The sequence below is a fragment of the Tiliqua scincoides genome, chromosome 6 (genome assembly GCF_035046505.1).
Source record: "Tiliqua scincoides isolate rTilSci1 chromosome 6, rTilSci1.hap2, whole genome shotgun sequence".
Taxonomy (NCBI): domain Eukaryota; kingdom Metazoa; phylum Chordata; class Lepidosauria; order Squamata; family Scincidae; genus Tiliqua; species Tiliqua scincoides.
Window position 1 is genome coordinate 44,871,666 of NC_089826.1, and position 144,179 is coordinate 45,015,844.

A 144,179-nucleotide genomic window follows, 5' to 3' on the forward strand; every position below is an offset into this window, starting at 1 on the left:
CCCCCCTGGGGCCATCCATTGCCCGCCCTGGAATCCCACCCTCCCACCTCTTCCCCGCCCACCCCAGAGTCTTGTGTTGGCCTAGTTCAGCTGACACAAAGCTCGAAAGACTATGGTATCGCACTCTGAAAGGTGGTTCTGGAACAGCGTCTAGTGTGGCTGAAAAGGCCAATTCGGGAGTGACAATCCCTTCCACACTGGGAGCAAGTATAGCGTGTCCCTGGTCTGTCTCCCTGGCTATGGGCCTTCTTTCTTTGCCTCTTAGCCTCAGACTGTTGGCCAAGTGTCTCTTCAAACTGGGAAAGGCCATGCTGCACAGCCTGCCTCCAAGCGGGCCACTCAGAGGCCAGGGTTTCCCACCTGTTGAGGTCCACTCCTAAGGCCTTCAGATGTCCTTGTATCGCAGCTGTGGTCTACCTGTAGGGCGCTTTCCTTGCACGAGTTCTCCATAGAGGAGATCCTTTGGGATCCGGCCATCATCCATTCTCACGATATGACCGAGCCAACGCAGGCATCTCTGTTTCAGCAGTGCATACTGAGAGGAAAGAGGAGATAGGGCAGGTTGGGCAGATTGGGCCCTGGAGGGAGGTGAGATAAGTGGCACTGGTGCACCCTCCTAACCCCCTTCCTGGGCTTGATCTGCCTGCAACTTGGCAGATCAACTTGGATATTGCTGGGGCAGGTCTGAATTGTCCCATTGCAACTACTGGGGCTTACCCCGAGAAGACCTCCAGCAGCTGATGTCTCCTTAACCTGAGCAGAACTCCAATAGCCATAATTCCCCACAGGATGCAGCATAGACCATGCAGGTACCGCTGCATCTGGCCATATGTTAAAGAGCAGCACAATTACAACAGTATAAGGCCCAAAGTATAAGAATGAAAAGGTCTTTGCCTGGCACTGAAAGGATGGTAGTATAGGTGCCTGACAAGCCTCTTTGGGGAAGGGGTTCACCAAACAAGGTTCCATAGCCACTTACCTCACCTTATATGTTGGAAGCACCTGGAGGAGATTGGAAAGATTGAGGTGGGAACAGGCATTCCTTCAGGTACCCTGGTCCAAAGAGATTTAGGACTTTAAAGGGCAACAGCAGTACCTTGAAGAGCGCTCAGAAACAGACCAGGGAGAGATCCATATGATTATATTTTTCCAATAATCATACACTGATTTAGGCAAGTTCCATTGTTGAAAATCAGGAATATTTTCCAAACCCATAGTCAATAGACCAGCTTGTGTGTCAGTTCAACATGACTTGAACTGCACTTAGCTCATTCAAAATTAGAAAGCTGTTTTCATTTCTCAAAGGCTATTTCTGTCTAAAAGGATCCTTTGTTTTCCAGAAGCCTAAACTTAAATGGACTCATTTCATTTAAATTTCAGTGTTAATATGCCTTAAATACAGTACTTGAGTACCTGAGTATTTCTTTGAAACTTATCTCAGCAAGAAGCCCTTTATGTTCTCCTTTAGAAATGCTCTTTTGCAAGAACTTCCTCAGAGAGTTTTAAGAGTTTAGCATCATGTCTTTTGCAAGAATATGGTGGAAGCAGCACACAAACAGTGATACTTTCAGTTATATTCTCTGCATTTGTCAGGGCCTTCCAAGGTCAGAGACAAATGACAGGGTGAAGGCACCCTGGGAGTCAGGTTCTGAAACAGATGATGACCAGAAGAGCCAGAGGCAGATGAGATGGTGAAAGATAGACTGGTGATCAGGTACCAAAGACAAGCAGGGTGATGGCACAGTACAAGAGTCTGTGTAGTTACTCAGTCCAATAAATGGCTCAGGTTGAGTCAAACCCATAAGAGTTCTTCTACAGCAGGGGTGACTAAACATGCTTAATCTAAGAGCCACATACAATTAACTTCAGAAGTTTGAGAGCCACAATATTTAAGAAGCATTTAAATTCCTAAATATATTTACTCACCATGAACATTAAACTTACATTTTAATCCAGTTGACTTTCAGTTTATACCCCAGTAAATCATGATAGAGCTTGCAATTTTTAAATTTATCTTGCATATTAATTATGTTGCAAAAAAGGAGCCCAGCTAGCATATTTCTGTGAGCTGCACATAATATATGTCAAAGAGCCACATGTGGCTCACCAGCTGTGGTTTGGCCACCCTGTTACATAGGGCCAGCAGAGCCCCTCCTCTATTCTCATCATTATTGGGGCGGAGAGGGAGTAGTGTGGACTTGTCATAGTGGTGTAAGGACTAATGTATCCATGCCCTGCTGCCTTAAGGCCTAATCCTAAACATTCTCAGAGCCAGCGCTGAGCTCTCGCACAGGCGCTGGGTGTTGCAAACATGCTGTAAGGCATGTCTGCAGCGCACAGAGAGGAGGGGCCACTGGCATTGAGCCAGTGCCAGTCAGCACTGAGCATCAGCACCACGTGGAGGGTTGGCCAGTACTGCAGCAGTGCTGGCCAATGGTAAGTACTTTCAGAGTGCGGAGTGAGTAGAATGGGGTGCGGGAGGGCAGGGTGGGGGAATGACCTGGGGCAGGAGAGGAGTGGGACCAGCGGAGCTCTGCTCCACCAGATCATGAACGCCATATCAGGCCAGAGAGCCCAACACTGAATCTCTCAAGTCTGTGTTGGCAAAATAGCCAGGGTAGACTTGAGAAGCCCCATTGTGGGGTTTGGGGCTTTCCACAGGGGAAGGAAACAAAAGTCTGCTGCCCCCAGCTGGCAGCTTCCCAGCACCTGCTTGGATATAGCTGCTTTGGCACCACATATCCTGCAAGCATCAGGAAACTCAGGATTGAGCTGTTATTCCCTGATTTGAGACCAGCTGTACACAAGAAGACTATTCAAAACCCTTGAAAAATTTAGGTTCTAGCCACATACAGATAGCCATAGCATGGCATGAAAGAATTATCTGCTATGGCAGCTGCTACCCCCTTCCCATTGTCCAGTAGGCATTCCATGGCTTACCAGATGCTGCAGAGGAGAGCAGTGGCCAGGTGGGGCATGGCTAGGCATGCTGTGTGTCTTGGCAGCAGAGTGGGCACTAGGCACATGCACCAGGCTCTACCTGCGCTGCTGGCCCAGTTCAAATTCCCTCCTCCTTAGCAGCCATTCTTCTTGTACGCGTAGCTCTGCTCCACCAGATCATGAACGCCATATCAGGCCAGAGAGCCCAACACTGAATCTCTCAAGTCTGTGTTGGCAAAATAGCCAGGGTAGACTTGAGAAGCCCCATTGTGGGGTTTGGGGCTTTCCACAGGGGAAGGAAACAAAAGTCTGCTGCCCCCAGCTGGCAGCTTCCCAGCACCTGCTTGGATATAGCTGCTTTGGCACCACATATCCTGCAAGCATCAGGAAACTCAGGATTGAGCTGTTATTCCCTGATTTGAGACCAGCTGTACACAAGAAGACTATTCAAAACCCTTGAAAAATTTAGGTTCTAGCCACATACAGATAGCCATAGCATGGCATGAAAGAATTATCTGCTATGGCAGCTGCTACCCCCTTCCCATTGTCCAGTAGGCATTCCATGGCTTACCAGATGCTGCAGAGGAGAGCAGTGGCCAGGTGGGGCATGGCTAGGCATGCTGTGTGTCTTGGCAGCAGAGTGGGCACTAGGCACATGCACCAGGCTCTACCTGCGCTGCTGGCCCAGTTCAAATTCCCTCCTCCTTAGCAGCCATTCTTCTTGTACGCGTATTTCATTGGAGCTTGAAGATGTTCTTCTTCATAGCCAGTCTCAGTTTGTTAGGAAATGTCCTTGTGACGATACAAGCTACATTCTTTCAGTTTAGAGTCTTGTTTCACCAGTCCAGGATCTTAGCAGGATTTACATTATAGTACTACATTTGCAGAATTTCTACAATAGCCTGTTAAGCAATTCTTCACATTTTATCAAACCATCTTCAGGTGTCAGTCTGATCTGGGACAAGCTCTTTAGACGATATTATACAATACAAGCATGAACAAACTCACTAGTTTGTAGGCAGGAAGGCACACCTCCGATTTAAAGGAATGAAAAGCATGTTGAAGCCACAGCTAACAGTCCCCTCCTAAAGCCTTTTGAGCCTAATCCTTTGTGGAAAAATATTTGTGCAATAGCAACCAGAACTAAATTATGAGAAATTAAAAAATAAACTGCTGTTCCATTTTGGGGAGAAAGTTGTCGGATTTAATTGCAGCAGGTTTGGGGAAACTTCTAGAGGGCAACTGCAGCTGCCAAGAAAAGTAGCACCACCGCTACCAAGCTGGCAGCCATGGCAAAAAAGGGGGGGGGAACCAGGTGGCAATTTCACTTCCCCTAGCTCCCCTGACTTTTCTAAATTCAAACCAAAACTTCTCAACTTAGAACCTTGTCTTCACCTTATTTGTGGCTCTGTCATGCTCCATTGTGTTTTAAACAATGTTGGAAGCCTCCCCTGAAAGTTTTATCTAAACTGAAGGGGGGGGGAGTTATGAAATGGCTTAAATACAGTATAGTACATGCAATTGTTTTATCACTGAAAGCGAAATAACTAGGCACTTTTTCAAGTGGGTGCTCCTCTTTTTTTAGCAGGGGGAGAGTAACTGGCCCACCTCACCCCAGCAGTGTCTGTTCTAGTGGCTGTCTGCTGGTATTCTTTTGCATCTTTTTAGATTGTGAGCCCTTTTGGGACAGGGAGCCATTAGTTATTTGATTTTTCTCTGTAAACTGCTTTGTGAACTTTTAGTTGAAAAGTGGTGTATAAATACTGTTAATAATAATAATAATAATAATAATAATAATAATAATAATAATAATAATAATAATAATAATAATATCTTTTAAATAGCCAAGTTATGTATTATTAGGTATTTGGTATTGTTTTAAAAAACAGTTGTTTTGTGGTTTTCAAATATTTTCAGTTCTAGCTGATAATTAGAGTGCATTCATTTGCCCATGCAGTACTGGTATTACAGCCCAATCCATGCATGAGTGTCAGGACACAAGACTGACTAAGTTAAATGAGTCTTACACCAAAGGTATTGTCATAGAATTGCAGCCTTTGACACCACAACATTTAAAAAATAAGACATACCAAATGATTTAAAATCATCACACCACAACTAATATTAGCTGGGTCAGGCACAAGAACTCTGTACACAACATCTTAACACACCTTAGATTTGCACCTCAAACCAGATCCATGAAAGGAAAAGCCAGGAACCGACCGTTGGAAAGCAAAGTTGAAAGACAGCGTGCAAGTTTGCACAAACTGCCTTTAGAAGGGCTAGATTTTTGGGAGCGGAACACTTCAAAACGGTTCCATAGCCTCGAGCATAAATGTGCCTGTATACTTCTGAACAATGCAAAAGGTGTGCTGCTACTTACCACAGCAGGCAGGTCTTTCACCCAGCCACAGAAATAACGACAATACGAGGCTTCCTCTCTGCATGTTACCCTCTCTGCAGCCAGGTATGATACTGCTTTCATTCTCTGTCAGCTTGACAAAGCATGTACATTTCCTGTTTCCTGCCTTTGTGGTGGATGTGTAAGATGCCTTAAGGAGATGTATGGTGTTTGATTGCTTTTAGGAAGTTACGTAATCCGGTTTGGGCCTGTCAAGTGAACAATGATTGCAAAAGGTTGCTTTCAAAGCACTGATTCAGCTGAAATACAGTATATGTTGGATATATTTGTATCCAAATATATGTTGGAAATATATGCTTGGATATACGTTTATGGGAACCTTCTTATTCTCTTCTCTTATTCTCTTATTCTCAAGACATGAACATCTCTTTTCTCAATTCTGTCACCATATCTTTTCATCATATCTCATATCATCATATCTCATAAATTTTTCTTCAACAGAAAATGTACAACATTTTTGTGTTTTGTTTACGTATTGTAAAAGCATCAGGGCCAGTCCAGAGAAATTAATTAAGCCCAAAGTCCAAAGAGTCACTGGGGACTTGAACAAAGGATCCCTCCTCTCTCTGTGTTGCTGCCCCATGTGGTAAGGCACCAGGCTATGGCTTGGGGCACCCAACTAGGCAATAAAGATTTTGAACTGGTCTTCCCACTTTGTCTAGCCTATATAGGAAGGCCTATGAAAGCTTCCCATTGCCCAGGCAACAGTTGCTTTTCTCACTCATTTTGACCCTGAGTTCATCCTACCCAGTGCCATTATCACATCAGTGACAAGCACTTCTTCCATGCATGAACCAGGGAGAGGTATATCCTTCTTCTTCTTTAGTGTTTGCCCTGTGTGGTGGCGGGGTCCACTATTTTGGATCTGAGTTGCCATTTCTCTTGGTCGAAGGCTTGGTCTGGATGTAGGTGGGTGATTTTCAACCAGGACAGGTATATAGGTTGATACCTCTCTAATGAACCCTCATCAACTCAGGTGGATGGCAAAAATCGCATTAAAGCAAATCCATTTAAAAAACAATGTCCCTTTGCCAGGCGATTTAAAAACAGCCTTCCTGACCTTTGTGATGTAAGATGGAGTCATTAAGCAGACAATCCATCAGTCAGTCTCCAGAGGCTTAGAAAAGCTTCACTTCTGATTCACTCTAAGCCAGTGACCCCTCCCTTCCCCCAGAGCAAAATGTTTATCTTTCTTTCACATGCTCAGGGGGAAGGGAGGGGTCCTTGGAGTGAAACCTTTCTAAGTGCCTGGAGAGAGAATGACTGATGGATTGTCATTCTCTCGCATTAATGAGGCTATTGTTAAAGGACCCTTCTCAGCATTGAGATAGAAAAATCCATGGATAAAGCAGTTTTTAAAATTGTGATTTTAAAGGAATTCATTTTCCTTCTTCTCCAGGGATCAGCACTTTCCTTCTCATTTGCAGTGGCCATTTGTGTTGAGTCAAATCTGTGTATTAAAAAATCAGTGTATAACAAGGTTGGACATATATATATATTTTTTGCTCCTAATTTTCCTTTCCAGCATATTGTAATAGGGGACTGAGGATGAGAGATATTCCCTAAACTAAAGCCATTTAATGAATTCCTGGCAGAAGTGAGACTTGAATCTTTAGAATGGCTTTTTTTAATGTTACAAAGAGAGATTTGCCATTTGTATTGTGCTCTCATAACAACCCTATGAGACCCATTAAATATCAATTTTTTTTACCAATGTCACATTAGGAATTAACTCATGGTAGATGTGAGACTTGAGTTGCCAAGTTGTTTATCAGAGGCAGCTCTCTGTCTCTACATCATAGAAGATCAGATTTACAAAAATGTGCCTCTACTCTTGTATCCCAGTGTGAGTCAACATGAAGAATACCAGTTACCATGTACAGTGTTTTGAAATGGCAATGTCTGAACTGCCTTTTGTCCAGAGACCCGAAGGCATTTGCAATTCAGTAAAAGTAAAATAAAATTCATAAAACTGGATTTAACTTTGTTAAAAAATTATTAATTGCTGTACCTCCAGGATCCAATTAACACAAGTAATGTGAATGATGGTCATTCAATGACCGATTCACACAGTATATTTACATACATGGAAATCAGCCCCCAAAGCCATCCTATGTCTTGAAAGAGTGTCATGCAGGTCAGTTTTATACCAGCAATGCCGGGAATATCTTGAATCATCAGAGCATGAAGCAGCACCAATACATGATGTGTGCATTGTACACACCCTTGGTCTGAATCAAAATGTATTGGCTGACAGAGAGTTAGTAAGGGCATTGCCGGGAACCTCATCTTCCCATTGGTAGAAATCCAGGAGGTGGCTAATCCATTTTCACTGGGCTGCTGTAGTGATTAATCTTTCTTAAAACATTGCCGCTTTTATAGGTCATCAGTTACAGTTTCTCAGCTATTATCTCTGAGAAATAGGTCAATGATTCATTTACTGGCCAGCTTGTTAATGGATTTACAATGCTAGTATTAATCTGCCAGCGAACAATTGAGCCAGTTGTTTGTTTATTCATGGCTGTTTATATCAGGGTACCGTTTTTGCCAGCAGAAAAAATATGGCCAAAGTAGGTGGAAATGGAGGGAGCAGCACAGAGTGCTAAAGGAGAGATTACAGCTACTGTTTGAGCCTAAACCTGTTCAGAAAAAAGCTGTACTGATTTTAGTATAACTTCCTTCCAAATAAGGCTGCTTAGGTTTGCTGCAAAAATCACCTAACAGATAAATCTCCCTAGAGCATGCTGCTTAAAGCTGATAACCGCACATTTTCTCAAGATATAAATAATGAAAGGAGCAAGAATTTGGTCAGGGCTTAATCTGAGTTTGACTGGCATCTCCAGATCCTGCTTCCAGCAAGCGTTCTGTATGCCAGAATATGTAATTTTTTTTTAAAGGATAGCTAAAGAAGAATTTTCTGAGCATGTGCTGAGTGCTCATATGGACAGGAGGATAAGGTTATTTAGCTCAGTGGTAAATAATGTGCTTTGGATGTAGAAGGTCCCAGTTTCAATGCCTTGCATCTTCAGTTGGGAAGATGGGAAGGACTGCCTGAAATTCTGGAGAGCCACTGCCAGTCAGTACAGAAAATACTAAGCTTGAAAGACCAATGATCTGACTCAGCAGAAGGCAGCTGCGTCTCAACAAGGTGAGATAGCTGGAGAGCCATAATCTCTAAAAGTGTTTTCTAAAAGTTTAATAGCAGCTGCAGGGAACAGGGGAGAGGGTTTGAACCTAGTGGAACTGGGATGTATGTTTGGACCTGTGAAACTCTGAATGATGATTTTCATCAAGAAAACAACCTGGAGAAAAATAGTTAAATCTCTCTCCGAGCCCCACTGTCCAATAGGATTCAGTCTCTACCCTTGCTGCAATTACATACTTAGGCTGCAATCCTATACACACTTTCCTAGGAATAAGCACCATTTATCACAATGAGACTTTCATCTGAGTAGACATGCATTGTGTTCTTAGAAAACAGTAAAGGATCAGGTCATGGATATCTCAGAGCGCAATCCTATCATCCTTTTCTCCCCCACAGATGCAGCCTTGCCAAAAAGGAACGTGCTGTATCTAGTGGGGTGGTGGTTGATTGGGAGGCTTCCAAGGGGAATGGAGATTTAAATCCCCTCCATAAGCCCCTTCATAAGCATCCCACTCCACAGTGGGTTTCCTCGGACCTGTGCCAGCTCTGTAGCTGATGCAAGTCCAAGGAGAGAAAGGGGCTGGAGAGACTGCTGGAAGAGGGGATAGGACCTGGAGCACATCATCTCTTCTGGATCCACCAACTCCTGCAGCTTCCCTGCCCCTATTCCTCTCCCCTCCCTGCCCAGTTTCACTCCCTCCCCACCCCTGCTGCTGCCTTACCTGCTCTGGTGGTCATGGTGGGGTCCAGCAATAGAGAGGGAGCTCCTTCTTGGGGCAACACTTCCAAAAATGACTGCCAGCAGAGAGCTCTGCATTCTGTCAGCTGACATTGTTCAACAGCAGAACAGAGTTCTGCTGTCGTAAAGTGTTCCAACTGGCAGCCCAATCCTACATAGGATTGGGCTGTCTGTGTCATACCTAGTTTGGTCTTGAGTAGCCACAGCTCACCCATGTCTACCTAGTAGCGGAACAGGGTTGTGAAATCAGAGGGCATGGCATGGAAATTAATCCCAACACCCCTCATGTAAACCATGGGACTTGGCTGATGACAAGCTGAGCAATAAGAGTCCCAGCTTGCTAACACAATGTCTTTTCTTGAGCAGTGGGAAGTTCAGGGCACCTCTTATAAGTTTCCTACAAAGAAAAGCAAACCAGAGACTTACAGCCCACTCCTATCCCCACCAGTCCATAGCATGCAGTGCCACTGAGAGAGAACACGCTGCTATGGTGTTTATGCAACCAGACAGCCTGGAAAAGGGTGCAAACCTAACCCCTTATGTCAGTGCTTTCCAGCACTGACATAAGGACAATGCAGCTATGCAGGCAATGCAGGTAAGGGAACAAACATTTCCTTACTTTGAGGAGGCCTCCGTGAGTGCCACCCAACTGCAGGATGCAGCACATGTCCCATTGGCCCTGGAAAGCACTGACATAAGGGGATAGGATTGCGCCCTAAATTTATTTTATAGTTACCTCCCTGTAGGCTGCCTGGGTTCCAGTGGGTCTCCTTGAACCTACTGAGCTATTTAGCTGACATAAGTCTGAGGAGAGTCAAGGGGTGTGTCAGGTTGGAAAAGGGGACATAGGATCTTGGCATGCACCACTGCTGTTGAGACCTCATTTGCTCTGGAAATGCTGCTTTGCTTCATCATGGCTGACTCACACCAGCTCACAGACGTTCTCCAAGGAAACACTGTCCCACTTGCGACACCAGTATTGCATGCCTGTGTCTCACCTTTCTGATGAGTGAAAAGTTCCAGGCAGCAGCAGAGCCAGGAGGACAGAGCTGTAAGTCCCACATGACTCCAAAACGTGCCCTGTAAGCTGCCCCCCCAGGGCCATTCCAAGGAGCGAAAGCAATGCGGAGGCATCTCCTCTGCATTGCTTTCACCCCTGGACAGGCTCCAAGAGTGAGGGGCAGCTTACACAGTGAGTAAGCCATTTCTCCTGGATGACTAGGAACCACCTCCCCTTGCCTTCTTCCTTCGATTGTCCAGGGAGAAAGCCTTCATCCAATGCTCATTGGTTCTTTCAGAGATGGACAAGAAAGCCCACTCCCACCTCCCCCCCCCCGCTTTATGCAAAACCAAAACATTAACTGCTGCCTCCTGGCTAGAATGTTCCTGCTGCTCGCCTGGTCTGAATGATGGCCCCACAAGGTCTCTCACTCTGCAAAAAAGCAAGCAAGCACATCCAAACACAGACAGACCCGAGTCTGCAGGTGTGGGGACTCATTTTCAAGACAGTGTCCCCAGATCTGAGTTGGTGCCGAAGTCATTGACACGCATGACTTGAGTGTACACGAGTCAGCAAAAAACACATGTTCCCATCCCTGGCAACCACAGCTATATGCATATTCTAAGTACGTTAGGTACTAGCTCTTCCTCATGACTTCCATTCCGGTCTCTGCCCAAACCTGCTCTCTGCTTTTTCCAGAATTTGGCAGCTCACCCAGCCCCTTGTTTTTCACACTCAACTCAGAGAGGAAGGAGTCACTGCACACCTTAGCCCTGATTCTCAGATAGAAGGACTTGAGGTCCCCTGATGGAGACTCCCATTCAAGGAATTCCTTATGTCCTTAGCATTTATTAATCCTCTTTCCTAATCTCATGACATGTTATTATTTTTAAAATAAATGTGCAGGTTGAAGAAGCATTATGGAAGTAAAGCTGGATGCAAACAGAAAAGATCAGATTCACAGCAGTGGCAGTTCTCTCCCCCCCCCCCCCCATGAAATCCAAACCCCCAAATTGTGCATGTCAGCAAATCTTTCCTTCTGTCAACACTGGGCCACAGGCCACCAAGCATGCAGGGAGCTGAAGGTGCAAGTTCCAGCAAGACTGGAACCAGCTTCAGGGTGGAGCAGTGAAGCAGATTCACAGGAGGCTCAATCCAGAGGCAGAGAAACCAGACAGAAGGGGTCTGGCATAAGGATTCAGGGAAGCAGCTGCAAGCAAAAGGATGGGCAGCCAGGCTGGCACACAGATGGCAAACAACTTGTTTAGCTCTCTTCTGCCCTCCTCCCTTCTTGTGGTTTTTCCATTACCACAAAGTAGTAGAGGTGTTTGTTTAGAGTAAGATAGGATTACAGCCTAAGTCTTACTGAACACAATGGACTTGCTTCTAATAAATAATGGTTTCCAAACACCTCTACCAAGTAGTTCTTTTTAAGGCTGCGTCTTCTAAAGCTGCTCTGCCTTGAGAAATTGTTACTTTTAAGATTCAGCCACCTCATCTGTACTGGATGGAGTGGGATTGGCTATTAGGAATGGAGTTAAACAGCCCATAAACCTCAGAGAGTAAAAAAGGTACATTTCTACTAGAAATTTTGAGGAAGGGAAGAATCTGATTTCTCCTTTGCAAGCTCACTTGGGCTTTGCCTCAGCTCCATTTTGTAAGTATTGTGATTTGCTAGTATTCCAGGTCAGGGGGTAATTCATCGACAGACCCAGAACACTCAGAAATCACACTTGATCTTGGGAAAGCTTGGAAGACACTGGGGAAACATTTACAGATGCCATTGCTCATGAACACAGCTGTTTCCTGTATTGCTCTCAACAAGAAATAAATGAGTCTTATCCCTCATCATTCTGGCTTACCTAGCATAATGATAGTTTGGCCCGAGCAACCTGCAGCTATGACTGAGAGGTAGGAGGATGACGTTGAGCCTTTTCCGTGTTGCGGCATTCACCCAGCAACTTGTACTGAGGAAGTCCTCCTTTCTTTGGCAGAATATTGTTTTCCGATCCTTTATATATATGTAGTAGCTCTTGCTGACATCATAGCCTTGAGTCTGGCAACCTTCCACCTTAACCCACTAGCAACACAAAGATGGGGCATTCACAAGCATGAAAAGGGCAGTCCTGTGAAAAAGTTGGTGTTCTTGACATAGGAATAGCTAGGCAACGCCCTGGACATGTATCCAGGTGTGTCAACTCTCTCTGAACCTGGCCTTTTCAGACATATAGGGCTATAACTACAGGGCTATAACTACAGCCCCAAGGCTCTAACTACAAGAAGGGCTATAACTACAGCCCTTCTTGGGGTGGCATTCACCCCAGCAGAAATGGAGCCCCAGAGATGTTGATTGAACGCTCTCTTGAATGACAGCCACTTGGTTCTCCTCTGATAAAGACTTTGGTGTTTTTTTTTCACTTTTGTTCTGTCAACACTGGGCCACAGGCCATTGAGCATGCAGGGAAATGAAGATGCAAGTTTCAGCAAGATTGGAACCAGTATCATGTGTAGCAGATTCACAGGAGGTTCAATCCAGAAGTTTTATTCTAAATTGTTTTATAACTTGCTGCTGTTTTTGTTTTGCTACTTTTTTCTTCTGGTTTTTATACTGTATTTTAATTTGGTCTGTACCAGTATGCTGTCCTAGGATTTCTTTGAAGGGCAATTGTTTTCTTCCCCATGGCTGGTGCCATGGGCTGGAGGTTCTTTTGGATCAGAGGAAGAAGTGAGTCTAAGTCCAAAGCCATCATAAAGGAGCTTTATTTATTTAAAGCATAAGAGCATCAATTTACAGGAGTACCTTTAGATGTACATAGGCTTCCAGGCACGAAACTTACAGGAGCACCTCTAGGTATTCGGAGGCATCTCCATTCACAAAATGTACAACTTTTCTAAACTTGCACACAGGCATCTTTATAAGACTTACAGTGTCTTCCAGCATCAGAGCATCAACACACAAAGGCCTCTCTAGGCATTTCAAGGCAACCCCATGAGTGCCACAACCTCTAGCATTCCCCCAGCAAGGTTCAAGGGGCAAAGCAATGGCCAAATTCAGTATCTTATATAGGCTAGTTGTTTACTCCAGCTGCTTTATCAAGAAATTAGTGCTAACTGACGAAAGATGGACCACTTGACAGCAAAGTGATATGTGTCAAGTGATACAGTTGGGTTCTCATTGTTAAAAGATATCTTATCAGCCATGTGCAACAGATAATATGCTGGACTGATGACGACATAGGGCGTTTCTCTCATTAAGGAAAGGGTCATCTCATGCATGCAACTTAATTGATAGCTTGAAACTGTGAAGCCAACACACATCTTATAACATTGGCCAAGTATGTTGGTTGAAGTCTTTTGTTATGAGTTTGGTTTCTCTGGTCTCTTATGGAAACAGCCCAGCAGGCACACAGACAGCTCCCAGGTGCTGGGAAGACACATAGAAGATGGAGGACAAGCACAGGAGATGGTTGCTGGGCCTTGTACCGGCCATTACAGCAACTTCGGATATCTTTAAAATATTAAATATTTGGCTTGCTATGGCATATGTGGCTTTTTGCTCTCATCACCTGGGACTATCTGCTGGCACACAATTTTAGTTCCTGCCTTCCGCTTGCAGCATATTTGAGTTTATACTGTGCTGTTGTCTCCATGCTGACAGTATCCACCCCGGCTCCAAGCTCCAATGAATAGGTATGTCCCTGTGTTCATCTGTGAAAAACTGAAGGACATGAGATGAGTGTATGATACGGGGCCCTTAGAGAACAATTGTGCTCCCTTTCCCCAGCATTCTGCCACCAAGTTTTGGCAGATCCCGCCAGTCCAAGCTGGCTTTAGACTCCACCCTGGCAGATAGATTTGACCCACATTCTAAATGCTTGGAACAGAGAACTACCCATTAGAGTCTCGTCTCCAGGCTGCACCACACCTAGGAAGAGAGCCACTTCACATAACAGGATAGCTTGATTTACAACTTGTAAAAATAAGCTGGTTTCCCTTGCAGCTGCGTCATCTTGCCAGTCTGTGTGAGAGATACCCTTCGTTAAACTTACCTGATCACCACAAAGTTCCAAGCAACATAACAGTATTATGTAACAAAATTTGAACAATTTCAAGTTTATCTGAATATTTTGAAGTTTATTAATTTTGGTGAAAGGATTTCAAAAATATTGCTGCATTTTTCTTTCTCAGTGGTAGTGGGCACATTGGCCTGGTGATAGCTGCTCCCTGGACCTGCATCCACCATCACCCCCTATGTTGGTTTACCTTGGAAACACTGCCTTGGCCACCAGCATTGGGGCTGAGTGGGTCATGGTGATTGGGATGTATGTCTGACCAATGTGGGGCTGTAATTGGACCACTGTGCCATGGTTGGTATGTACTTCCTTGGTTTCCATCAGTGCTGGCAGAGTCAATGAGAGGGCTGACCTTCCCTGGAGGTGTTTGGGCAGTTTTCCCCCTCCGCCTTTGTGTCTGGCAGATGGACTTTGCTTAGATGATGTGACAATGTAACAGGGATGCTGGGGCTACTTGGGCACAGGATTGCATAATTAATGCATCGATTAACTGAACTCATATAACTAATCCATTCAGATCTCAGGATTGCATAGTTAATTAATGTATCGATTAACTGAACTCATATAACTAATCCTTTCAGATCTCTTTTATCAGCCCTAATAAACAGAGATTAGGTGCCAGTATAGTATCCATTGGAGTGTTATTAAAATAGCTACAATTAGGCTGCAGTCCTAAACACGCTTACCAGGTGGACCGTGCTGCTTGGGAGTAGACATGCTTCGAATTGCACTGTTTCAATGTACATATGGGAAAAGGACAGACTTGGGTGCCAGTAAAGGAATGTACAAATCCAGTCTAAGTTGCTCACAGTGAGCTTCCTCTGTATTCACATGCACAGCTTAGCAGTTCCTGAAGGGCTAGGAGTCAAAAACAAGGTACTGTTCTCAGTCTTTTGGCTTGTTAACAAGATCTCAGACACCCCCTAAGTACCCAAAATAAGAGTGAGCTGGGAAAGCAGTGAGGAGCATTGGCATGTAAATGTTCACACCCAGCAACAATATGCCCAGCAACATATTGCTTGGGTGCCTCTGTGGCAGCAGCTACATTTGGCAGAGTGTCAAGGCGTATGGTGTGGGTAGAAGCCTCATCTGCTATCGCTCGGTAGGTCTTGACTGGCTGAATTGATGGGCACAGAGCTGGAAGATCATCTCAGCTTTAAACCCCTTCTTTCTGCCTTACCTGCCAATAAGGTTTCAGTTTATTTCACTTCTGGCTCATTTGAGGCACAGTCCTATGGTGAAGCCGCACCACAGTGCAGGTACACTGGCACAACGTGGCCGCAATGTCCACCATATCCTAAGCCCATCCAGCACAAAGTAGGAGATGGAAACAAGATCCCAGGAATGTGCATGCTGGTGCAGCGGTCCCAGCTATTGTGCCAACATCCATGGAAATGCTAACATAGCCCTAGCAAGCATTCAGTGGGTGAAAACAGCCCCACAGCAGCAAATGGACAAGTAAAACACTCCTGCCTCAGCCACCCAATCAAGGTGGGCATGTGAGACAGAGGACCAGTGCATGGCTGAAGTGGTTCACCAGATGAAGACTGCAATTCCACCCAGACATATGCTCCATTGATGTCCATGGGATCTATTTCCAAGTAAGCATGTGCAGGATTGTAAACTGACAGTGCAGGCCAAGCTTTGCTGCACTGGGAGTAGACCCTATGGGACCCAGTGGCATGACCGAATAATGCGGAAGCTTGCACCAGGCATTGCCCATGGCAACCACTACACCACCATGGCTCTTCAGAAGAAGGCACTGCATCTCATCATAGTCCTTGGCTAGAGATGCAATGACTCCCCCATCTCTTTGTTTTATCCAGCCTTCTGTTGTAGGTATGCATGGTTGCATCACACCAGTAACCAGGCATGACCAAGCAACTGAAGCCAGCCCCCTGGTTCCTGTTGTTTGGTCATGCTTGGCTTCTGGTGTTGCAACCCTGCATACCTCCAGCAGAAGTTTCATATATATAATTGCTCCAAATTTTCTTTTCTGTTCCTTTTCCTATATATAATTGCTCCAAATTTTCTTTTCTGTTCCTTTTATGTATGACTATGACAGCTTAAAGACTGTTTCTTCCTCTACCTGTCCACACAGTTGGTTGAGAGTACCTTTGTAAGCACAATGTCTTAAGACACAGGCTATAATCCTAAACATGTTCACCTGGGACTAAGCCCCATTCAACACAGTGGTACTCACAAGTAAACACGTACAGGAAGACTGCACTGTAAATTCCATAAGGTTTCTGTTTGGGGAGAACCTGACCTATGTCTGTGACCAAGGAAAGCAATTGTTGTGTGATATTAATGCGGGGCTGTTTTTGAAGATGTTTTGGTGCCTGTTCCTCAGCTCTAGAGTGCCTCTTAAGGATGTTGTGCAGCACAACTCTATGCATGGCTACTTAGAAGTAAGTCCAATTGTATTCAGTGCTACTTACTCCCAGGAAAGTGTGCCTAGGATTGTAGCCTATAAAACTCAAGTGTCCCCTAGAGCCACTTGGGCAGCCCAATTCTATGCTTCCCAGCACCAAGGGCTGTAGCGGCGCTGAAATGGCAACGATTGCATCCCATGGGGCTGGGAAGCAGCGCCAGGTCTACTCCGGGTAAGAGAGCCAGGTCTACTCAGGGTAAGTAGAAGTGGGAAAAACAGTAATAACTAAATAAAAACACATAACACCACTTCCTGCACTTCTCATTTTTATAAAAAAAATTGTGGAAAAAATAAAATTGTTTTATTTGGTTTTTATTACTTTTTTGATGGGGTGCATGGATAATGACTGTGGCTGCATCTGCTGCCACTATACCACCTATTTCACCTATCTTGTACACTTTTAAAGTAATTATAATTTAAAATTATAATGTAAATTAACATAAAAACACATAACACAGCTTTCTGCACCTATACCTTTGCAAAACACTGAAAGCAAAAAAACTAAAACCATTTTCTCCCACCTCTATAAATAAGAAATTCTCAGCTTTATAATTATTTACCAGGTATAAACTGTCAGCTGGATTAAAGCATACATTTAATGTTCATGGTGAGTAAATATATTTAAAGAATTCAAGATGCTTCTTAAATGTGGTGGCTCTCAAACACCTGAAATTTATCATATGTGACTCTTGTGTTAAGCAAGTTTGGCAGCCCCTGAAATATGCCCAATGTGAAAGGGATTTTTTTTTTTAATCCTATTTTCTTTCCCAATCTTGGCATAGCTCATAATTTTAGAACAGATAGTTACTGACACAACAAAAACCCCACAGAACAGTAAGCCTGTTTGTTAATTTACTAAAACTTAATAGAAGGTATTGCAACTGTAATATTTAAGAAGTACACACAATTTAGATTCATTGAAAACTAAAGATGTAATAATCCAACTATAGTACTAATGCACTAATATTGGTTTTAACCTTTGGCAGGGAATTGAGGTTCTTTTCTCGTAGTCACCTATTACTGCTTTAAGAGCGTCCTCTAGTGTCCTCTAAGTCTCGCCACAATAGATAAAAAGATTGGAATACACTGACAACAGCTGTGCACCTCCAGTGATTGCTTAGAGTTTCTCATTATTATGATTGGCTTGAAAACTGAACCTTGTTCAGTATCAGAAATTGCCTGGGTCAATACAGTCCCAATTATTGGAATCATATACAGTATAAATAATAATTTCACATATAGATAAACTGTTGTGAATAAGGTAGGGATACCATCAGGAAGCAGGGGTGGCAGGAGGCATGGTCTGGTGGTTGAGTGGAAGATGCAACAACCACGCCGTGAAGGATTCCATCTGGAAGAAAAGGGTTCTATGAGCTGCCCGTAGAACAATTATTGTACAAAACTCATTTATTTACTATGGAGCTTTGTAAGCCGCCTTGGGCATTTGCTTCAGCATGGGAAAGGTGGGATATAAATCTCTCAAATAAATAAATAAATAAATAAATAAATAAATAAATAAATAAAATATGTGATACACTTGTCTCTATAATTTTTTTAAGCTATCTGTTCCGCCATAGCTCACCTTCAATGTAAAGTTGTTAATACTGCAATTGCTGAAAATTTGATGAGACTTTATGATATATTGAATTGGGAATGCATTGTTATGTTCCAGCCTGTCCAGTTTAAGGCTGGGAGACCAATCATTATCTAAAGGGGAGATACTTTGTGCTATATTCGAACTAGAATTTATTTAAAATGAAAGCCACAGATAACTTAGATAAGTGATTTTCAGCCTTTTTCATCTCATGGCACACTGACAAGGCACTAAAATTGTCAAGGCACACCATCAGGTTTTTGACAATTGACAAGCACACCATGCTGCCAGTGGGGGGCTCACCTCCCCCATTGGCCCTACTAATAAATGACCTTCCCCCAAATTCCTGTAGCACACCTGTGGACCACTTAAGACACACCAATGTGCCAACGGTACAGTGGCTGAAAATGGCTGACTTAGATTATACAGAGAATGTAAAAGCCCTCAATACCACAATATATCGATATTTATTCAAAAATGCAAATGAGTTCAGTGAGACACACAAACACGCACCACCAAACGTGTCTTTAAATAACTTGTGCAGGCCTGCATAATTTTTGTTGATGTGGAATAGAGAGCAAGGATCCAATCCTATCCAACTTTCTAGCACTGGGGCAGCTGCAATGCAGTCCCAAGGTAAGAGAACAAATATTCCCTTACCTTGAGGAGGCCTCTATGACTGCCTCCCTACCACAGGAAGCAGCACACGTCCCCTTGGCCCGGCTGCACTGGCTCTGGAAAATTGAAAGAGCCTGATCTGATAGTAGCATACTGAGTAGTGAATAAGCTGCACTGGTGGAAAGGCCTGTACCATCTCGTGGGCACTGCATTCCACCTGACAGCCATAAGGGCAGATAAGGTTTGTGCTGGGGGGGGGATATGGGGAGGGTATTCCGGAGGAGAGAGGGGATGTTTCTGGGCAGTGGGAGGGTGGAACAGGGGTGGATTGGGCCCAGGAGATGGCAGGGATGGTGGAGCAGAGAACAAATTTTTGCTTGTCTCAAGGAGACCTCCCATCTTCTCTAATCCCATATGGATTCAGCATGGGCCCAGAAGCCCCGCTGCCACAGTGTTGGATAGGATTGGGCTGTTACAGATCTATTTTTCATTTTAACATACATTCTACCCAATGTAGATTTTAGATTTGTGTTATGGGGTTGGAAAACAAAAAACAGACTAAGGGCCCAATCCTATCCAACTTTCCAGCACAGATGCAGCTGCAATGGAGCCCTGAGGTAATGGAACAAATGTTCTTGTATCTCTGTGACTGCCCCTCCACCACAGGATGCAGCTCACGCCCCATTGGCATTGTTGCACCAACATTGGAAAATTGGATAGGATTGGGCCCTTATGCCACAGTTTTGAAGACACGTGTTACAGCAGGGATGGTGTCAGGGGTTGGCCAAGTCAGGTGTGGCTATTGACCCAAGCCCATCAGAGGGCCCACCAGCCTAAACTCTTAGCATTGGTGACTGTGTAGTGGTCAATGCATTAGCAGGGTGCATCATAAGTGTCCAATGCAGGTTGCCCAATGCAGGGGTTTGCTCCAAAGTCCTCACCAACCTGGTGCCAGCAATGTCCTGCAGTTAACTTAACTGGGGTTGCAATTCTATATACATTTAGTAACAGCTAATCAACTTTCTAGCACCAATGCAGCCATGGCAATGAGACGTGCACTGCATTCTGTCCTGGTGGGGGAAGTCTTAGAGGCCTCCGCAAGGTAAGGGAACATTTGTTCCCATGCCTCTGGCCTGCACTGTGGCTGATCAGCACTGGAAAGTTGGATAGGATTGGGCCCTAAGGGCACAATCTTAACCAGGTCTACTCAGAAGTAAGTCCTATTTTGTTCAGTGGGGCTTACTCTCAGGAAAGTGTGGTTAGGATTGCAGCCTAAGTCTAGTTAGCATGTGGATGAGTGACCACCTAAGAATCTCATGCATGCCACCCTGAGTTCAGTGATGGAAGGAATGTATGATACAAAGAAATGGAAAGTGAATCGATTGAAGCCATCGGGATTTGAGTGAAAAGTGAAACCACCTTAAGTGCATTCATTTCAATGCAGCTAATTCCCACTTGCATTGTTGAAGGATCTGGGTATTAATATGCCCTACAAAAAACCAGCAGCTTATTCAAACTGTAATTGTATAGTAAACTGTACTTTTTTCTGCCTTGACTTTAATACCTGAAGATAAAAGTTTATATCTTACCATAGTAATGCTTATATCTTGATCCCTTATTAGTATTGCATCATTTTTCAGCCAACTCTACCACTTTGATGCCCTTCCCTTATCCTCTGTATTTATGAGTTCAAGTGTTTATCTTTTTCACAGCTAGTTTCAGATTAAATGCTGGGTATAATTCACATTAACATATGCCTTACATAGTTAGGAACTGAGGATCTGACAGCTGTTCAAGATGAATGCACCCTTAGAATAACTGCAAGGATGCTCACTGCAAAGAAAGGTTTTGATTTTGCAAGCATTATAGTGGAAACGTGATTGTTCACAAGGCAAAGATTAAAGGACAGGTGTCACTCTCATCGTGGGGGGGGGGCAATATGCCACTGCTACCTGTGCTCTGTTTGCCAAGTAGCATTTTGACAATCCTACAGCCTAATCCTAACCTTCCCCCCCCCCACACACCATGCGGTTGTGCCAAAAACAGGCATGCTGTATCCAGTGGAAGGAGGAGATCAAGGGGCTTTGAAGGCAAGAAGGTATATAAAGCCCCTTACAACCAATGTTTCCCAAACTGGGGGTTGTGACCCCCAGTGCAGGCATTCACATTTTTGTTTGGAACACTATCCTTTTAAGGAGGGTAGTGACCCGACCAGGGACCCATAGGTGCCATTAATATAGCATTTCTGGGTTCTCACTATTGCTATGGAATGCATGTAGTGCATTGGATTTTTTAAATTACTTACCCCTTTTTACAAATTGCGTATTTGTCTGTCCAAGAGGTGGGCAAAAGGGTAGAAAGTTCCAGTTGGGATCAGAATTGAGTAGTTTTTGTAAGGACTAAAGATCAAACAGTTGGATGTTAAATGCTTAATCTTTCCATATTTAAAGACTTGAAACAAAGTATAAGCTATAGAATTTGCTGGAGATGTGAAACAGGAGTGCAGCTTGAGTGACAGGAAGCTCAGCAGCCTTTGTCCTTTGTCTGACATGCCATTATCAATCAACCAGAGGCAGCCCATCCCTTAGGCAAGGTGATGCATCAGTGGCAGGTGGGGGGGGAGGGTGATGAATTCAGAATGCTCTTCACCTGTCTGCCACCAACACTACCTTTCTCCAACATGCTGGGGGTGTGATCACACATGGTGCACAAAACCACCAAAATATCCCAATGTTCATCCTCCTCTTCATCCTGCCCCCAACTGCTATCGCACAACACAGGATACAGACTATACAACCTGTATAGTCTTATATACAGCATTAGAGGAAGGATGGTATAAAAATGTGAAAAAATTAAAATTAATTAGATAATAAATCATTTTGTCATATGTGAGGGTGTCAAAAATTTATGGGCCCCAGGTGTCAAATGACCTAGCTATGCCACTGCTGTGGGCAACAGGGATTGGTGAAGCTGCCTTACATTAAAACTTGTGGTTGCAGGAATCACAGAGGCAGGGAAAAAAAGGCCAAGAGTTACTGGCAGTGCACTCCCTGTTCCCATGACAGGGGATGACGTGCACTTCATACAGTGAGCGGGGAGGCAGGTGAGGAAGAGCCTCGCCACCAGAGTCCTTCAAAAAGCGCTACTACCAGGTGAGGTGCCCAAGCACCCATAACCGATGTGCAGCTTGTGTTCACCCCATGGAGGAGGGGTGTGTGTGGGATGTGCTTGAGCACCTTCCATGGCGGTGGCAGCACTGCTTTTCAATGGACTCCTGTGGGGAGGCTCTGCCTCATCTACCTCCCCACCCACCACATGTCCCTGGTCTCCAAGCACCACCTGTGGAATAGCTGCTTGCCTGCCTATCGTGCAGACTGCCCAAGCCCCCACAACCCATGCATGGAGCATGTTCACCCCTTGGAGGAGGGGTGTGTGGGTGTGAGTGAATGAGAGGGAAGTATACCTCACCCGCCTCCCCACCCATCCCACGTCCCTGACACACACACACTCCAGTGGGGAGGCTCTGCCTCATCTGCCTCACCCCCACCCCACGTCCCTGCTTCACGCCAAATAGGGACAGCACTTCAAACCCCCCCCCCCATCTCCCTGGCATCGCTCTGTGCCGTGCTCTGCGTAGCCTGCCATGCACTCAATCTATCCCCCCCGTTTACATATTAGGATCCTGAAAGCCTCATTGGCTCCGCCCCCTGAGCGGGGACAAGGAGCCTCTGAGAGTACGCCAGAGACCCGGATGTTCTACTACCATGGTTACGTGGAAGTGTCCGGGTGCCGGTGGGGGAAGAGCATAGAGTAGCGGGCGGCCGCTCTACTTCCGGCCAGGTAGTTCCGGTTTGTGTCGGCAGTTGTAGGGGAGGGGGCAGAGGATAGAGGCGGCGGCGAGGACGACGGCGAGGTGAGCGAGCCTTCCCGGTGCGGGTAGAGCGTCCTGCAGACCCTTGGCGGATCCGCAGGGAGTCGTTGCTCCCAGGCAGGTGAGGGTGGCGGCGCTGCGGCCTCGCTGCGGGAGGCCTGGCCGTTGGAGACTCCCCTCCCCCCCAGGGAGGCGCTGAGGCTACTCCTCGCCCTCCCCGTCCCCCAGGGAGCAAAGAGGCTCTGCGTCCTCGGCTGCGCTCTGCAAGCCTGAGGCAGGCGTTCCCGGGCCGCGCACGCGCCTGCACGCCAGGGCTGGCCTGCCTGGGCTCTCTCAGCTGCAGCCTGCACGCAGGCAGGCGGCCGTTCCACTGGTGGTGCTTGGAGACCGGGGCGCAGGTGGGTGGGGAGGCCTTTGAAAAGCGGTGCCACCGCCGTGGGAGGAGCTCAAGCACTCCCAGCCCACGCGTGGAGCACATCTCACCCCATCATCCATGGGGTGACACTCTGTGCATGGGCTGTGGGTGCCTGGGAGCCTCCCACGGTGACGGTGCTTTAAAAGCTAAAACTCTAAAAGCACAGTGGGGAGGCTCTGCCTCACCTGCCTGCCTGCCCACCCACCCACCCACCACAAGTCCCTCTCACGAACGCACACGACCCTCCTGCATGGGGTGACCACACTCCACGTGTGGGTTGTGGTGCTTCAGAGCCTCATATGGTGGCAGCACTGCTTTTCGAAGGACTCCGGTGGGGAGGCTCTGCCTCACCTGCCTCCCCACCCACCGCAGGTCTCTGATAGGGATGTGGGGGAAATAGACTCTGCTCCACCTCTCCAGCATTTGCTCGCCCTGCAGCTGCTACTCCTAAGAGTGGGCGCTCTGCCAGGGAAAGAAAAGCGGCAGTCCCAGTTCACGCCCAGTTCGTCCTCTGTGTGAGGCGGGTGGGGCAGTGACAGGTGACGAGCTCATGGAGAGCAGGAGGAAATGCTCAGCCAAGGCGTGTGGATCTGCAAAGGAGGAGGAACAAGCCTCCTTTTGTGCCTGCCCCTTCTCTTTCGTGGTTCTTTTACTCCTTTAGTTCAGCCATTTCCAACCACTGTGCCATGGTGCAGTGGTGTGCCATGAGTAGTTCACAGATGTGTTACAGGAATTTGGGGGAAGGTCATTTATTAGTTGGGGCAATGGGGAGTGTGAGCCCCCCCCCCCCACTGACAGCACGATGTGCCTTGTCAATTGTCAAAAACTTGATGGTGTGCATTGGCAACTTGAGCTCCTGAAATGGTAGTTCGTCAAATGGTAAAGGTTGAAAATCACTCCTTTGGGTTGCTTGGTGCTGAAAATCTGGAGTTGAAAATTAAGCAGTAGTGACATTTTGCAGTTACTAAGAGCTCATTTCCTTGTCGGGCTTTTTTCTTCCTGTGTAACCCAGGTGTGGGTTACCTGCCCATTCTGTACTAATGGTTCTGTCTAGGAACAGACATTGTGTTTAACCATTACTGCTACTTCACATGTGTGTTGCTTTGTGGCCCTGCTTTGTGGCCACTGCCCTGCCTGGGTTGACCCAGTGTTGTGACTGGGGCAGTGGCCTGTACGTGGGCAAAATGTGGCTGCCTGGCCTAGAGAGAAAGAGAGAGAGAAAGAGGTGCCTACTGTGTGTCAAAGTCCTGAACAGTGGTGGTAGTACTGTTCTTCCGAAAGTGGTTTCCACAATGAGTGATAGTTGCATGTCAAAAAACAAAAACGGAACAGTGCTGCTACCAAGATAGCTTCTCTTTGATTGCCAAATGGAACTTGTCTAGTTGTCTGGTATTACAACTTAATTAATTAATCAAAAAAGTTGATATAAAAGCTATTACCTGGCTATTGCCTGACTTCAAACTCAGTATATGAAGCTCTGACAGTCTGGATCAAGAACTGATCATACATACTTCATGTTGTTATCCTAAGTGACACAGGAGTCTCTCTCTTGCATAATAGCTACAGGACACTTGAGGTACATAGTCATAAGTTTTAGACCAATGACCCCTTTGAATGAATAAATTCTTGTTAAAGCTGCTTCTGTTTTAAACAGCAGATGAGAGTAATTCCAGCTTTCCATCTTTGGTAGAACAGAAAGTTAATTTACAGTACTTTAAAATTGTGGCAAAGTTCATCAAAGCTACTTGGGTAAAAGAAGTGAAGCTAAGATCTAGCAGATTTGTACAAGTTTGGAAGTTTATTAGATATTGACCGAATAAAGCACACACTTCTGAAGGTGTTTCTCATTTATGTTAGAAAATGTTTGTGTGATTAATAGGCAATATTGCTGTTTTGTGTTGCAGACATACAAGAGAAACACAGTAAAAGTTTACATTCAAGAATGATAAACATAGTTAGGACTGCCCTTGAGGTGATTTGACATGTGTGGTGCTGTAGCGAAATTTTATCTTGATAAATACTGGTTATTTTGAATGGAATTGGGTTTAGATACGAGTGCATTGTTTCCAAGCTGTGGTTGGTGTTAGAAGAATGAATCGCAAGGAGTCTCAGGCTTGTATGTTGTCTACCGTTACCTCCTTTATGAGTAACAGAATCTATGTATTTTTGGTTTAAGAAAAAATAAAACCTGGAATCTTTGTAGGCTAGTTAGTTGATTTTGGCTGGACTTAGTCTTCAGTAAGAACTGCTCACAACCTGCTCTGCAGAGGTGAATGCTTCCCTTTGGTACCCAGTAAAGGTACAGAAGGAGATTTTATAGGGAAAGTGTGCTGGTTAGCAGTTGTGTTGTCTCTTCCAACCTTCCTGGGGAAGTACCTTGCATGCTGTCTTAAGGTTTATAAAGACAGTTGGCTGGTTGTCATCTAAGATTCTCATAACTGATGAGCACTTTATGAAGCCTTGTGTATGTGGCCTGAATGGAAACTTGAAGGCCATTGTCTGAAGTCTCATCTGATGTATCCCACAATCCGGCCAGGATGCTGCTGCACCATAATGTTTCTACTATACCTGCCTCACTACCCACCCATTCAGCCAGAATCAGCATCTCTTCATAAGATGCAGAATGGTGCTATTCTTGAAAAAAAGATTTTTCTAAAACCAAAAAGGTACTCTTGGTGACAGGTTTAACTCCTTGGCCTTGTGGTAAGAACTATGTGGAAAGCCATAAATATTATGGCTTAGTTTTTAGAAATGGCTTAGTTTGCTGTACAGCTTTGCTTAACTTCCTGAGTCCTAGGAGTGATTGAATTTACTGGTAATCACTTCCTCACTTGTTTGAAAATCCTTGCTGCTTTTTCTAACGTGATTGAGGAAACATATTTCATACCAGAGGGCATGTTTAAACTCAGGGTGTTGATACAAGTTGATAATGTGACTTTTACACGTCTCATTTATGTAGCCGAACTACAGGAAGTAAATATTCTCCATAAAAAAGCTTCTCTTGAGTGTTCAGAAACAACTGTGATGACGTATTGTTAGTTAAAGGAAAAAAGGCATTATGTATTGATCCTGGGGTATTGATATCAAGAATAAAATTTTACCTTTGAGGAAGCAGTACCATGGAGTTTACAATCTGAGTTGTCATGAACATAAGAACAGCCCCACTGGATCAGGCTATAGGCCCATCTTGCCCAGCTTCCTGTATTTCACTGCGGCCCACCAAATGCCACAGGGAGCACACCAGATAACAAGAGACCTGCATACTGGTGCCCTCCCTTGCATCTGGCATTCTGACATAGCCCATTTCTAAAATCAGGACGTTGCACATGGCTTGTAACCCATAATGGATTTTCTCCAGAAATTTGTCCAATCCCCTTTTAAAGGCATCTAGGCCAGATGCCATTACCACATCCTGTGGCAAGGAGTTCCACAGACCAACCACATGCTGAGTAAAGAAATATTTTCTTTTGTCCTAACTCTCCCAACACTCAATTTTAGTGGCTGTCCCCTGGTTCTGGAGTTATGTGAGAGTGTAAAGAGCATCTCTCTATCCACTTCATCCTTCCCATGCATAATTTTGTATGTCTCAATCATGTCCCCCCTCAGTCGTCTCTTTTCTAGGCTGAAGAGGCCCAAACACCGTAGCCTTTCCTCATAAGCAACATGCCCCAGCTCAGTGTTCAGTGGGCTTACTCCCAGGGAAATGTGCATAAGATTGCAGCAGCCTAAATTACATAGGCCTACAAAACTGAGGGTCAGAAAAGTTTTTCCCAAACTTTATGGTGGTTTGATATGAATTTGGGGTGCCAATTCCAAAAATGGCATCCGTTTTGCCTATCATGTCTAGTTTTGGAGATATAGCATAGCCTCTTTAGTGAATGGTTCAAGCAGCTTCCTCATGAGGAAGCCATGGTGTACGCATCTTCATGAGGAAACTGCTTGAACCATTCACTAAAGAGGCTATGCTGTATCTCCAAAACTAGACATGATAGGGCAAAACAGATGCCATTTTTGGATTCAGCACCCCAAATATACCCAGGAATTGGTGTAACATTTAAGGAATCAAAATGTGTGTTGGCCTGTGTTATCTTTTGCTCAAAATAGGAAGACTTGTGTTCAGAGAAATGATTTTGTCTGGTTCTTATGCACAAGATTCCAAATGGACTTGTTTTTGTCTGTGCTTCTGTGAAATGCATACATGAAATTGTAGGTGCCTTATTGTTCAGTTGCTTTTGCTTGGTCATGGACAATCACACACAGAACAGTGCAAAAATACCACTTTGTTTCCTCGTGCATTTCTTGATATATAACTCTAGGAGGCATATGGCCAACCCTTTCAGCAATAGCCACAATGAGTAATGCACAGTTGTGGAGTGGAGACTGAGCACATGGCAGGACAGATGAATGATCTAGATCTGGGGTGCCCAAACCCCGGCCCGGGGGCCACTTGTGGCCCTTAGGGACTCACAATCTGGCCCGCGTGGAGCCCCCAGTCTCCAATGAGCATCTGGCCCTCCAGAGACTTGCTGGAGCCCATGCTGGCCTGACGCAACTGCTCTCAGTGTGAAGATGACTGTATGACCTCTCGCATGAGCTGTGGGACAAGGGTTCCCTCCACTGCTTGCTGTTTCACATCTGTGATGTAGCAGTGGCAGTGAAGGAAAGGCTAGTCTTGCTTTGTGCAAGGATTTTTATAGGCCTTGTGCTATCGCAAGGCATTCATTCATTCATACAAGTTCTATCTCTAATATATTCATTTATGTAAATTTATTCAAATTTGAAATGTAAATTATTTTGGCCCCCCGACACAGTGTCAGCGAGATGATGTGGCCCTCCTGCCTAAAAGTTTGGACACCCCTGATCTAGATACAGAAGGAGAAAGGAAGAGCATCTTGCTTTTAGGAACAGGTGAAACATTGGGGTTAAGAGAAGAAGCTGTGAAATTGGGACTTTCCTGATTTGAATCTTGCTTCTCTGATGAATTCACTAGATGGCTCTTGCTAATTGGGTAAGAGGCGCTATTTCATGTGGGTGCTTCTCTTAATTAGCAGGGAGAGAGTAACTGGCCCTCCTCACCCCAGCAGTGTCTTTTCTAGTGGCTGTCTGCTGGTGTTTTGCATCTTTTAGATTGTGAGCCCTTTTGGGACAGGGAGTGATTAGTTATTTGATTTTTCTCTGTAAACTGCTTTGTGAACTTCTGTTGAAAAGAGGTATGTAAATACTGTTAATAAAAATTAATACTAATAATACGGGCGGGGAAAACGGTGTGGGAAGCTGTGACCTTCCAGTTATTCCATTGTTTCGTGATTCTAAATATCTGTTCTAACTCCTCCCTTGTGATTGAGTGACTGAAGAACATTACTTGAAGATCTAATTTTTGATGTGCCTGTGTTGGCTTGCTTTTGTAGAGAGTAGTTTGTATGGATTTAAAAGGAGAAGGGCCATCAGGTGTTTAGCTGCCGTACCTGGTGCTCATTTTTCTTCGTAAAGTAGCAGGACATAGTGCAATGTAATGTTATCAACATGTTTTGAGTTTTGCCATCTTTTACGTACACTGGGTTCTCTTGTGTTCAATATAATATGGGCTGTATATACTCTTAATTGACCTTTGCATAACTGAAACATTCTGAGCTATTTAAACTGTTGTAGTGTTGATATTGGTGATCTTCTGCGATGTAACACATTTTGAAAATTAAACCATTTTTTCTGCTCTATATGTGCAGTTAGTTTTCCCAATGCCTTAGTACTTCGGTTCTCAAATTCTCAGGAAGTTTGAGGACTGCAGTAAGTGCCTGCGTGGGAGCGGGGAAGGCAGCAGGGGCAGGGGAGGCAGTGACCTGTTCCCCAGGAGCAAGTCGCTAAAAGGGAAACAGGGACTGCCATTTACTTACCAGTCCCTGCAGCAGCCTCCCCAGCCTTCAGAAAGTGAAAGTGGAACGATTGTGCCCCACCTCCACAAAACCGGAAGTGGAGCGTGTTCACTCAGCTTTCACTTTTTGAAGGCTGGGGGGACTGCAGAGGGTCACACAGGGCTCCCTGGACCCCCCTCCCTGCAGGAGGCTGGCAGTCCCTGCATCCCCCTTAGCAATCCGATGCTGGGGATCGCATCACGGCCTTCCCCCTGCCCCACCCCTTAAGGAGAAATAGTCCCAATGAGAATTGGGCATTTGAGAATGCCCCAATGCCCCAGTTTGAGAAGCCCTGCGTTAGTGCTTGGACCTACAGAACAAATATTCAAATGTAAATAATATATGTAATATTATAATATGTAAATAATAATAATACTGTTAATAAATCTGCAGTGAAAGCTTCAGTGGTCAGGCCTTCTTTTCTCTTCCTCTCCCATGGTTCCATTTCTGGTGTACAAAGTGGTTGGATAGATAGAATAATTCAGTGAGCAAGACCAAGGTTAGGGGCACAGTTATTGATTCATTTGATTTGTAACCCACCTTTCTGCCCAGAGGGCACCCAAGGCAACTAACAGCAATTAAAATACATAAGAGATGCATAAAAAATCTATAGAATACAATTAAAACTGTAAAATAGCAAATGAAAAAGCAGCAGCGATTTAAAAACCAGCAGTGAAAAAACAATTACTCAAAAAGTAGCCATCATACCCACAACTGGGCACCAGTGTTTTCTGAAATAATAAAGTCTTCAGGTCTCACTGGAAGGTGAATAGTGAGGTAGCTGCTCTCAACTCAAAGGGGAGGGAATTCTACAGTACTGGTGCCACACTGAGAAGGCCCTATTTCTGGCTGCCATACCTAACCTCTCTTGATGGTGTCACAACCAGCAGGGCCCTCTCCGATGACTGAAGAAAATGAACGAGGCTATATGGAAGAAGGTGGTCCTCAAATATGCTGGCCCCACGCTGCAAAGGGCTTTCAAGGTCAAAACCAGCACCTTAAATTGGCAGCCAATGCAGTCACCAAAGTAGTGGTCTGACAGAGTCAAACTGTCAATCTCTAGCAACCGCATTCAGCCCTAGCTGCAACTTCTGGACCATCTTCAAGGGTAGTCCATCATAGAGTGCATTACAGTAATCTAATCTTGATATTACCATGGCATGAACCACAGTGGCCAAATCTGACTGAGGCAGGTACGGCCACAGCTGGTGTACCAGCTGAAGCTGGACAAAGGCACTCCTAGCCACAGTCAACACTTGGGCATCCAGGAGTAGCTGTGAGTTCAGGATAACCCCCAAGCTGCGAACCTGCTCCTTCATGGGGAGTGCAGCCCAATTCAGAGAAGGGCGGTAATCCAGTACCACATCGTGGATTGCTGAATCAGGAGGACCTCTGTATTGTCCAAATTGAATTTCATCTTGTTAGCTCAAGAAATTGTTTCTTTCAAGATCTCTTTTTTGTCTAGTAAAGCTAATTGGGTTGCAAAGATTGTAAAAAATGGGATCCCAGTGTTAAAAAAGTTTGAGAATCACTGATATAAGTAATTTTAAGGAGACAGATTATAAGCTTGAAGTTGGAAAGATCAGACAATGGTGCTCCCCCAGTTTCATGTAATCCTGTATTAAAAGTTGGCATACACAAGTTTAACTATCTTTGTATTGAGTTGCCTACAATTTCTCTTCCAAAGAGATACTTTAAGATTCATTTAAAATCAAGATATTTTAAAATGGCTGCAGAGGTACTTTCTGGAACACGAGGTAATGTGAAAGTGAAATGAATGACATAAACTGCATGATCTTAAAGCATAAGTATCAAACTTTGGGAAAGATGCGTGCTTTTGTATGCAGAGCTCTAGGCAGTAAATGGAGGCATCTTATGAGCCGAATGTTAAGTTGAAAAATTCTCAATTGTCTAAAATGTTGTAGGATTACATAAAAATAAAGTATTTCCAGCTGTTCGTATATGGAGTCTTGTGAGATTTTGTTGCTTGTATCTATCTGTCTGTCTTTGGGTAGATGTCACATTTTGATCTGCAGGCTGAACTAATGACTAGTCCTTGTGAATTTATCTTTCTAGTAGCCAGTTTAAGAATCTCTTGGGAATACTTATTAATTAAATGCAGCAACTGTTGCCCTGCACATGTCTGATCTTAGCTGATCTTGGAAGCTAAGCAGGGTCAGGCCTGGTTAGTATTTGGATGGGAGACCACCTGGGAATACCTGGTGCTGTAGGCTTATACCATAGTCTTTCTAGACTGAAGGTTGTCAACCAACTTATTAATTAGCTATTACCAGAACTTCATTCAGTCTAGCTGTGAGAGCCAGTAACTATTCCTTGTTATACACACTCTTTCGTATTGTGCAAACTTGACAGAACTTTTATTTGTTGTGGTGTTTGGTCGTTGGTGGAAGGTGTACTGGATTTAGGAAGGTTCATAAATGTCTTGAAGGAATTGCCTTAACATGCAAAGTTTAGTTAGAAAAATGTAATGCATGTTTAACTTATTTCATTTTCAGATATGTCAGAACACAACAAGAATCCCACAACTGTTGATGAGCCTCGCCTGACTCCAGAAGAAGTCCAGTCTGACTCTGAGGTGATTGGGTGATGTATCTGGCTGTGGTTCTTTAAAAAGAAAAAAAATCAACCAATTCAATAACAGGCTCAGACTGGAAAAAGAATCCTGAACTAACTTCTCAATTTGTATGCATGTATAAGGCAAGCATGTGTAAAAATCACACCATGATTAACTGAAAGCAAACTGATTCAACTTTTTTTTGGTAGTTCTTTGATTTTATATTATCCAGTAATGTTGAGAGCATGGGGATTGTTGATGCCCCAGCAAATGTGGTAGTGGTGGGTCTTCTCTAGATCTTGGTGTTTTTCCAGTGAGTTTTTGGTTGTTAAAGCCTTCTAGCTATCTTTCAGGCTGTGTGTGTACATTGATCATACTTTTTGTATATTGGATGAGAATGGAAGATGAAAGTGCACCTCTGCAGCATGTTGCACTGGCAAAGTAGTTTGCATTACTGAATCAGTATTACTTGAAACATGTGAGGGGGGCTAATGTGCTTGTTTGTTGAAGTCTGGAGTGTGTCAGCAGTACCATCAAGCCCTTGCTACCCTTTTCAGCTCCTTTGGGGAAAGGAGCAAGGGCTTGTGTCTGATTCTGTGGACACTCAACATGAGATCAGGGGCAAGCAGAAGGGTAGGGTCTGGCAATCACAATTTTTTGACTTGGCTACTAGAGTTTGTCTCAAACTGTGGACCTTGCATTTATGGTTTTGCGTAAATATTGTGATTAGAACAACTTGTGTGAATACATGTTTACTTGAATATATTCTGCTAAATTCACAAGTATATCTGCTAAATAAACTGGGACTCATTCACAAGTAAATGTGTTTAGGATTACAGTTCTAGTAGGATAGCACTAGGTTGGGAAGTGTAGCAGCTTTAAATTGTGCTTTTTGAGGAAGTTCAGTGCCCTACTAGTTTCAGTTGACATTTTCAGTGTCCATTTTTTCCTGGCTGATGATGACTCACAAAACTAGAATTCCTGACCTTATCTAAGTTGGTGACTTTCTGTATCTTTCCTTCTTACTAAATAATAAGCTGTGTTTTGTGTCTTTCTTTTTCTCTTAGCTATTTTGTGGTAAGCTTATGTTCTGTTGCCTTGGGTAAGTTGAGGCAAATGTTTTAGTGGAGTCATCAGTATGTTAAAGCCCCATGACTTTATATTCCATTAGCAAAGTGAATAATAGTTGGACACAACACTGAATTCTACTCTTCTAACCTATTCTGTAAGCACGAATGCCTTGGGATCAAAATTGTCTAAATGTGTTTTCCTAAAATGAACACAGGAAATTCTTCATGGTTCCTTAGTTATGTGATGTAAATTAAGCTGCCTTATTTTCTTCCACACATGTGGAGGTTTTCCATGTGGCTTATATCTGCTTTGCATCTCCACAGAAAGCTGAGAAAATGTAGTTTAATTATACCTAGGGTTGGAAAGTATTTGCAGGAGTACTTATAAGCATTTTGATGCACTGTGGAGAGTGTAGGGGGAAAGCTTCAAGTAAGAACACAGATTTAATTTTGCACCCTTATTCCCTAGTCCTTTTAAGAGCTCCATCTGATGTACTGAAGGTGTAACTGAGCACTGTGCAAGGAGCTGTTGCAGGCATATTTCAGGATTTGGCATCAGTCTTCTTACTGACTTTCTGGCCTAGTCCACATGTAATGCTGACCCATGGTTTAGGGTTATATGGGCTTATTCGTGTTCTTTCCCCTCTCACATATGTGATAGAAGGCAACTTAAAACTTCCACCAAAGGCAACAGTAGTTCCCTGTTAGTACAAATTCTGGGAAACTGTCTTACTATAACAACCCAGGATATAAAAATATGGTTTATTCCCACTATATTCTCTGAAATTATCTGAATTTCTGTGTAATGCAGAGCTGCAGTTTGTATTTATGCTGAAAGTGAAATATTTTTCTTTCATGCCTAAGATGGGGAGGAGAGTGCATGAGTCCCCAACTCCTTTAGGTTCTCATTCAGTGCTAAACCATGGCTTCATGTTACATCTGCACTTTTTGGGCCAATATGTAAGACTAAACTTAAACTTTGTTCACCAGTTAGGCCTTCGAGTAAGAGTTTTCAACCTGCAAACAGTTTTGGGAAGTGATTCTGGATTTTCAGTAGGCTTGAAATTTAGCAGATGACTGTAAGTCTTCCTAGAGGCTAGAAGAAAACTTCTTTTTAAAAGTTGTTGCTGCAAATTAATCTGCATTTTCAGTAAAAGGTAGCTTTTTTAAAGAATAAAGTACTTCATGTGGCTGTAGAATCTAGATAAAAGCTATAGTCATAAGTTTTGTGTTTCTGAACCTGCAGTGCAAACTTATATTGCTTTATTCTTAAATTCATGGAAAATTATTATGCTACAGCCATAAAATAGTAGTGCACTTGGTATCTTCAAATTCAGCAGTTCTACTGGAATTGCTACATTCTGATCAAAATCAGCCCATGCTATATAAGTGCTGCCACATGAGGGCACTCTATCATAAGTTGTGACAACCCTTAATGATGGCATGAAATGTATAAATCCCAAAGTTAAATTTTAAAAAAAGTCTGATAATGAGTTCAAGAAATGTGGGCATAAAGTAAAGTCATAAATATTTGTGGAGTTGATTCTTCTCAATGCCATATTTGTGAATATAGATTTTAAGTAAGTACAACCTTGCAGATGGCTGTTCATCTAGAACAGGGCTCTCCAAACTTTTTGGCCAGAAGTCCGCATCAAATATCTGGCGTGGTGTGGAGGGCTGGAAAAAAAATTTAAATAAATAAATTAGAGATGGAACTTCTCTAATTTATTTAGAGATGGATTTAGAGATGGATAAGTGAATAAATGAATGGATGGGCTCATTCATTCAACCTCTCTGGCCCTTAGAACACCCTCCAGACACAATCAGAGCACAGTTCTAGTCATGTTCAGCTGAGTGGGCCAGAGGCTTTCAGGAGACAAGAGGTTGACCTCAGGCCGGAAAGAGGCTGGCTTCGGGCCGCATCTGGCCCCTGGGCCGGGGTTTGGAGACCTCTGGTCTAGAGCAGGGGTCTCCAAACTTTTCAGTATGAGGGTCATATTGGTTTTGTGAATTGGTTTTGTAAATGATGAATGAAATTTAAATTAATAAATAAGTTTTACTTGGATCTGTTTTGTAATCAGCATAATATGATTCAGAACAAAAGAGAAATGTGACAATTACAAAGAAACAATGCCATGCTTAAACTGCGAAATCAAATATGAGTAAAAATGTCAAACATTAGCGAGTGCTCCAACAAAGAATTGCGGACCAGATAAAATCTTGTGGCAGACCATATATGGCCCCCTAGGCCATAGTGTGGAGACCCCTGGTCTAGAGCAACTTCCTTTGGGTGAATATCTTTCCAGGCTTGCTACTGAAGGCATCCTGTTACAAATAGATTTACTTTATACAACTGGTAAAAATTTGTTGGTACTAACATGGTTTATTTGGGGGGGGGGGGAATCAAAAAGAGCATCTTACCTATGAACTTTTATTTGCATTTTTGGCCAAAAACTTACAAGAATGCTCTTGTTGCTAATGCTAGCAAAACCAAAAGGAAACACATGTCTGCTTATGTACTGTAGTATGTTTGGTTATTTGGGCTAACTTTTCTCCTTTCAAAAACTTTCGAGGAACTGAACCTTCCTTATTAAATGGGTGCTCTTATTACGTCTGATAGGCAAGTTGGAAGTGTTTCAGGTCTACATCTGCTGCTGCTAGAATGATCGTGTGTTTAAAAGCAAAGACCAGCAACCTTTTGACCTTATAGATATTTTTAAAATTCCGTGTTGAGGCATGGAATATATACAGGGCTCTGGATAAACTGTGAGCACTCATTTTGCTTTAATTAAGGAGCATGTCGGTTTATATGACTTTTATCTTCGTCAGGGTAAATGGCTGGCTCAGCGAACATCACACCGCGGACACCCACCTATAGGTCAATCTCACAGATAAGCCAAGGGCAGGTTTCGAGGCAAGAGTCATAGAATTTTCAATGACCCTCGGATAAGCCGGGGTCATAAACTTAGGGGGTGTCTGATTATAGTTTTGTCTGATTTTACCGTCTACCAGATTCTGAAAAATAACCTACCAGTAATTGTTACCTAAGAACTGTACAGTTTCTAATTTATTAAATATAGTAAAAGATCATAAGATTCATTTTTATTCATAAACTCTTAAATTCTAGTCTTCACCATCTTTTTGTAAACACTATCAGAGAGTAACTGCACTGTAAGCAGCATACTAATAGAACAGTGGTTCCCAACCTGGGGTTCTTGTACCCCCGGGGCACTCAACAGGACTTTTAGGGGTACTTGAAAGAGAATGGAATAATGACAGTGCTCCAGAATGCCTTGTAGGGCCAGCAGGGCAGGAAGGGAGGTAGCTAGTTGGCTGTGAAAGCCCCACCAATAGCTAATTATTGGTGATCAATTCATGTATGAACCACTGATTGAAAACCAGCACAGGAAAAAAACTAAAACATAAAAAAAGTGATCTGTCACTCAGAATTTCTCAAGACACTTCTGGTGCAGAACAGTGGAAAGGCAGAGTCTTCTGTTCTTCAAACAGACAAAAAGAGAAAACACTGTGATAAATACATGAAGTCTGGGCTTTCATATAGAGGAAGTGAGGGCTTGTATTATTAATTACAAACATTTTGCTAATATGAAGGGTGCAATTTATGGAAATGGGCTGCCAAGGGATATGCAAATGAAAAAGGTTGGGAACCACTGCAGGAGATCCATGAATCAAATCCACCTTTAAGGTGTGTTAAGCCAGAAGCTTTACATATAACATACAACTTAGAACACAACTGGGAGTGTGCAATTCAATTCACAGCAGAGACAAGCAACAGCAAATGGCTGTGACCAAGTGCAGCTGCACGTAGTTGAAACTCTATTTACTCAGAAGCAGACCCATTGTTTTCCCTGGGCATTATTCGTAAGTAATGGTGCTCTGAGTTATAGCTTGTTAGACATTTGATGCGAGTGTTTCCACTTTCAGGGAAGGTGCATCCTGCAGCTGGAACATGCCCACCCTCACCTGGTCTGAGGGCTGTTTCCTCCTTTTCATTTACAGCAGGATCAAGGCGGTCAGGGGGTTTCACTCTTAAAGAAGTGGAGTGATTCTGGGGAGCCAGTTTAGCTCTGTTCTCTGTCTTGGGGGGATGTGAAATGGAAACTGCTGTCTGCTGCTCTAATCAGTTTCCTGGTCAGTTTCCCTGATTGCATGGCTTGTAAATAGGGAGCAGAGAAAGAGGGACAGTGGGGAAGGGAGAAGAGAAGGGAGGCACAGCAGGCAAGGGGGAGAAAACAGTTCAACAGAGTGAAGGCTGGTGGAAGGGAAGAGAGGGGCTGGGGCTGAACGACAGAAAGAAGCAGGCAGTGCAGGAGTGGGGGAGGGAGGGAGGGGGAAGGAGGGAGGCAGATGGTGGGGGGGCTCCCCTCCTCCCTCACGCTCGGTAGAAGCAGATGCAGAGCTGTAGACTCTGCATGAAGAAGCAGCCCTCCAGTCTTTCTCCCCATCTTCAAGCTACAATCTTTTCCTGGGAGTAAGCCCCATTTACAATAATGGAGCTTACTTCTGAGTAGGCATGCACAGGCTTGGACTCAAAGGCTGCCATCCTATGCACACTTTCCTGGGAGTAAGCCCCATGGAAACAGGCATGGGACATGCTCCAGGCTCTTGCTCCCTTGCTCCCCTTTCCTGTCCTTGCGAAGACTAGCGGGGTGGAGGAGAAGGAAGTCAGAGCCAAGGTGACCAGGCTGGGGGGGGGGTGTCTGAGCAGGCGGGTCTGCAATGCCCAGGAGCAGTGAGAAGGAGGGAGCGGCAGGCAAGCCGAGCAGCTCCATCAGGCTCCCTGCTTGAGGCGTGGAGTCTCGAGCTTCCTAAGCGCATGGTGGGGGAGTGGGTGGCACGTCACCCTCCCCAGCAGCACCGCTGCTGCTCCACAGTGTGCCTGAAACAGCCTGACCCTGAGTGGCCCCGCAGATAATGCAAAGGGTTGATTCACGAGCGATCTGCTGGGACAAATTTATCGCCCTATAGGCGAGTATCTACAGCAGGGGTGCTCACACTTTTTTGGCTCGAGAGCTACTTTGAAACCCAGCAAGGTCCGGAGATCTACCAGAGTTTTTTTTACAATGTTCGCGCCATCATAACATATAACATTTATGTGTACAATGTATGTTGGTGTACCTTGAGCCCCACTGAGTATAACAGGACTTACTCCTGAGTAGACATGCCTAGGATTAGGCTATGAGGCTGCAATCCTAGCCACACTTACCTGGGAGTAAGCCCCATTGAGTACAATGGGCCTTACTCCCAGCGTTCCCTCCCAGAGGCACCTGAAGGGGGGGGGGTCGGCACTCTGCGATCTACTCATTTTGCTTCGTGATCTACCGGTAGATCATGATCCACCTATTGAGCACCCCTGATCTACAGTAACTTGATGCTTTTTATTTTGCAGTTTTCCCACATCCTGGCTCTGCTGATCTGAATCCCTGTTCTAGCATTTGCAAGAGATTTAAGTTGATCAGTGTCAAGTGGCCTTGAGGACTAGTCATTAGGTTCTCTTATCAACCAATAACACGAAGAAGGCAGAGAGATGTCCATTGGCCACCATGCACACACAGGTTTTATGAACATTAGCAAAAGGTTGCAAATTGTGTATGTTATATTGGAGTAACTTTGTGTTCTTTTGGCCCTTGATCTATATTCTGTAACCTTGTACATGATATATTTTTATAGTTTTTTTGTGAATGTCTCTGTTGGTTTTGAAAGTGATCTATGTACTAAAGTAAATACAGTTGCTAGCTAAGATGCTTGGTTATGCCAGGCATGTCTTGTGTACCATGACTGAGTCACAGAAGCTATTGTGCTGCATTCATTTTAGATGGGTATAGTATTGGAAGGAGTTTGACAAAATTCTAGACAAAGGTATATAGTGAGGTCTCTAGGAAAATGAGTAACTGGAAAATTATGTTTCATATAACACAGGCCAACACATGTTTTGCTTCCTTGAACATTACACCAATTCCTGGGTATATTTGGAGTGCCGATTCCAAAAATAGCATCCGTTTTGCCCTATCACATCTAGTTTTGGAGATATAGTATAGCCTCTTTAATGAAGGATTCAAGCAGCTTCCTCTTGAGGAAGCCTACACCATGGCTTCCTCATGAGGAAGCTGCTTGAACCATCCACTAATGAGGCTATACTATATCTCCAAAACTAGACGTGATAGGCCAAAATGGATGCCATATTTTGGAATCGGCACCCCAAATTCATGTCAAACCACCATAAAGTTTGGGAAAAACTTTTCTGACCCTCAATTTTGTAGGCCTATGTAATTTAGGCTGCTGCAATCTTATGCACATTTCCCTGGGAGTAAGCCCACTGAACACTGGGCTACCTTCCTTATGAGGAAAGGCTACAGCATTTGGGCCTTTGACCCTCAATTTTGTAGGCCTGTGTAATCAATGTCCAGGTATCGGGGTTGAATGGGCCTTCTTCCAAATGCCTTCTTCCAGATATTTGTAACACACTAATGTATACTGTCTTCATATTGTAGGAACATTCAATGGCTCAAGAATCTCCAAAAAATTCAGCAGCAGAGATTCCTGTGACAAGTAATGGAGAGCTTGAAGATACACTTGAACACAACTTTAACAGGGTATGAATGTATAGTCATACTTGTATCCCCTGAACTGTTTGCCAGTATTCCAGTTAGATTAATACAGAATGTTATTATGTTGTGTGAAAAACGTAATAGGTTCACCACTTTTTGCTTCTTAAGCAAAGCTTGTTTGCCATAGGTGTATATGGCAAGTACGTGTGTGTGTGTGTGTGTGTGTGTGTTTGCCACATATATCTCTGGCGGGCAAACAAGCAACAAACACGGCAAATCCAAATATATGGATTTTTACAAACAAGTTTGTATGTTTTTAGAAACATGAATTTTTATCTGTTCAAATGGAAGACATAAGCTACAAATAAGTTAGATAGTACAGCAAAGTGAGTGGAGAGGCTTGTTAGATTTTAATGACTTGTCACTGGCATTCTGATTTTCTCTGTTTGGATCTTTTCTTTTTCCTGACCTTTGGGGGGAAAGGCAGGCTAAAAATCAAGATAGCAGAATTTATCTGATGAATCTGAAAAGAATAAGAGCTTACTGGAATCTGGGCGCTTTCTATATTATACAATAGATAATTTATGTTCTTCCCTTTTTTTTACTGAATCAAAGCATAATCCTTTTAAACAGTGTTTTTACAATAATGCAAAATATCTACTAATGTTGCTAAATGAAGCATTTTACCAAATTAAAAAAATCCATTTTTGTACATTTTATATATAGGAATTATACTGTAACAATGGATTAAAATATTTGCTATCCATTAGGGGCTGCCCTGGTTTGCAGAATATCCTTTTCCAGGTTGCAAAAATAGCTCTTCTGGTTTGTACTGCTATTTAACTCAAAACTATATTTTTCATTGAATATGTTCGATAGTGTATTACTCCATGCCTGTGCATTTATTTATAATTTTAAATACATGTGCTGAGTCTGAGCAGTGACTTGGTCTCAAACCATGGCTTTGTGCTAACCCAGTAGAGGTCCCTATTTTTTTTCTTCTGTAGAGAGATTTTAGAACCTGAAGCTCAGAATTGGTTTCCAGTGTGGTTTATGGGGCAGATGCTTAAGGAAAAGCAAGTTTAAGTCTCCTTTGGTTCACAGAACTAGTTTCATGGCTCTTACGTATCCTGGCTTGAATACCTGTGCAGTAAGCTCAGATTTACAAAAATTATTAGTACAACATGCATTCAGATTGTAACTTGCAAATGACTTGCTTTAAGTCCTTGCTGGATAAGTTAAGAGGACTTAATCTAAGGATACTTGAAAGAAAATTACTGGGCACATGCCCTACCTTGGTTGAAGGATAAAATGAGTAGGTGGTGAACACAAGATTAGCAGATGATTTAGGGGGAAGACAGATGGTGATGGAAGATCTTATAAACTGCATATAAAAAATAGAAAATAAAGAGGGCCTAGTATATGGGTGGGCCTGGTATACTGGTGGGTACCAAAGAAATTGGTAGGAATTGTTCAATTTTATATTTCCTTTTGAGATTGTGACAGTTGATAATTAAAACATAGTAATTTTGAATTATTCAAAACATCAAGGCATAAATTTTCTGTGTGAGAAGTTCTTCTTTCCAAGCAGGTTTTAAGAGAGACCAGGGAAACTATTCATGTTTTTGAAGCATTTGAAACACAGGTATAAAACTAAGATATAGGTAGACTTTTGGAATGTTTTTATGCGCATTATGGTCATTAACATTTTGAAAGTAAATCTGACAGCCTTTCTCAATGAAGACTGAATCTCTTGATTAGAGATTAAAGCCTTAATCCCTAATGATCGTTCATTGCTAAAAGACTTAGAGCCCAATCCTGTGGTCCGCACTGCACCTCTGCAGCGCGGACCACAGTCGCAAACTTGCCATAAGGCATGTTTGCGGGGCTCACCACCTGGCTCCCGCAGGAGGTGGCTCCGCTCCGGCCGGTGCTGAGCCACCGCCTGGCAGGTGCCCGCGTTCCATAGCTCAGTGGTGCCTGCAACTGCTGGGCTGCGGAACGGGGAATGGGGCGGGGATGGGGGCGTTCCGGGGGGCGGGGAGGCCAGTGTGACGTGGGGAGGGGGCGGGAGGCCAGCGTGATGCAGGGAGGGGTGTGTGGAAGTGGCGTGCCTGGGGCGGGCAGGAGGAGGATCCGTGGAGCTCTGCTCAGCAGGATCCTAGGCGCTTGTGGAGGCTACGTGCCTCACATGAGCGCCTTTACCGGCGCCGCTAAAGAGAGTAACCCCATTGCGGGGTTGCCTCCCTTACCTGGGGGAAGGGGACGAATGTTCCCTACTCCCAAGGTGCCTCCCGCGGTAGCAAGGGAGGTGCTGGATTCAGCGGCGGCCCTCGTGGTGCCGCCAAGCGGGGTTTCCCCAGGCAGCTCAGGATTGGGCTGCCCCTTAGGATTGGGCAGTCAGGCACTTAGTGCAAAACCAAAAAAAGTGTTCCAAAAACTGCCAGAAGTTGGGTGTGGTTAGAAGATGAGAATTAATTTAGGGAGGAGTATTGCTGGAGAGGTTCCATTGAGAGCTGTACCAGCCCTACAGAGTGTTAGCAGAAGGGGTAACAAATAGAAAGACAAACAAAGGATAGACTTTTATACTGTGAGACTAATGCTGAGAAGTGCAGAGTTCACTGCAAAGCCATCTGGGTTAATTGCCTTTCTTATAGCATTTGGCTTCATTGTTTTCCGTTTCCTTCCTCTATAGTTGTGTCTGCATTTGCCTACTGAAGATTACATGTTTAAAGCGCACACTTGCTGAAGAACTCTGTAATAATATTTCTTGTGAAAGAAATATCCATAATTGTATAAACACTGTTATATAAAAAAGAATACAGTAGGGATTTCTTACTTATGTGATATAACCAGCTGTTCTCAATTTCAGTTTACACAGAAGCAAATTCACAAGCAGTGCTGAGCAGTATATGAATTAAACCAGTTATGTGAAGGTATATTGTACTGGAGTAACTGATGAAACTTCAGGTGTGTGTGGCCTTCCTGAAGGTCATAATCAACTGATATTATGTACTCTCTTGGTTGCAAGAAGACTTGTCCTCCAGCTTTAGAAGAACAAACCATTGCCAGTGATCAGAAGAGCTTGCTGCCATATCTTTCTTTATACTTGCAGTGCACAACTGATGGAGCTTCATAGATGCCTGTGCAGATGTATTTACAGCACCTGCACCTACAGACTGTGTTATGGTCTGTTTTGACCAGCCTTCAACAAAGGCACCTGCCAAGAAAGAGGAAGTTTTTTGATCTGTTGACAGAAGAAAGACCTAGGGGGCAGATGGTGTGATAGGGCATGCCTGAGCCTGTTGATTTCAGCTGATTTCAATTTCAATAGAATTGGTTCTGCAGTAGCAGCAGGAGCCCAGCAGGTGCTGTTTTGGCTTCATGAGCTCAAGAGGGAGAAAAAGCTTGTTGGGTGATTAACCCTTTAACTGCTGCAGGGGCCATTTCCAGCTTGTTTGTGGATTTTTGCTGGCTTCTTAACCCTATAGCAGCAGCAGGATCAAGTGACTAATACACCTTGTTGGTATGTGCCTGTGTTTCTGTTTGGGGGGGAAGAGTCCTCTCAGGTAAAGAGCTGAAAGGGTAGGAAACTACTTACAGGGTGAAAATCTGACCTGTCAAACACAGCTGGAATTGTGGTGGTGACACCTCAAAATCAATTGTTTTAGAGCAGTCATGGAATGAGGTAGAAAGCCACTTTGCTGAACTCTAGCAGCTAGAGGAGAGAGAACCTAAAAATCAGGTACTCTGCAGCCTTTGGAACCTGATTGTCTGACAGGAGAGGTATTAACTTGGAGTCCTTGAGGCAGGCAGTGTGTTGGGCTGAAACTCAAGCATTATTAGGAGGGGGACCTAAAAGCTAGATCATGGCAGCACACATCCTTTCCAACGCCTGCTCCTCATTCTCTTCGTAAGTATGCTCCATGGCATGATTTTGTGGTGCCTATGTGTATGTAGGAGTTTGTGGGGGAACCAGAAAGAGGCAGGGGATTTGAAGAACATGTCTCAATTGCTATGTTTGTTCACATGCAAGATTAAGAATACTTATTAAATACTGTAATTATAAAAATCAAGTGTGTGGTAGATTGGTGTGTGGTACCAAGTACATTTGGTACCAATTGATAACTTGCTGGATTTTTGCAACTGGGGAAATATCATCTTTGTTTAGGATACTCAGTGCCCTTAATCAATACCCAATAATCAATACTTAATGCCCTTAGGATACTCAGTGCCCTTAATCTGTGGGTAAGTATGTCTGTGGGTGCCCTTAATCAGTTCCACCAGATTAATTCCACGATCCACTGTGCGGTTTTGTATTCTAGACAACTCCCAATAGTCACAGTTTTCCAGTGCATTTCATCCTACACTGCTATACAATCCCATTTTGTCCCTGCTTTTGTGTGATGTAGCATATCAGAATGGATAATTTGGTCTTTTAAAAAACAGATCTTCCTCTGAGTTATGACAAGCATTTCCATACCCTGTTAGAGTTCTAGTGATGTGCAAGTGAATTTTATGCGTAGTTTAAGTCCTACTTATTAGGGTTTATTCTGGTATAACCGGGCATAGGATTGTGGCCATGAACTTACAAAACTGCCTTGTGCTGAGTTAGATGTGTCAGAAAAATCTGGACTAGCCTGGCGTTATCTACTCTGTACAGTGTTGAATCTCAAAACTTCAACCAGAAGGCTATTCTGCCTCTGTTGAGTGGGATTCTTTGAACTGGAGAGACCAGAAAGTGACCCTGAGATAACGTTGTGGTGGAAGTAGGTTCCACAGAGGTTGCAGGCCCACAGAGGTTGCAGACAGATGTGTGCGGCCTCTGCAGGGCTCAGAATGCCCTCTGCAGTCAAGGGGAGCTATGGTTCCCTCATCCTTGGAGAGCGGGGGTGGGGTGTCCCCATTATCCACAGTTTCATGTAACTGCAGGGTGTTCTGAAACCCCCTATGGATACTGGGGCACACCTGTACTTATTTAAGGGAGGGTAGGTTGCCAGGCTGGTATTTGGTGCATCTCTGGTTTTGACATACAGCAGTACCTTGCACTTCTCTCTGGCTAGAGAGCAGAGCATGAATGAAAGTCAAAAAAATTGATGAATGTCAAAGCATAGCCATGTTCAGCTTGCAAATTTATTTTGGCCAGTGAAAAACATAAATGACTATATAACACATGCAACTTCTTATGAAACCTAAATAAATAAAAATAAAACAGAAATAAACATATGAACATTTTAGAAGGTTGGATGAAAGAAGAAAGTGTGTGGACGAAATGTGATTATAATTTAAAATGGTTGAAAGAGTGAAGCTATGATAGTCAAGGTATTGCTGCACAGATGGACCCTCGCTCTCCGTGGGGGTTCCAATCTCAGAATCCCTGTAGATACTGAAATCCACAGATGTTCCAATCTGCACACTTGGGCACCTGAAATCTTGCTGAGGCATTGGAAGCTATGCTTCTGTTGCCTATGGATTGTACAGGTTGGGTATACCCATGGGTTCGGAACATTCTTCAGTAGGTTCGGAACCCATGGATCTTCAAATCCGCAGGTTCCGAATCCATGGGTAAAGCGGGCCACCTGATATTGCATCTGGTATCCACCTTCTTGCACTTTACTTTGCAAGCACTTTAGTCTTCTGTATTCACACATACCCCACCCCTCCATTTGTTATATATTTTGTTGAAGTGAGAAAATCCTCCATTCAATCCATAGTTTTCTTAACCAAGGCTTGGCATTTCTCAATTGAGCATTAGTGTTAATGTCAATGAACCTGTCTATGTAGTTTTGTTTCTTATAGCCATTGTAGAGTAGAACTATGATAGTTTTTCTGTTCAGTCAGCTACTAGGTAGTACCCAAAAGTTAAGTGTCCAAGGGGGAGTGACTTTATTGTTGCGCCAGTGTTGTTGGTACAGTAGAGCATATGTCAATTACAGAATGATTCTTATCTGTAACAGTAGCTGATGAACTTGTCTTGCTTCTTGAGTTTTACCAATATTTTACTTTTTGAAAGTATCAATGTTTATTTTAAATGTGAAAGGAAAGGGCCCAGCTGTGTTACCTGGGAGCACCTGATGCTGTAGTGAAACTGAAGCTGAGCATGTACGGACATGATCTGTTCCTTACGTGGGAAGTCACTGGGAGTCTCGTGTAAGAGCAGGATACATGTATAACATTTATTTTAAAGAACGGAGGAGCTGGTGTCAGTTTGCGTAGAAAATACTAAGCATGAAAAGATAAGAAACTAAGGCAGCTTCCTCTTACTAGAGAGGTGAAAGTTTGGCTGTTGCTAACTTAAGATGAAAGGTCACCTTTCTAAAGAGGTCCCTTTTTGAATAGGTTCAGTGCACACAGTTGACTCTCTAGCCACATTCCCAGCAGACCTTGGTGCAGATGTGGGACAAGAGAATAAAATAGAACTGATTCTTAGCTTTTGTATTTTGAGGAACAATGCTAAACCCCATCCCTGCTGGCAGCTTCTACTAGCCAGTGCTGCTGCCATGATGCCATGGTCCAGCAGGGAGAAGTAGTATCTCCCTGCTGGAGAGGGCAATATATTGGTCCTTACAACCTGCAACTTGAAAAAAGGTGAGATACAATGTACTGTATTTTGGTGTCTTATTTAAATTGCGTTTCTAGTGTCCTACCAAATAGGAAACCCCAAATGGGGTTGAAAGAACCCCAATTCACCTCAGTTCAGTGCCATCAATCCATCATGTATATTAGTTTCCTGGACTTTCTCTTAGGAGGTGGCTGGGAGCAGCATCAGGGGCTTTGGGCTTAAGGACAGAACACTACCATGAGTTTGCCTTCATTGCAACTGGGAAGTGTGGGTATTGTTTCTCCAGTTGTTCCTCGCTCAGTGGGAAGTCTGCAGAGATGTCTGTGCTAACTCTTGCATGTTGCAAAAGTCTTCCTGCCTCAATCTTACCCCTATTCTAGTCATGATAAAAAAATTGTTTACTTTGAATCAAACTCTTATCAAGAGTTTGATATCAAACTCAGACAGTCTCTATCAAGAACAGTTTATTCCTCATGCATGGAATTTTGAAATCTTCTCCCTTTGTCTTTTTCCTGCATACATTTACTTGGAACATAAGTTGCATTGATTTTCATAGAACATGGCTATAAAGCTTTCCCAAATGTAACTAATGGCACAAAACAGCAGGTATATCTGACAATAGTTATTGGATTTATCAAACAAAGGTAGGAATAGCAATAAAATGGACCTGCAGTATGCTTGAAAGCGGAAACCATAAGAAAAAAGTACATCACGGGATTAGCTGCTAACAGCGAGAGTCCTTGACGCAAGCCAGGCATGTTCCAGAAGGCAATTAATAGAAGAATATGTTCTTCCCGCATCTATACACTTCCCTAGCAAAATCTATCACACTCTTAACAAAACTATCGGTGCATGGTTTCTGGTCCAGAAATGTAAGTGAACTCTGTGATGCAACTGTAAAAATGTGTTGTGTTAAGTTGTCATAATAGAATGTCATGACACCATAAACTAGATTCCAGGCTATAGACTACATTGTTCAAGATGAACCTGGAAGGATGTTGCGATGCCCCAATGTTTGCTTCTCTGGAATTTTTACATGAATTTCCCCTTTTATTCAATCATTTCTAAGGACTTGAAGCGTTCTATACCAGCTGGACTTGGTCTGTCTGAAACCCAGATTACACCTCATGGCTTTGGCAGTACCAAAGAAGGAGTCATTGAAGCTGGACCTTTCCAAGGTATGATTAACTACTTATTGAACGTATCTGTTTTTACAGATACATTAAAAAAGGGGATTCTGTATAAATTTGTGTTTTGACTGAATTGATAGTTTTCATATGTAGTAGTCTATCTGAATATATAGAGAGTGAGTGAGTATTGAGAAACCATTTACTGACCTTTTGTATATTAGAAAATACCTTTTCAGTTCTAACAACTAGTTGTAGTGGCAGCAGCAGCATAAGACAAGCAACATAGTTGAGATCTAGTCAGTATACCCCAAATGGCTTGCCACATCAAGTAATTCCCATATGGAGGCAGTAACAAACCAGCTGTGTTCAAAGCTGATCTTAGCTTAGATTTTGACATATGGGATCCATTCTGGTTTCTCAAATATTTTATATGTGAGAAATGTATTAGTCCAACAGAGAAGGATTTTCATGATATATATCCCGTTTCCAGGTCCCTCTTCACCATCCATGTTACCTGTTATATCTCCTAGCAATGCAGCAGCTAGCAGACTGGCTGGAGAAGGGAGTGATTTAATTATTCCCAAAGGTATTTGGAGATCTAAGCAGATAACGCTGATGCAATACTAACTCCCAAATTTACAGATAATTATTGGTTCAATCTACTGTTGCTAAATATAACACCTGCTTTTCTTCATGTTTCTGACACTTGGCAAAGTAATTGATATTTTTTCTTTTTGCATTCTATCTTTCTCCTCCAGCATATTAAGCATGATCAAATCTGTTTTCCCTCTTCAGGAAAATGCACTGAGAAGTGGTCAGCTAGACATTAAATTATGCAATTGTCTTATTGTTATCAATAAGTAGTGGTATTGTTCACGAATTCATTAACAATAGGAATATTTAATTTCCTGCTCATTCTAGGCCATATGACAGTCTATTTTGCTTTGAGCAAGTCTAATCTTGTCCAGTCCAGTCTATGCCAAGGACCGCTTGGTTTTGAGCAAATTCAATGTTGATGTCATTATTCCAAAAAGGAGCAGTACTTATCTGCCACATAGGAATGTTGTAACTTCATCATGTGAAGTTATGTTCATAGTCAGCATTATAAACAAGCTTGTGAAGGTCTTTATGCCTCTGAATTTTAGACTTTTAAACCAAAGGTCTGGCATGGCTGTAGTGGTGAATTCACGCTAGTTAAAGCATTGTAATCAAGTAGTTGCATTAATTGCTTTGGTGTAAATGGGTCATATTAGATTGCAGTTGAAAATCTGCATGCATGTGGGTCTGCTGGATAATATTACAAATGACTTAATTGCTGCTTTTTTAAGGGTCATTGTCAGTTGCCATTTAGATTATAAACAGCATGCCCTTATTGGGGTTTTGCCTTGCACATAGCAAACATTTCAAGTTGCAGCCTTTGGAATCTCAGAAGTTTGCTTGCTTCTCAACACGCTCTATCTTGTATACTAAAATAACATGATCAGTAAGAGTCTGCAGTTAATCCTTGTGCTATCAAGTGCTAAATGTTAACATTTTTTCGTTTGTATTGCTATCGATGTGAAGGAACTAAACACAGAGTTTACATAGGTTAGGCGTATGTTGGAATTTTGGGTGTTTTCCAACATTTCTGTGTCTTTTCTTATTTCTTAATCTGTGTGATAGGAACAAACTTAAAGAGGAAAAAACAGCATTCCTTCCCTGTACTTTTGTATTTTAAATTAAATTTGGCACGTTGATGGTGACCTCTTTTCATTCATTAACATCTTACTTGAGACTTTTTTATTTTAACTTCTATTTCTTGACTTGAGAATTGAGACAAAAATGGGTTTCTGTACTTGAGGGCACCAGACTCAAACACTGTGTCAATTTGGGATAATGAAATATGGGGGGTGGTATTCTGATCTGTAACTTTGTACACTGACAGAACTCTCTAGTTGTGGGAAATCTTCATGTGGCACTGCTTTCCCCACTGCATTGCAGTGCTTTTGCAGCAGTCACTAGAATCACTTTAAAGAAATGTATACTTACTCAGGACTGCTTCATATGTCTTAACACCAGCATCTGAAGGGGCGATGCATCTTGTGCAAACTAGGAATAGAAATATGCAAAACAATTGCAAGTTCATCACAGGTGTCCCCATGTGCTTAGATTTGTGAATTGTATTGGCAACCTTCAGTCTCGAAAGACTATGGTATCACGCTCTGAAAGGTGCTTCTGGCACAGCGTCTAGTGTGGCTGAAAAGGCCAATCCGGGAGTGACAATCCCTTCCACACTGGGAGCAAGTGCAGTCTGTCCCTGGTCTTTGTGAATTTGTGATTTGTGAATTTGTGATTTGTGATTTGTGAATATGTCATAGTGTTTATCAGAAAGCATACTGTAAATATGCTGGAAATCTTGCATGAGAGATGCTACCCACAACAGTCTCTTCCTGCTGATGTAAATGAATTGCTGTAAATGTAGGGTGTGGTGGCAGAGTGTAAAATTGCCTCTTAGTTTCATTGGGAGTATTTGAGCAGCAATTTTGTATACTTTTTTGAGTATACTTTAGAGGGGCAGCATCCAGGGGCTGCATTTGGCTAGGCCTTTGTACAGTTTTGCTGGCTAGTTAAACCTCCCTGGATTCAGTGAGACTTGCTCCCAATTATGTTTGCAGTTATACTTGTTATAGGAACTATCTGTCATGAGCTTTAGTGAAGTTTCTTTCTGTGATGAAGGCATGCCTTTTCCCCATGCCTGGGAAAATGCTTAGTTCTTGGGTGTGGTTAGTCAGGCCTTTCAATTTCATATCGTGGACAAAAAATCTGGCAAATGCAGTAATATGTTGGGCCTGCTTTGCAGAATTTCATAACTTAGAGAATCTGTCAGAGCATTTAAGCTACTTAATTGAGAGTTCAGTATTACTTCAGGACTTGCATTTGAGTCTACTGCTGAGATTTAAGCAATCTTAAGTTTTACAGTAATACACTAAGCTCTTTTCACAATTATGTTGAAAATACTGTGTGTGTTGTAGCCATGTGTTTGAATAACTCACTTTTGCAGGTACATCTGTATGTCTGACTTTTATATGTGACTTTTCAGCAGGCAGTCTACGAATGCAGCAGAAAAGTGGACCAGTAGTTCTAGCAGAAGAGGTGAAGAATCCAGCCATGGAAAAACTGGAGCTTGTACGAAGATGGAGCCTGAATACATACAAGGTTTGGATTGGCTTCAGTACTGTAGTTCAGTCCTTCTACTAAATCTGTCAAAAGGATTTGGCATTTTACCTAGAATTAGAAAGTAGAGAAACATGTTTTGTTTTTAACTTAATGACCATCTGCTTCAGTAACCTCTTGGGGGTCAAAGGTTTTTTTAATAGTTGCATGTAATAAGGAACATAATTTATAAAGTTTTGTCAGATTATTTTGAGAGCTGTGTGAACTTGCTTGAGTTAAAACAGGGTATTGGAGAATAGACACAGAATCATTTAAAACGGCTGGATTTGGCATGAACAACATTCTTTCTAAAACTTGCACCTGTAAGACATTCACAATGAGATCTCAAGTTTCATTGTTGTTCCTGATTGTGATTTTTCAGTCTGAACTTCAGATTGCAAAACAAAAGACCATTAGTGTTTCCACTGTGGTGTTTTGCCATCAGGGTGGATATTTCCTTATGTCATTTAGCAGCAGACTCTATAAGGTTAATTGCCATTCCCATAAATCTAAAAAAAATAGTTTCTTGCTATGTCACTCTCCTACCCTGCCCCCAGGTCTTCCTACTATAGCTATATTTAACGATCAAATTGTGGCAACCATATTTTTCTTTTCCTTTTGTAAACAAGAGTGACCAGCATGGCTCACAGCAATAACTATCTTCAGTTTATATTCCACTCTAACCCATGGGCTACAGAGCAACTTAGTTTTTTCTGCATATTAGCCTTCCCCAAGGGGCTTGCAATCTTAAAAGAAAGAGAGTGACTTGGGGGATTAAGAGGTCAAATGAATTAAAAAATGTTATTATGAACATAAAATAAAGATTGAAATAGAGCTCCGCCATAGGTGCAGTGGCCTCTCTGAGATTCTGCCAAGTCTGCGCTGGGCAAGGGCCAGGGCTTTTGAATTAAGAATTTCACATCTAGTTTAATTCTCTTCCCAAAGAGCAGTGGTCATGTTCTTCCCAAGCCTGCAAAAGATGTGTTGAGATGCCAAAGTTGTCTTCAGCTTAGACAACATGGCTAACTAGCAATGAATTTCTTCTTAACAAGAAATGTTTGCATAGTGCATCTTTCTCTTGAGAAGGAGTCTCAATATGTCATGTGCACGTGCTTGCATGTAGAAACATAGTGGGCCTATGAATGCCTTTTATAACTTATACATAAATACTTCATGGAATAGATTGTGCCTGCTGCGCCCTCAGCCCTGTGCCTTTTACTGCTATGTTTCAATATACCATGTAAATACAGCTTGGTATGGTTCATTATAGCACATCATATATGGATAGGCACAGTCGTCTTATGCACCTGTATTATGAGAGAGAAAATGTGTGAACATAAGAAGTGCCCTGCTAGATCAGGCCCAGGGCCCATTTAGTCCAGCTTCTTGTATCTCACAGCAGCCCATCAGGTGCCTCAGAGAGCACACAAGATACTTGCATTTTGCTGCCACTCCCCTGCATCTGGCATTCTATCTACCCTTGAAACCACCCCCCCCCAATGAAGACATCAGGCTGCAGCTTGGGTTTAACTTGGGCCAATTCATGAAACAAAAGTGACCAATTTTTAAAATATGAAACCTACTGAACACACTGTCCCTCCCTTGTCAGTCTGGGGTATCAGAATGTGTGTGTCAGAATGAATGCATGATGTGACCCAGAGCAATGTGGCCCATTTCATTTTTAGTACATATGCATGGATGTGGGAATTAGTGGTATAGGATCTGTGTAATGCTTCATCAAAACCATAGTTTGGCCATTAATGATACTTAACATTTTATAGTGCAGCATTTCTCAGTGTTTGTCCCTCATCATAGCACTTTGCATGGACCACCTATTGGAAGTACCATCAGAAGTAAATGTTGATGATCTCATTGTCAGTTACTTCTGGGTTGGGAGGCCAGATGCGGAATGACAAACACCAGTAAGAGATGCAGGATGGATGGGAGGGTTTTTCTGAGCATGTGTAAAGCACACTTTGTAGCTGTGCCCACCGTTTGTCATGTTGCATCACTGGTTTGTCAAACCTCCTACCACTGTTCGTCATGTTGCATCACTGTTCTCACTGCTGGGCAGCAAGTGTCCAGGGATCCCATGTTGTGTACCACCATCTCAAGTACTGCTGATGGTACCAGTACCATTGTTTGAGAAACATTGGTATAGTGCATTCTGAATGTGCATAGTGCTTCATATGTCTTGTCTTGATGCAGTCCTTATAACAACTCTGGAAAGTAAGTAGCATTATCCCCCGATTGCATCTGAGACTGTGGGAGTGACTTGGTAATGGCTACCTAATGAGAATTCAGTCCAGGGGCTTGTAGCTCTTGACCAGAGTGCTACATCACCTTGGTGAGTAGTTTTCAGGCTCACCATCAGCTGATAACTCTCCAGCTGTTGTGCAAGGGACTTGACTTTGCTAAGATGAGTGGCTTCCATTGCATGTGTCAGAAAATAAGAGGATTAGGGCATCATAAGTATGAACAAGTTCCTGTTGGAGAGAGCTGCTGGTGAACACAATTCTATGAATTGGTCCAGAATGACCTTTATGGCAATTGCTATTATATTGGTGAATCATACATGGTTAAAGAGGGAAGGGATTGAGAAGTTATATCCCTCTCATGCATATGACGAATGTATCTGCACTTGTATCCTACTTTTTGAATGCTTAAGGTGGCATAAAGGCATGATTAAATACATAAATAAAATAGCATCTGCTTTTTTAAAAAATGGCAAATACTTCTACATTCTTTATGGCCAGTATGCAGCACAATTCTATGCATGTTAACTTGGAAGCTTCATTGTATTCATTTGGGTAAATTCCCTAGCACATGTGTTCAGCATTGCAATCTTAGTGGTAACATACAGCATTCTGACTTAAGGCCACCCTTTGAGGGCCTAATACTTAAATTACCTGGTCTCCATTTTTCAGGATGAGTTGAAATCTTTTTAATGAGCTCATTCCTGGTTGAATTGTCCACATAGCAGCAGTAACCCAAAATGACATCTTTACCCTTGAGCCAGAAAAATAAGCATGTTCCCTTTTTGAAGACTGAACCAGTATAAATTGTACCAACTTGCTCTAATTGGCCTCTCATAGAATAATAATAAATCTCATAGATTACAGTATTTGCATAAATTGATGCAAGTACTGAAGAGACGCTAGCAGCAACCACTGGAAAAGACGCCATTCTGAGGTGAAGAGGGACAGTTGCTCTCGTACTAAATTTAAGAGGGCATCACTTTAAAAGGTTTCCCTTTGCCCAGTTATCAGGATTGAAGGTATTAGGCGCAGAACAGTCTCTCAAGAGCTCCAAGTTGAGCATTCTTAATGTTAAAGCAGTTTGCTGGAAATTGAGCATTGTGGAGGGGTGAAGAACATGTTTGCATGACTTAAGTGCTTTGGAAATTATATGGAACATCTGGATTGTAGTGTCCTCCAGCTGATTGAAATTCTGGAGAGGGGATATTGTATTCACAGATAACACTGTTCGTTCTGCTTCCTGCTATTCAGTAACAATCTTTTCTATGTTCTTGTCTTATGAAGAAGCTAAACAGCCTTTAGGAACCATCACTGTGTGTTGTACAGTTAATTCACTGGGAAGTAAGTTCCTCTGAGTTTAGTGGGATTGACTCACAAGTGAGTGTGTCCCAGAATAGGTACGTGTGGCAGCTCGTGAGCTTGTGTCTTTGTATTCAGGATTAGGCCAACTGGGTTAGACCTTTGAATGAAGTCCAAAGCAGCCTCATGGTTCACCTTGAATGAGTGCACTTGTGAATTATTTTGAAATATTTCCTATTGAAGAATGGCATCTTTACACAAACTATCCAGTTTGAGGAGATTGAAATGCCCCCTGGGTGCTGTTTTCAGTGGGGCATATGTCTCAGCTGAATATGTGCAGGACTGCAGCTTTGAAGTATTCCGAGAGGGTGTTTCTCCCTTGCATCCACCTCTTCAGTTGAACAATCTCCCAGCATGCAAGGAAATGAGGAATGATGGAATCACTGTAGAGAGAATGCCCATAATGCATCCTAGTCATGATTATCTTTTAAAAGATAATCTTGTTTTGCTGTTCTAAAAAAAAAAGAACATATTGTGGCCACACCATCATTTAATATTCCAGGATTAAAGAGCTGAATTTAGAAAAGATCAAGGACCATCTTTAGACACATGCATGAGTAACAGCATAACATAGTACCCACTTCTGATATATTTCCCTAACCATACTGGAAGTTGTTGCTTCATACATCCCAGAGCGGCATTTGCCTTCTTGAGGCATCCTCAAGTTGCCGACTTGTAGTTTTATGCTGGATCAAGATTTGCATGTTGTCTTCTGTGTTCTAGGTGAGAACAAAATACATATTTCTGGGCATCACCTGCTTAATGACATCAGTTCCTACTTAATGATGTCACTTCTGACCCTCAGCAGATGCCAGGAATGCTATTTGTCCTGCTGTAGGAAATATGTTTGACATCCCTGGTGTAGATTACTTCTTCCCATAACTCCTTGACTTGAGTGGGTGGTGAGCCATTTGCTGTCCTTGATTGTTATCTTAGAAGTGTTCAGTTAACTTTTCTGGTTGACATTTTCATTGAAAAGCATGTGAAGGGTCAGTCATACTAGTAACTTCATAGTAGAGACTGACTGTAAGACAGTGCTCTGGTTTTCCTTTATTTTTTGTCAGCCTATCTCTGTGTGGGAAAACAGCCAGAACTTACCTCATAGCATGAGTCTTGTGAAATATTCACTCACACTCTAATTACATTGTACTTAGATGTGTCTTTCTTTTTATTTGAATAGTACCTGAAGTGTAATGCCAATTCCAGTTTCTTTGCTTGAGTACTTCCATGCTGAGTGTCATTCTCTCCAGCTTTCTGAATGCACAAAGATCCTTAGTCTTAATTACCTTTATTGTGGAATCTCTGATCCCAGTCATAATTTACAGATACTATAGTTCATTCTGTATTTGAGCTGTGTTAGAATTCATTTAAATGAGGTTCTTTGATTGAATTTGTAAATGAAAACATAGGTAACTAGTTTAAGAGTTTATGTCCATATGCAGGCATCCCTGAGGCTCGGATGGGAAGGGAAAGAAGAGGAACAATCTCTTTTAGTGGCAAACGGTTTGCCCTTGCAGAAGAATGCCACCTCCCCAATGAGAGGTCAAGGGCTTTGTATGCAGGCTAATGGGGAGTATCACAAAAATGCAAGTCCTTTCTCCTCTGAGATGTTGAAGAAACTGAAGAAGGAAGTCTGGTACCTAAGTGGAAAGGAGGGTATTAAGACTTGGATGTGTACTCTGAGATTCATATTCTCCAAACAGTGTCATCCCTCCCTCCAAAAAAAATTCAGCCTTTTAGCAGTGAGGGGGCTCTCCATTTTCTGATTAAAATATGAGGAGGAATTTTAAAAGATTTATATCCTCAGAACCCAGGTTTCTTTTCCTGTTGGACACATTAGGAAAGGTAATTGGTTTTGTTCCCTATCCTCTCAATCCACTTATACTGCAGTTTTCAAACTCTCAGGGAGTTTGAGGACTGCAATAAGTCCTTGCAGGGGAGGAAAGGGAGGCAGCAGGGGAAGGCAGTAACACAATCCCGAGGGTCACATCACTAAGGGGGGCTGCAGGGACTGGGATGCACTCACCAGTTCCTGCAGCAGCCTGTCAGGGGTGTGGGGAGCCCTGTACTAGTGTCTGCAGGGCTCCCCAGCCTTCTAAAGCGGAGTGATTGCATTCCACTTCCGGTTTTGTGGAAGTAGAGTGCGATTGGTCCACTTTCACTTTTCGAATGTCGGGGAGCCCTGTAGATGCTCGCACAGGGCTTCCAGCACCCCCAACAGGCTGCTGCGGGGTCTGGTGAGTACATCCCAGTCCCTGTAGCCCCCCTTAGTGGTGCAATCCTGGGGGATCACGTCACTGCCTTCCCCCTACCCTTGCTCCTTAAGGGGGCAGAGGTCAGGTCTGTCAGGCTGGGTTGTCACGATGCCCCATTTTGAATAGCTCTGCCCTTATACATCCATATTGAAAGAGGACTCTAGTCGAAACCTCTTTTGGTTTCTGTTAATTACCCTCTTCATTTCAGCATGAAGAGAAGATAGTCTTTCACAGCTCTTCGTACATGTTAGAACCAAATTTGTTTTTGGCGTAATAAATTAATCTTTGTTCAGAAAAGCAGCCATGTGTTCAGTCAGTAAACCCACTTGAATATTCACTCTATTTTGTAAAGGTGTGTGGTAGAATTGGATATCTAACTGGGCATATTAATTAGAATTTTAACAAAAACCCTAACTGATGTACTTTTAAGTTTGCAGCTTTAAGAATGGGTGTATTCTGTGCTGACCAAACTTTTAAAAAGTCATTAATTTTAACCTTTTTTGTTTCAGTGCACTCGTCAGATAATCTCTGAGAAACTGGGGCGAGGCTCACGAACAGTTGATCTAGAGTTGGAAGCTCAAATAGAAGTGCTAAGAGATAACAAAAAGAAGTATGAAAACGTCCTGAAACTAGCACAGACTTTGTCCACCCAACTTTTCCAGATGGTACATACCCAAAGGCAACTTGGAGACGCATTTGCAGACTTGAGTTTGAAATCATTAGAACTCCATGTAAGACTTTAATTTGTACTACAGAAAAAGATACGTTCTTGTAAATTGACTACCTTTGTGGAAGTTCCAGCAGGTGTTTCACCCAACTTTCTGTAAGATTGGCTAATAACTGGTGGCTTAATTGAAATAAAAAAAGTGTGAATTGTTGGTTTGCATGTTAAATGCTTACTCTAGCTAATCTTAGCCAGTATGAGTTCCATAGTAAACTAGTACAGGGCTAAGAAACTAGTACAGGGCTGGTTCATTTTGAAAGTTTACCTTCCTACCATGTGAAGCCAATGTATGGGAAAAAATACTTGCATCATATTAAAAAATACATGTGTAATTATTGTATACGTTAATAAGGGGCACCCCATATCCATGGATTGGGCAGGGGCACCCTGTGCAGGCACCCTTTCCAGAGGTGAGGGGACCTCTGCTCCCTTTGCCTCCAGAGAGGCTTCTGAGCTCAGCTGAGGCAGAGGACATTTGTCTCCAGCTTCTGCTGAGCTCAGACTGAGTTCTGAAGATGAAAAATGCAACTTACGGTTTCACGGAGAAACCGGAAACGACGTTTTTAATAATTTAAAAGGCATTTAGAGGTCCAGGAAAGCCCTGGGTTTCCCTGGGCCTCCCAGTGTCTTACAAGGCATTAAAAAGTCACTTCCAGTTTCTCCGTGAAATCGGAAGTTCCTTCGTGAAACTGGAAGTCACACTTTTTAAATCTACAGAACTCAACAGAGGCCAGGGACAGAGATCCTTGGCCTCTGCGGAGTTCAGAAGCCCCTCTGAAGGTGAGGGTAGCAGAGCTCCCCTTGCCTTGGGGGAGGGAGGCCCCCGGGACCATGGGATCAAGCATTCGCCTGTATCTGCAGTTTTAGCTATCCATGGTGGAGGGACATCCCAAAATTGTACCCTGCGGATAAGAAGGTACACCTGTATCTGAAGTAGAACTAAGTATCTTAAATGGGGCACACTCTTTTAAAGAACTTAAAGTTCAGCAAGCTTTTACTGCAATTGCTACATTAAGTTTTGATCACTCTTGATAGCTATGATCAAGGTCATAGAGTCAAGCCCAGTCATGAGATGAGGTGAATTGGCTGCCTTAAGTGGAAAATGGGTACAGGTGGCACCCTGTGCCCATCAGCAATCTGCAGTTCCCCACTTCCCCCACCATCATCTTTGCTCCTCAGTGCAAAAAAGAAAATCATCCTTTTTTGGTAGCAGGACAGTACTTCTGACTTCTTCTGGCTAGCTCTGCTGCTCTAGTTGAAAACAAGATAGCAGACTAAAATCAGCCCCTGGTAAAAAGGAACAGTGTGAGTGGGCTAGGGAGAGCCTACCTCCAGTGCCACTGCCTAAACTTGTGGCAGTGTTGCCAGAGAAGGTTTTTGTTATTATCCCCAGACTGAGGGCCATCTGACCATCCCATCTCCTTTTCTGACAAGGCCATGGGGGAGAGATCCAGTCATTGTAACTATCTTTTACTTTCTGTCCAGGTTGGGGCAGGGATCTAACTAGTCTGTCACTGGTGCTTCCACCTCTTCTACTGGACAAATGAGTGAGGATTTGGCCAGTTTGTAGGTGGTGGCTATGGCAATTTGGGTGCACATGTATGTGTTACTTGGCATCAAGAGTGCTGGTACAAGGGTAGAGCTGTGTGGGGAGCAGCACATCTGAAGTCACTTTGGGTGTTGGATCGGTTGGAGTCATTCTTTACTCTGATAATGTCAGTCTAGTTTATTGTTGAAAACCAATTCAAAAACTTAGATTACAAAAAGATGTTGGTATTCTTATTTTTTTTAACAGGAGGAATTTGGATATAATGCAGAAACTCAGAAACTTCTTGCTAAAAACGGTGAAACTCTTCTTGGAGCAATTAACTTTTTTCTTGCTAGTGTGAACACACTGGTGAATAAAACAATTGAGGACACGTTAATGACAGTGAAGCAATATGAAAGTGCTAGGTAATGGTTTATCCAGCATTCTCTTTAAAGTAAATAAACTGACCACATGCAGAATTTGTTACCTTAAATATAGACTATATAATTCCCAACAAGTAACATACAACAAAGTAAGTAGCATGTATTCAGTCACAGCTTTCTGTGCAGTTTTCTATTTCATTGTTATTTTTCTGCTGCTGTTTAGTTTTAAAAATGACTTTCCTCTTTGACCATTCCTCAGAGCAACTCCAGTCTCAAAAGAAGTGTTCTGGTATATAATTCCCTCAATGGGCATTTAAATAAATCGTTTAAATGCACAATAGCAATTAACTTTGTTTTCTACTTTAGCATGACAGGGTGTTTTGTTTTGAAAGTGATATTAGCAAAAATTAGATTTTTTTGTATGACTTTCAGTAATATTTACATTATAATAAATTTAATCTTATCTGTTGCTTTCTGCATTGAATTGAGTTAAAAATAGAGGAATTTGTACTGAACTGTACTGTTGTGCATGAAACTGGAACAATTTAGGAATGAAGAAGATGGAGATAATACAATTGCTAAAATGTCTCTAAATATAAAGAATTTATGATAATTGCTCTGACTGAATAAATTGTGATTCTTCATAGCAATAATGTGGGGCATGAGGTTAGTTCAGCTCTGCAGCTAATGTGTTCAGCTCTTGCTGCGCATAGAAAACAGGGACGCAATGTGAAGATAAAAGTCTCCTGGTGCCCTCTATCAGGTGGTTCAGCAAGGGTGAAAATGTTCTCCCCTCGCTTGTGTTCTAACCCAATGGTCGCCAAATTTGCAACCACTCTGCAGCGAGTCTCTGTTTGGTCTCACTCTTATCATTCTGCTGTGCCATGGCTCTTTAGGGCACCAGATCTGGGTGCCGTGACACTCCAGGCAGTCGCATCTATGGTCCAGTGCCACAGCAGGCATTGCACCTGGATTTCCAGGCAGATGTAACTGCCCAGAGTGTTGTATCATCCAGATCTGATGCCCTGAACGTGTGTGGTGCGGTGGAACTGTTAGAGCCACTGGGGGGGGGGGGTGGATTTTCCTAAACTCTGGATCCAACCCATGGGATGGATTTTGAGATACCTGTTCTAACCCAAGCATGCATAAGAGCTGTCAGATTTGGATCAGGGGAGGACATTGTAAATTAACCCATAACTTGATTCTATCAATATAAATATAAATCTACTTACAAATTTGTTTTCCTTTCTGAAGATGCGTGTTGCATGTCCAGACCATACTGTGTGTTCAAATTGTAGGATGGGTACATGAATTGAGCAGAATTATAAGCAAAGTTTCTAAAACATATGACTAAGTTTTTTTTCAACTCAACTCACCATACCTTTATTAGGCATAAGTAAGTTTTTTCACTTGCTCTGTGCAAATTTGTATGGGTTTCCTTTTCCTTCTCAGGATTGAATATGATGCTTATCGCACGGATCTAGAAGAACTTAATCTTGGCCCACGTGATGCAAACACCTTGCCAAAGATTGAGCAGTCACAACAACTTTTCCAAATACATAAAGAGAAATATGACAAAATGCGCAATGATGTATCAATCAAATTGAAGTTTTTGGAGGAAAACAAGGTAAAGAGCTGCTTATTTCCTACTCTGTGTCTGATGTAGCCAAAATAAACTAAGCCCAGGTAAAATATCTCCTGTAATCTAATCTTTAGATCATAAAGCAATCTATTTTATTTGATTTTCTCTTTAAAACTACTTGTACTGCTTGTAGACTTCTGCATTAAAAGTTCACCTGCTTCCTTTTCCTCCTTTGCATCATATACACCAATATCAAATAGAGCACCACATGTTATTGGCAGATGTCTCATTTCACCATTGATGAAAATTATGAAACCCTAAAAAAAAAAGCACTCAAATTGATGCTCGTTTCACAGCTGGTCAGTAGGTTGTGGAGGGGGAGAATGAATGAGTATGAATTTGGTTGCCTAGCTTTTGGGACAAGGACAAATTTTCAGCCCTTCCTTGCTGATAAATTTCTGATCTGGAGTGTTGCGTGATTATTACTGTAGATGTGCAAAGAAGAATGTTTGACACAGTGGCTAGCAATAGTAGTATTAAACACTGAATCTAGAACAGATCTTAGGAATCTAGAATCGTCTTTGCATTGGTGGAAAAAAGCAATTGGCATGTTTTCATGTTTGGCTGTTCCTTGCCACTGATTCCCTCCTCACCACGAATAACTGATGTTGCTTGAATACATTGCATTCCAAATGGAATAGCAATTTCATCTTCCTTCTATAGCATTTCATCTTAGCTTGCACATCTGCTGGCTTTGGTTTTTGGAACATTGTCTAAGACAGAATGGGAAATTTTGCTTTCTGACATTAGGATGTGCTAGGAAACCAAACCCTCCAATTTAGAATTGTTTGCCTGTTTTCACTGGTCAAGATTACGGTATTACATTTGAAAATTACTGCCATTGGCAGATGTTTTCCTTACCAAATATGGTATTTAGCTCAGTTTGTGGATTGTAGCAGAAAACTTGGTTCAACTGTTCTCTTTTTTTTTTTTAAAGTATTAGAGTATGTGAACCATACAAGAAACTGATCCTTTCTTCCCAGCACCAGATTGTGATATTTGATAGTTGGATCATAGAAGGAAGGCGATGGTGGCAATTTTTTTGTTCTGAATTGCTTGCAGAAGTTCAGCAGTACCTATTTGAAAGCCTTTGTAGGTTTTGCAAATCGTGGCTTTGAACAAAAGTAAAGCTATGGTTCTAGAAACACTTTTGTGAAGATGCATTTTTGAAACCTATTTCACTCATCATGATAAATTAAACAATGTTTAAGTTTGCAACTGGCACAATGCTAGTTTGTCACAATGCTTCTAGTATCTACCATAGTTGAATGAGGGTGGCATTGTGCCAAAAAGAACAAACCAAACATGATTGTCCCTGGCTGCTACTAGAAGTGTCTTCCCAATCCAAATCTGAAGATGCAATGGAAGCCTTATATTCAACATTCCATTCCACAGTGGCATATGAAGAGGGAGGCTGGGGAGGCCCTTGGCCCTGGGTGCCAGGCTGCAGGGCAGTGTCCAGGAGCAACCCCCCCCCCCGATGTTTAATCTTTTTTAAAAGAAAACTTATTTCTTTTAAACTAATTTTTAAGTTGTTGGTATGATTATGCACACACACACACACACAAAAGTTACAAAGTTATATAGAAATATACAAATGTACATAGTTTCTCTTTCTTTCTACATGCACACACCTACACCCACACATGTGGACACTGTTCAGTAAAATGTTCAGTGTCTGCAGTTCTTCTCTGGCCATTATTATTCACTTTGTGGCATGTCTGTTACTGAAGATTTTGTAATGGGGGGTTGCCAGAAATGTATGGGCCCCAGGTGCCAGATGACCTTGGTATGCCATTGCCATTCCACATGCTGACTGACTTGCTCCAAGGTACCTTTTGTAGTTAGGGTTCGAAGTTTTACCTTGGGTTTTTGACACCTGGGTGTAAAGAATATCCCATTTTCAGATTTTTTGTTGAGTAACAGGCGTCTGATACATGCTGGCTTTCTTGATGAAACTTTAGTTTGTTAAGCATTTTTGGAGTGTGCTTTGAATCCCCATTCTAAGAGGGTATTTAAATGTCCAGTTCTCAGGTTTTTCTTCTAATTAAAGTTAGTTAGGGTACAAATTTCAGGTTTCTAGGCAACATGCAGCACCTTAACCATCTTGATGCTTCCTAAAAGTGAAGCTGCTCTGTGTGTGTAACTATAAGTCTGTCAAGGTTCCACCTTAAGCGTGTGTGCAAAAAATGCCAGTGCTGCCAGTTACAACTATAAGAATGTAATGCATTTTACTTATTCAAATAAAAATAATGAGAATTGGGCTGTAGAGTGTTCAGTGCCCCAGAGTATTTCACCTGGTTGCTGGTGTACCTTAGGAATTCCCAAGACTTTCATCTTCAGACTGTAGTGCTTAACAAACTATCTCCTTGTTGGCATCCTTCAGTCTTGGAAGACTATGGTATTGCGCTCTGAATAGTGGTTCTGGAACAGAGTGTCCTCTCCAGTGCGCGAAGCCTGGGTAAAGTAGATATGGAGGATAGGCTGTTAACCATGCAGCAAATCCCCCCTCTCCTTGTCGCTGAAATGGTCCAATGGAAAGGCAGAAGCCAATACAGTTGGTTCTAGTGGCGTCACAGGAGTTGCCAGAACGTGACTGTGTTCAACCATGAACTGCCTCAGGGACTCTGGCTCCGGATTTTGCCTTGAGGTTGATTCCTGAAGCCTTTTCCATAACTGGATGTAGCCACAAGGCAGTGGAGGCTTGGGATCAGAGTTTTCCTTCTCTCAGATGAGCTGCCTTCCCAGGCTAATGAGTCCCATCTACCCGGTGGCCGTTTAGTCGCCTCTTACGACAAGTACAGCCAAACTGAGGGCCTATTCTTATCCCCCAGCCACCAAGGGTTCAAACAAACTATCTCAATCATAAGGCATTGCCAAGGTTGTGGTTTAGATTGACCACTATAGCTGCAGCATGCTGTTTCCTGTACCTTGTTCATTGCAGAAATTCCACATATATGACTTCTTTAATGGGAAGAAGGGAATGCCAAGGAGCTGGGTCATCAGTGACAAGATGAGTTGGCTCCCTGAAAGAATGCTTAAGCAAATGTTGTAACAATCTGTGCATGTGCCAGGTTTTAGCTCAAGATATATCATCGCAAAGCTTCTGTAGAAATAATAATTGGAGATAATGTTGCAAGTACTGTATTCAAACTGAAGCTGTTTTAATTGTGAACCAGAATTGGGTTTCATATATATGTGATTGACCATACTATAAATGTGTTGAACTGTGCAAAAAAGTAAAAAGCTGGAGATTTCCAGGGATGTCTTCTGTTCTAAATGTTGAACCTGACACCTTCAACATGAATCACATGTGCTTTCACTGAGCCTTTCCTTAAAAGGGGGGGCACCTTGCTATATGCAGCAGTTTGAGTCATGCAACAGTTTGCTGTCATTAAAATCAGTGTGGGGAGAAGATTGCCTGTATGAATGCTCCCACATTTGATAAAAGAATCCTGCTTATAGTGATTAGCATATAAGGAAAAGAGCTAAGCCACAAACCTTTTCCCCTTAACATGCCCGATCTCGTCTGATCTCAGAAGCTAAGCAGGTTCAGGCCTGGTTAGTACTTGGATGGGAGACCGCCTAGAAATACCGGGTGCTGTAGGCTTATACCATAGTCTTTCGAGACTGAAGATTGCCAACCAACCAATTAACCTTGCCTTTCACAGACAGGGAGGGCTTTTTGTGAAGATACCTTCAAAGGTGTGATTTCCTCACCACCGCTGCACAATCCTGCATTCTTAAGTCTTTCGGTCCTAGGAGGGCAGTACCATGTGTCTTTTCTAAATATGTAATTAGCCTACAGTGTCAAAATTGCAAAAGTAGTAATGAACCGAACACATATAAGGTTGGCACTTCAAGAAGCGGACATATTGGAGCAAGTTGACTTTGTATTTTGGGGTGCAGTGTTGCAGTACTTCATTTCTTCTTGCCTGGACTATAAATTGTGCCTTTAATCTTTGGTCACCACCCAGCTAGTATTGTGGAAACACCAGTTTAACTACTGAACTGTGACTTTTGTCAAGCCCCTCAGGGCTTTTGGGATGCTTCCATGCTTTTCTTTATTCTCTCAATGTTGTATTGGCATGTATTTGTACTGCCAAAAACTATTATGGACTGTCATTAATTCTGTTGTGTAGTAGTATTGAATATACAGTATACATCTTGCTTTTAAAATACTATTCCATCAGTGATATTTGCTTGAGTGAACTAGATGCTAAAATTATTTTAACTGTACTACCAATCTTTACTTGTGAACACTTGGAATACTGGAAATGTGTAGAGAGTTGAAAAAATTAATTGGGGGAACAGTGAACAATGTTTGGAATTGGCTAGTTGTCTTTTATATCACAGTGCTACCTTCACTGCTGTTAATGTGAATAACCATGCCCAGTACTTTTAGGTAGCATCTACTTTGTGTATGCAAGCTGTCCATTATCTGACATGTAGTTCTGTATTCTCATTCTGTATTTTACTAAGGGTTAATAATGTTAGAGGAAACCATTTAGAACACAGTTGAAATGATTCGGGGTTTTCTTCCTGAAAGGGGCTGAAATGAAGGTTGAGAGAGAACTGGAGAATGGAAGGTGCCGGAGCTCACTTAGTTCTTAGTACCCAGTTAAGCCCAGCCTTTCCACCTCTGCAGGATTAAATTATGACTGTTTTCTGAACATCAATTTTGCCAACACAGTTCATTTCCTGACCCTAAAACATGCAACTTGTATGACTGAAATGCATGTTTGAGAACTCTCTTGCACTTGTCACTGAAATACCAGTGTAAGCTTTCTTTTTATTGTAAAATTAAACTAGTGAGAAAGTAGTTGTGCTGGTCTAATCTTGGGTAGCTGGGGGTAGTGTGTATCAAAGATAGTGAGGGCAGAAGGTCATGAGTTATAAGGAGGATATTCCTTTACATTGTGACAAATATAATATAGCAAATATTTAATTTCTTTCTCACAAACACTAGCAAGAACTTTCAATTTCTGAAAAAAAATACCAAAATACTATAACACAAATTTCTATTTGTTTCAAAATGAAGATTTTTCTTGAATTTCTCTGTTACAGTTGCTGGGGGTAATTCATATACTATACAGCATTGATAGTGGTGGAAATGTTGGTTCATGTATTACTTTCCTCAATTGGCTCTGTGTTCTTATGGGAAATCTTGATTGTCAAGTCAGTCTCATTAGTGACCTCTTGGCTTCTACAATTCACAAAGTGGCCCCAAGCTAAATATTGAGTATGATACAGAACTACCCTAACAGAAAATGGGAGGATTCAAAGTGCACTCCACTCCAGCATGATGGACTACTAAAACTCCTGTTTTTTGCAGTCTTCTACTCTTTTGAATTTCTTTGAGGAATTAATATCCTGCCGCAATAGATGTTCAATGTAAAGCTCAACAAAGAATTATTTGTATGGCATTCACATTCGTACACATGTAGAGCAAGCAAACTTTTCTTGGTCTTTAGTTTTCTGCTGTTTTGTTTTTAACTAACTGTATTTGGTATGTGCTACTGATTTAATATTCTTGTTCCAAATAAATATGCTTAAGATTGCAGTGTTAAGACCTACATGGACTATTTTTCTCCATTTCACATTTTATCCCCTTTGCCTTTTTTTACCTTCTAAGATTTGAAGAACTTTAGTTACCCACAAGATAGCAAGTTTGTTTTGTACTAGGGCAGTGTTCCACAATCCTTGTATGTATGCTGTTATGAGACCACATTGGAGGCTGGGAGCCTCTCAGTAGAAACTAGGAAGTGCATAGTTTGATGCAATATTGTCTGGGGCTTTTCCTGAAAAGCAAGTTGCAACTGTCTCTTTCCCCCTACCCTTCTTTCATTCATGCCTAGTAATAACTGGTATACTTGTAACCTTTTGTCTGATATGCTCTAGGGCTGTTGTCCACTTAAGGACTATTTAGTATCTTCAGCTGTTGAACTTGGGCTTATTGCCTACTGACAATTTTGGACAGGGAATTAGTTACAGGTTTAAGTCTCTTGTGACTATGGCCCAACCACAATGCAGGTTTACTGGGTTTTACTTATGTCCCTGTATAAGAACACTTCTTATAACACTTGTATAAGCCTGTCTTCATTTAGTATTCATTTAGTATTCATTGCACTGAAGGTGTAAGCCAAAAGCACTGGATTCCAGATATGCCATAACCTGTTAGAGCCACATTGAATATGTACATTTTTGAGGAAAGTTGGGGGAAAAGCAGTAAATGATGGGGGGGGGGAGTGAACTGGCACATAGATTGTGAGTAAACTCAGTCTTCTGCTTCATTATTCTGTTACATGCCTTTTCATCCTTAACTTTATCTGTTCTTGTCTGCAGGTCAAAGTATTGCACAATCAGCTTGTTCTGTTTCACAATGCCATCGCAGCATACTTTGCAGGGAACCAGAAACAGCTTGAACAGACACTTAAACTATTCCATATCAAATTGAAAACGCCTGGAGTTGATACTCCATCCTGGCTTGAAGAACAGCAATAGAACCAGGCACTAAGGTCCATTGATCAACCCCGGATCTTGTATGCATCATAAGAATACAAGGAGCTTGTATAAGGAGGACTATTTCTAATGATACTTGCACAAGCAGCTTTAAATTTTTCCCCTTGATTATGAATACTGTAGTAATTGGGGAGGGTGTGTGGACTTTATGTAACTAAACGTAAATTGTCATTTCAGAAACAGAACTCTTTTTGTATGTGAAGGTGAACAGTTTCCTCTGTAGTAGGGAGATAATATAGATTTGCACTGACAAATATGTTTGTGGTCTCTGGTAATTGTGGTGGCTAGATGAGATTTTTCCAAAGGGAGACACTCATGATTTGTATTGACATCTAATGTTTTATATAAATGTCTTAAATCTCTCTAAGATTCTTTTTCATGTAATTGTGTTAAAAATATTTTGCAGAGAAATAATATAATGCCTTTATGCTGCATCCACAAAACATCAGAGGCTGACTGATAAGTGGGATTGCAGCAAATACCTTTTCAAAAAGTTGGCTCTTTCTAGTGTACATTCAAAAGCACTAAATGTAGAATTGCCATCTTAGAGCCCAGTCCTATCCAATTTTCCAGTGCTGGTGCAGTTCTGCTAGTGGGGTGTGTGCTGCATCCTGTGGTAGAGGGGCAATCACTGGGGCCTTCTCAAGGTATGGGAACATGTGTTCCCTTACCACAGGACTGCATTTTGGCTACACTGGAGCTGGAATGTTGGATAGGATTGGGCCCTTAGTCTGAACTTTGACCTCCCATTTTAGCACTGTAAAAGATGACCTGTTGGAAAGTAGACCTTGCCCTAATAATTTTAAATTTTTTAGAAAATTTAAAAAAAAAATCACCATACCATGTTTGCCTTAAATTCAAAAGTGCCTTTCCTCAAACCCTTCTACCCAGCATACATTATCTGTAGGAAGTCCTCTTTATATTGTTAGTTCTTTCTTCTTTTTTGTAAGAAATAGACTAAGGCCAGTCTGGGATGAGTGTGCTTCTGTTTGATCAGCTGATCATGTTGCATAAGTTAACTATGTGACTTATTCTGTCTTTTTTCAATGTAAGGTAACTGTTATTAAATGTACACTTGTTTTTGCTTATTATAGGCTTCTAAAATTCATTCTTTTGGAGTATCTTCATTTGCACACGTTCCACTACTTTTTATGTTTATATAAACTGAAGTACTTTAAAAATAACTTATCACAACTTATATAAATTGTATAATTATGTATTATGTTGAAATAGATTTGGTTGTTTCTTAAAATGGTTTGGTTTGCATCTTACTGTAAACCATGTATCAAGTACATCTTAAATCATTCCTTATTACAATCCAGTCTGAATTTTCAGTTATTTATGTTTTAGTTGTTAGATTTTATGCTTGCAATAACTCTGTTAACCATTCCCCAGAATGTGCCTGCATTATTAATTTTATATTCCTACTAAAGGTGTTTGCTGCAGTATGTTTCCTTGATTTTATTCACTTTGTATCTTAATATCCTACCAGCCATCAATGAGATGTTTGCATTATCTTCAGTACTAAGAAAGAAGGGAGAGAGGCATGATGAACTGGTCTCTTGAGTGAAATGTATGGCTGGTCACAAGGTCTGTACTCAGGTATTTCAAACCCTGTGTTGAACAACTTCAAACCATGCTAAAGGGATCTGTGGGCCCAATTCTAATTAAAGTTTCTGCTGGTAGAATGTATGTTCCACTGGTGAAAGTGCCTCTGCGATGGCAAATGCAACAAGGCCACCAGCATGGGCCGATGGAGAGTGCTAGCAAGTTGGTGGTGGGAAAGGGCAGTTGGAGGGATGGAATGGGGTGTGGGAGAAATGGAGGAGTGTGTGGCTGGCGCTGCAGGAGTCAGAACAGGAGAGGGGGTGGATCCTGGCAACCTTGCACCAGGATCCTAACCCCATTCCCTCTCCGCAGTTTTGTGTTAAGAAAATGCCTGGTGCAGATATGAGGCGACCCATTGGCATAGGGCAGGGCTTTTCAAACTGGGGCGTCATGAAGCCCCAGCCTAGGGCCCTGGCCCCTGCTCCCTTAAGGGGCGGGGGCAGCCTGGAGGCAGGGAGGAGGCAGCGGTGCAATCCCCAGGATCACCCTGCTGCCTCCCCCCCACCCCTGCTGCCTCCCCCCTCCCGCCCACGCAAGAACTTAGTGGCTCTCAAACTCTCCCAGAGAGTTTGAGAACCACTGGCATAGGGATTTGCGAACAAATGCTCCTCAAGGTGACCTCCACAGCTGTTCCCCCCCCCCCCCGAGAATGCAACTTGTGTTCTGTTGGTGTGACCACATCAGCAGGGGGTTAGTTAACATTGGGCTGTGAGAAAGTCATCTTATAAAGGCATCTTATGGGTCTCAAATTTGTGGGTTGTGACCGAAAGTGGGTTCTAATCACTATTTTCAGATATTTGGAGGCTTGGGAAGCCCTCCTCCCACACCACAGAGGCCAGTGCTAGCTTTAGGTAAGTGTAAAAAGAAAAAACCTTGTCCCTGGCAGTGATGTGACCCTGGGTCTCATGTTGCTGCCTTCAACCCTCCCCCACAACAACTTACCTCAGTTCTCAAACTCCCTGAGAGTCTTGAGAACTGCTGCTGTCATCAATCCTCTTGGAAATTTAGCAACCTGTTACTGAATGTAACTTGAACTACAATTTAATTGTGATTAATTTTTGGCAGTGTGCAGATTGTCACACCTCCACCATTAAGCATGTCTGAGGCCACAAAAAAGGAAGCAAGAATTAAGGGTTGACAGGGAAAGAACCCAGAGCTGATCCTTTAGGATAAGGAGCACCAAGCACAGATCCTGTCACTACAGTACTGGTGCAAGTTTACACACATTCTCTACGTTTAGGTACAGGGAGAGCTCTTTATGATAGGATCAAAGACTCGGAATCAAAACAAAACCCATCATGGGCACCATAAAGCAGAATATTTCAGAGAAGGTTAGATTCTTTCTTTTGTTGTTCTTAAATATTTGTAAGCTCATAGTGAGCTTGTCCTACAAAGCTGGGGTTGGGGAATCGGATTGGGTTTTTTTATTTGATTTGCTTTTCTCTAAATAGAAAATAAATGAATGTTTTATTCTTGTCATTTTTTAAAAGAAAGTTGGAAGAAAATGGACCACTTCATAGGCATGAAAGCAATACAGCAATGTAATGTGAGATTTGCTTATTAAGACTGCATTACAACGCAATGATTTTTTATCAGTGCGGGTCAAACTGCACCTTACATTAGATTACTAGTTTGGTCTTTGATTCTTGTTTTTTCAAGCAGGAGCCACGGGATTGCTGTAAGGGAAAGAGCTGAACTCTTTCCCCTACTTCATGATCCCACATTGATCAGCTCCTTGGTGGTTATTCCCATTTTTATTTTTTATTCATTTTTTATTCCCATTTTTAAAAAAGACACAGTGCTAAATGATATGTCTAATGTAAGGTATAGATAGGCCCTCTGCTGCAGTCATCAGCTGAATGTAATGGACCACTATTCACATAACTGTCTCTTTCTCTGCTTTTCATGGTGTTTATAGAGCAGCATTTTTCAGTGTTTTCTCATGGCACACTGACCTCTATAGTCTTTGCCTCTTGTGATGTCATTTCTGGCTTCCATGATACTCTTCAAGGGTTCTGTGGCTCTGTTTCTAGGGCAAATGTCTGTAGTAACAAATTGTCCCACTTCCTCTTCCGACTCCTTAGAGCCTAGGGGGAAGAAGGATGGACAATTCATCTCTACAGACAGTTGTCCTAAGAACAGCCACAGAACCCAGAAGAGTTTTTCAGGTCTTTGAACTTTTCACTGCTGTGCTCCAGACTTTGCACACTTTGGCACACCTGGAAACGTTTTGCAGCACACTGGTTGAAAATCTCTGGTATAGCTTTAAGGCAGAAATGCTCTCTATCTATTAACTAAAGTTTTTGTTTACCTCATTCATACCAAATTCAGTGTGTTCTTGTTTTATGAAAATAACTAGTGACCAAAGAATGACATGGGTCATTTCAAATCCAAGAAAGTTGGGTTTGAGTAACAGTGTCCCTAACCTATGATGCATGGCAAACTACCTTTTGAAACTGAGGGGAATTTAAAAAGTAATTTGGGATATAGTAAGATAGCTTTAAGTAATGCCATCAGTGAGCGCAAACTCCTTGGCATGCCTTAAGCTAATTGAACCCAGGCCATAAATCATAGCAAAGGATGGGTTTTGTTTCATTATGAGGTATAAAAAAATGAACTGTCAGCATTTAGTTAAGTGTTCCTTGCTTCGTAGGTGTCTCATGAATACTGTTTCTCCCATTTTTGATATGCTGTTTGTAGAATATGGCCTGGATGATTCTTTTGATGTATATACCTGAGGTTGCCTTCAACTCTTGTGTGTTTGCTATGTAAGCCAAACAACATGGACTTGAACAGGTCTTAGCATTTGTATAGTGCTTTTTGAGCACGCAAAGCATTTAATATTATGTTGATACAACCTTTACAACAACACTGTAAGTATTGTTTCCTTTTTGTACCCAAGGAGCTGAAGCTCAGAACAGGTGCTTGTTCAAGGCCATCCAGTTAGTTCATGGCCAAGACAACATTCAAGCCACAGGCTTTCTGATTTGCAGTGAAGAGCTGGTGTAGCATAGTGGCTAAGGGCCCAATGTTATCCAACTTTCCAGTGCTGATGCAGCCATGCCAATGGGGAGTGCACTGCATCCTGCAGTATGGGTACAGTCACAGAGGTCCCAAGGTAAGGGAATGTTGGTTCCTTTACTTTGGGGCTGCATCGGCATTGGAAAGTTGGATAGGATTGGGCCCTCAGAGACTCAACTCTATTTACCACAATAAACACACAAAAATAGTTTGAACTATACCGTTATTTGTGTGGAGTGGGGTTGTTGTGTGGGCCTATACTGAAATGGGTACAATAATGAGGTACAAAATTTCTTGTGTCTCTCTTGAAATCAGTTACTCATACAATAACATGACTGAGGTTTGGAAATCACATTTTATTCCAAACCACTAAGTATCTCGTGACTGAGCTGAGATTTAGTCTGTGGTGAGCTTGATGTGAAAGCATCACCACTGATCTTGCCCACAGTGGCCTACTATTGGAAACTTTTTTGCAGCTGCTGCTGTTGGGCTTTTTTGTCATCCGTCTTAATGCTAAAGAGAAGCCTTCACCATAAACATATTATGTTGAGAGCTTGAAGCTCTAAAGACAATATTGTAAGTGTATAGAACGTTGCCAATGAAGAACTGTGCTTTGTGTTGGACGCACGAAAATCCCAACCCAGTGGAAATGGTACACTTTTACTGTGGGAGAGCATGAGCTCCCTGATTGTTTTCACTTCACTTTAATTATCATATGTGATGCCAAATAGAACATGGAATAGAACTGTAGCAAAAATGAATGTGCTGATGCCTAGGAGCAATTGAATCATAAGTTTTTATTCCTGACACAGCAGCTGCAGGCTGCAGACAGAAGTAGATTTCTTCTTCATGACCTCAGCCCTGACCTCACACTTCCTTGGAATGCCTATTATATTGGAGCCTAGTCTTTCCAGCACAATCTTGCCATGTACTTTCTTGGAAAGAAAGATGTCAATAGCTGGTTGTTTGGCCTGAACCCATCAGTTGTAAGACTTAAACCTTTATCCAGCCAAAGTTGAGCTCTTTTAAATCATAAAATGAAATATTGGCACATACTAATTTATTGAAACCAGTGGCATTTAAGTGCTTGGCTAGCTTGCGCGCCTATATTTTTGCTTAGCTATTTGTACAAGTCAGTCATAGCCTCCCTTCATAGAAGACCCTTTCTTTAGAGTAGAAAGTCCTCAAAAAGGAATGGTATCTATGAGGGTGAAGAATGGTTCTCCTCTTTCCCCTTCCTCCTTTTCTGTGCTGATTAGAATGTGTTCTTCTGTAGTGATGTAACAAGTTGAATGCTGAATTAGGTCACTAGGGCAAATCTTGGACAAAGTCTTCCTCCATAGCAGTCCTCCCTTTAAAAAAAAAAAAACCTCTCTGAGTGTTGGGGGAGCCTTCTGTACTGTACAGTGGGTGAGATATGGGAAGGTACAGGGGAAGACTATCAGAAGCATCACAACTGGCCAGCATGGGTTCTACCCCATGTCCCCTTCTGTTCTATCTAGAGCATGGGTCTCCAAACCCTGGCCCAGGGACCAAATGCGGCCTGCGGAGAGCCTCTATTCAGCCCACGGCCAGTCTCTGATCCCCTGAGAGCCTCTGGCCCAGTTGACCAAACACAACCAGAGTTGTGCTTGTGGGGTGGGGGAATGTGGGTCCATTTAAGTGTGTGTGCTTTATTTCTTGGGCTGTTTTGGTGCTTGAAGAAATCCTGGACATTTGAGCCCATTCATTCATTTTAGTCATTCATCTAAGTTCCACCTCTAATGCATTTATTTAAATTTTATATTTCTTTTTTTTTCTCCAATCCTTGACACCGTGCCAGATATTTGATGCGGCCCTTTGGCCGAAAAGTTTGGAGACCCCTGATCTAGAGGATTGGGTTTACAGCTATTGTGGGAAGGAGGGGGTGGGGAAGTCATCTTGTGTAACTGTCCTTGCACAAGTAGGATACAACTCAGCATCTGCTTCTCAAAGATTATGAAACCTGATATCAAGAAGACAATCACTGTGTGTAAAATCCAAACTCAGCTGCTGAAGACAGGATGGAGAATGCTTCTTGATGCTGGTAATAGAGAAGGATTATTCAGTACCCCTGAATAATCCTACTTCATTGCAATGCTCATAGTCAATGTTGATAAGCAACACTGCTGTGCTCCTACCATTTCCTCAAACTGGCTTTCTGCCACAGAAACATACTAAAAGTCTTCACGAAGCAAGCCACTCTTGTCAGATCTCTTCTAATTTTCTCAGAGGTCTTCTGCTTGCTTTGCTCTAAAATAAAATGCCACACAGTACATGCTTGTAGGGGAGGGGCAAAAGCAGTGATACAATTGCCATGATCATGCTGCTACCTTGGGCAAAAGGATTTTTTTACTTCCCTGTGGCATCTCCATCCTTCTGGTGGGTGCAGGGAGCCTGTGGGCCCCTCTCCAAGGCTCCTTACATCTCCAAGGAGATGTTTGGAGATGTAAAATAGTAAAATGTAAAAATAGTTTTTTAAATGGCCACTTCCGATTTTCACAAGTGGCTGAAGTTTAAAGCAAACAGGCCTTTTGTTTTCCACCTTCCAGAAACAATGGAACGGTTAGGAGAGAAAGATAAAGGTAGTGGTGTAGCTAAGGCAGTGCAGGAGTTAGCAGTTGCACTGGACCAGGCATCAAGCTTTAGGGGGGCAACAAGCTGAGCTTGACACTAGTTCTCAAAATTGTGAAAATCTTGGTATGTATGAATATGAATAATACATGTTATATCATTGGAAAGGTAATTTAATGCAGAATGCAATGAAACAAACTGCATTGGAATATTTGTATTCTATCAAAAGTTATGGCCAATTAACCAGAAAATGAAAATACAACTGCTTTATGGAACAAAAAGTGGATTTGCTTAACCCAAAACAGACCTATGAGACTGATTGTTCTGAGTGCCAATGAGATGTTGTTATGATCCAGCATGGAACCAATAACTTTTTGTTTATTTAATTAATTAAATTTGATTTTGCTATGGAGGGGGAGCTACAAAATTTTCTTTGACCCCAGGTAGCAGATAGATGCCTTAGCTATGCCACTGAGTGGGGGGAGGCAGCAGAGTCAGTGGGTGGTGAGCTGCTGGGGGGAGGAGATGGGTTCCAACTTTTTAAGCATCACTTCCAGGGCAACAGTTTGAGCTTGGCACTGGGCTACACAATTCTTAGCTACGCCACTGGAGAAAGGCAGTACTGTGTGTAAAGTGGCAAGACCCAATAAGTTTTCAGAGTTCCTGAAGCACTGAGCTAAAAAGCGCACAGTTAGGGCTCCAGCAGTCCTCAAACGGACCAGTAGCACTGAGAACCCTGAAAAGAGCAGGGCTGATCATACCCCAAGACCTGCCTTGTGTAAGTCAAGTTCTAGCAATGGAAGAGAAGAATGATGACTTAAGGAATGTACTCAAATCTTAAATTATGTTTTGCTTGAAGGCACTTCAAGGCTGAGAAGAAGCAGCAGAAGCAAAGGCTAGAATAAGAGGAGGGGAAAGCCTGCATGGCCTGTGCCACACACTGAGCACTTCTGGCTTGGTCTTGCAATGTGGTGTTCCCCCTTCACCACCTTCTGCTACTCCAGTCCTCGCAGACTCCCCCCTCCAAACACCCTTCCCATATTCTGTATCGGGGACTTGCCACAGAGCACTCAACTTAGTGCTTCCTCAACTTCTGGTGAAAGACCCACTTTTCATGCCTCCAACTAGCTTAGCAGTTGAACTAAATCTGCTAGCTATGGGCAGCCAGAGCGCAGAAGACCATAGAGGAAGTTGTAGCAACTGTCCCAGCATTGCACATGTTGCCCACCACACTGCATGGACCCTCCCTCCAGCACTAGGTAACTGCTGTGGTGAATAGGGAGGAGGTGCAAGGACTGTTTCATTCATGCATAGCCGCACTCTTGTCTGGGAGGAAGTACAGCTGTCTGAGTGCGACTCTATCACTCTCTTGAAGGCAGAGGTACATTTAAATTGTAAGGGGTGGTTTGGAAAGCAGAGGGTGGCGGTGGCAGTGGTACCCTCAAGAATAATGTGTGCACCTTTGTGGACCAGCAAGGGGCAGTGGCCACTGGGGCAGGAGGTCTGGTCTAGAGGGTTGAGCCTCCATTTGCCTGAAGATAACATCCGAAGGTCGCCAGTTCGAGGCCACCGGCACCGTGCAACCTTGAAGCAGCTGACAATCTGAGCCGAGCTATTCCATCTGCTCTGAGCGTGGGAGGATGGAGGCCAGAATGTGCGACCAGATCAACAAAGAAACATCTGAATGTTGTGGTTTCTTGAAAGATAGAAACCTTCTTTCAAATTGTAAAAATCCCTACGGGGATTTGGGTTGTCTGCCTCTGTAAACCGCCTTGAATAAGTCTAAGGAGAAATCTGAGGACCAAGAAAGGCGGTATAGAAATACTTTTATTATTATTTCTGCAGAACTTACTAAGGTGAGAAGAAGGTTTCCTGGACAAGTTGCTCCCAGAGAAACATTAGTCACAGAAGGAAAGGTTCATTTATCCCACCAAAGGAATTCCCTCCATTGAAAAACAGCAAACTGGAGGTAGTGAGAAGCTGGGGGAGAGATGACTTCTCACCCAAAGATCTGGAGAAGGAAAAACGAGGGATGTGATTGCTTCCCAGGCACAGCAAACTTCACCTCATATCAAACCTTCATTAGGAAGACACATTTTCCCCCAACCTGAGCCTCCCCCCCATATTCATTAATTAATTGTGTAGGGCAATGGAAATGGTGTTGCAGGGTGACGTGTGGTGAGGGGGAGGGAAGAGAAACTTCTGGGACTCCACAGATTGCTCCTATCCAGGCTTCCCATTACATGTCCTGTAATGCCACTTTCCATTTCCACCACCAGAGGGCCTAACAGAAATCCACCTCCCACTTGTTCACAGGTTTTTCCATTACGGCAGTGAAAAGGGATCTGGACATGGTTCCCTTGTGACCTTGACTTCCTGTAATTAGTGGCTAAAACTCATTCCTATATCTCATGTGCATGGTCCAAAATGCCTACATGGCATGTGCCAGCTTCTGTTTCAAGTTGTTTTGATTCTATAGTCTGGGGAAAAATGCCTGAGTGATACACTCATGGAAGTTCATGTGAAGAGCACCTTTTCCATGGAATATACTCATTGTATGCATTGTTTTAAAACTGCATGTGCCTTATTTGCTCCTCACGGTAACCGCGTAATCCATGAGTGTGTGTATTGAACCTGTTTCTTTTCCAGTGCTTTCTTGAAGTTGCACTCACCTGTGCAGTTGCTATCTTAGCTGCATAACCTGTAGAACCAGAGACGTTTCATCATCCATCCACCAATAAGTCATCTAACTTTAACTCTGAGAAACCAACCATGGACTCTCCCATCCCTTTGTAGACTGGAGGAGCAGTGTGCTGAAAATCCCTGCTTTCCCCCATTTTCAACCTGATATCCTTTTGATCAGGGGCTGGTTAGTCACTCAGAGACTAAACCCATGTTTACCCTATTGCAGTGCTGTTTATTGTTTGATTTTCAATTGGTGAAAAAGGAACCTGGCTTTGATCCAGCTAGTGTACAGGAATATGAAGTTCAGGTGTCTCAGGTGACCCCAAGTAGTGTTCCCGCTAATGCCATTGTTCACAGCCCTTCCACGACAGCATGTGTGTAGCATCATGATGACATTCCCAGATGCTCAGTGATGACATCAGACATCATCACCAAATGTCCAGGATGCTGAGTTCTGGGGTGTGCAGAATTCAAGTATCCAGTCTCACAGGTAAAGCTTAGTTCACCTTCAGAGGCTATATAAAGCACGGTCCTGAATGTCCCTTTATGTATTTCCCCTGATCTGATGTTGAAAGCATCTGATGCTTCACTGGGGACTTGCCTGCTCACTTTACGGCAAGTATGGGTGCCAAGACTAGGCTCCAGGAGCAGTGTGAGTCAATAGGCTAGAGCAATGGTTCTCAGACTGTTCACAACCCCATTTTTGGTGGTTTGTGAAACTGACACAGTAGATTAGGCTATGTGCATCAAGGGTTAAAGAAGCTGCTACTTGTGGGGTGGGAGCACTGCTGCCCAATCACCATTACAGCCACATAGCCTTGAACTGCTGGTGAAGTGAAATTTTTTTTAAGAGGTAGGTCCTGATGCTAAAAAGTTTGAAAACCACCTGGCTAGAGAGATTGCACATAGTAAGATGTGTCAGGACTTGTTTTGCTCTCTGCTTGCCTTTCTAGCATTCTTGCTAATGTTTGTGTTTTGCCAAATTCCTCTTCCAAGTTTTAACTAGATAAATTATGCCCACTTTAAGCTAATTAGTTCCCCAGCTCAAACCTGTCTTGCTCTACTGGTGTACAAAACTACTATTGACCCTCAGCGCTAACCAGAAGAGAAGATAACCAGCAGGTAGCTGGCCTGTAGGGCTGCAGGGTCCCTCCTCCTGGTTCTCAAAGTAACAGCTCTTGTGGATACAGCAGTCCCCCCTTAGCTCTCCACCACCCAGCAGTCTCCAGCTGTCCCAGATCCAGCAATCCTCAGTAGTTCACCTGTGTGTCAATCAACCGTTGTTCAGCCAGTCCTTCCTCCAACCTTTCCTCCTCCTGTAACCCACAAAACTCTCCCTCCTCCAAGTGCTGCTTTTATCCATGAGGGCTAAGTGCTTCTAAGTGACTGCAGCTATGCAGCACACTAGGGCCCTCATGTTAACCCCATACTTCCCAGGCCTGTCAGAGCAAGGGCCAGCATTGACACCACACCATCTCCTCGAGGGATCTTGCGCATTTCCCCTACAGCTTGCTGCCCTGCCTTCTGGCTCTTTTTGTAAAATCATGCTTGCCATTTCTGTTTCACTGTTGTATCACCTTTAGAATAAACTTCTTGCCTTTGTCCAATTTTACGTGCCTGGTCTCAGTTTGCTCAGGAACAAGCAGGTTGCTCTGTCCTCCAGATTGCCCATACTCTGCCACTGTTTGATGTGTTAAGGGCAAACCCCCCTGGGTTTTGAGTTCCCTGTTAGCCTGTGAGGGAAGCTTTCTCTAGGTGGCTCCTTCTGCCTGGACTCTCCAGTTTCAGAGGGTAGCAGTAAGTACTTCTTTTCCCAGTTCATTCTCACTTTATTCAGTTAAAAGGGTGAAGTGAGGAGCAGAGAAATGGATGTTGGTTGCTAACCACTTGGCAGTGCACTCATCTTGCACACCCTCAAAAGAGCTCATCTAAAACATTGGAACGGCCTTCAGTTAGAGTGTTAGGAGTAAACACTCTACACTTTTTCTTCAGGAGGAAAAAGAAGTAGCAAGTTTAAGTTGCTGCAGAGCAAGGATCCTCAAGTGTCAGAGTCCTTGGGTAATGATCCTGAAGCAGCATTGCTCAGGAATGGAACTTGTGGAATCTCATTTCCTAGAGATATTCAGGAGGTGGGTGTTTCAGGATGATTTAGTAGGAATGCTTGTCATGGGAAATTTCTGCCACTGCAGGGAGTTTGATAATCTTAAGAACCTTTTTGATTGTCTGATATGATCCTTTACTCTTATGTGAGGAGCTCATATATTTCAAAGAGGCTGCTTTCATGTAAGCATCAAGATGGGTGAGCACAAAGTGTGGAATGTCAGGAATGTGTGTTAATTGATGTAAATTGTTATTCAACTGCCAAGCAACTAGGTATTTGAAGACATAATTAATTTCCTTGACATTATGTAATACACTTTAACTCTTCTGTTTTTAGTCTCTCATTTGGCTGAACAATTCTGTTTCAAAATTGAAATTTTCACAACTCGATCTTCTGCCTTTTCTGTGGAATTTGCAAAGTGTTTGATGTTGTCCTTCCATAGCTTACTTGTTTATGGTGCACACAATGCCTCTTTCCTGTTTTAGACATAGCTACTACAGTCTCCCAAACACTTACCTGTACACCAGGAGAAAGCTGATGGGAAGCTAAAGGCCCAACCCTATCCTTGAGACACAACAGTGTCTCTCCACCTAACTGGTGCAATGAAAGCCCCACCAGTGTAGAATAGATGCATCACAGACACCGACACAATGCATAGCCTCTTTAGTGAATGGTTCAAGCAGCTTCATGAGGAATCCTATACCATTGCTTCCTCATGAGGAAGCTGCTTGAACTAATGAGGCTATGCTGTATCTCCAAAACTAGATGTGATAGGGCAAAACGGATGCCATTTTTGGAATCGGCACCCCAAATTCATATCAAACCACCATAAAGTTTGGGGAAAACTTTTCTGACCCTCAATTTTGTAGGCCTGTGTTATCAGATGCAAGCTGTGGGGCTATACTCCTTAGGTCTCTCAAAGATACTCAAAGGCCACAAGTCACTATGCTCTTGGCACCTAGACAGCACCACTGCATATACACTCTTGTAGCAGCACTCTCACCAACACTGAGTGTGCATCTCAAGCCAGTGTGACTTATGTTGCTGTTACCTTGATCCCCACATAAAGCTGATCAATAGGCGAACACAGCAAGCCGATCCCAAGATAGGCCTACATCCTTTCTGAAGTGATCAGTGTGAGCCCTTGCCATACAGCAAGGTATTCTTACTCATTTCCAGGCAGGCCCCTGTGGCTTTGCAAACACCATGGCAGAAAGTGAGCCAACTGGTGAAGCCAGACTTCACTGGCACGTCTTACTTGGCTGTCTGTGAGATACCTTGCAATGGCACAACAGTCCCGGTGGGTGGAGACTGTTGGCAACCCCACCTGTGTGTTTCTCTTTCAAATCCTGCTTTGTTGCAAATACAGTTCAATGAAATCTTTGGCTGGATCACCTGTATTTTCTCTTGGTTAACAGGTAGGGATCCCCTCTTCCTTACCTCAGTTGGCCTCAAGGTGAGACTCTGGGGGTGGGGGCTACTCAGTGATCATAAGTCTTTTGTTCTCTGCTGCAATGCTATATGGTGGGCACTGACAAGGGGATGGGAGGGCAACATACTGACAGCCATGCTGGCAGGAGTGAGTGATGCAGCAATTCTGGGCAGCCCACTGCAGTTGGTATCCTGTGTCACATGCCAGCCCAATGATTGGCCAATGCTGTACTCCCTCTGATAGGACCATGTGCTATAGTCAGGTGTGCCTGTTTGTGGTGATTCAAGGTGATGTGAAATGCCAGCCCCTTTGCCTGTTTCCTGCTGTGGCTGTGTGATTAGCAAACAGCTTTGTAGACTGGCTAGTGTGAGTCCTACCCCTGCTTCCATCTCTTCTTTTGTCCCTGTCAGTGCTGTTTTGAGCCACACATGCAAAAGATGGGGGCTTTGCTGGTGACAGCAAGTCCTTTGGTTGGGCTCAAGCCCATATCACCTCTTTCCCAATTGGTGCCTTTTTACAACACCCTGCTTTGCTTGTGTGCTGTTCAGGTGTCTCTTGTGACTAGTTCCAGTTCATCCCAGTCAGCAGATGCCCTCCCAGGGACTTAAACCTTTGCCATAAAGGGGCTTGTTGTTTCTTCCAGGACAGCTATTTTTCCACCTGTGTTCTGCACTGCACAGAATGTATTCCTTGAATGGATAAGTGTTGGATAAGAGGACTGAACCCTGTGTACCTACAGTGGTCCCTAACAGTTCTTTGCTTTTGCCCTTTTGCTGCTGATGTCACTGTGACTTCTGTAGGCGGTAGAGTGTCCTTGTGTCATGTTGTTTGTGGAGTCCTTGGGGCATCTCTCCATGGCTGAGGTGATGCCTGTGGCACTGTTGCTCATTCCTAGTGGCTGGCAGAGAGTTGTCCCCCCAACACTGACTGTTCATTAGCCTTATACCTGCCCCCAACTTCTGTTCCAGCTCACCTTGGGACTGCTTTTCTGGTTGCCAGCATTGGGGTTATTTCTGATTAACCTGCCAATGCTAATTCTAATCCAGATACAAAACATCCTAAAACAGTGACATACATTTATTTATTTATGCATGCATGCATGCATGCCTCATCATCAGCTGTTGCTATCCAGAGAGCCCTGCAGCTATATGAGCACCTGTATATAATGTTTTATGGTCCTTATTGTATTAATTCTGACAAGAACCTCATTGGATCTTAATGTTCCCATTTTCCAGCTGGGAGACTGAGGGTCAGTGATGTTCTGAGAGCCACCAAGAAAGTCTAGGATGGACTTCAGATCTTCCAGGTTAATACGTGCTCAAGACTGCTAAACATAGATTAGTTTCCCATTAACATCTCTCCATCACCCTTCCTTATTCACAGTGTGAATTCCAATCAGTGTGGTTAAAGGGAAGCATCAAAAGAGTGGAGCCCCCACTTCCCCGCAGTAGAAAATTCAAAGCGTTGCATGAACGTAGATTCCCAGTGCAATCCCAGGCATGTCTACTTGATGTAAACCCCATTGTGTTCAATGGGTTTTACTCCCAGGTAAATGTTAATAGGATAGCAGCCTCAGGGCCCAATCCTATCCAACTTTCCAGCACTGGTGTAGCCGTAATGCAGCTTCGAGGTAAGGGAACAAATGTTCCCATACCTTGAGGAGGCCTCTGTGACTGCCTCCCCACCACAGGATGTAGTGCATGCCCCATTGGCATGGCTACATTGGCACTAGAAAACTGGATAGGATTGGGCCCTCAGGCTACAATCCTATCACAGTTCCCTGGGAGTAAGCCCCATGGACTATAATGGAACTTACTTCTGAGTAGACATGCATAGGATTGGGCTCAGCCTGCTTTAATGCTTAGGCTTATCTCTGGTGCATAAAAAGTAGCACCTCCAATATGGAAGGTCAAGGTGGAACCCCTCCTAGGAGCAGAAGAAGCTGCTTCCCATGACATTCACTTGCTGCAGCCCCCTGCCCCAGTTTCTTCCCTTGATTTTCCTTGGAGATGTCAGGCATCAACCTAGCACCTTCTGGATGTATTGTAAGGCAGACTGCGCTACAGTCCTAACCTAACTAGATCTGGGATCATGAAGCAGGCCTGCCAGGTTGCCTTCCTCTTGAGAACCATCCAGGGTCAATGATGTGGGACTTCCAGTCTGCAGTGCTAACTACTGAAACACCCCCTGCAAGGACTGTCAGCTTCTGGCTGTCCTGCTCTAAGGTCACTTCCAAAGTCTCCCCAAGCCCACAGGAGCCTTGAAGGCTTCCCACGATCCGCATGTGCTGGGCCCCGGCATCTCCTCAAGTTGCGTTCTGAGCTGTCTGTAACCATTCAGGAGAGAGATCTTGGGGTGCTAGTGGACAGCTCTATGAAAGTGTGGACCCAATGTGCAGCGGCACTGAAAAAGGCTACTTCCATGCCTGGGATCATTAGAAAAGGTATTGAGAATAAAATGGTCAATGTTATAATGCCATTGTACAAATCGATGGTAAGACCACAGCTGGAGTATTGTGTCCAGTTATGGTCACCACATCTCAAAAAGGATATAGTAGAAATGGAAAAGGTGCAGAAGAGAGCAACCAAAATGATTACTGGGCTGGGGCACCTTCCTTATGAGTAAAGGCTACAGCGTTTGAGGCTCTTCAGTCAAGGAAAAAGGCACCTGAGGAGACATGTACAAAATTATGCAGGGGATGTATAGAGTGGATAGAGAGATGCTCTTTTCCCTCTCACACAACACCAAAATCAGGGGCCATCCACTAAAATTGAGCCTTGGGAGAGTTAGGACAGTTATTGGGATTAATAAGTAATAAGTCTTGGGAGAGTTATTTCTTTACCCAGCACATAGTTAGCCTGTGGAGCTCCTTGCCACAGGACATAGTGATGGCATCTGGCCTGTATGCCTTTAAAGGGGATTGGACAAATTTCTGGAGGAAAACTCCATCACAGGTTACAAGCTGTGATGGGTATGTGCAACCTCCTGATTTTAGAAGTAGGCTACCCCAGATGCAAGGGATGCAGGTCTCCTGTTGTCTTGTGTGCTCCCTGACGCACCTGGTGGGCCACTGTGAGATCCAGGAAGCTGGACTAGATGGGCCCTGGGCCTGATCCAGCAGGGCTCTTCTGCTGATCTTGTGGACTTGCCAGGCGCTGGGGTTCCAAAGAAAGCAGGTCCCACCTGCAAGAATGGCCCAGAAAAGGGGAGGCGCGTCTCTGCTGAGCTGCGCCCCTGAACTTCAGCCACTCCTTGCAGGTGGAGCTCAGGTTTTGTCACTGGCAGCAACAGCAGCAGCTCTGTCCTCGCGTCCCCTCCTAGCTCTAATGCGCACTGGGAGAACTGGATGCTGCTGCTACCTGAAGCAGCCCCTCCTCTCGCTGCGCCTGCGCGCTGCCTCCTCCTCCTCCTTTTGCCTTGGCTGCTGGCCGCAGTGAGAACGGAGGGAGGAGGCAGAGAGGAGCCGAGCAGCAGGAGGCGGTGGTGCTACTGCTCTTGCTCTGAAGCGTTGGGGGGCGACCTGGCGCTGGAGGGGTCGTTCCAGTGAGCCGGGGCGGCCGCGTGCTCCATGCAGCCGGCTGGAAGGTAGGCTCGGTGGCCGGGGAAGCCGCGGCGTGGCTGGGCTTGCCGGGGGCTGATGCTGCTGGCCAGGGACGCGCGGTGGGAGGGGAGGCAGGTGAGGCAGAGCCTCCCCGCTGGAGTCCTTGGAAAAGCGGCGCGCGCGAGGTGGGGAGGCTCTGCCTCACCTCCCACCGCAGGTCCCTGTGCGGAGGGGGAGCTGGGGCTTCCAACGCCCCTCCTGGGCAGAGGCCAAGGGGGGCTGGGGAAGCCAGGAAGACGCGGGGAGGCTGGGGGCTCAGATGCCTCCAGTCGCACGTTCCCTGCCCTCCCGAACAGCCTTGTTGTCGGGGCGGCTCTGAAACCGTCTGGCGATGACCCTGGAGAGCCAGTGCTGGGTGGGCACTTAGGAGGGCGGCGGAAGGGCACCTGCCCAGTCGGGGCTTCTCGCCGCTCTTCTCCTCTCCTGGCAAATGGCTCTTCTCCTGAAGGGTGGCTTGTGGTTGATGCCAGGACGGGCTGGCTCGCCGGATCCCTTTCCGATCGCGTCCTCCGCGCTTCTTTCCGTCCGCTACTCCTGCCCAGAGCTGGGGCGAAAGGACGCAGAGCCGCCGCCTCCGCCTGCTCCTTCCCCGGCTTTCCTGGAGGGTTCGCTGCCACGCTCCGCGAGGCTGGCTCGGTGGTGGGTGCCTCTGTTTTGGGGGGTGAGGAGACCTCGGGAGGAGTCTGGTGCCTTAGCCGTCGAGTGTCCCCTGAGCCGGTGCTCCTTCCCGCGATGGCGAGTTGACCGTGGGGAGGCGGTGGGGCTCTCCATCCCGCCCTCCGTGCACGCTCTCCCAAGAGAGAGGCGCACTGGTGGCTCTCCGGGCTTTCCACCCGAGTTCCGCCGGCTTCCTCCCTCGCAGACCGAGGCTACAATCTTGGCCACACTTTCCCGGCAGTAAGCCCCATTGACTCTAATGGGGCTTCCTTCTGAGTAGACTTGCATAGGATTGGGCTCTAAGGCTGCTATCCCGGGAGTAAGCCCCGTTGACTCTAATGGGAATTATTTGTAGACACGCATAGCATTGGACTGTAAGGCTGCAATCATAGCTGACTTTCCTGGGAGTAAGCCCCATTGACTCTAATGGGACTGACTTCTGAGTAGACTAGCATAGGCTTGGGCTCTAAGGCTCCCATCCTAGTCCCACTTTCCTGGGAGTAAGCCCCACTGACTCGAATGGAACTGACTTCTGAGTAGACTTGCATAGGCTTGGGTTCTAAGGCTGCCGTCCTAGTCCCACTTTCCTGGGAGTAAGCCCCACTGACTCGAATGGGACTGATACAGGCTTGGGCTCTGAGGCTGCTGGACACCCAGCCAGGCAGGCAGGGCCACGGGGAGGGGGGGGGAGAGCTCCTTGGCCGGAGGTGGGAGTCGCGGGCTGTTCCTGGGAAGTCGCCCTGCAGCGTGCCTTCCAGAGGGAGGGAAGGGCTCGTTGCAAAAGAGCGAGGCCACCTTGGAGCAGCAGCCGCCGCTCCCCGCTTTCCCGGGAGGCAGCGCCGCAAGGTGCCCGGGAAGCTCCGAGGAGACCTTGGGAAAGGGAAGGACCGGTCCGCGGGGGAGACCCACTACGGACCGGGAGACCTCTGCGGGTGGTGGGCTCTGTTGCTGCTGGGCGGCGCTGAGCTGCTTTGGGTGATCGCAGCTGCCCCCTCTCCCGGTGGAGCCCCATCTCCGCGCCCTATCCAGAGGGAGGAGGGCTCTCCAAGCCAACTTGGGTTGCGCCTTTCTGGCAAGTGGGTTTGGATTGGCTCCCCCCCCCCCCAAGAAGCCCCCCAGAACCAAAACAAGCCATTAAAGCAAATGAAATGGGAGGGTAATAAGGGGCAAAGGGGGGTTGCTGGGGGGGAGGGAGAGAAGCCTCCCCCAGGCCTTAACTCCCTCCAGTAGGAAACACCCACTGAGTTCCCAGTTGCAGGTCCCTCTTCTAGGCAACTATCATTAACCAAATGAGGATCAGGCCAAACCTAGGTTAACCTCTCTTAATGATCAACTTGGAGTCACAGTTTCTTGTCGACCCTCTTGGGTGGTCTCTTGAAGACAGGACCCTTCCATTCTTCCCTGTGTTCACTTGCGGATCCCCCCTCCCAAGCCCAGATAAACCTCTTCGCTTGGCAGGTGGAAAGTACACATGGAAAATTTTCAGTTGTTTTCCTGATATTTCAGAACACCATGTGGAGCGTGTGTGCCTTTAAAAAACACACTTTACACAACTCTGGTCACTTCAGATTGCTTGCTGATAGCTGGACAGAAGGGCACTTGTGTTATGTGCTTTAACTCTGACAGCAGAGTTGGTCTTTTGGGTCTGATTTTCTTCTGGCAGGTATTGCTTCTGTGAGAACTCCATAAGAAGATGTTGAGAGCAATTCCAGGTGATCATTCTTACTGTGCAATCCTGCGCCTGTCTACTCAGATTGTATTCACTAGGACTTACTCCCAGGAAAGTGTGTACTGTATTGGATTGCAGCCTTGGTGAACTAGCGGCCCATCCAGCACCAACTGTGTTATATGTTCATCTATCAAGGAAAGTGTAACTTTGTGGCAGGAAAATGTTGGGCTGTTGTTCTTTTGTTTAAAATAATATAGGCATGTCATCCAACACTGTAAATTCAAGTTTGGTGACATGTGATAACAAAACTTCCAAAAGGGTGAAATATGGAGAACTTGGGGATTTCTGGTGGTGTCTTTGTGAGGTGTCAAACACTAACCAATAGGTACCTCCACTAGTGTCACAAATAGTATTCACATAGCATTTTTTCACAGTAGACATTCTAGCAGGAATGCCCAGCAAATATTGTGGTTTTCAGTACTAAGAAAATAAAATTTATCAACAGTAGAATTGTTATTGGGACTGAAGCATCATGTGGATTGCAGAGAAGAAGTACGTCACCATTGCACTTAGAAACAAATTCTAGATCTTTCTCTTTGGAATTATTTGGATTTACCTCTCAGAAAACATACATAAGGTGGGGTTGTAAATGTCCTAAGCAAGATAGGTGTGTGTTTATTCCCCTTTACAGAAGAAACATTGTCAGTTCTGGTCTAACTGTTCAGAGTAGTATTTATTGATGCTGCATATGTGATTAGTTGTTTGCTCAGTTGTCAGGATCTGAACACCATCCATGCACTGTAATAAAGGTTTGTAGTGTATAAGAAGCCTAAGGCATTGAAATTCCAGCATGGAGGCATATCTAGTAGTGTGAACTTCAGATTTTGTATGTCACTCTACATTTGTTCCATGTGGTGGGATCTCTACATCTTTTACTGTTACACAGTTGTGGTCAAAGTAATAAAGCAAGCATACTGTATTTTGAATCTTTATTAGTTTTCACTTACTTAGTTTTATATAACTGAGTTTTCATCCCTTAACTGTAAGTGAATCTTATAAGAAGATTAAATAGTGGGACAAAGGTGGAGCATAGGTTATTTTGAGTAATAAATTTGTTTGCCTTTGGATCCCCCATGTTACTTAATCTCAGAGAGCCTAAGGCTGCTGTTCTAAACACACTTCCTGTGCACTTACATTCGTAGTGCATCAACTTGTGGTGGTCTTTGTAGTTCAGATACATGATACATGTAAAGAGTAAATCACTGTGTTCCAGTTGGGTATTCTTTCTTCTCACTTCCTTTTGTTCTGTCTTTCTGAAATAAAATAAAAAATAAGCATGGGTTAGCAGTGCTTCAAAAATGGTGGCTCTTCTGACATTAATTTACTATGTGGAAAGGTTTTAGTGTTCCTCTGGTACATTGTATTAGTGCATCTGCTTGTGGCTCCTGCTTTTGTCTGCAAAGTGGCTCTGTATAGGCTGTATACGTTTATGCATATCATGGGACAGTGGGAGCAAGTCTCAGGCATGAACACCACCTCCCCCCACCATTCAAAGCCTTTGATATGAACCAGGAAAACTCTGGGACTTTCCTACCACATATGTAAGCAGTGGCGTCACTAGGGGGGTGGGGGGTGCAGGCCTCACCGGGTGATGCGCACGGGGGTGACACACTAAAATTGCAGTGGTTAGGAGTAACCATATCAATTTATATACCATTGGATGTGGAATTTCAAGCGGAATGCAATGCAAAAAACCAGAGTGAAATATCTCCTTTCTATCAAAAGTTATGGCCAAAAAACTGGAGAACAAAAAATGCATGGATCCCTATAAAAAGTGAAAGTGAGCCGTATCGCGCGTTTACTCGTGGGTAGGTGAACTTGCCTTAGTCCTTCAGAAAGCGCAGGCTGAGAGGAATCCAATGACACCAGAATGGTCCTGATCCAATGAATGCAGCCCCCAAAAACACCTGAGAAGGAAGTCCTTCCCTCCAAGCAGATGAATGTATTGAGCCTTATGGAAAGCGAAACTAAGCCTCACGGTTGTGTTTACTCAAGAGTAAGCAAATGTGCCTTGGCTGGTGTGGAGGATCAGGTGAAGGAGAGTGCAAGGCTACCAGAATGTTCCTATGCATCTGCAGCTAAACAAGTGCTCCAGAAGGCAGCCACCCCCTTCCCACTAAAAAGGATCAAAACAGAAGCTTCAGCTAGTAAGGTGAACCTTTTTGAGGCTTGCAAAGCCAGGTGGATCCTGACAGTGATCTGGTTGAAACAGAAGTTCTTAAATTGAACTGGGCACTGCATAGGGCTGAAAACCTTACTGGTTTTGGAGGGGGGTGTTATTGCAGGCAGGCTACAGAGGAAGTTCACTTGGTGGACCAGGGCTGGCTTCTGCTTACATAACTATTTGTTTTACTTTAATTATTTATACTTATTTATTTTAATGTGCCTGATGATGTCACTTCCACCATGACATCCCTTCTGGTGGGTCTTGGACAGATTGTCATTCTAAAAAGTGGGTCCCAGTGCTAAAAGTTTGAGAACTGCTGCTATAAGGTGTTAGTAAGTTGAAACCTGGGGGTTTGTGTGACACCACTAGAGACCAAAATCACTAAAATCACAATTCGGAAGAATAATAACATCATGTTATATATCAATCAATGCATAATTTCATGCAGAATGTGTTCTATCTTTGTTCTATCAAAAGGTACAGCCAAAAAACTAGTGGGGGCGGAGCGATGGTACATCACTATGCCCACTACCTGGGGTGTTGCCCACTGCATGGGGGGTGACGCGCTGGCATCCTGCACCAGGTGACGCGAACCCTAGTGACACCACTGTATGTAAGCTGAACCTGTAAGCCCCTACTACATATGTAACCTGAACACCTAGGTTGTGTGGGAACTGGCCCTAAGACCTCATAGAATTGAAACTCCAGTTTCCTTCAGACTGGTTGATCAAGCTGTTATCCCACTTCTAGCGAAGTGTGTGGCAATAGCCTCCAGTTTTATTCTTGCATTAGGCAGGAGACACCTGCTGAAACAAATTGAGCAATAGTTCTTCAGACTTCTCTGTACTCTGAAATGTTTTATCTTCTTAGATACTGTGAACTGTATAGTGAATGAACTTCAAGTTTTACCTAGAATGAGAGACAAACATCAAAATAAAACTATTAAATTTCTTCCTGCATAATTGGGGTTTATATGCTATGTCAAGATGAGACATAGTATCTTGCCTTAGGCAGATGCTGTTGTTGGGGAAGGCTGAAATAAGTAAACCAAACAAATGGTATTTGTCGTAGATTGAACACTCAGACTCTTCAAATTTGCCCATAATCTGTTTTTCTGAACTGAAATACCTTTGCTGTACTTTGTGGAATCTACTCCTGTTGTATTGAAACTCTATTTAATACCAAGCTTTGCTGCTTGTGATTATTCCATGAGTTTTGAGTTATGATTATCCCATACAACATTTTATCAGAAGGAACCTATGCAGTTGGTCACTGTTTTTTTGTAAACTGGAAGCTAAAATCTCATATTTAAATGTGAAAGTACACATTCTTTGCACACAAATTTTTTGCTTGGTGACTTCATTTTTAACTTTGGTTTTGAAGTGTCTAATTCTCAGTGGTGGAAGATGGTGGCACAAAGGTGTATAGCTGGTGGCTAAGCTCCCAGTAAAGACCCACATAACTCTTTTTAGGGTTGTGACCTGATTAAAGAAGTCATTGGATGGCAACATCCCAACTAGTGTTTCCACCATCAGGAAGTTAAAACTAGAGCAAGGTTCTTCTGTGAATGAAATTATTATCATGGCAGACGTTCTAGCTGGGATACCACCCTTAGGCAAATAGTTGTATGACTTTAAGTCAATATATTACATTTTGCATGGACAAGAAGTATTCTTTTTGGTAATACACATATGTTACAGCACTGTATTTTTCTTTTTAATTTATAACAAAGATAGCCTTGTTGATCTTAAAAAAGATAGTCATAGCAGCAATAAAAGAGAAGGGAAAACCAGCATTATCTCACAAAATAAGTTAAGCAAAACCTAGCACAAAACAAAATTATAATCAAACACCAATGCTTTAGTACAAGTAAACAATAGCTCAGATAACTTAAGCCTGAGTTAAATGCAGGATTAATATATAGCCTTAAGAAGTTTACAGAACAGTCATTTTTAATTTATAATAGGATTCAGATGCTTTTTCTCCACCATAAAATACAATATTTTCTTTTTAAAAGATTATCTGTCTTTCCTGTCTTTGATAATCTTTGGTATTCTACTACCTGTAGAGTTCACTGCTGTAAATGTACATGCCTTGATCAAGGATGTCTGACTGCTGACCACATACTGAGGCTGTTTTCGTATAGTATTTTGGGTGGAGTTAAGTCCATTAATTTACTCTTCTGGAGACATCAACATAATTTGGGGGAGGGAAGGAAACCACTTATGAAATATTGTTATATATAAAAGGAATGAAGGTTAGCCTGGTAAATTAGGAAAATTCACGAATAGAAGAACTGCTTTTGTTTGGATCTGCTCCTCTGGGCCTGTAACTTGCCCTGCTTACCTAACTTTCCATTTTGAAATATTTATTTATTTATTCACATTTTTATACTGCCCTTCCTCCACAGAGCTCTGGGTGGTGTACACAGCATTCCCCTCCTTTTGTCCTCACAACAACCCTGTAAGGTAGATGAGGTTGAGAGAAAGTGACTGGCCCAAGGTTACCCAGGCAGCTTCATGGCTGAGGGGGGATTCGAACCTAGATCTTCCAGGTCTATGTCCACCTCCCAAACCACTACACCACCCTGGCTCTTGATGTTTAAACATTTATAAATGTTTAAACATTTATACCGCAACTTAAAGGTGCTATTGAGGCAGTTTTCATCAGAATTATTAAAAACTGACTTAAAACAGCTTTGCTTAACCCATTTTTGCCCAGCCCATAGGTGTACACATTTGGTCCCTGTTGTGTATATGCAATGTTGGGCAGTAATGGCTTAAACCAAGATACTAACAAAATCAAGAGTCAGAGACAGAGCAAACAAGCTGAGAACAGAGGGGATGTCAATAAATATCAGCCAAAAGATGTGGGCATTTGGTTGTTTTCTTAAAAGCCAGCAGCAACTGGGGCTAGTTGTATTTCCTTATTGACTGTGGTGGACTTTGACGACGAAAACCCTGTTGGGCTGCCAAAAAACTTTCCTACCAATTGCAGACTTTAGCCAAATGAGCAGCAGGATTTCATGGGGCACTAGTTCAGTCTTCCTCTTTCCCACCATGCTATTTTTACTACTTGTAGGGGGGGAGGGGCACATGTTATAATTGTGGTTGTCCCTGTGTAGTTTTTTATCTTATTAATTTTTCCCCCTGTAGCCTTAGTTGGGGTTATTCAAAGCAGAGCAGGATAGGAATGAAGTAGTATCCTTCACAATTCTTGGTGCTTAATTCCCTCCTAAACATTAATTCATTTGCTTTGAAGTGATGTTTGGGAGGGAATTACTATACACATTAATGTTGCTTCTCTTGCTTCTTACCATTGCCTTCCCTACTCCTTGCTAGTGATGCCAATGAGGAAAATTGTTCTTTGTCTTATGCAGCATTGCCCTTCATTAGAAAGGAATCTCCTCTGTCAACCTCTTAGATCTATTTGTACTCCACTGCAAGGCAACATCAGAATGTATTAATCACTTCCTTTTGGGTCATCCATCAGCTGCTTTCTCAACTTGATGGACAGAACACAGAATACCTTGTAGCAGACATGCTTACCTTGGACCCAAGACATAATTTAGTATTATTAGACTTTTGTGAATGTCATGCATGAGTGTGATGCATTTACAATGGTTACTTATTGATGCCCATCTTTAGTGTTTGGAAAACTGGTTTGTCTAGTAGAAGGTAATGTCATCTATTCATTGTTTCCTATTGCAATGAATACAGGTGTCACAGGGCCCAATCCGATCCAATTTTCCAGTGCTGATGCAGCCACGGTACAGCCCTGAGGTAAAAGAACTAAATGTCACCTTACCTTGAGAAGGCCTCCATGACTGCCTTCTCCACTGTAGGATGCAGCACATGCCCTATTGGCACAGCTGCATCAGTGCTGGAAAATTGGATCGGACTGGGCCCTTACTCTTCAGCATTAATCTGTACTCTCGTTCTTGATTGAACAGAATGTCACAAAGCCTGCTTTCCTAAAAGTATTTCTGAAGTCCTCAATTAACTGTAGATTAAAGATGTTAATCCTGTGTAACGGCAATAATCTTCAGCTTTAAAAAGTCAGCCAGGTTCTTTAAACCATATTTTAGAGCTGGCATTTTTTAGAGCTGACATTTCTTATACTGCTAAATGCCAATGTCCTTTGCCCCTTGAACACAAACCACATGGAAGTTCACCTGCACTATTCTACAGTAGTGAATTAGAGTGTGTAGAAGCACAGGAGGACTTGTGTAGAAGAACTTCCAGGATTTATTTAGATATTTATATCCCATCTTTCTCATCCCCATCACACCCAAGGCAGATTACAACCACATTTAAAAACAGAAATACATTAAAAAAAATTACAACTGAGCATAGCAGAACATAATAAAAACACAGCAACCTATGGTCCGTGAGACCCTGAAAAGTGGTCCTGGGGGTCTCAGGGAAAAAAAAAATTGCCTTCTGTCATTTTCAGTGTGTCACTTGAGCAAGCAGTCTCCCAAGGACCACCAGAGAAGGATCTTCCCACAGCTGACACTGCAGTGTCAGCTATGGCAGTGGGCAGTCCATTCTCAGCCCTCTCTTGTAGTCCATGGGGGACTGAGTGCTTACCGAGGAGACGCTTCTCCACAAACCACCAGAGAGGGCAGAGAATGCACCACTCAGAGTCACAGCCGGCAACAACAGCAACAACCCACAAATTTTCTCTGTAAATATGAAATCTCTAATAATAACCTGTGTCCTAGAAGAAAACATTTATTAATCTTATTTATTGCAAATTTAATTGTATTTTTTGTGTGGAGGGGTTGGGGGTTTGCATGTGGTCCATGTTGATTCCAATTTTTGCCTCAGTTGCCTGCGAGCTCCTAAAAGTCAGGAACCACTGCATTAAAGCAAGATGGCATAGTATAAAAAAGGAGGGAACTATCACCCCAAGGCCTTAAGAAAATGTTTTTTCAATTGCCATTGGAGAGTGGGTACAGAAGGAGCCAATTTGCCCTCTAGTGGGAGGGAGTTCCACATACAGAGTGCCACCACAGATAAGGCCCTCTCTTTGGTCACTGTCAAGTGAGGGAGTCACAGGAGGACACTCTAACTGACTTCAAGGTCGTTTCATAAGGGGGGGGAGATTGTCCTTCAGGTACCTTGGTACTTAGTTGTTCAGGCATTTAAAGATAATAGCCTCAGATTGCACTCTGATCAGCAACCAGTTAAGCTGATGAAACAGGAGTGATGTGATCAACCATATGGTACCTGTCAAAACTTGTGCAACCACATTCTGTACCACCTGAAGTTTCTGGAAGTTTCTACTTCAGGGACGTTTCATCTGTGAAAGGTGGAGACTGTAGCGTGAAATGGGAAGCTTTCTCCACTGCTGTGCTGCACCCAGATGGGTAATATGGGGATGCAGTGGACTGCGGTTTGGAAACCCCTGATCTAAAGGCTTGAACTGATCATCATAATGCCCTGTCAGTCCATAATGAACCTCAGATCTGCTGTTGCTGTTATGCAGGCCCGGGGGCCACATGCAGCCCTTGGAGGCTCCCAGTCAGACCCGTGGGGAGTCCCCAGTCTCCTGTGAACCTCTGGCCTTCCAGAGACTTGCTGGAGCCCGTGCTGGCCCAATGCAACCGTGCAACTGCTGTCAGCGTGAGAAAGACTGTTCTACGTCTCATCTGAGCTGTGGGACAAGGGCTCCCTCCACTACTTGCTGTTTCACATCTCTGAAGCAGCAGTGGCAGTGAAGGAAAGGCTGACCTTGCTTTGTGCAAGGCCTTCAGCTACTGCGAGACCGTCATTCATTCATATGTTTCATCTCTAATAAATTCGTTTATGTAAATTTATTTAAATTTTAATGTAAATTAATTCTTTTGTTTCCCTGGCCCCCAACACAGTATGAGAGAGATCATGTGGCCCTCCTGCCAAAATGTTTGGACCCCCCTGCTCTTATGGGTAATTTTTTTTTGTCTATGAAGTACTTAACCGTAATTCAGCATATTCTTTTTTAAAGCCATATTTGAGCAGCTTAGCAATTTTTCTAGGATTCTTGAAATGAAAAACGTTTCTGTGGTGCTAATGCAGACTACTGTTCTTTTTCCACTGCAAGCTATTTTTGCTTGCAAGCCTTGCTCATGGTCTTCATTACCTTCTTTGTCCATATTTAATAGTTCAGGACACTGTGTATAACAGTATTGTTACATTACCCTGGATCATATCCAAATTATGCTTCTGCTCATGTAAGGGACTTGCACACAGCAATCTAAATAGAATCCTATCCTGGCTGCTTGTGCTACACACTGCACAGTGTGTCATACACAAAATTGTCAGTACCGCATTGTGTAATTTCTGCAGCATATGTATTTGGAGCAGTGCAAAATTCTACCTTATTTCCATGTGCACTCTTTTGCATACCACCCTCTGTCATAAGTTACATAAGAAGCTACCTTGTACGAAGTCAGACCATTGATCCATCTACCTTAAAACTGCAGATGCTGTCAGCAGCCAGCTTTCCAGGGGTTCTCCAGCAGCTCTCCAGAAATCTTTCCCAGCCATACCTGGAGACACCAGGGATCTAACCTTGGACCTTCTGCTTTTAAAGAATGAGCTCTACCAGTGGCGTAGCTAATGATTGTGTAGCCCAGTGCCAAGCTCAAAATGTTGCCCCAGAAGTGATGTCACGACCGGAAGTGACATCACACTGGGGCTTTTTAAGAAGTGAAAATTGGGAGGAACCCACTTCTTCCACCCAGCAGCTCACCACCCACTTGCTCTGCTGCCTCCCCCCAGTCAGTGGCATAGCTAAGGCATCTATCTACTACCTGGGGTCAAAGAAGATTTTATAGCCCCCCCCCGCATGACAAAATCATATTTAAATTAAGTAGATAAATAAAAGGTTATTGATTCCATGCTGTTTCATAATAACATCTCACTGGCACTCAGAACAATCAATCTCATAAGTCGGTTTGGAGTTAAGCAAATCTACTTTTTGTTCCTTAAGGTGGTTGTGTTTTCATTTTCTTGTTAATTGGATATAACGTTTTATGGAGTAAAGATATTCCAATGCAGTTTGTTTCCTTGCATCCTGCATTAAACTACTTTTTCAGTGATACATAACATGATGGTATTATTCATACATACCAAAATGTTCACAATTTTGGTCACTAGTGTCAAGCTCAGTTTGTTGCCCCCCCAAAGCTTGATGCCCAGTGCAGCTGCTACCCTCTGCACCCCGTTAGCTATGCCACTGAGCCCTACCATTAAGTAATGGCACCTCTGTGTCACTGAAATAGATGCAATCTGGTAGATCGTTATTTCTCAAACTGTGGGTCGCGAACCAATTTCAGGTGGGTCCCCATTCATTTCATTTTTAATTGATTAGACTTGATGCTACTATGGTATGTGACTGCATTTGGGGAAATGTTACAGACCTGAACTTTGAGCAAGCTACTGTATATAATCTTTTAACAATGATAGTAAATGGGACTTACTCATGGGTAAGTATGGGTCGGATTGCAGCCTAGGATTGTTAAAAATTTTCCTGCTTGATGATGTCACTTCCGGTCATGACATCACTTCCAGTGGGTCCTGACAGATTCGCATTTAAAAAGTGGGTCCTGGTGCTAAATATGTGAGAACCACCGTAGTAAATAGTGGAGTATTTTGACTGACTGCATCTTTGTAAGCAAATGTTAATTGCTTCATTCTCATCTTAATACTTGTCCATGGTAAAAGAAGTCATGTAAGAGAAATTTAGCTATTTAGTGACTTTCTTCAAAGGAAAGAAGAAAATATGAAAGTTACCTTGAAAATGAGTTCTGGCAAAGGAGATGGTTTGGTCCTGATTATTGACGTGAGAGAACCAATTAGAGAGCAAATAGTATTGTGGCATACAGAACTGGTAAATTCTATAAAATGTGAATTTGAGGTGCATGTTTCTAAACAATTGGCAGACATGCACCTGGAATTTTTGATGGCTACTTCTCCCTAATGTGTGTTCACAAACATGTTTATGCATCACATCATAATATGTACTATAGCAGCACAAAATCCTGCTGTGCAAAGTATGAGTAGGCCCTTATTCAGTTTATTCAAGTTTGGAACAACCATATATGAGAGAGAGAGTGCTAATTAGTATTCCCATTTTATAGAGTAGAAGAGAGAGAGAGAGAGAGAGAGAGAGAGAGAGACTTTAGATGACTTGTTTCAAGGCTGTGGCTCAGTTGAGTTTTGAACCTGTGCCACTAGTTTTCAAGCCCAGCACTGTGTCCACTTCCTTGCCAGTTTCTTTGTTTGATTGTTGCAGTACATATAGGGAAGTGACAGAAATTGCTTGTCCATCATGCATCTTTAACATGTGACTAGTGACAAGTCAAGTCAACCTTTATTAGGCATAAACATTTGGTAGGTGAAGACTCTGTACAGAAACCGTAGAGAGAATATAAACCTAAGTAGTGCACAAATATATGTATATGTGCACACCTACGTGTACACACAGATACAAGACTAGTGACATATATCTGAAAATGCTCTGTCTTGGTTCTCCACCATATTTGTGCCTGATATTGCAGCCCAGTGTTAAAAAGGTGTAAATCTTTAGCTGTGATTGGATATTCCTCTGTGCCTGCTTTGACAAATGTGGGAAAATGGGTGTGATTTAATGCAAAAAATTATTTTCTTGGCAATTGCATTAATCATTATTTGGTTCTTCAAATGTATTTCTACAGCTTTTCTTTGCATTAACTTCCTGTTTGTTTTCCATTCACCTTTTCCTGTGCAATATTTCCAAACAATCAGATGTACATGTAGTGTGGTTATGTGTTTACAACCACATCCCTGATTAAGCCCTGTTTCTTGTAGGATCCCATTAGCTGAATCACGTGAATTAGATGGGGTTTTACCACAAGTACATGTAAAAGCAGCATAACAAGTCTAATCAATATACATAAGTTCACTCACATCTTGTGGTTTTTGAGAACTGAATCTCAAAATGACTGAAATTTTAAATGTTGCCTTTACTTGCAGGATGATGATGGACAATTATATGGCTGTTGTCCTCCCTTCTAAAATGCTAATTAAACTTGCATGAGATAATCTGGACATACAGGTTTGCCTATGTAAATACATGGCTTTGTAAAGATGTATAGTTAGGCTGTGCAGTCTCTTCTCAGTATGTAGTCACTTATTTACTGGAGTGGCAGTTGTAACCAGTGATGGATTTAAGTTCATCTCACAGGTGTGATCTCATTTTTCTTCTTCTTCTTATAATGTTACATTATGTTATCCAGTTTTTCACTTAATCATCTGTGACTCTGTGAAAAGGTTTTGGACTGTTGGTTCTATTGAAATTGATCAGAATCTGAGTGGATTCTTGATCTGGTACTGACACTTAAAATAAATTTACTTACTGCATTGTTATTCTACCTTGCTCCTCAAGGGGACCCAAAGTGGCTTACAGAAAAACAAATGCAAAAAGTAACAAAGCATAAAATCACATTTAAAAATACATATCACACAATACACTAAAAACTGTAAGAATTAAGATCATCTTAATGCAGCAATAATACTTTAGAACAATAAAACATAGGAACAGCAGCAACTACTTTATAAAGAGCCAAGTCTGTAAATGCCAGATGTCATTAAATCCAATAGCTGAACTGATTTCTCTTGTGAATATGGCTAGATAAAGAGGGAGCTTTTTTTAACACTTCAGTCCAGACTTGGAGGTCTAATTTCATAATTTAAAAGTACTTAAAATATTTTGACTGTGACCCATGACTCTAGTGTATGCTTGGAAACTGACTTCCCATTGATTTCTGTGAATAGGGAAACCTCTGTGTGCAACAGAAAAAATTCTGTGTATTCACAGAACAGTTTAGACCATGTTCTCAGTTCTTAATCTAATTTTTTGTCCTTAAAATTTTGCCATAAACAAACATGTACATAATTACAACATAAATTTAAAGTTTATTATGAGGTTGTCTAAATTCTGTTTTAATTCTGTGTGCTCCATCCCAATGCAAGTGTTGAAGCTTTCCCAACTAGTGAGTTAAGCCATTTCTGTCCCATGTTGCATGTATGCATCAGGGATCAAATGTGATCCAGGCAAAAATGTGGGCCAGGCAAAAATGGGTTAAAGAAACTTTGGTATTTTTTCTAATTTGATATTACAGGTATCCCCTGGGGGCTGGGGATAAGAATAGGCCCTCGGTTTGGCTGTACTATTTGTAAGAGGCGACTAAACAGCCACCGGGTAGATAGGACTCATCAGCCTGGGAAGGCAGCTCATCTACTCTGATCCCAAACCTTCACTGCCTTGTGGTTACATCCAGTTATGGAAAAGGCTTCAGGAATCAACCTCAAGGCAAAATCCGGAGCCAGAGTCCCTGAGGCAGTTCATGGCTGAACACAGTCACGTTCTGGCAACTCCTGCGACGCCGCTGGAACCAACCGTATTGGCCTCTGCCTTTCCATTGGACCATTTCAGCGACATGGAGAGGGGGGATTTGCTGCATGGGAAACAGTCTAACCTCCATGTCTACTTTACCCAGGCTTCGCGCACTGGAGAGGACACTGTTCCAGAACCACCATTCAGAGCGCAATACCATAGTCTTCCAAGACTGAAGGATGCCAACCTATTACAGGTGGGCCCTCCTTATCTACAGTTTCGGGACCTGCAGATTTGACTTAATGCATGTCCTGATCTGGAGGGCCTCATCTTACATCCTCTACATGGTATACAAAAAACTGGAAGTGCCTCTTGGAAGCCTCTGGGAGGCCTTCTGAGGCTCACAGAGGTTGCATGTGACTTCCCTGTGCCTATTAACACCTCCAGACACAAGGGTTATTTTTTAAAAGAATTTTAATTTGAGATATTTTTTTAGATATGATATTAGAAACCAAGAATCAGATAAGAGATTTTATTTTAGATGTTAGTTTAGTGGTTAGAAGAGTGTATAAGTAAAAATTTGAAGCCTTTTTATGATTGGATAGAGATGGAAAATGATATGGAAAATGATATATAACATGATATAAGAGATATTGAAGTGTGTAATACCATTGTAATTGAAGGTATTCCTTTTAGATGTGATATTAGATATTAAGAATTAGATAAGAGTTTATAAGTAAAAATTTGAAGCCTTTATATGATGAGATAGATAAGGTTAGAGAAAAAATATTATTGTTTAATTAAACTATTAACCAGTAGATTAATCAATATGATAATCTTTGTATTGATGAATAATTTCGTTAGGATTAATGTATGTTGTAATCGATGGCCACTACCTTGTGTGTAACCTATGTAGTCCTAACCCTAAGTCTACCCAATTTTCCTTACCTGTATCTGTAATAAATAAATAAAACATAAAAAAAACACACCTCCAAACACAACTGGAAGGCACTTTTGGTTGTATGTGGGGGTCCTCTGAAGACCCCACCTGTGGATTTCATTATCTATTGGTTTTGGTATCCATGGGGGGTCCAGGAATGAATCCTGTATTGTTCTTGAAGCAGAGCTTTTGCAAAGAAGCTGACTAAGGTTTCATATATTTGAGGAAGGCAGTGTCATTCTAACAGTACTATGAAATATGTGAATCATGTTCTCCTACTACAGTTTGGCATTCACAATCTTGATGATGATAACAATGGTATGCAAATTATGGTAATGATAAGCATTAATAATGAAGTCATAAGCCCAAGGGCTGCAGCAATTTATTCTAAGGTAGCCTTACCAAGATTTTAAGTGTGATGGACTTACCTAGGCAGAAGCATGTAACTCCACAGAATACCCCAACCTTCCTTACAGTAGGTAAGTGTAGCTATTTTAACTTAAAGTTCTTTGAGTTCCATTCTGTGAGATTTAACAGGTCAGAAATGAATTTGGATTGGATAACAAAGAAAGAATGACTAAAGGTACATTTCTGGTGGTATGTAACTACACAGGTCGAGTAGAATATATAACCAACCTACTAATTGATGTTTGCATGCAGGTTTTTCTTATGGTTGTGTATCATTTATAAGCCTTTGTAGAAGTTGATTCTCTCTTGATAGAGAGCAGGTAGGATTTTGCTTCCTTATGAACTAAAGAGCATTTTATGGTGTAGTTTGGAAGGTGTGATTCATGATAGCAATCTGGAAGTTGTTTGAAACTTATTTGCAATGACTAAAATATATTGACCAAATTGGAAGAAGAGACTGTTGGTATCAGCAGTGTCTGAATAGAACAACAGGATTTGGAATCTTCACAGTTGGAGGTATCTGAGGAACTTCCTTTTCCCGTATGAACTGGCTTGACCCCTGAGGTCATCTGGGGGCCTTCTTCTGGGTGGCCCCTATGCCGTGAAGCTAGATTTGGTGACAACAAAGGGAAAGACCTTTTCTTGGTGGCACTGATACTACTGAACTCATTTAAGTTGAAATCTATGCCTTCCCTGTTGGCCTTCTGGCAGGAGTAAAAAAAAAATTATTGTTTTTGTTAGCCTTCCACCTTGTACTGTTGCTCTTCCTTTTGTTTGATGAATAGTATGCTGTACTGTTGGGGGTTTTTCTGGGTTTTTAATGCTTTGTTTATTGTATCTTAATATATTTTGGGGGCTGATTTTTATACTGATTTGTTTTTATGTTGTCTTAATTTATGATTGTGCTGTTGTTCAGGGGAAATGGCAGGATATAAATCTTATAATTCAATAAATATTGTGTTACCTACTTAAAGGAAACTTCATAAAGAACAACAGACATCTAAGTTTATTGAAAGATAGTCAAGTTGGGACCGTAAATCCCAAGAGTGTGCAAATTGTTTTCTTTTGTGAGAGAGTGGTTATGGAGTGTGTTTAACGTAATGTGCTACTTAGAGTAGCATTTATCTTTCACTTACCGGTTAAAGTAGGGGAAATCCCCAACTATTTATACATTTTGGAATGCCCAAAAATCACAAGGGCCTTTTCTATGGCCCGTTGCAATTCTATTCCATCTGCTGTTCTCTGGGGCAGATTTAATGGTACTCCTCCCCAGGAAAGAATTTGTCCCTGCTCCCAGCGAGTGGTAGAAACGTTAGACCACCTTCTTTTTCATTGTCCGCTCCACAAGGAGGCCAGGAGGAAATGCTTAGCTCTTCAACCCCATCTTAATTCCCTTTTTGAGGACTCTGTCATACTGCAATACCTATCAGCTACCACTGACCCTAACACCATTTTTCAGATTGCTACATTCATTTCACAAATTGTGGCATCCAACTTGAAGCGTGCCCCTATTTCTTGAAGTCCTTGGTTTCTAGGAGTTAATTGTAGCTTGGTATGTTTTTAGTAAATGAACCATTAGTTAGCTCTTTTAAGCTATTTTTTTGTTATGTATGAAAGTGTTCAATTTTTTTTGTAATTGTATGCCAATAAAGGTACTGAAACTGAGTAGCATTTATCTTTTTTTATATTTATTATATTCATATTTTGGTTAGTTGGGGATAATCAAGAGTACAGTTACTTGACTTCACTCTTAAGCATTCAGATTAGTTTAAATTGTGTTTAGCATAAATTAGTTCTAAATGAAAATGTATGAGATAAAAACTGTCAAGTTATGTTCATTGGTTGAATAGGTATTTGCCTAACCTTCCTTGAAAGAGCAAGCTTAAACCTTTCTCTTACAGCTGTGGTTCCCAAACTCTTAGCTGTGGCTGCCTGGGGAACTGCACAATCCTCTCGAAAAAACCGATACCCATACAATGTATAGGATTGTAGCCCTAATGGGGAGCTGCCAGCTGCCAGCCCTAATGGGGAGGTAAAGGGAGCCACCAGTCGGAAAAGTTTGGGAACCACTGTCTTATATTGTCTTGCTGAAATTTGTCTCAACAGCAGGACGTTTCAAGAAGATAGTTGAAATACAGGCCTTTGTGTATTTAACATACTGACTAAAAGCTTTACTCAACACAAGGTGTGGATAATGTCCTTTTAAAATCTCAATATATACTTGAATGCCATTGTCTTTTGGAGCTTGGTTCTTCTGCTAGAAGGACAAATAACTCAAATGCCTTTGTTGCACAATACATCCTTGTCTTTCCGTGTGAATTTTTGTTGCTGTCTACTTTGAATTGCTACCTTCCCTTATTAGGTCTTCTAGACTTGGCTACACATTTTTACTGCCTAATAGATGAGCTGCTGTGCTGTCCCTTGATTAGGAGCACTGCTGTAGTAAGATCAGGTTGCAAATTATTGGCTGTCCCCAAGGATTTCTTTCTTGTGTATGCCTGTCTTCTTTGAATTCTAGCCTATATATTCAAATACAGGCAAGGCCTAGGACATGGATGTTGTGTACAGTGGTTTGGTTTCTGACTTTGCTGATTACAAACACCACAATGGGGTGTCTGCTAGAATCCAACAGTTGTAGGGTACAGGTAGTTAAGTAGTATGTCTGGATTGGTGATCTTAATTGTACATAGCCTACCAATTTGTACTTCACTGATGTTGCTTCCTGAGTCACCAAAAAAAAAATAAAAAGTCTCCCTAACTTTGTGTTTCTCTGCTATATTTTGTTGCAGTTTTCAGAGAGATGACTGCCTGAACCTCATTCAGTGAGAGGAGATTTAAGTTTTGAAACTGCAAGACAAAAAGTTGCTGCTCTGCTATTTGAAATTACATGCGTTTCCCAGGAAGTAAGTCTCCCTCTCTCCCCACAGAGGAGAGACTATAAAATGCATGTTATGAATTGTGTCTCCTTGGTCAATGATAAAGAAAATGGAGCTATTTCAGTTGAAGCTGGATTAATGATTGGAGATACAACAGAACAAGAAGAGCAAGTGCCACCCCCAGCTCCACCACTCCCACCTCCACCATGCCTGTCCACAGAAGCAGCGGTGCCACCACCCCCACCTCCTCCACCGCCAGTATTGAGCAGACCTCCATTGCCGCAGTTGGTCAACGGGCATGACCATCAGAGCAAGAAGAAGCGAATACGTAGTTTCTTCTGGAAAACTATCCCTGAAGAACAGGTCCGAGGTAAAACCAATATCTGGACTGTTGGTGCTAAGCAGAGCTATCAGATTGACACAAAGAAAATTGAGGAGTTATTTGGGCAACAAGAAGAAGCGTCACCTCTGCATTCCAGAAGCAGAACTTTAAGGAGGTCTTTTAGAGACACCAAACATGAGGTAAGCAATGAACATAATGAACAAATCTTGCTTTTTAGTACAATGAGACATCTTAAGTTTTTGAAGATACAGGCTAAATTGGACGAAGTTTATACCAGTCTGCTTAGAGCTTTAGCATGCTTTATTTCAAGGTGATCATGTTGACCATTTAACCTGGAATCCTCAGACTTTCATTTCCCCACAATCATGTCACTCAGTCTAGCACTTATTATGGGGTGGAGTGGATCAGGTATAAAAAGTAATGTATGCATAACTCTAAGAACGTTCAGGAGAAAAAAAATATTTGCAAAGTGTATACAGTATTTGCAGCTGTGGAGCTTCTTTTCCCTCTCTCTCTTTTCTGAGCTCTCAATTTGAGTGATTTAACTAGCAGTCACTTCAACCAGCAGGTGGTAGAGGGTATGTGGTGAAAGTGGTGAAGAAGAGGAAGGAGTGGGAGAACGCACACACAATGATAATGTCACTCAGTTGGCTGGTCAAAATGTGTTGGTGAGGCGGATGTGGCTTACGGCTTGATTGAATAATAAGCAACCAGAATAAACTATGATGTCAAACTGTGGTTTGATATCTTGATTTGTTCTAACTCCAGTTTCTCAACCATTCTCCAGCTTTACAGATAATGCAGAACAGCAGTTTGTTCTAAAGTGAAAGCAAGAATGTTCCATTAATATGTGGTTCCCAAACTTTTTTGCCTGGTGACTCCCTTGACCTACTGGGCCATTGGCCGCAGCTCCCTATTATGTCTACATTCCTATACATTGTGTGGGGTGACAGGCTTTTCACAAGGATTTTGCAGCTCCCCTGACTGTTTTCCATGGCTCCCTGGAGGAACCACAGCTCACAGTTTGGGAACCACTGCCTTAAATGGTTAAGGGCTAGGTCACATGTATGACCACATCCAATCATATGATCCTACCTGTTCGCTGAAATGATTGTGGAGAAACCCTGTGTTGTACCAATTTCTGAGGCTTGTTGTGCAGGAACATGACACCAGACCTTTTCTGATGCCATGATCTGGTTCTAGAATGTCTTGCCTTTGAAATACAGTTAGCCCTTCTCTGTCGACAATGTAGTCCATGCTGATGGCCTTTTTATTCCAGCAGAGCTTTGATCTGGCAGGTGTTTGAATTTGTTTTGGATACATCAGTTTTTATCTGGATTAGGATAGGTGTTTTTTTCCTGTTGAGTGTGTTTCATAGCATTTTTATTTTTCTGTATGTGTGGTTATGTTGAGACTATTGTGGTGTATTGTGAGTTGCCTCAGGTTCCCCAAAATGAGACAGAAAGTGAGATAAATCTTTTTTTAAAAGAACCAGTAATTATGATATTTGATGTGTTGCTAGCTTGCTTAGTGAATGTATAGTATGTGATCTGTTGTAGTTAGCAGTTCCAAGCAAAGAGGAGGAAGTTGGGCTTAAAAGTATGTGAACAGAAAAAAGAATGATGAGTAGATGTAAAGACTGGCTTCAAATGTGATTACAAATGAGCTGGGAAATTGTATATATATACAGAATACATACGTCCTCTTGAAGATTTCTATTTTGCTACAGATTATTCCTGCTACCAAAGAGGCAAGCAATTTTAAACAGTTTGTTTAAAAAGTGGCTTTTGGCCTCTGGAGGAACTGCAGAAAAAACCATGCACGGTGTTCTTGCACACATAAAAGTTATTTAGATTTCAGGGACCTGGTATGTAGTAGGTTTGCCTTGATGCATGCTAAATTTCACTAAGGCAATAGTCCTTAAGCACATTTGGTAGGGATTAAGCCCTATTGAGATTATGGGAGTCATTTCTGAGTAAGCATGCTTAGAATTGCACCACACGAGCAAAATGCCAGCTTTTGAAAAGTTAAATACCCCTTAAACCAGCCATTTTCGACCACTATGCTGTGGCACACTGGTGTGCCAAGAATGGTCCCCAGGTGTGCCGCAGGAATTTGGGAGAGGGTCATTTATCAATAGGACCATTGGGGGATGTGAGCCCCCATTGACAGCACAGTGTGCCTTGTCAATTGTCAAAAAGCTTATGGTGTGCGTTGACCATTTTAGTGCCTCGCCAGTGTGCCGCAAGATGAAAAAGGTTGAAAATCACTGCATTAAACTCTATTTCTGACCAAATACCCCTCAGATCAAGGCCTAGGAGGGGGGGGGGGTTAAGGGGGTAATTTGTACCCGGGCCCAGGGTCAGAAAGGGGGCCCAGGAGCCAAAGGAGGGAGTCCAGAAATTTCCTGGGATCTTACATTTTCCAGTCTCACCCACTCACTGTCCATGCGGGATGCTGGCCTGGGGACATTACCATGGCACATGGCAGTGACTGCAGTCACAGGATATACACACCAGGCCCAGGAATGCATACATTCCTTAACAGTGTTGCTTCTGGGAGGAAACTGACCTGCTACAGTAAGTCTTTGGCTTGTGGATCTGCTTACCATGAAGGAGTATAGAGGAGGTCAGTGACACAGCTGCAAGACTGCAGCTGCTGCAGAAGCCAGTGTTTGGTACACACAAGACACTTTCCATTCTCGTGTGAGCCTAAATATAATGATGATAGTCTCCTGCAATGATTTTTCTATATTTGAAAGATTTCAGAGAGACTTAGGAGTGTGTTCGGTTTTCCATATTACTGTATCTAGCTGCCTACCCAGCTAGGCAGGCAGGCAGGTAGACCTGAGCTCTGCATTGGTAAGACTGGTAGACCTGGGCTCCAAAGACCATTCCAGCTGTTACTACTTTTCCCCTTCCTATTTTGTCCCCATTCTGGCCACCCCCGCACTGTTTCACCCCCCTTCTTCTTTGAGAAGGGGCCCCAAAGAAACTTTGTACCCCCTGATAAAATTCCTCTCAGAGGCCCTGCCTCAGATATTTTAAAGGGGGATTATACATTTTTGAGACTGAATTCATAAAGTACCAATGCATATTTGTGAAACTTCCTTGTGTAAATATTTATCAGCTGTGATGTATTTTTAAGGCTACTTGATAACTTAGCACTTACGTTGCTAATGTACTATTCAGTTTTGTTCTATAAAGTGACTTTTCACTTTTTACGATGTACTCACATGTTCAAACTGTCCCTTTTAAAGTTCTTACTTGTTTTCATTTTCCACATAATAGCAATGCTTAAATCAAGACTTGGAGTTTACTTAATATTGCTAATAGTAGGTTTTGGTAGAAATTGGTGGGGAAGAAGAGTCATCATGTAGCTTGAGAAAAATATAATGTAGCACACAAGTGAAATTAAAAGAAAATAACAATGTTTCATGTAGGTAAAGATGTAGCTCAGCAGTAGAGTACATGCTTTGCATTCAGAAAGTCCCCAGGTTAATCCCTGACAACTCCAGGTAGGACTGGGAAAGATCCCTATCTGAATCCCTGGGGAACCGATGCTAGTCAGTGTAGACTGGTGGTTCCCAAACTGTGTGCCATGGTGCCCAAGGGCACAGTGGCAAACTCACAAGGGTGCTGTCGGATGTCCCTGGCATCCTCTTATTCCCCTCTCTCCTGGGTGCTGCCATCATGGATCTTGTGCAAGATCTTGCACAGTTCAAGATGGCAGTGTCTGGGAGAGCCAAGAAGAAGAGACTGCTGTGTAAGGAAGACCCCAAGACCATGATAAGTTTGGGAACCACTGATGTAGACAATCCTGAGTTAGACAGACTAATTGTCTGACTTCGTATAAGAGCGCTTTGCACATTAGAAGTTAATATAAAGAACATACATGTTCATGCATATAGAACCAAAGAAACTATTAGTACTAAAAGTATCCTTAAAAATAGTTGAAAAACATTTTTCTTTTGGATTATACATTGTAACTTTTTTTTTTTTAAAAAAGAGTTGTACATTTTCAGTAGGACTTAAGGAGATGGGGAGAGAAAGTTGGTTATATAAATATACTTATCTGTATTAGAATAATGTATCATTTCAAAGTCTTGATCATGTCTGACACGTGTCCTCAACCCACTTTCATCCAATAAAATTAACTAAGGTTACTCTGATAGCTCTGAGGCCACAATCCTCAAATGGTTTGCTGTGTTGTGTAAAGAGACTGCTGAAAGTCTCTTTGCACAAAACACAGGCTAAATGTGATTATCTGAAGAAATGAATCACCTTTATCTAAACTATCTTATTAAATTAAAACCTTCTCCAGTTAGAAATCTGCAATGAAGATCAGATGGGTCTGCCGGCATCTATGGCAGAAGTTAATGCATAACACAGTATAGCTTTGTGCATCCCTGTGTACAGGCATTTCTTGTGCAGTGTTGGTTTTCATAACATGAACTGATATAACATGATAAATAAAATAGGGAACACAATTTGTATCATACGATCCACTGTGATCACAAACAGGAGTAAAGCTGTTGCATGCACAGCATAAGAACAGGAACACACAACTGGATTGTATTTGCTAGCTACTCAAACATGTGGAATTCCTGCTCAAACACAGGAAAACAAGTCTGAAACTCTCTAGCCCCTAACCCTCCTTTTCCTTTGGAAACAATTGTTTTTTAACACAATTTTTGTTATTGTGAGGTTGCTTGGGAATACAACTATTGGGTTACAGTAGAATAGATTTTATCTGAAATGTATCTAACCAGTTCATGGATTTATTTTATTCATGATTTTATAGACTGCTTTTCAGTAAAAGTTCACAAAGTGATTTACATAGCAAAAGAAATGAAAACACAGTTCCCTGTCCCCAGAGTGCTCACAATCTCTTTTTAAAAGGCCCAAGGGAAACATCAGCAAATGGCCGCAGGAAAGGTTGCTATACTGGGTTGAATGATGTTTTGACATGGGCAGAATTTAAGAGTGAAAACAAATATTCAAGACACTGGAACTCATTAAGAAACCTGTCGCTATGTTTAATTCAGATGTATTTCTCGTCAGTGTTGATCTCCAAAAACACTGGTGTCAGAAGCTGGTTGTGGATAGTGTTGATTGTCTTGAACTAGTCACAGATCTTCTTCTCCTCTTCTCTCAATTCCCAGAGCTGCACAAGAGCTTCCAAACTGAACATGGTGAAGTGCAGGGCAGAAGCACTATGAGGAAGTTGTAGCCCAGCATATGGCCATGTTTAGTCAGGAAGTGGAAGTGTCACTATAGCTTTATGGAGTATGTGACCCTTGCAGTGGTGGCACTAGGACTAGGGGGATGCAGGGGTGTGTGCACCACACTGGGTGACATCCTCGGGGGGGGGGGAGAGTGACACAGCTAGTGGCCAAAATTTTGGAAACCTTTTGGAAAATTTATATTTATGAATAATACTATCTTGTTATATATCATTGGAAAGGTATGTTCATGCAGAATGTAATGAAACAATCCAAGTTGAATTATCTGTATTCTATCAAACGTGATGACCTAGTCATCAGAAAACGAAAACACAACTGCCTTCTGTAACAAAAAGTGGATTCCCATAAGTCAAAACTGTCCAGTGAGACTGATTGTTCCAAGAGCCAATGAGGTGTTGACACAGCAGTGTTAGTATGAGTCAGCTCTCATTTCCATGTATCAGAGCTAATACTAGAACTCTTATTCAGTTGTGTAAGTGTAATCAAGTTGGCCACTGGTTTTTAGTTGGTTACTGATTTGTTGACTCACCTCCCTGCATTACAATCTCTGAGCATGAACTGGAGGTTGTCCATGACTTTGTGTACCTTGGCTCAACGATCTCCGACACTCTTTCTCTCGATACCGAACTAAACAAGTGCATCGGTAAAGCAGCTACCACGTTTTCCAGACTCACAAAGAGAGTCTGGTCCAACAGGAAGCTGACGGAACATACCAAGATCCAGGTCTACAGAGCTTGTGTCCTGAGTACACTTCTGTACTGCAGCGAGTCATGGACTCTTCGCTCACAACAGGAGAGGAAACTGAGCGCTTTCCACATGCGCTGCCTCCGACGCATCCTCGGCATCACCTGGCAGGACAAAGTTCCAAACAACACAGTCCTGGAACGAGCTGGAATCCCTAGCATGTATGCACTGCTGAAACAGAGATGCCTGCGTTGGCTCGGTCATGTTGTGAGAATGGATGATGGCCGGATCCCAAAGGATCTCCTCTATGGAGAACTTGTGCAAGGAAAGCGCCCTACAGGTAGACCACAGCTGCGATACAAGGACATCTGCAAGAGGGATCTGAGGGCCTTAGGGATGGACCTTAACAAGTGGGAAACCCTGGCCTCTGAGCGGTCCGCTTGGAGGCAGGCTGTGCAGCATGGCCTTTCCCAGTTTGAAGAGACACTTGGCCAACAGACTGAGGCAAAGAGGCAAAGAAGGAAGGCCCATAGCCAGGGAGACAGACCAGGGACAGACTGCACTTGCTCCCGGTGTGGAAGGGATTGTCACTCCCGAATTGGCCTTTTCAGCCACACTAGACGTTGTTCCAGAACCACCTTTCAAAGCGCGATACCATAGTCTTTCGAGACTGAAGGTTGCCAACATGATGGGTAACCTGTAATGTTACAGGTTAAAATAAAGTTAATGGAGGTGACACCAACCCTAGTGATACAACTGCATTTAGGCTGTGTATATGATATTGTAATTTATTCTGTATGGTCTGGTATGGGAGGAGGTCCATCATGGGGGTGATGCAATGAGCTCTTGCCCCGAGTGACACAGACCCTAGTGACACCTCTGGACACCTGCATGTCTATTATTATAGTGCAGGATGAAGAATTCACTGTAGCTTATGGTTTATTATGTCAGCTATCCCAAGGTTGCAGTTGTGATGTTTGTGTGCTCTCTGAAGCGTTTGGTGGGCCACTGTGAGATACAGGAAGCTGGACTAGATGGGCCTTTGGCCTGATCCAGTAGGGCTCTTCTTATGTTCTTATGTCTAGATTACTTACAGAGCCATGAAAAGCTAGGCATTTTCTTCAACCTCCCTATCCCCCTCCCCACCTCTAGCCTTTCAATCCTAGTTGGCCAGGTACTTTACAACTAAAATGTTTTTGGCAGAAAACTGATGGATGTCTGTCATAAAATGTTTGTCTATGGGGATGAGCATTTCTCAGTTTGACAAATTGTTTGAAGTATTGGTCGCTGGTATTTAAAGAGAGTAGAAGAAAGTTATGATCCATCTTATATCTTTTTTATTTTGCTAAGAAATTGACTAAGGTTGACTTAATTAGCCAGGGTCAGAGCAATGAAACAAAACAGCTACTTTACACACCACCTAGCTATAGTTAACGCAAAGCTCAGTGTGCTAAAATGATTATCTTTCAAGAAACCACAACATTCAGATGTTTCTTTCTTGATCTGGTTGCACATTCTGGCCTCCATCCTCCCACGCTCAGAGCAGATGGAATAGCTCGGCTTAGCTTGTCAGCTGCTTCAAGGTTGCACGGTGCCGGTGGTCTCGAACTGGTGCCCTTCGGATGTTATCTTCAGGCAAATGGAGGCTCAACCCTCTAGATAGCTTGGTATTTTGTAGTTGCTACCAATCCTGTCTCCCCTTGCCCCATCCCTTGGCATAAATAGAGAACTGGAGGGAGAGGAAGAATGTTCACTGTGACATTTTGTTGAACTACAGAAGTGCAGAAAGCTTGAAAAATCAGCATAAGCCCTGTCTATATCGTATTTTGTATTGGGGTAGGATGTCATCAGACTAAAAGTCACAGGTCACAGTGGCAACCTGGTGACTGCATTAAGGTTAGGAACCTCTTAGGAACCTCTCAGTGCATGTCAGTCTGTTCTGTCAGCCACCCTGAGTTTTAGGTTTATATGTAAGTGAGCACAGTGGAGGACAGTGTATGAATAATGGGAATAAATAAATGTGATCCAGTGAATATATAAGTCAGTTGGCCAAAGGGTCTAAATCTATACAATAAAAAGTGTTCTTGCAGTTTGTCTTAACACTTGTATTATTCATTTGTGTATACAGATAGGTTTTGACTTGACTTCAGAATTTAAATTATACATTTGTTGCCTCTGATGAAGAGCAAAAGATCAAGATCTGTTGGGCATTTGTATTTGTAATAATCTAATCAGAATTTTTTCTAACACCAGGAGTCCCTTCCTTTTGCTTATGCTGGTGCCAATTCTTCCTTTCCCACCCCCACCCCCCGTCTTTTTGCCTTGCTTGTCTGGACAAAACCTCAGAATACCATCTCTTTCTGAAGCTGTATTGCTGAGATTCCTGTTCATAGTTTTAGAGGTCTTTACTTTGATTTCAGGCCAATTTGTAAAAATTGCTGCTCAATAGGTAGATATGAGGGAAGATGTTCTGTATGTGAAGTTCTTTTGTGCCAAACCATTGAAGATGAAGTTATAGAAAAAACAACTTGAAAGTGTTGAATTACAAAAGTGATTTATTTTTTTTAAGACACTATTTCTCATATTTTGCCTTGAGCTCAGTGATGGAAATGAAGCATTTTAATCAGCAGAATAAAAAATGAATTATTCCTTTGTAGTTGAGGGAAACTATGAGTTCAGATGTTTTTGCTTGTTCAGAAATAAGTGAAAGATGGATGTGCCCTTACACTTTGCCTGAATGACTATATGGGCAGATGCCGAGATTAGTTCACGGTGTTCTTTCAGCTATGGATGTTGCAGGTGAGGTGGAGTTGGTAGAAGGGGTGGAGAAGGGGAGAGGCTTGGGAGGAAGAGAAGACATCTTGGAAACTTGTTGCAAAACATTTCGTTTGAGCTAATGATAAACATTAAAGATTAAGAGAGATTAACATAGTTGAGAGACTGGTTATTAGGGAAGAGAGCCTTGTATGTTGGCATAGCTTAATGTGTGGCTAAAGGCAGATTCTCATTCCAGATTTTTCCTATCTGGAGGAATACACATTGAAAAAAATTATGCTGGAATGAACAGTAAGCTGAAATATTGCAAGAAATGTGTGCAGTCTAGAACCAAAAGAATCTAGTGCCTGTCTTACAGAATTTGCCTGCAAAATTCACATTCTTCTATACACAAAAGAATGACATTGGAATTCTTGGCTTTGGGGTTCGTGTCCTTTTGAGAGTGGCAAGGAATAGCAAGGGGAGGTGGGGAGATGAAGAATTATTTGAGTAGTAGTTGGCAAGGTAAAAAGATTGGTAACAGACCCAATTAGAAGGTAGTGTTAGAACAATGAAGGGGGGGAAAGCCCTGGAGTACAGTTGAAAGATATCATGAGGAACTTGATGGAAAATGTAGCCAGAGCTTTCAGTCATTGCATCTTTTCTGTGCAACTAGCTTCAAAGGCATGGCTGTCTCCCTTGCAAGACTGGAAAGAGATCGAAGAATTAATTTGAAAATTAAGCCAGATTACATTCTGCCTCACAGCGTTATTATAAATTATTGGCATGTGTTTTGAATGTAGTTTATTTCTTATTATCATTGTTTGGTTCTGGCCATCTGTGTAATTGGGCTCCTGTAAGTGACTCTTTTAGAAGGCCGAAGAACAAGAAATATATTCCTGAGATACTCCAGTCTTTCAATTGGAGAATAATGGAACATGCTGACATCCCTTTGAGCCAAACCAAAAAATGAGATGATAGTTGACAGGAATGCCAAACAGGACTTAAGAGTGATAGAGATGTGGCATATCATAGATTATAATTACTATGCACAAGCTAACACTTAAACAGGTTTCAACTTTTTTCTTGCTATATTTTTCTGAATTTTGGAGTTCTTCCAATGAATGGGTGCTTCTTATATCCTGAGGCTTGCTGCTAAGTAATCACTAGAAAACTTTTAAGCAAGTGTTCCATTGACAGTTTGGGAAAACACAGCACGTAGCTCTGCAAACAAAGTAAAAGGTAAATGTTCTCCCCAGCATTAAGCCTAGTCGTTTCCAACTCTAGGGGCTGTGTTGATCTCCGTTTCTAAGCTGAAGAGCCAGCGTTTGTCCATAGTCAGTTTCCGTGGTCATGTGGCCGGCATGACTAGACACCTAAGCACATGGAACGCTGTTACCTTCTCACTGAGGTGGTACTTATTTATCTACTTGCATTTTTTCATGCTTTCGCACCGGGAGCTCACCCGTTGTGCAGATTCGAACTGCAAACCTGCAGTCAACAGACTTGTCAGCTCAGCGGTTTAAGTCACTGTGCCACCACATCCCTGCAAACAAAGTACAGTAGTACAAATGATTTAATAGAGCAAGTGTGGAAAACACTCGGCCTCCAGAGCAAATAGATTCCCTTTCTCACTGGCCAGTCACATCTTCATTGCTTCTGTAGATTTTTCTGCACCTTGTGAAGCAGTTAATAATAGGTTAATAATAGGCACACATGTAATATAATAATATAATAATTATAAAAATGTAATATAATATTTCTAATAATAATAGAAATATGCTGTTAATGAGGACCCGCACAAGCTGATGTGCTTTTTTGCATGGGGTGGGTTGAATGTTGATTGTGTTCTTATATATGCTAAGTTCCCTACCTATTTACTTACCAGTTTGGTTCCAGGAGTCTGTACATATGTTGTATGTAGCTCAAAGGATCTGACACTTGCCAGCCCAATGCTATTATGTATATGTGGAAGCACCACTGAGGGACATATTCCACCTGCACATAAGCACCAACAGAACTGTGCTTAACTCAGACATCCGTAACTGGGGGAGCCAATGTATTTACCAAGGTATGAAAAACAGTGGGCGTGTTATAACATGGGGATCTTGTAACTTATCTTGGAAAATATAACTTGAAAAGCTGTTGCATGCCGGGCATTTTCAAGCCAGTTCTAATCTAGGTCGACCTATAGGCCAGTGATATTCAGTTCTGGTCAGCGAGGATACGTTCAGCAAAACATTTGAAATTAAATACATATTTTGTAATAATAGCTGAATGTGTGCTTGGTTGATTGGGTTTCACTTAATGAAAGTACTTTATCTTTCCTACAGTGATTGGCAACTTCTGTCTAACTTCTTCTGTCTGACTTTACATAAGACAGTACATGCTTCAGTTTGCTTATTTTAAACATACACTGCATGTGTGACATATTTGAGTTAAACTGTTAATGGTAATAAGGGGAGGCTATTTTAGTTTTCATATATTTTTTGAGAATGCATGCACTATCTTGATAGACAATAAGCTAATTTTACTGGTTGCCTTCCAAAGGCAACTCTGGGCTTTGTCAGTAGTTACAGGCTTCTTCCCCCTCGCCTCTCTTCAGTTCTGATGTTTCTACTTTCCCTATCATAATCTCATTCAAGAAAAGTTCTGAAGTCATGCTTCTGGTCAAAATTGTGGCATAGGAGTGATTTGTGACCATGACTATGTATGAGTCAGTCTGCTCATATCTTGTTCGGTTAGATTTTTTTTCTCTCTCCACCCTATCCCAAAGGAGTCATGGCAAATTACAGTCTAGCATATTTTAGTTTTAAACTGTCCTGTGTGGTAGGTTAGATTGAGAGAGATTGAACTGAGGTCTAGGCTAGTCCGTGTGTGGTTGAGAAGTTCCCAGACAGAGATCGTAGTTCTGCACAGCTGTATTTGCTGATGTTTTATGGCCTGCAGGTGACAGTCAACACGAAACAGTTCTCTAGTGCTAATAAATCATTTGAGGGCTGTAATGAAAGCTGTTAGTGCTGTAAAATGTTAACCTAATGACATAAAAGTAAATTCCAGAAAATGCTCATTGACTTCTCCAGTTCCAGTACAGAATATACTGACATCTCAGTTCCGTTCAAGTGTAATTTGAATATACTTTTTCCCTTAAATTAATTTTTTTCCTTTTTAAAGAGTGAACCCCAACTGAAGAAGTAGATTGAATAACTTTTTACAGTCTAGACACTATTTCAAGTGTTAAGCACTCAATATGAAAAAGCTAATTCAGAACATTCACAGGCATGCAAAAGTAAAGCTGTACTCCTATACACAATTATTTATGAGTAAGTCCAATTAACTCAGTGGGGCTTACTTCTGAGTAGATATACATAGGATTGTGTGGTAAGCCTCATGACTCTCTCTACATGCACTCTAGATCAACACTGATACTATTAAGACAAATTTATTTTATTGTTTAGGTTGTTAACCCACACTGTCCCTAAAGGATAGAAAAGTATTTATTTATTTAAGAAATTTATATCTCACCTTTCCCAAGCCACAGCAAATGCCCAAGGCGGCTTACAAAGCTTTAGAATAAAGTACAAAATATCAAAACAGGTAAAAATATCAAACAAGGCAGTAAAACATTAATTTTAACATTACATATTGAAACTTAAATCAAAACAAAGCAAAATCTAACAAATATCTTTTGGGCAATGGGGAACAAATTAGTCCAGGGAAGCTGTCAAGTCACATCCATATTTCAAAGGCACAGAACAACCAAATGCCAGGTGCAACAGGTTTGTTTTGAGCCCTCGCCAAAAAGCCATTAGGAAGGGTGTAGTTCTTAGTTCCCTTAGAAGGGAATTCCATAGTTGTGGTGCTGCTACCGAAAAGACTTGAGCCCTGGGCTGCCACCCCTCTCACTTGGGACAGAGGTAGCACTTGTAGAAGAGCCCCCTCAGATACCTAAGAGGGTGTGCTGGAATGTATGGAAGGAGGTGGTCTTTCAGATAGCCTGGACCCAGATCAAGGAGGGCCTTAAGGGTTAGAACTAGCACCTTGAATTGGGACCAGAAGCGGATGGGCAGCCAGTGTAGCTGCTGAAGCAATGGTCCAGCTGAGTCATATCATCTAGCCCCGTAACCACTTGAGCTGCTGCATTTTGCACTCGTAGTTTCTGAACTATTTTAGGGGGTAGCCCCACATAGAGCACATTGCAGTAGTCCAGTTTTATGGAATACTAAAGTTACTAAGGGCGCAATCCTAACCTGCAGTTAGGCCTGCACAAGTTCATTATGTTGGCCCAGCAGTGTTGTGAAAGTGCCATAAAACACTTTTGCACCACTCCAGAGGCAGTTGAGCTGGTGTGAGGGACTTGCGCTGGCCTCCCCACACCATTACGGGCCCCAGGAAAGGTGAGTTTGCATCAGCTGAGCTCGGCCAAGGTTCTGGGGAGGAGGCAGGCATTCCAGGTTGGGCGGCAGGTGTTCTCACGGGTGGGTGGAGGTTCTCGGAGGAGCGGGAGGCGAGGCCAGGATCCAGTACTTATGCCAGATCCTAACCCCATTTCTGGGCCAGCCCTGGGCTGCTTGGATTTTTGCCACCTCTGAAGGTGGTACAGATCCGAGTAGCTCCATTGGGGCTGCTTCTGCTTTACCCAGGGTAAGGGGAAGCGATTCCTCTTGCCCCAGACTGAGCCACTAAGCACCTGAACCTTGCGCTGGATACAGTGCAGATCCGTTCGCCTGCCTGTTCCAGTGCAAGTTAGGATTGTGCTGCATGTTACTAAAGCATGGGTCACTGTAGCCAGGTCCAAACAGCTCAAGTATGGTCTCAGTTGGTGCACCAGCCTAAGCTGGGTGAACGCACTTCTAGTAACTGCTGCAACCTGGTTCACCAGAGAAATCTGAGAGTCCAGGAGAACTCCCAAACTGCACACCTGTTCTTGTAAGGGGAGCACAGCCCTGTTGAAAGTGGGTAGATGTTTCAGTACCTGCACTGATGTTTTCTTTCTCTGTCTTTTCAGGATTTAGTTTCAGCTTATTGGCTTTCATCTAGTTCCTAATGGTATCAGGTGGATAAAAATGATATCAGGTGGATATGGCATCAGGTGGATAACCTCTTTTGGGGGTGCTCATTAGATCAATCTTCAGAAGTTGAATCCTAGCTAAATATGTAAACAAAACTTTGAGCAGAAGGAAACTTACTAACTTTTATCCCCCTTTTCCATTCTCATTGGAGCTCAAGGCAGACTTAATGCTATTCTGTAGGCCCTTGTGTGTTCACTAGCAGAATTCCTCTTGTAATGCAGTGTATCTGTATATGAGAATCATAGTGAATATATAAATGATACATATACACTGTAGTGGACTGTTAAATGTTCTGGAAGTGTGTATGCAGAAATGATTTATCTTCTCTGGACTTGGGGGGGGGTGTCACTTTTCTGATTCAGCTCTTTTCTGCCATGTCAGAAACATCTCATCAGTGAGAAAGAGGCTTTCTGTAAGTGGAAAAGTGTCTTTTTGTATCTTTTTGTTATAATTGTGCTCCTCATAATTCATCTGTGCATGTGAAACAGTATGTATGCTGTGAAACAAACACTAAGAAAGATACGTATGTGTTAAAGATGAAAGAAACTGTTAGCCTTACAGTGGAAAACAGTGTAACCTGTGAAATTGACTTAATTCTTGCCAGAAAGATGTAAAATTAGCAGTGTTGTGAAGATATAGTAATTTTGAAAGCAGTAAAAGTGGGGCTGTCCCATAAGACAGCTGTACAGTTATCATTGGCCTAAATCCTAACCAGCTTTCCATCACTGGCATAGCGGTGCCAATGGGGCATGTGCTGCATTCTGCAGTTTGGTGGCACTCACAGAGGCCTCCTCAAAGTAAGGAAATGTTTGTTCCTGTACCTTTGAACTGTATTGCCCTTATGTCGGTGCCAGAAAGTGGGTTAGGAGTGTGCCCACTGAGTAGTTACAGCGTTTTTTGATTCTAAATAAAGACAATACTTCTCCCCCTTCTAAAAGTATTATTGTGAATTGTTACCAGCACTATGTTGGGTGCAAATATTTCATGCAGCAAAAATCTTCTGCAGAAAAAATGTCTCATTAAAATGCTTGTGCCCTTATTTGCTGTCCTTATGAATTTACAAATATTCAGTTTAAATGGTAACTCTCATATAATATATTAATATCTGTGCACACATACTTGAGATTATCTGCATACTTTTTCTGGTTAAGACAGACAAAATTGTCTTTGCTTTTGTTATAGGGTAGAATTTTCTCTTGCTTTGTTATGCCAGAAAATGTGAACTAAGTCATCTGGCATGACTGAAGTATGTCTGAACAAGCCTTTGAATGCATTTTGCCATCTTGCTGTCTCTCTTCAGATTAATATTTTGGATGCCAAAAGAAGTATGAATATTGCGATATTTCTGAAGCAGTTCAAGAAGTAAGTTTGAACATCTATTGCAACTGTCAAACATTAAAAAAAAAAGACAGGAAAGGTAAAACATACAGCTGTGAGTAATAGAGCTGCAAGCTTAATCTAACTTGGAAAAGGGTATATAAATTTGACAACTTTTGTACAGTGTTTACTAGAATATGTGATAGTCTAATAACAGCACAATCCTGTGCAAATCTACTTGGAAATATATCCCATTGTATTTGGCGGGGCTTACTTTCATGTGAGTGTGTATAGGATTGCACCTTTTTTTAGAACTGGAATTTAAAACTGAATTTGCAGTGTTATGTCATCTGCAGTACTGGGCACAGTACTTTATTTTTAGCTGAGTTAAAAATTCTTTACCAATTGAAAGCCATTACCGTTTAGATGCGGGTATTTCATTTTTTTTAAAGCTTCCTCTTCAGTTCATGAAAATTGCACAAGAGTAGGAACTGTGGATTGTTTGGCTTTCTGGACATACTGATGGTTTAGGCAAAAATATGCTGCTAGTTTTAGATGCAAGAAGTATAGGTGCTTCTGTTAATTTCATTGGAGCCCCTATAGACAGTGAGGCTACATATATCATTGTGGTGCCAATGTTGCATTAGGAGAAAAGCTGTCATGGCACATGGAACAGAATAACTTATGTAGTTGTATTTGCAGTTGGAAGGTATATAATCTAGTCTATGGAATTGCAGCATTCCTGGTGTTGAAGTAAATTTTGGTTTTATTTTTTCCCCTCAAGATCTGTTGAATCCATAATTCAAGATCTTCACTCAGGAAGAAGTGATCCCTATGGTTCTGAGATATTACGTGAACTTTTCAAGCTATTGCCAGAATCAGAAGAGGTAAGAAAGGAGTTGTGTGACAACATTCTGTTTATTTATTTGTTTAGTGTATGGCATATAATACATGGACTTATATAACAATTAAACTAGATCAAATATCAATGTCCAGTTCATCCAGCCATTCAAGGATAGAGTTACCTTCATTGAAAAAGTCAGACCATGGGCCAGTATACACCCTCAGTTTGCAGCCAGACACAATCTGGTATATGGTTTGGCGGGAAAACCCGCAATCACACTGTGGGGTAGATACTAGTCCCATTTAAACACTGAGTCCCACCATTAGGATATGGATCCTGTTCAAAGTTTTCCAGTGCTGGCGATGTAAACATTCTGTAAATGAAGCAGAGGCAAATAGGCCACTGTTGTGGAAGATGAGAGAAACTGTTTGTCCTAACCTTTGTGGAAGAGCAATATACAAACTAGATATTATAGAATCTTGTTTAAAAAATACAGTGCTTAGTTTGGGACATGCTGATTAATGTCACAAAACATGACATTAGGGCAGGCTTGCAATGATGTTAAATTTGAACAAATGTTTAGGAGGATGTTGTAAATGTTTGTCCTTATAGAACCACCAATATTCTTAGGGATGTTTCATTCCTTTCCTGTTGAGCTCTTGAACACTTTTTGGAAACACTTTTTTTAAGATTAAATTTTTTTTAAATTAAGCGTTTGATTCACTCATTTGATTTACAGTGTAAGTGAGAGAACAAAGTTGAAGGGCAAAAAATTAGGCTTGAAGTAGCGACAACAGTGGATTAGATGGGCCATGAAAAGCTTGCTGAAGAAATGAATTGTGAGAAGAGGTTGAAGGCCAGTGCACAGATGCACACTAGTCTTGTGGAGCCGGCCCTGCATGTGGAGGCAGTAGGTTTGTGGCTGCCAGGGTAGGCCGGCATAGGGTGTGGGAGAGGGTGGCAGAAAGGAGAAATGGAGGGAGGGGGGCGTTCCTGGGTGGAGGAAGGGCAACCCAGGAGGCGGATTGGGCCCATGAGGCGGTGGAAGCGGCCGCAGCAGCACAGGCCAGATCCCAACCTCTGTCCCCAGCCTGAGTGGCATTTCTTGGGTCACTCAGATTTGTGCCTGCAAAATCTATCTTGTATTCAGTTTGATATTTCAGGAGGATGTACCAGTGGGAGTCTGAAGAGGATGTGGAATGTCAGGTATATTGGGGAGTTCTTCTGAAAAAGTGTTGCTGAAACCATGAGAATGAGAAGACCCAGAGATTGTAGACCAAGAGCAGTGGGTTATGAAGCCCTGTGCCCTCCATAGAATCTAAGGCTTGGAGAAGCAGAAACAGATGAGCCACCAATGTCACATTTGTATGTAGCATTTTGCCATTATGACTAGTGGCCTTGTCATAAACTTTGGTATGAGGAGAAGGAGAGAGACAAAAGGACAGTGTTGCAAGGCCCAAGGAATAGAGTGAATTGCAGTATAGCAATTAGGACTGTTCCAAGTGTGTTTCTCAGCATAGATGTTTTCCATCTAACTCAGCGTGGACATGCTTTAACCTGAATATCTTGTTTCTCCAGTGCAGAAATACAGTATTCACAGAGGCCTTTACCTTCATGCAATCTTCTTTTTAGTTAAAACCATAAATAAACATGAATTGTGCAAACCAGTAAATAGTGTGTTTTATTAACTACATAGCTAATGCAGTTATGGCTGCATGTATAATGGGCCACTGTTCTAGATGTTGGATTCTGGGATCTTCTGATTTAACTGCCCATGAACAACAAATCTATATCTGGGACTGAGTGCAGAGTAAAAATTTTGAAAATCTTAGCTTCACTTTTGTTCTTTTAAAACTTAGAGCCACAAGGGTAAGAAAGAGATCTCAGAAGCTAAGCAGGAAACTGAGTGTTTCCAGAGCCTGGAATAGGGCTTCAATATCCTGCATAGCACCTTGCCCCTCCTCTGAATAAATCTATGTTTAGAGGTCTGTACTTTGTTGTCCTTCTGACAGGTCTTCTGGCATGCACAGAAGATTTGTGAAAGAGGCAGAGACTCTTCTCTGACACTTTCACTGTGCTTCAGAAGTGCCCTGATTGCCTTATAAATGCCACATGAAATCAAATACCAAACTAGCATTCTCCCCACCCCTCTGAGATCCAGGCTTGGGGTCAAGGAGAAGAACTGCCTCTTGCTAGATGGAGGTGGCTGGTTTCCATGGTGACTGAATTTGTGGATCCTTGTGTTTTTTTTTTGCAGGATGGCTTATTTAACCTATGTTACGAAATTTGTCTTTTCTTGGTTCAAAGTTGGAAACGTGGCCTTGCCTGCAAGCGACAAGCCCTGAAATGTTTCAGTGTCTGTGCAGAATGTTGTTTGCCAAAGTATCAGTAGGAAATGGCTTCAATGGATTAGGAAGCACAAACATGAAGAGCAGACGCACACTCCTTGAGTGATCTTAAGTGTTGGAACTAATATGCAAGTGGGTCTAGAAAAAAAAATAGAAGTTCCACATAAAAATGGAATAGAAGTAAAAAACAGAATGCTAAGGAAGATGTGGATGACAAGTTCTGTGCCCCTAATATGTTTGCACTGTGGAGTATTACAATATTTTTTTTGAAGGGCCTAGTGTCTTATTACATTTCAAATTGTCTTTCCAGAGACAGGAGTTGTGCTGCTGTATTCATAGCATAGCCAAAGTCTTTAGTCATATGCCTTTTCTAAGAACTTTTCTAGTTCCTCCCTATCCTCTGTTTAGGAACTTATTAGCTATATTGTCTTTAATGGTAATGCTTCTCCTTCTTTATGCACCATTGCTACACTCTCCACACACTGCTATCTCCTGATTCTTAACATGCCTCTTCACCCTTAGGCACATCATTTTCAGCAGGGTATTCTGAATCCCACTCCTCCCTAGGAGGGGCAGGACCTGAGCTTCTTGGATAATCCTGAGCCCTTGCTGTTTTGTAGGCTTTATTAACCATCACACATATGTAACTTACCCTGATTCTCCCTGATGTAGTACACATCCTGGTTTGAAAAACATCAACCAAGTATGCCAACTTGCAGATCTTGTATCTACAGAATTCTGCACAAACGTGAGCAGTGACGTGGCCCTCAGGGTTTTGGATATACTGTATTAGAAATGAAGTGGGAAGGGAAGAGACTGGTTCTTCCTTTGTTTGCTTAGAATTCCCAAAGTGACCACATAGAACTTAATGCTAGAAGCATGGAAGCTGCTTCCCTGTGGCAAGGTACCACTGATATGACTGACTGGATGCCACTGACAGGACCACATATGTGGTTGTATTTCAAGCTGCATTTAGGAAAATGGCTCACATGGTGCTTATGGTAATTCTGATGGAATTGGGCTTAGCTACTAGCATGTAAAGGCTAATAATTCTATTGGGAATTCACTTTGAAAACATTTGCATGGGTAGTGAAGCTAGTAATCTTCAGAGACTCATTTCATACATTAACATGGTTGCTACCTGAAGATTATGTCCTTGGCAGCCTCCCATGCTATATCAAGAACATGAAGATATTTATATTGTATCATACTTACCATGCTGATAGAAAGTAATCTCAGTGAGAAGGGAGATGTTGGCATGCAAGGTGCCTTTGAGTTTCAGCCTACCTGTGGAAAAAGCATTCATATGTTACTGGTGACATTAACATAGAATCCCTAGCATGTATGCGCTGCTGAAACAGAGACGCCTGCGTTGGCTCAGACATGTCGTGAGAATGGATGATGGCCGGATCCCAAAGAATCTCCTCTATGGAGAACTCGTGCAAGGAAAGCGCCCTACAGGTAGACCACAGCTGCGATACAAGGACACCTGCAAGAGGGATCTGAAGGCCTTAGGAGTGGACCTCAACAAGTGGGAAACCCTGGCCTCTGAGTGGCCCGCTTGGAGGCAGGCTGTGCAGCATGGCCTTTCCCAGTTTGAAGAGACACTTGGCCAACAGTCTGAGGCAAAGAGGCAAAGAAGGAAGGCCCATAGCCAGGGAGACAGACCAGGGACAGACTGCACTTGCTCCCGGTGTGGAAGGGATTGTCACTCCCGAATCGGCCTTTTCAGCCACACTAGACGCTGTTCCAGAACCACCATTCAGAGCGCAATACCATAGTCTTTCGAGACTGAAGGTTGCCAACATGATGATGATAAGACAATGGCACAGAGATAACATGAATTGACTAAAAGGGTGTCTCCTTCAGGATGTTCCATATTCAAAAGTCTTAGGATATCATTTGATATCCAGTGTAGAGAAATTTCAGCAAACATGAACCCAAGAATTTCTTAAATAGTGCAGCTCTGCTGTGAGAGTCATGGAGTGCCTTTTGAGACTTAGGTAGAATGTTTTTATGTTAAAATTAAGTAATCAAACCGAGTCCTGTCCCCATGCCCACTCACACCACACAAAAAAATCTGGGTGAAACGGGTACAACTTCTGGGCAGATCTGATACCTTTTGTTTTAGAAAGCAACTTTTGGGTGTGGGAAAGCGTTGGAGTGAGATTACACATATGTGTCGAGGGAAATGGAGGAGGAGATGTGTGGCTACACTTCTTGATTGATGCTTGTTTATCACACCTTGTGAAATACTCAATAATGCATATCCGGTTAAAATTGCAGTTACATTTCACAAAGGTAGTATGCTTGTCTTGAGTGTAGCGACATCTTTACACAACCAAAGGTGCAGGGAAAGATATACACCCACAGCTTCTACAGGGTTTTGTTTTGTTATGAAGATTTATACACCTGCCTTTGATCAAATTATCTCCAAATGACTTGCAACGGATTGCAGTAGTACAAAAACAATTCAGTTAGTGTCTGTGAAGAATTAAAGGTGTAAAAAACTCATAGATCCACAACTCATTTTATTTGCATTAATTCAAATATCGTCTAGGAGTCATTCTGTTTATCATCTCTGTAGTGAAGCAGGAGAAAATTAGAAAACCTCTGCTGGATCAGGCCAGAAACCCACCTAGTCTAGCGTTCTTTTTCCCATAGTGGCCCATCAGCTGCCTCTGGGAAGCCCACATGCAGGCGAAAAAGGCATACTTCTCTCTCTCACCCTTGTTCCCCTGCAACTGTATTCAAAGACATACTGCTGCTGGATCTGAAGGTAGTGGATAGCCATCATGATAGAGATGTCCTCCATGGATTTGCCCTTATATTCTTTTTAATGCCATCCAAGGTAGTGGCCATCACCACATCTTGTGGCAACAAATTCCACAGATGAATTATGTGTTGCGTGCATAATTATACCTGTGCTAATTATACCTCCTTTTTTCCTGGCTGGATCTCCCACCAGTCAGTTTCATTGGATGACCCCTGATTCTATTGTTGTGAGAGGGAGAAAAGCATCTCTCTCCACTTTCTCGGTACCATGCATTTTATAACTCTCAGTCATGTCACACTTTATTTCCCACCTTAAAAAGCCCCAAATGTTATAACCTTGCCTCATAAGGAAGGTGTTCTAACCCTTTCATTATTTTGGTTGCCATCTTTTGCACCTCTTCCAGTTCCACAATATCCTTCTTGAGATGAATATTGGGGCAATTTTATAGCAGAGGTGTTTCCAATCTCTTTCTTAATGACTCCTAGCATGGAATTTTCTTTCTCTGCTGCTGCACATTGGGTCAACATTTTCCCTGAGCTATCCTCCACAACTCCCAAGATCTTTTTTCCTCCAACAGTTTATCACCAACAGCCCAGGTCCCATCAGTGTATATGTGAAGCTGGGATATTTTGCTCAACTGTGCCTCACTTTACACTTGATACTGAACTAAATTTGCAATTTGGTTGCCCATTCACCCAGTCTGGAGAGAGAGGGTTTTGGAGCTCTTCACAATCTGCTTTGGCTTTAACCACACTGAATAGTTAGGTGTCATCGGCACACTTGAACACTTCACTGTTTATCTCTAACTTAACATCAGTTACAAACAAGTTAAAAGTACCAATCCCAAGACTGATCTTTGAGGGTCTCCTTAATTCCCTCTACACTGAGAATTGCTCATTTTTCCATTCTTTCTGCTTCCAGTTCTTTAATCAGTTGTCTGTCCATAAAAAGAGCTATTCTCTTATTCCATGACTGCTAAGTTTACACAGAAGATTTTGACTTTGCCAAAAACTTTTAAAGTTTCTTAATATGTAGTGTCAACTGGATCACATTTATCCACATGTTGTGGACAAGCTTGCAGTCCAATCCTAACCAACTCTCCTGTGCTGATGCAGCCATGCCCAAAGGGGGCATGCCTCATTCTGTGGTGGGGGAGCAGTCATGGAAGGCTCTTCAAGGTAAGGGAATATTTGTTCCCTTAATTTGTGGCTAAATTGTGACTGCATCAGGGCTGGAATACTGGTTAGGACAGGGCTGTCAAAGATCTCTAGAGGCAGGGCTTACCCTTCCAGGCACTCACTATGCTGGTTCTCCTTTAGGAAGGCTTGTTCCTCTAGATGCCTCATAATTTTATTTTTGATTATGCTCTCCATCAATTTATCTTGAACAGATGTTACACTGACTGACTTATAATTCCCCAGTTCCCTCCAGCTCTTTTATTATTATTTTTTTAATTGTGTTAGATGGGCTACCTTCTCATTCTCGTATATTGGCAGAGGCCAATATAAAAGACAGGTTACTTATTTTTTGTGAGAAGACATGCATTTTCACATTTATGTTTCTTAAGAACTCTGGAATGGATATGTTTTGGGTCCAGTGATTTCTTACTGTTTAATTTGTCAATACGTTCTAGAACCTTGTTCCTTATTACTTGTATTTTAGTCATTTTTTTCAGATTCTATCCCTTAGAGGGGCAATTCAGGCTCTACATCTTCTGTAGTGAAGACAAATCCTAAGAATTAATTCAGCTTCTCAGCAAGCTCCCTATCCTCTTTAAGCTCCCCTTTTATTCCCCTTGTTTATCTGATGGTCCAACTGCCTCTGTGGCAGGTTTCCTACTTTTGATGTATTTGATTTTTTTTTTCAGTAGTTTGCCTTGCTGTTTTTAGCCATGCATTCCTCATGTTCTTTGTATCCTTTATTGCCGCTGAGCACCTGGAATGCAGTCCCCATCCAGACTACATCTGAGTGTTCTGTGCGGGTGCCGCACAACATCCTCCCCTTTCGGAGGACATTAGCATTCTGGACAGTTGTGTCATCTGCCCAGCATCCCAGAAGGCCATGCAATAGGACATCCAGGCAGATGTGACTGCCCAGGTGTCCCTTTGTTCTGCAAGAGATGGACGTCATGCAGCACCTGAGTGGAACTGAGAGGTCCGATCACCAGGCAGATGGATCCGCGCAAACACCGGAACTAGCCTCCGGGCCTGGGTTCACAAAGCCCTACTATAAAGCAATTATTATTTTGATTTAGTGTAAATTTCACCTTGACTGGACAGCAGTTACAACATTACACAGTTTTACTCTTCAAGGAGCTTAACATTTTTAAAAAATAGTTTTCCTCTTCACATTCTCACAAATTGTAAAAATATGTCAATGGAGAAGCTTATGTGTTCCAAAAATAACAAAGGGAATGTATCCTTGTTTGAGCATAGACCAAGAATGTGTGAAATTGTTCCCCTAAAGGAGAAATGTAGAGAAAGAAATGGGATGCAACTTGTTTGTATCTCTGTTGTGCAAATGTGTTGGCAGTCTGTCTCATGATAGCTTGTATGTAGCTTTAAGAGTGCTATTAACTACCAGGTGTGTGTGTATTCTGCCAGATTTGTGACAACATGAAGATTGATCTTGTAGTCTCCTATATGTCTGATGCCTGTCCTACAGTGAAATTTCACTAATAAGCCATTCCTGTGGAATCCAAGGCCCTGATTTTTCTAGCAGTACACGTACTCATTGATGTTTTGTTACCCCAAAGCAATATTTTGTGTAAATGTGTGATATAAGTCATGTGGGGGGGGGGGGCATTCATTGGTCCAACATATTCTCTCATCTACCTTATTTAATATATTGGGATGTGGATGATATTTTAGATATACAGTCATTTTAATAAGCCCTAGATGCTTGTATTTGTATCATGTCTCTGAGTCCGGTGTTAAACATTAAGCAGGACGTCATGGGGACTACTGCTGAAAACAGCTGCCTGTGTCTCCTCTTTCCTTATTCTCTTGGAAATGTTCTATATAAAATTCATGATGTTGTGGTACATTTTTCCATTCCAGCAAGTAATAGCCAAATAAGCGAAATGGGTGGAAGAAAACTTGCAAAGCACTGATATTATTTACCATGTTTTGTGTTTCTAGACATTACTGAGGTGGGGGTGGGGGGCGGAGAATATAAAGTGCATGGCTGCTGTTTTCAGTGGCAGCCATGTGTCTGCTGTTACATCTAGTTCTAGCGTCAAAAGCAGACTTTGTAAGTCAGGGTTTCTCAAACTCTGAGGGAGCTTTACTCCCTCAGTAAGTTCTTGTGGGGGAGGGGCCAGGGCAGTGACACAATCCCCAGGATCGCACCACTAAGGGGGGCGAGGGGGATGCTTGTGACTTACTTGGCATGGTGTAGGGCTGCATCCTGCAAAACGGAAGTGCTTTGCACCCGCTTCTGCTGCAGGTTCCAAGCCTTGGGGAGCGCTGCAGAGTGCTGCACAGGGCTCCCCGCACCTCCTGCAGCCTGATGCAGCCCTACACCATGCCAAATAAGTCACAAGCATCCCCCTCACCCCCCTTAGCATCGTGATCCTGGGGATCGCGTTGCTGCCTCCTCCCCCTTCCCCCGCCCCTTAAAGGGACAGGGGAAGCGTTACATGAACTGGTGGGTCGCAACCCAACAGTTTGAGAAACCACCGTTGTAAGTGATATTGATGAATCAAAATTCACCCTTTAAAATTAGCTTGATCCTTGACTGATTAGTATGTGAACCTCTGTCTGTATTTTTCCTCCCTCTAGGTAAAGAGATTAAAAGACTACAGTGGAGACATATCAAAACTGTGTCAAGCGGATTCTTTTATGTACTTGCTAATCCAAGTGCCAAAGTAAGAAAACTTGTAACTCTCTTTTATTCACTACAAATGATCTTACCACGTCTCCCAACTCTGAAGCTGTTTTATTTCTTTTCAGCTACTCACTGCGAATTGAAGCAATGGTGTTAAAAAAGGAGTTCTCCCCATCATGTACTGCTCTACAGAAAGACATGACAATTATAAGAATGGCTACAAAGGGTAATTAAACATGCTACAGCATGCATTAGGGTCTTGTTTTTCTTAGCAAGTTAATCAACCTAACTAGAGAGATGAGATCTGGAATTTCAAGGTACCTATTAGCTATTTAAAGGAAACAAGGTAGCTCTGACACATTCCATAAGGGTGCGTGTGTGTTATCAGTTTGATGTGTGTCTCACACTTCTTGCTCCGCTCCCGAGGCCAGGGTGTTGGAGTAATTTTTCTCCTTCCCCCATTCTTCCTTTTGTGTAACAGCTATATTAAGCTTTCTTCCCCTTCTCCCCAGCTTGGAATAATTTGGAGTTTCTTTCCACCTATGGAATAGTAGAATTAAGTGTGCATGCCCACACCAGCTCTCGTGACCCTATGTTTCATCCCCACACCCCTCCTCATAGTTGCATTTCTCCTTCCCCACTTAAGGTTGACAATGATGCCTACTCTGGGTTGCATTTACCTTGTTTGTTGAGCTGTTCAGTTGCTAATCTCGAGCTACTAGGCCATTGTAAGCAGTGGGCTGTTTGAAGAAGAGCAGAGAAGAATTCTGGGGCTGAGGAGTAATTGCTTTAGGAGTAAGTAGGAGTAATTGCTTTAGGAGCTTGAATGTAGAGTGGAGCAGCAGAAGGGACTTGCCTATATGTGGAAAGCCTGTATTCAGAGAATCATAGTCTTTACATATATGCTTTTTATTTAGGTAGAAGTGGGGTATTTTTGTGATAACAAAATGAAAACACATAACACTGCTTTCTGCACTTCTCATTCTTGTAAAAAAAAAAAAATCTGAAATCTGCTATATCCGCAAAATAATAAAACCATTCTCTAACACCTCTATGTGAATGTGGCTGCATTTGCTGACACTATACCACCTGCTTTACCTACCTAGTATACTTTTGAAGTGATAATTTATAATTATAATTTATAAAAATGTTCCTTTGGAGTAAAACCACATAACACTGCTTTCTGCAAATTTAACTTTGTAAAACATTGAAATACAGTATGCAAAAAACAAAACCGCTTCCACCCACCTCTATATATAGATATCTACCAGTGTTCCATCCTATTACATTTCTAACCCTGTTTAAGCACTAATGCTCATTCAGAATAGTAATTTTTCATGACTGTCACTGAAACTGCAGAACACAGCAGATTTTTTGCTGTCACGGAAAACTGTTGTTAATCCTCTGGCCTCTTAATTGCAGTGGGCCTTTGTGGCTTCCTATTGTCAAACCTTAAATTGTGTTTTTATTTCTCCTTCCCACATCTTTATTTTGAAATTGAAATTTGTTGTGACCTCATTTTGTAGACATGCAGGTAGCTTTTGGAAAACAGTTAATATTCTGACCTTTGCGTCATATCTATTAAACAAGAACAATAACTTATTTTAGACCTGCAGAAATGAATGAGATAAAGACTTGTGCAGTGGAAGTGCTGATGATGAGATACAAGGCTCATCACTGTATTTGGAGAATTGCCTGTGTCCTGGGTGATAATGGGTAGCTGAACTGCAGGATGGTGTTTACTTTTCCTGACTCTAAGATGTTCCTGTTTTTCTTTCTTTATTACCTAGTTTCATCAGCCTTCTCATGAGATTTATTTTTCCCCCCATGGTAAATGAGTATGACTCATTTTCCATAATTGGGAAGCTGACACCAGGATGGGGAAAAATAAAAGCTTGCGGCAATTAGTCTGTCCTTCCAGGACTTAAAATTGTAGTTGTGTAAAGGGTAATAGTGATATAGTAGCAATAGGCTACTAATAGACCAGTTTTGGTGATAAGAAGTATCATCGTACTTTGTGAAATGTCTGTCTTGCTTTTCTGAGAGTATCTTGTTGAGCGACTTCATTAGCATGAAGCATTTTCTGCAAGATTGTAAATTGTAAACTCCTCAGGGCAAGGACCTGTCCTCTGTAAAATAAATACTTGTTGATGGTGCTGTATAAACAAAAAATGGCAGATCAAATAGCTGTACTTTCTGTTTTGGCAGGTTGAATTGCAAAGGGATGCATGTGCTGTCAGGGTGATAAATCCAGTATGTTAAATGTATAAGTTTGATAGGAAATGCTCATATTTCAAATTTGGAGATAAGTAGTACGTGTTTAAAAGTAGGACTACGGTTTCTGGAAGTGTTGGGGTATGTGCATGTTGCCTTAAGATGAACTGATCTCATTCCTTTTTTTCTTCTCTGAAAATTTGTAAAGATCCAGGTTCCTGCACAGTTTGTGACATACGTATATATATAGTCATTATCTGTAGGTTCTATTTCACTTTACAAATCCTTTGAATGTGGTTGCTATAAATTGTGTATTTTTTTTTTCTTCAAAATGCCTTAACGCCAAGATTGAAACATATCAGTTGATGGACGTTATCATGCACCCTGTCAGGCTAGAATCTTAGTTTGTACTCACTATAACTGACTAAACCAGTGGTATTCAAACAGGGGTGTCGCAACGCCCCAGCCTGAGGGCCCTGGTCTCTTTCCCCTTAAGGGGCAGCCAGGAGGCAGGGAGGAGGCAGCGGTGCGATCCCCAGGATTGCGCCGCTCAGGGGGGCTGCAGGGGCTTGGGTACACTTGCCCAAGCCTCCTGCAGCCTCCCAGGCGTGCGGGGAGCCTGCACGACCATCGGCAGGGCTCCCCAGGTCAGGGAAAGTGAGAGTGGGGCAATCACGCCTTGCCTCCGCTAAACCGGAAGTGGAGCGCGATCACTGCACTTTCCCTTCTGATGGAGCTGCAGGGACTGGGGGTGCACCTTCCAGTCCCTGTAGCAGCCGTCCCTGGGTGCGGGGAGCCATGTGCAAGCGCCTGCAGGGCTCCCCAGGTCAGGGAAAGTGAGAGTGGAGAGACCGCACGCTGCTTTCAGTTTAGCAGAGGCAGAGCGCGATCTCTCCACTCCCTGACCTGGGGAGCCCTGCAGGCACTCGTGCACGGCTCCCCGCACCCAGGGACGGCTGCTGCAGGGACTGGAGGGTGCACCCCAGTCCCTGCAGGCCCCTGAGCGACGCAATCCTGGGGATTGCATCACTGCCTTCCCCCTGCCCCTGCTGCCTCCCCTCCACCCCTGCAAAGTCTTACTGTGGGTTTCAAACTCCCTGAGAGTTTGAAAACCGCAGGACTAAACTATCAAGTAATTAGATTTTTTAAAGGGTTGGTTCCAAAATATTATGTGTGCCACTGATGGTTGTCTTGGAAATACTGTATCTGTTTGAAACTTGGCAATTGATATGTGGACTTTTTTTTCTTGTTCAGACACTATAATTTTACCAATAATTCTTTAGTTAACTATAATTTTCCAGAAGAATATACTATTTCTTGGATGCAGTTTGAGAATGGTGGTTCAAAATTCTTTCCCCTCAATCAGCAGCCAGTGAATTCAGATGTTCATGTGTTTTGCAGAGCTCATGTGCTGTGATGAATTGCACTCCATATTGCATCTGGTCCTGCAGGCTGGGAATATTATGAATGCAGTAAGTGGACAAGCCTTGCTTGGGGAACCTGGGCAAAGGAAAAAGAGAATTTCCAGTGTTGTGAATTTACATGTCATACCTCTTCTGTCTTTGTCTTCTCCCACCCCCAAACTCTTTAGGGAGGCTATGCTGGCAATGCAGTTGGCTTTAAGCTATCATCATTACTCAAGTTGGCAGATACAAAAGCAAACAAGCCTGGGATGAATCTGCTTCATTTTGTTGCTTTGGTATGTAAATAACTATTTCCAAGATAAAATGGCAAAATCTAAGTAAGATTGATAGACTCTTGTGGAAGGAATACATGCCACAGGTTTGAAGAATAAAACATAATCCTTTTAAGTTTTGCTGCCATCAATTAAGACTTCCCAAATTTCATTTAGATTTCTAATGGTTAAATCTGGCAGAAAACTGAATAAGTTTGAAGTTTTGGAGCTACCTCTGGTGCTGCATTTAAAATCTAGATGGTCTAATATGCCTCTCCCAGCCATTCCAGGCTCAGATTGTGGATATTGAGGAAATTGCTAGATCTGATTGCTTAAAGGTAATCAAAATAAATATTTTCTCAGTAGATTTAACAGGAAAATGCCCTCGTTAATCCTTTTTGAAACTAGTCATCTTTTTTATAATTCTCTTTCATTTATATAGACAGCGGTCTTTTTTGTAATTCATTTAAACTGATGTGATTGCTTTTCATCGTTGCCAAAATTTATGCGATTCCTTTAGAGTGCATAAGGGTTAGCATCCAAGGCTGTGCCATTGTGGTTCTCTCTGTGCAAATTGGTTTAACAGCTAATCTGAAGACTCTCGGGGAGGAGGAGAAGGAAAAGAGTGGCGATTAGTCAGGAAATGCTGTATTAGCTGGTACAAAGGGTATTAGTGCACTGAGGTTACTTAATGTTCCTTGGGACTTTCCCCCCTTTTTCCAGGGTAGAACAGCTAATGCTCAGCTTCAACTGGAAAAAAAAATTTAACTTGTTAAATAAGATACTCATTTTGAGTGAGGGTTTTCTAAAACAAACACAGCAGGTTTCAAGCAGCAGCCTCTTAATTGCCCTTTCCAAAAGACCTAAGTTGAGGTACTATAGGGCTTCAGCATGGTAGTGGAATGTTATGGGGATCTTTTGTTTGTTTCAGGAAGCCCAGAAAAAGGATAAAGTTCTTCTAACCTTTTCAGAAAAATTGCACCATGTTCAGGAGGCAGCCAGGTAAGTGAGGGGAACAGAACAGTGACTGGAAACCTTTTCTTCCGTGAAGCACTTAAAATACATGCAGAAAGTTTTTTGGCATGAAAATTGAGATCTTAACCAGGTTTACCATACAGTAGACTCTGGTTTCATTTTCACTGCAAACAGAATGATGCCTGCAGGTTTCAAAGTTTAATGAATGGATCTGTATGTGGTTTGTTAGGTGGCTGTTAACTTATTAGAGATTATTGGTCTATACATTGTTTTGTTGATGGCTCAGCATTACAGGGGATAGCTTGAATAAGGTAAAGTTTCCCTTGACTAAGCTAGATCAATGACTTTGGTAGAGGGCTGCTCTACCAAAGGGTAGAGTCTGTGTGCTGATAAATCCTCCAAAACTCTACCGACAGAAAACCAAAACTACACCTGGTTTGTTGCATAAGCCTACATATTCCTGATGGTCACTTTGGGCTTTTAACATTGAAGGCTAATAGTTGAATTAGCCAGATAATGATTTTTATTTGGTTAGTGAGAAGGGGAGATACCCTTGTTTCGCCTTATCTCACCTCATCAGGTGAGAAGCAAGCACTGCCTTATCAGGAAGAAGATGGGGCAAATTGGTGAGGTCTTTGTAAAACTTCCATCTTGGTAGTATTTCATTTCTGTGCCAATGTACTGTGAATGGTCATGGACACACAGAACAGGAATTGCCATGTTGATAGTATTCCACTGCTGTTTACAGCCCATGTGGACCCCATGACTTGAGCATCAAAAACTCTCTTAACTTAGTACTAGGCAGTCTAGGGGATGATTTTGCCCTTGGATCCAAGTCTAATTGCAGTGACCTCCTAATGAAATACCTTTGGAACAAAGCCTTCCTCACTGAAAAGTAGACGGGAAAAATTGTTCTTAATTTTTAAAAATTAGGAAGATTTCCCCAGCTGGCAGGTCTAATGTGTTGTTTTGGTTATACTGAGACAAAACAAAGCTATGTTTTGTTTTGGAATAACACAGGCAAATACAGTATTTCAGTGCCAGGATACCTACTTTCTCAAAAATTCCTTATCAACTTTTTTTTTCTTTCAGAATATCTATGGAAAATGTAGACGTGGAACTTCATTCTCTCTCAGCCAAGACAAAATCCCTTAAGGACAACATTAAACGGGACTCAGAGCTTTTTCACCAGATGGAAGGCTTTCTCCAGGTTTGTTACTGTGTATCCTGCCGCTTCTGTGTTTGACTGTGCCCATAATCTGTGCCAGCTGATTGAATTTTCACTGATGTGCTTAACAGGCCATAATGCAATTCCTTCACCTTAAATAACTTGTTCAGGGGTTCTCCTGCTGCAGTCTTGCTTATCATATATAAGTATTTTAAGAGATTACTTTTTACAGGGAAGCATATTGAGTGTGTATTCTCCCTCAGGCATAGGCAGGCGCCTCTTGAGTTTCTGTGAAATGGTTCGCAGAGATCAGTAGATAGTTGCAAATAAATTTGCTAGTCTCTATCTGTCGCTTTGAATAGCAATATATTGCATCTTAAACTAAGTGTTGCCAAGCTATAGGTCTGTAGCATTTCTTACTGTATTACCGTTAAACTTGTACAAAAATAGTAATTTAAACAAATTCTCCCACTAGCAGATACCTCTCCATTTAATGTGCAGCTTCAGTGTTTTTCTGTTTTAATTAGTCTGTTTTTGATTTAATGTATCTTGATATTCATTGTTAGTGCTTCATGTCACATACAATTTAAATTTTAGTCAGGTAGCATGTAGTATTACTTAGAGATGGTTTGGCTCATACTACAAATTTCATAACTTCTACTATCATGTCTGCTGTATCTATCAACTACTTGAGAGTCCAGATTTTCATTTGTGGTTTGAAAAAAAAAAAGGAACAAGGGTGTTGATCTCCCAGTTGCACAGAAAAGCTTACTCCCTGACCCCTCCACCATAGGCATGTTTATTTCTTGTGAAATGTGTGACATAACAGAGAGCAGGAAATGGAGTCCCAGTTGTCTCTCTGGATGTTAGTATGATAGTAATTAGAGTGGCGCCTGACTTAGCATGGTGGTACTGTCTCAAATAAGCTGTTGTGTTGTGTTTACTAGTGATAACTGCTAAAACCGAAGTAAGGATTAGTTCATATATTACACATAGGTGACCATGGCTGTTTCTTCTTCTCAACTGCTGTATGGAATATGCATCTTATAGATCTTGCTCACATTGGCCTGTCATCTCACAGATGACAAGCTGTACCTGCTGAAATTCCTGCTTCTACACAGTTGTTAAAGGTTCAGGAGCCCTAAAGTTGATAGGTGGCCACTCCTGTGCTATATAAATAATAATATGCAGTGTGAGTTACCTCTAAAGTTGTTATATTTTTATTGATTATTTGTCATATTCATATTTATTCCCTATAAGTGAACCAATGCGCTAACAAAGATTAAGCGTGCAATCCCAACCAATTTTCCAGTACCAAGGTAAGGGCAATGAAACTTCAAGGTAAGAGAACAAACATTGCCTTACCTTGAGGAGGCCTCCGTGACTGCCCCCCAACTGCAGGATGCAGCACATGCCCCACTGGCATAGCTATGTCAATGCTGGAAAGTTGGTTAGGATTGTGCCCTAAATAGGATAGGCTGTAGTTGGCCTTCGCTGACATCAAGGGAAACTTGTTTTATTTATTGCTACTAAGAAATTTAGATATTGGAATCTGAATTTTCAACATCTGTCAATATAGGTTCCCATGCTTATACTGATTAACAATACATATGAACAATTGTAGTCTGTTAGTTGCTACTGGATTCATATTGTCAGGACATGTTTGAGCTTTTTTTTTTTTTGGCTTCTCTGTTACCTCTCTCTGTTTTTATTCTGTGTGTATATATAGATTTATCTGTCTATATATAGATAGATTTATCTGTTCACACACACCTCAGACTTGAGTACAGATAATTGATTAGACATAATTACAAGCATGTATCTTGATGCTTTTATTTGACTAGTACATCTTACATAATCCTCCCTTAAAATTGCAAGTGATTGTCCCCGTTTAAAAATTGGCATCTCTCATCCTCATGAATAAGCTATGAAAAAAGTCAGCTTTCCATGTCCTTCCTTTAATTTACCTTCACTCTGCCTTGTTGGGAGATGATTTTTTTTCCCCTTTTGGATGACTGACAAACTAAGATTATCCACTCTTGTTCAGTTAGCATTTACACACCTCTGACTGAGCTCTTTCATTATAATGAAGCCACCAAAAAAAAAATAACATAATACATTTGTGACATGAGCTTTTCATTTTTAAAGAATGCCCTTTAATGAAATTAATGAAATTGCTGAAAGCAGTTCATTTGTTTTTCTGCTTGTCTGCATGCTATTTGTGAGCAAGAAACTGAAAGAGAAACAAGCTAACTTTTTGTTATTTTTTTAATCCACTGCTGCAGCATCTTTGCTTAGTCAAACAATTGTTGGATTGTGTTTGTCAAACTTCATATGGGATTTGAGTTTCAGATTAAGGGTTTCTAAGAGGACTATACTGACTCATGTTACCATTTAAAAGGCAGACCTAGAGCTGAGTTCTCATAAGTCACACTGTTGTCACACATTAAGGGGAATAATAAAAGCTTCTTCAAATATGTTAGAAGCAGGAAACCCGCCAGAGAAGCGGTTGGCCCTCTGGATGGTGAGGGAGGGAAAGGGGAGATAAAAGGAGACTTAGAGATGGCAGAGAAATTAAATGAGTTCTTTGCATCTGTCTTCACGGCAGAAGACCTCGGGCAGATACCGCTACCCGAACGGCCCCTCCTAACCGAGGAGTTAAGTCAGATAGAGGTTAAAAGAGAAGATGTTTCAGACCTCATTGATAAATTAAAGATCAATAAGTCACCGGGCCCTGATGGCATACACCCAAGGGTTATTAAGGAATTGAAGAATGAAGTTGCAGATCTCTTGACTAAGGTATGCAACTTGTCCCTCAAAACGGCCACGGTGCCAGAAGATTGGAGGATAGCAAATGTCACGCCTATTTTTAAAAAGGGAAAGAGGGGGGACCCGGGAAACTATAGGCCGGTCAGCCTAACATCCATACCGGGTAAGATGGTAGAATGCCTCATCAAAGATAGGATCTCAAAACACATAGACGAACAGGCCTTGCTGAGGGAGAGTCAGCATGGCTTCTGTAAGGGTAAGTCTTGCCTCACGAACCTTATAGAATTCTTTGAAAAGGTCAACAGGCATGTGGATGTGGGAGAACCCGTGGACATTATATATCTGGACTTTCAGAAGGCGTTTGACACGGTCCCTCACCAAAGGCTACTGAAAAAACTCCACAGTCAGGGAATTAGAGGACAGGTCCTCTCGTGGATTGAGAACTGGTTGGAGGCCAGGAAGCAGAGAGTGGGTGTCAATGGGCAATTTTCACAATGGAGAGAGGTGAAAAGCGGTGTGCCCCAAGGATCTGTCCTGGGACCGGTGCTTTTCAACCTCTTCATAAATGACCTGGAGACAGGGTTGAGCAGTGAAGTGGCTAAGTTTGCAGACGACACCAAACTTTTCCGAGTGGTAAAGACCAGAAGTGATTGTGAGGAGCTCCAGAAGGATCTCTCCAGACTGGCAGAATGGGCAGCAAAATGGCAGATGCGCTTCAATGTCAGTAAGTGTAAAGTCATGCACATTGGGGCAAAAAATCAAAACTTTAGATATAGGCTGATGGGTTCTGAGCTGTCTGTGACAGATCAGGAGAGAGATCTTGGGGTGGTGGTGGACAGGTCGATGAAAGTGTCGACCCAATGTGCGGTGGCAGTGAAGAAGGCCAATTCTATGCTTGGGATCATTAGGAAGGGTATTGAGAACAAAACGGTTAGTATTATAATGCCGTTGTACAAATCGATGGTAAGGCCACACCTGGAGTATTGTGTCCAGTTCTGGTCGCCGCATCTCAAAAAAGACATAGTGGAAATGGAAAAGGTGCAAAAGAGAGCGACTAAGATGATTACGGGGCTGGGGCACCTTCCTTATGAGGAAAGGCTACGGCGTTTGGGCCTCTTCAGCCTAGAAAAGAGACGCTTGAGGGGGGACATGATTGAGACATACAAAATTATGCAGGGGATGGACAGAGTGGATAGGGAGATGCTCTTTACACTCTCACATAATACCAGAACCAGGGGACATCCACTAAAATTGAGTGTTGGGCGGGTTAGGACAGACAAAAGAAAATATTTCTTTACTCAGCGCGTGGTCGGTCTGTGGAACTCCTTGCCACAGGATGTGGTGCTGGCGTCTAGCCTAGACGCCTTTAAAAGGGGATTGGACGAGTTTCTGGAGGAAAAATCCATTATGGGGTACAAGCCATGATGTGTATGCGCAACCTCCTGATTTTAGAAATGGGTTAAGTCAGAATGCCAGATGTAGGGGAGAGCACCAGGATGACGTCTCTTGTTATCTGGTGTGCTCCCTGGGGCATTTGGTGGGCCGCTGTGAGATACAGGAAGCTGGACTAGATGGGCCTATGGCCTGATCCAGTGGGGCTGTTCTTATGTTCTTATGTTCTTATGTCTTACTGTGTTAGAACAATATGGTGGCCACAGGGAGAAATCCTAAAGAAATGTTGGAAGCCAGCTGTTTTTTTTTTTAGTTATTGTCCTGAGGTGGAACTTCTAATCTGTCACTTTGAAAAATGTTTTGAGGCCCTAAAGTCACTCCAGCTTTGTTTATTACACAGATAAGGAGTACAAGTAGCTTCCTGCATTATTATGTCACGTATCACTGATCTTGGTAATACTTGAGCACCAAAGGAGAACTTCTAATGTTGTCTTCATTGCTACTATAATAAACAATCATGTAACCTTAGTTGTAGTTTGCCCTCCTCTTCCCCTAAGGCTGGCAGGAGCTACTCTACTGCCAGTTACTACTTCAGGTTATTCCTTTGTTTTTCTGGATTGTCTAGATCTGTGCTTCCCAAATGTTTTAGTACCATGAACCACTTCGTCAGCCAGGTGCTCCAGAATACCTTGCGGCGGCTGGGTAGTACCCCAGAATGCCTTGTGGCACCAGTCAGAACTGGTTTACAATGCTTTTATGACCCACCAAAAATTGGCTCTTTGCCCCCTGGTGAGTCATGATCCACAGTTTGGGAAGTGTTGGTCTAGATATTTTCATTTAGGTAGGCAACTCATTTCCAGAGCTAGTATTGTAATTACTCTCCAACCACTGTGCCTTTTATTTCAGTAGAGAAACAGACATTATTTTGCAATGGAATAGCCATCAGTTCATGATGGCTTTCCTTCTAACATCTTTGGTCTAGGAAAGGCCTTTGAGGTACCAAAATGTACATGACTAGTAACCCAAGTTGCCAGGTAAGATGTATTAAAAACAAAAAACTTGATTTCACTGCTGCTGAAAGTAGCACATGTATATGTCATATGTAGATAAGAGGCTAATAGTCCTAATAGTCCTTTGTTGTTTCTTTTAATTATAGTTTGCTGTGAAAGAACTAAAAGAGCTGGAACATTTTAAACGAGATTTGCTGAAGGAAGCGCATGTTCTTATGGACTTCTTGTGTGAAGATAAAGACGCCATGAAACTGGAGGAGTGTTTTCAGATATTTAGGGATTTTTGTCTAAGGTTTAACAAAGCTGTTAAGGTAAGAATGATACATTCTCACTTCAGAACTAAGCACGCACCTTGATTCTTATGGAATGAAGCTGATTCATTGGCAAGTGACCTCATGGTGCTAAACCTTTGCATGATGTGATGGAACAAGGCTGTCTGCCTGTAGGGCTTTTGTGATCCCATGTAAAAATGCTGTTTCCTGCTAATGTGAAGCAAAACACTTTGTTATTTCAAAGATCTTATTGAAAGTATATATATTTCGATTGCTTTGTCTGACAGGTGCTTTCTCTCTTGTTTTCCCTATAAGAAAAGCAAATTTTTTGCATTGGTATAGTTTGACTGGAGAAGGACATATTTAGACCCATCTTGTGCCCTAGTGAGATTCTGCTGTGGCCCAGGTTTGGGAGTGGGAGAGAGATTACAAACATCAACCATCACCTACAAATACATACATGCATAAGACCTTTATTGGCATAGATAAAGGAAATACAGAACAACAAACAAACCACACACAAAAAAAACAATAAAATAAAACAATCATAACACCTACAAATACATTGCAGGTGGCTGCATGGCTGGTTCTCTGATTATGGCATGCAAACACTGTAACCCTTGCAATGTTTATTTCATGACAATAGGCAAAATACTTGGAGACAGCTCTGTCTACTGAAAGTGTGTTTGACTCCAAAACCATACTGTGTATTTTATTTCCAAAACCATGCATGTGGAATAGCAGTAATAAAGCAATATACTTGTTTGAGGGGCAGAAAGTAAGAGTTGCTTCCCAAAATAAACGTGCTTCTAGCTAGATCTCATACTTAATATATTAAATCTACCACATGTGTATATTGAGTGTCGAATGGGAAGAAGGGCAGCAGAAAATCAGAGCCAATCCTATGCATGTCTACTCAGGAGTAAGTCCCATTATCATCAATGATCCTTACTCCCATTTAGGTTTCACTAGAACTTCAGCCTCAGCAACATTAATTGGATAGAGTTTGGGGGACTTATGATGGTGGGAAACCCAAGTTCTAATTCTTGCTCCGTTCTGCCTGAGGTTACCATTTAGTGTAATGGGTTAGCAATATTATTGATAAACCCTGCAAGGTAGGTCAAGGTTCAAGTTGGAAATGCATGAACGTGTTTTGTATGAATGATAATTTGGGCATGACTTCATTGTGGCCAGGGATAAAAAATCTCTGACCCAAGGCTATTCAAGGTGCTCCACCCAAACCTTGATACTTAAAAGTGATGGACAGCAAAATCTGGCCACAGTTTTACCATATCCATTTTTGGCAAGTGTTTTGAGCTAATTAATTAGAACTGTGTATTATATCATAGCTGAACTACATTTTTTTTACAGGAAGTTGCAGCATGGTGAAATAAAATGGCATGGGGAGGAGAGAATTTTGTACCATTTCTGCCAACAAGGTTATGGCGATCCTTTTCTCTACCATATATGGTACCATATTAGAAAATGTTTGCCATGATTTGTACTTGAGAACCAAACTGAAAAGACAGGGGACATTGAAGAGCATGAGTCAAACATAAACATTCTGTCATTTCAAAATTATTTTTTATGTATGGGGTTCTTTTCCATTTCTAAACAGGAAAACAAAGAAAGAGAGACCCAAGAAATCCACCAGTTGCAACGACTGAAAGATATGGAGGAAAGGCGCAGGTCCTGGGCTGTTGGAGAACTTGGGGCATTTGGCCGGAGCAGCAGTGAAAATGATGTTGGAATGCTAACTAAGAGAGGACTTGAAGAATTTCTCCCCTTCTTGCAGCAAAGACCCCAGAGTCCTTCCTACAGAAATGCCAACATTAGGCGTTCCCGGCATTCCTTAGGAGTCACTGCAGACCGAGAACTGTTGACTTTCCTGGAGACTTCAAAAGATGAGGATGCAAGCAAGTCCAACAGCCTTCCTCATGCACATGCAAGTCAAGAAAGACCCAGCATAGCTTGGACTGATTCTAAAGAGCCTGGAGATCCCAGCTTCACTAACTTGCATTTACAACGGGCATCTGACGGAGGCATGGACTGCAGTTATTTCCGGTTACCCACATCTCACTCTGATCACATAAAAGACCGTGTCAAATTAGATGCTGTGAATACCGACCTCTGTAATGAACAAGAGAGTGCTGACAGTGATAAGTACAAATTCAATGTGCCTTGTATGGAAGCGACAGGTACAGCCCCCTGGGATCTGTCTCTTGAAGAACATGAACTTGTTTCAGGACTGCTTAAGTTTGACTTCCATGGAACAAATGCTATGGAGGACCCATCCACAGTTCATTTTGAGGTTGGTGCAAGAGATTTTGAGACTCTGGGTGACTCAAACTTCTACTCTTCTGGCAAAGCAGGTGATCCGGTACCTGCCTGCAGAAAATCTAAAGAGACTTTTTACAAACCTGAATACTCTGCCAAAGTGTCAAGTCATGTACATGATGATTCAGAATCCAACAATGATAGTCCCACATCTTCAGATGGCAGTGTTTCAGGAATTAAGGCACATGGGCCAACAACGTTCTATGTATCAGATACTTCTGATTGTTCTTTGACACTTGATCCATCAGAAGGAAACTATCCAAATTTAGGTGGTAACAAATTGAACAGGGAAGGTGGTGCTATGGCCCCTTTTATGAATGATCTACAGACTGGCAACAGTGCCATCTTAGACACAGGTTCCTCATTTCCAAATGACAAAGAAGATTTGGGCAGCAAGTCTGAATTTCTGAAGGAGAAACCTGTAAAAAGCAAAGATGCAGTGGGACCAAAGAGAAATTCGCTTAAAGAGAAATCTTCCAGTTCTATAAAGTCCAGCACTAGTCCTCCAAACCACCCCAGACCAGTCAGAACTCTGAATTCCTCAGAGAATGCAAGCATGAGAAAAGTAGTTCCCATTTCCAGATCAACAAAAGCAGCGCCCCCGAGTTCTACCAAAAAGCCAGAAGCCAAGCCGGCATCTCGAGACACCAGCGTTGCAGAAACAAGGCTAATGCGTCGCAACTCCATCCGAGGCATCGCAGATCCGGTGTCAAAACCTCCTTATAGGCAGAGCATATCAGTAGAGGAGCCCAAGCTGCAGCGAGGAACTGCAACCTCAAGCAGTGGCAATTTTGAGAGGGAGCCACTTCAGCACAAAGGCTCCTTCAAGAAGCCAAGCTCCAAACCCGTCCGATACATTCCCAAGTCCAAAAACGATGAAACCAAGATGTGCCGTTCCTCAGTCAAAACCCAACTCCCTGCAGATCCTAGCAAAAACACAACTGTCACTGTCCCCAAGACACCAGCACCTGTTCCAAGCTTTGCCAGAAATACAGTGGCTTCTTCCTCAAGATGTGCAAAAGTGGATTTGCCTGCCACCTCCAGACCGCCAACCCTCACAAGGTCTCTGTCTCAGAGGCTGCCCAGGATGAGAATGACGGCAGCCTCAGATGACTCCAGTCCAAAGGACAATAGCGGAAGCACATTGAAAAGGGCAAATAGTGCTAGAATGATAAAAAGGAACACTGACAGTAGTGACCTTAGTGTTAAAGTGGAACCTGTGCTGAGGGATCAAACCATAACCGAAGCGTCTGTATCCCTTCAAAGTAAAGATGGAAATCAGACTACCATAGGGAAACTACTGAATCACTTTTGAAAGAGAGAATAAGGGGGTTTGTATCATAAGGCAATCTAGAATGTGAAAACCAGCTTTCTCAACACTGTTGTGAAATATCCCAAATGGCAATATTGTCTTTTAATGGTATCAGATGCAAATTAAGGTACACTGTGCATCAGCAAAAGAGTAACTATTTTACTCTTGTCTTGATCCTGCTGTATGTCTGAATTGAATGTATTCACGTTTGTACTGTGATGGAATAGCTGTAACAAAGTTCCCTTGCTTTTGAGAGGCGGTACATCCACACAGATTTTATGTGATAGATGATTTTACATACTTTTATCTAGAGAAAGGGGGAGGGAGTTAAAACTAGGGATTTTGGCCAGTTCCTGTAAAACCACTGCTTTTCTGACAATGCAGCTCTGAACACTGTTTGGAAAAGTATGAGAAGCAGACTTGGGTCACTAAATTCCTTGGCTCCAATAACACAGCTGTGCCTATTGCAGAGTCCATTGCTGGCCTTTGGACACAAGGAACCGCTGGCCTACAACATGGTAAAATAGGGCAATGCTGTTGGGACGGGGAGCACTGTTGTCATTGTATCTGAAGAATGTTCAGCATATCTTAAGTGTGTATGTGTATGTTTAGGTAGGAGGGGAAACTCTGCTGGGCAGATTGTTCATTCTCCATGAGTGTGGCCAGAACTGCCTTGCATGTACAAGTAGAATAGTATGTGGAATGACTGGTGCTGGAATTAGTAGGGTTAGCT

At 42.6% G+C, this 144,179-nt stretch overlaps 2 protein-coding genes across 6 annotated transcripts; both read left to right on the plus strand.

The window, feature by feature from the left end:
- The first annotated feature begins 22,810 nt into the window (after nucleotides 1–22,810).
- Nucleotides 22,811–68,374, plus strand: ARFIP1 (ADP ribosylation factor interacting protein 1). Of its 5 annotated transcripts, none has more exons than XM_066631960.1 (10): nucleotides 22,811–22,957; nucleotides 31,677–31,756; nucleotides 39,318–39,419; nucleotides 47,006–47,114; nucleotides 47,557–47,652; nucleotides 50,146–50,261; nucleotides 56,640–56,861; nucleotides 58,650–58,807; nucleotides 60,218–60,392; nucleotides 66,753–68,374. In XM_066631960.1, exons 2-10 carry the CDS (start codon nucleotides 31,679–31,681, stop codon nucleotides 66,909–66,911), a joined length of 1,215 nt encoding a protein of 404 aa, XP_066488057.1. In that variant the 5' UTR covers nucleotides 22,811–22,957; nucleotides 31,677–31,678; the 3' UTR covers nucleotides 66,912–68,374. The 5 variants fall into 5 exon arrangements, with proteins under 5 accessions (XP_066488057.1, XP_066488062.1, XP_066488060.1 ...); XM_066631962.1 differs by having other exon boundaries at nucleotides 22,821–22,878; XM_066631965.1 differs by lacking the exon at nucleotides 47,557–47,652.
- A 34,803-nt stretch (nucleotides 68,375–103,177) lies between these two features.
- Nucleotides 103,178–143,449, plus strand: FHDC1 (FH2 domain containing 1). Its single transcript, XM_066632674.1, has 11 exons — nucleotides 103,178–103,633; nucleotides 118,510–118,571; nucleotides 119,311–119,413; nucleotides 128,277–128,362; nucleotides 128,448–128,548; nucleotides 131,938–132,008; nucleotides 132,128–132,235; nucleotides 133,143–133,213; nucleotides 134,279–134,396; nucleotides 139,672–139,836; nucleotides 141,416–143,449. Exons 1-11 carry the CDS (start codon nucleotides 103,178–103,180, stop codon nucleotides 143,447–143,449), a joined length of 3,375 nt encoding a protein of 1,124 aa, XP_066488771.1.
- The last annotated feature ends 730 nt before the right edge of the window (nucleotides 143,450–144,179 follow it).

What these genes read in the sequence shown, in the direction of transcription:
- ARFIP1 (XM_066631960.1), top strand. Translation starts at nt 31,679, where the DNA reads ATGTCAGAACACAACAAGAATCCCACAACTGTTGATGAGCCTCGCCTG. An exon ending in TGAAGCTGGACCTTTCCAAG is followed by an intron (nt 47,115 to 47,556) that starts GTATGATTAACT and finishes TCCCGTTTCCAG; the next exon opens with GTCCCTCTTCACCATCCATG. An exon ending in AGTTTTTGGAGGAAAACAAG is followed by an intron (nt 60,393 to 66,752) that starts GTAAAGAGCTGC and finishes TCTTGTCTGCAG; the next exon opens with GTCAAAGTATTGCACAATCA.
- FHDC1 (XM_066632674.1), top strand. Translation starts at nt 103,178, where the DNA reads ATGCATGTTATGAATTGTGTCTCCTTGGTCAATGATAAAGAAAATGGA. An exon ending in TATTGCCAGAATCAGAAGAG is followed by an intron (nt 119,414 to 128,276) that starts GTAAGAAAGGAG and finishes TCCTCCCTCTAG; the next exon opens with GTAAAGAGATTAAAAGACTA. An exon ending in GGTTTAACAAAGCTGTTAAG is followed by an intron (nt 139,837 to 141,415) that starts GTAAGAATGATA and finishes ATTTCTAAACAG; the next exon opens with GAAAACAAAGAAAGAGAGAC.